The following is a 144179-nucleotide window of genomic DNA, read 5'->3' on the forward strand; positions in this document are numbered from 1 at the left end:
GCTGGCCTACTTCCGAGCGGAAAAAAAAAAAGTTGGGACTACTTAAATTTTTAAATATGTGCTTCAATCAAATTACACAATTTTCTTAATGATGCTATTGCTTGTTATTTATTTTGCTGGAATAGATGAATGTTAATGCTACCCATAAGGCTGAAAATAAGAGGTACTTTTTCTATTATTATCACATATTACATGGGGTTTGGAGCATAATCTCATATCAAATTTCCTCCTTTCACTTTGCAGAGGTTGTATTCTGGCCAGTTTTTATCATTGCAACACTTGCAGCGATGGTTGGGAGTCAAGCAATTATTTCCGGTACTTTCTCAGTAATCAGCCAGTGTAGGGCTTTGAAGTGCTTCCCACGTGTCAAGGTGGTACACACATCAAACCACATACACGGGCAGATCTACATACCAGAGGTGAACTGGATCTTGATGGTTTTATGCCTTGCTGTTCTGGTTGGGTATAGGGATACGGACATGATAGGCAATGCATATGGTACAATCTTGGGTGCTCTATCTCTTATACCTCTCTTCTCCCTGCAGCTTACTCACATTCAATTTTGACTCATTATTCTTGTTTAGGTCTTGCGGTTATCACTGTAATGTTGGTTACCACCTGCTTGATGTTTCTGGTTATAGTTATGGTGTGGAAGAGGAATATTTTAGGAGCTCTAGCATTTGTCATAGTTTTCGGATCTGTGGAGTTGTTTTACTTCTCTGCATGCCTTGCAAAAGTTCATAAAGGGGGTTGGTGCCCTCTGGTTTTGTCACTAATATTACTGTCTACGATGTGCATATGGCACTACGGTACTCTAAAGAAACAAGCTTATGAGTTGAACAACAGGGTCTGCTTGGACATGCTTCTAAGCATGGGCACAAACCTGGGGATAAATCGAGTTCCTGGGATAGGGTTAATCTACTCAAATGTGGCCACTGGAGTCCCCCCAATGTTTGCCCATTTTGTCACCAACTTTCCTGCCTTTCATCGTATCCTTGTATTTGTTACGGTACAATCTCTTACAGTTCCAAAAGTTCCTGCCAACCAGCGGTTTGTTATCAGTCGTATTGGCCCAACAGAGTTCCGTCTCTTTCAATGTGTTGTTAGATACGGCTACAAGGATCAAAGGAATGATACTCATGATTTTGAGAATCATCTGATTGAAACTGTAGCAGAGTTTTTACGGAATGGCAACAATGATGGTGAAGCCTTCAGATGGGAAACCACAAATCAGCAGCAATCAAGTCCGTCAGACGATGTTACTGCTTCAAGTTTTGAGAATGTAGTTAGTAGTGAATCAAGTAAGAAAACAGTGAGATTTCGTGGTGTGGGATGTAGCAAGGAATTGGAAGATCTGAGAGAGGCCAGGGAATCTGGTCTGGCATATATGATGGGTAGCACTTGTGTTTTGGCATGCGATACATCTTCGTATTTGAAGAAGTTTGCCATAAACATCGTTTACGGGTTCTTGAGACAGAACTGTAGGCACCCTGCAATAGCCCTTGGGGTTCCACACACCTCTCTGATCGAAGTTGGAATGGTTTATCGAGTGTAAATCGCAACGCAATTTTAAAGAAGGCTATATGGTTTCTATAGAGGTTGATAATTCATTGAGAAATGATCTGCTGGGCACAAATGCAAGCTGCAAATAACTTATTCAAGCTAACTGCCTGAGATTTAACACTGTTTGTAATTAAGGCATGTAATTCTAGAATTTCTTCACAGTTTTTTTTTTTTAATAGATTTAGCCTCTTAGGAATGAATACACAAACATGTAATTCTATCTAACTGTGATTGTACCCTAGTTAATGAGTTAGAAAAAGGAAAGCGATCTTGCTCGGCCCATCTTTAATGTAACATCTTTTCGTTTGTTTAATCAAAGTTTTTGCGGTACAAAGAATTTGTAACATAAGCAACTTGAACTAGTATAGATTTATTTATAGCTTCTATAAATCTTATTGATTTTACATGTCAACCAATATACACCAACCAACACGACATGTCTTAAAAAAATTCACACAGGTATACAAACAAAGAAAACAAAGAGAATCAATTTTTTCAAAAGAACCCAGATATAAAATCCAATCTTGGAACTTGGGTGTGTGTAACTTCAATTCTGAAATGACTTGATTAAACATTGGCTAAGTTGTCGGGCTTGGTGTGTGGAGGAGATGGGAAAGAGGTGGTTGCTGCCACGGGCGGCGGGGGCTTGGTATGTGGAGGAGATGGGAAAAAGGTGGTTGGTGCACCGGGCGGCGGAGCTGGAACACCATAAACCTGAGGGTTGGTGCGGAAATCTTGTCTACCTTTGGCTCTTCCAAAGAAGAAACATCCGGTACCAAGTAATATGCAGAAGATGATTAGAGGCAGAGAGATGACTACAACCATACCCATCTTCACTTCAAAACTCTTGCCGAATTTCTGTCTGCAAAAATTCTTTGTTTGTTGTCTTTGTCTGAAAGAGGATTTTGGGAGACAATATTTATAGAGGTTTTTGGCTTCTTAAATAAAAAGGAGGGCCAAAGGCAGAGTGGGTGGGGACTTAATAATGTTCTTTTGCCAACGGTCGTCTGCACAGCTAAACGTTCAATCCTGCAACGGCTAATTTTTGGTGGCTTGGCTGGCAGTGTTTCCAGCAGAAAAGTGAATTAATAATTAACGTATTAAAATTGTAAAAGGAAAAGCAGCGGACAAAGTGGTGGACGTGCCGGAGTGGTTATCGGGCATGACTAGAAATCATGTGGGCTCTGCCCGCGCAGGTTCGAATCCTGCCGTTCACGAATGATATTTCTTTTTATTGCTTTGCTGTTGCCTGTGGCTGCAACTGCAACCATTATCTTTGTGACTGAGGATAACGGCCTAGTGCTTGAGCAGCCATTGTTCTTGTTTCTCTTTGTTCCTTGTCATTACATGGCATCCAAAGGATGACAAATATCATATAGGATAATGATAAATTCCCTTTGAGCTGCCTTAGCTTTCTTTTTGGAGCAAAGGTATTTTTCTAACTAAGGTCTCTTCTAAGCATATTTTGACCTACTTTTCTCATCCGTCCAAATAACTTGTTTAAAAATATTTAATTAATTTATGTTGTACACCAAAATAAATAAATAAAAGAAATTAGGGTTTAGACTTGTTCATTCTTAATCACAATCTATATATTAGTGCAACCAAGTGTTTGAGCAGATGATCATCGTGAACACAAAAAAGGGTTGAGAAGGATCAGAGTTACGATGATTGTTTATGGAAAAGAAGTTGCAAAGAGGATTTTCTAGTGCTAAATTTGATAAACAATCCAAAAAGTTCCCAAATGAAACGTTCAAGCCTCTATTTATAAGCCTTGTAAAGGAAATTATTTTAAAGAACGATTATAAAACAAGTGATATATTTTATGAAACATAGAAGTGAAGTGGGTTACTTCATAAGAACGTGTTATGTATTATTGGGTAATCAAATCACATTCAAGTTACTTGTAGTGGGTAATGGGAGAGAAATTATGAAAATTATGGATATAATAGTAGTATAGTGAACGTAACTTATTTTAACAAGGAGAATGCTATTTGCAAACTTAAATGCAAGTAATTTGATCAATGAGAAGAGGGAAAGACAAAAAAACACTTGTACTTGAGAGAAAATTTAAGAAGTAAAATTCTTAACAATGTCCATATCTGAGCTTCCAAACTATGCTCTTCAAGACATCTCCAAATTTAGCTCCACAACCTTCTTAACATGAAGTTGCAATGAACAATATTTCCTGATACTACTATTGACACAGAAACATTAATAACCAAAAACAAATATTTACATCTATTTTTCACTTTTAACATCCTAGTAAACTAACTCAAAAACTAACTACAATGGTTTCTTTTTCCTCGAATGTTGCCAATAATGTAGCACATAAGAGGGGCATGCACAAACTTCATTTATACAAAGAAATGCATCCAAAACAAATTTTCTAACATATACATGTAAGTCAGTGATTTTCTTTCAACTACAAAAGATAGCAAAGTTATGTCTTAATGAGACAACATAAACCTCTCACCTTCCTTCAGTAATGTCACTGAAATCACTAACATTTACTGGAGATAGAATTGGAGCTACGTCTGGGCTTGAGCTAATCCTGTTTCGATTATGGTTGTCGCTATTCTCAGATGCAGGGAATCTATACCTGTTAAATCCTTAAAATCCCAGTCAGTAAGATAACTTGGCCTTGATTTTCTTTTTCATTTCTTATACTCATTGTTACATAATCGGAAGTTGTTCAGTAAAAGTAAACAACAATGGAGTAAATTGAAATGCTTATCATCAGATTTTCCTGTAAAGTACCTGTTAGAATTAAGTGACCCAAATTCTTATTTAAATAAAATACGATGGAAAATAAAATAAAAGTAAAATCCATATAGAACTAGACTTCTTTTATTTTATTTTAGAATAAGGTTTTAAACCTTATTAAACTCCATCTATTTTATATTGATTAGGATAAGGTGTTTCAATCCTACTAGAATATGGCTTTGCAAGCCTATAAATAGACATAGTCTATTCCTCTTGTATTTGAGTAAAAAATTTTTCGACATAGTGAATTTTCTTCTCCTCTTGGTGGTTTTTTTCCGAAAGGGTTTCCACGTAAAATTTATGTGTTCTTTATTTTATTTATTTTATTCTATTTTATTTTTCACAAATTGGTATCGAGCTTCCGGTTATTCATCTCGATCACGGTAATGGCGTCTTTGAAGTATGAAATTCATTGTTGGATCGCAACACCGATTTGCGTTGTGGCAAATTAAGATGCAAGCGCTTCTTGCACGATGGATCTAGAGGATGCCCGCTAGGATAGATAAGATGCCTTCGACATTAATGATGAAGAGAAGAAGCGTAAGGATCGAAAGGCATTAACACAATTACATCTGCATTTGTCCAACGAAATTTTGCAGATGTGATGAAAGAGAAAACTCGCCACGCATTATGGAAGAGGCTAGAACAAATATGTATGTCGAAAACTCTAACAAGCAAGTTGCATATGAAGCGTCGTCTTTATGCTCATCGTTTGGAGGAAGGTGCGTCAGACACGAACACTTAACAAGGTGTTTAAAGAAATTCTCTCAAACTTGGAGGCTATGGAGGTTCAAGATGATAAGGAAGATCTAGGGTTGATTCTACTTTGTTCGTTGCCCTGCCTTATTCAACCTTTAGAGACACGATTTTATATAGCCGCGAGTCTCTCACAGTTGATGAGGTTTATGATTCTTTAACCTCGTATGATAAGATGAAGCATCTTGTGGTTAAACCCAACTCTCGGGGAGAGGGTCTCATTGTTCGTGGGAGACAAGACCTAATGTTGATGATGATCGTGGTAGAACACGAGAACGGAATCCTCGTGGTAAATCTAAGGGTAGATCGAAATCTTCAAACAGAGGTAAAACTTGCAACTTCGCAAGAAGAAAGGGCACATTAAATCTGAGTGCTATAAGCTACAAAATAAGATTAAAAGGAGGTCGAATCAAAAGGAAAACAACCGAAAATTCGGTGAAGTGATGTTGTAGAAGACTACAATGATGGTGAACTTCTAGTTGCTTCATCAATGATTCTAAAGTAAGCGAGGAGTGGATACTTGATTCAGTCTGCACCTTCCACATGAGTCCCAATCGGATTGGTTTACAACTTATGAAACAAAGATTCAAGGTGTTGTTTTGATGGGAAATAATGTTTCATGTAAAATCGCAGTGTTGGAACAATTAAAGTTAAGATGTTTGATGGAGTTGTCGAACACTTAGTGACGTGCGGCATGTTCCGAATTGAAAAGAAATTTAATTTCGTTGAGTACTCTTGATTCAAAAGGTACAGATACACACTGAAAGTGGGGTTTTAAAGATTTCAAAGGGTCCTTGTTGTGATGAAAGGGCAAAGAAAGATTGCCAAGTTATATGTTTTATGTGGTTCTATCATATCGATGATGCAAATTGCCGCTTCCTCTTCCTTATCGATGATGATATTACTAAACTTTGGCATATGCGCCTAGGCATATGAGTGAGAATGGCATGGCGAATTAAGCAAAAGAGGACTTCTTAATGGGCAAGGAATTTGCAAACCGAATTTCGTGAGCACCTGTGTTTTGGGAAGCAAAGAGAGTTCGATTCACTAGAGGAATCCATAACACGAAGGAAACGTTGGAGTATATCCATTCGATCCGTGGGGCCGTCCGAGTGCCTTCGAGAGGTGGAGCTAATTATATGCTAACCTTTATTGATGATTTTCCGTAAAAGTTTGGGCGTTCTTCCCGAAGCGTAAAAGCGATGTGTTTTCCACATTTAAGTCTTGGAAAATTATGATTGAAAAACAGACGGAAAACAGATAAAATACCTCCGCATGCATAATGGCTTAGAGTTCTGCTCGATGAGTTTAATAGATTGTGCAAGTCGGAAGGATCATGAGACACTTGATAGTTCGTCATACTCCACAAAAAAGCGGCGTTGCGTAACTAATGAACGAAACGATCATGGAGAAGGTTCGATGTATGTTGTCAAATGCCAACTTACCAAGTCATTTTGGGCGTAAGCGACCTCATCGCATGTTTTTGATCAACCGATCTCCATCCGCTGCCATTGAGAAAAAGACTCCACAAGAGGTATGGTCCGTAATCCCGCTAATTATTCGATTTAAAGATTTTTGGGTGTCTGCGTATGCTCATGTTGATAATGGAAAATTGGAACCGAGATCCATTAAATGCGTTTTCTTGGTTATAAAGTCGGTGTAAAAGGCTATAAGTTATGGTGTCCTGAAAATAGAAAAGTTGTGATTAGCAGAGATGTTGTTTTGATGAAACCGCTATGCTACCTAACTTATCTCTTAAAGACTCTTCCAATAAAGAAAACCAAAAACAGTGGAGCATCGTTAATACGAATCAACTCCTCAAGCCAAGACAAAATTGAGAATAGAGTTGCTTCTTTACCGCAATACTCTATCGCCAAAAACAGGACAAGAAGAGAAATTAAACCTCCAAAGAAGTATGCCGAGGTTGATCTAGTTGCTTATGCTTTAAATGTGGTGAAGATATAGATGCGAATCAAGAGCCATTTAATTATTCGAGGCGATTAGTCGTGAAGACTCGTAAAAGTGGATGTTTGCTATGCAAGAGGAGATGGAATCACTCCACAAAAATGTAACATGGGATCTTGTAAAACTTCCTAAAGGTAAAAAGGTCATTCGTTGTAAATGGGTGTTTAAAAGAAAGAAGGGACTCTGGAGTTGAAGAACCCGGATATAAAGCAAGGCTTGTTGCAAAGGGTTACATCAAATTCGTGAGTGGACTTCACAGATGTGTTCTCTCCAGTTGTTAAGCATAGTTCGATTCGAGCTTTGCTTGGTATTGTTGCCATGCATAATTTGGAGCTTGAGCAGTTAGATGTAAAACCGCATTTTTGCATGGAGAACTTGAGGAAGATATTTACATGCAACAACCGAGAGGGTTTTATAGTCTCGAAAAAGAGGACTATGTTTGCTTGTGAAAAAGTCCCTTTACGGTTTGAAACAGTCACCAAGACAAGGGTACAAGAGGTTTGATTCCTTTATGACTTCTCATGATTTCAAAAGAAGTAGTTTTGACAGTTGTGTCTACTTTAAGAAAAATGTGATGGTTCTTTTGTGTATCTACTTTTTATGTTGATGACATGTTGATAGCAAAGAAAAGATAAAAGAGAGATAAGAAAGGTTAAAGCCCAACTAAGTGAAGAATTTGAGATGAAAGATTTAGGACCAGAAAGAAGATACTTGGTATGGAGATTCTCGAGAGATAGAAAAGCAAGTAAATTGTACCTAAGTCGGAAGGGGTACATTGAGAAAGTTCTTTGCGTGTTCAATATGCAGAGTGCTAAGCTCATTAGTACTCCTTTAGCGACCCATTTCGACTTTCATCGGCCTTATCTCCTCAATCGATAATGAGATTGAGTACATGTCACATGTTCCATACTCTAGTGCAGAGGATCTCTCATGTATGCTATGGTTTGTTCACGCCCGATTTATCATATGCGGTCAAGTGCGCTTAGCGATACATGGCGAATCTCGGTAAAGAACACCGAAAAGCGCTTCAAAGGATTTTAAGATACTTACGAGGCACTACTAATGTTTGCTTACGCTTGGAAGAACTAAAGATGGAGTTATAGGGTATGTTGATGCTGATTTTGCTGGAGACCTTGATAGAAGAAGATCTCTCACAAGTTACGCCTTTACAATCGGAGGTTGTGCAATTAGTTGGAAAGCCACTTTGCAAACTACATCGCTTTGTCTACCAATCAAGCTGAGTACATGGCGATTCTTGAGGCTTGTAAAGAAGCTATTTGGTTGAAGGGACTATTTAGTGAACTCAATGTAGACCTTCAAATCAGACAAGATTTTGTGACAATCAGTGCCATCTTTCTTACAAAAGATCAAATGTTTCATGAGAGAACAAAACACATTGATATTCGGTATCATTTTGTTCGTGATATTATTGCTCGTGGTGATATTGTTGTGAGCAAAATTAGCACTCATGAAAATCCTGCAGATATGATGACTAAGTCACTTCCTATAACCAAGTTTAAGCATTGCTTAGACTTGGTTGGTGTTCATTGTTGAAGTTAAACCCTTAAGGGTCTTTTGGAAGAGGTGAAGAACTTGTTTATTGAAAGTTCGCGATGAAGAACTTGTTCATTGAGAATTTGTGTCAAGGTGGAGATTGTTAGAATTAAGTGACCCAAATTCTTATTTAAATAAAATACGATGGAAAATAAAATAAAAGTAAAATCCATATAGAACTAGACTTCTTTTATTTTATTTTAGAATAAGGTTTTAAACCTTATTAAACTCCATCTATTTTATATTGATTAGGATAAGGTGTTTCAATCCTACTAGAATATGGCTTTGCAAGCCTATAAATAGACATAGTCTATTCCTCTTGTATTTGAGTAAAAAATTTTTCGACATAGTGAATTTTCTTCTTCTCTCGCCCGTGGTTTTTTTCCCGAAAGGGTTTCCACGTAAAATTTATGTGTTCTTTATTTTTATTTATTTTATTCTATTTTATTTTTCACAGTACCTGTTAGTCATATGATTCAAATCCATTCTTCCTAAGTATGGTTCCAAATCCCAAACTTTTAAAGCATGAAAGCATATTAGAGTGTGATCATACCAAAGAGTGCCTGATCAAGGCTGTTGTTTTCAAGATACTCTTGAACAAGAAGATACCAAAGAGTGCGATGTTGCACTGCTGATATGGTGGCTACCTCAGAAATAAATTTACTCTTTCCCTAGTTAGATGCTATTGAAAGCTGTTTCACAGCTACCACCCTCCACCCTATAAGGTAATCTAACCTAGTAATGTTGATATACATACATCTATCATCTTCTCAATCTTTTTTTTTTTGTTAATATTACTAATTTTATTGCAAAAATTTAGTTTATTTAGTTTATGAATTTTATAAAATTCAAATTCAATTGAATATTATTAATTTTTGATTAAATTTGTTGGTGGGACATTTAAAAAAATTACTCATTTGATAGTCATGTAACAAAAATTGACCTAATAAACCTGAATTTAATAAAATAAAATTGATAGTGATAATAATTGTACTTGAATTTTAAAATTTGATAAATAAAGAAACTAAATTCTAAAATTACAAAAAATAAATAAATAGACTTATGGCATATTTTAACCTTAACGATCCCTTTATTTGAATTGAAACAACTTCTCTCTTTATTTTGATTTTCTAGGCCAAAAGGTGGAATTAATCAAACGATCAAGGCTAGGTTTTCTTCATTCTTGACTTAATTTCTTTTGATCTCATTCTGTTTGCTTTTGCAGCCAAGTATACCAGGAAGAAATAATCATGATGATTTTTCACTGACCTTCATAGCAAATGCCAATTCAGAAACAATATTATTCTAAGAATTCACTACAATGGTTTCTTCTTCCAGTAATGTTAACAAGGTCAAAGCCATTGTCAAAGCTGTTCCTTGATTCGCCAGTAATGTAGTACTAACAGTGACATGCACCACTCACAAATTCCATTTATACAGAGAAATTATTGAGCATTGGTCTGCAATGCAACATGTGACCAGCAGCTCACCAAGCAGACTTGCAATGTAACAGAACCGAGAGCAGCAGCAACATGGTCCCCTTTTTGTTTATTTTGTTCAAATGTAACTTGCTTAGTTAATTTGTAACTTGTAATCAAAGTTAGTAAGATTTTTGATGTAATGGATGTAATGGCTGATCATATCAGCTTACTTGTTTATGTGGTTCACATTTTGAAATTGTTAAGTATTAGTGGGAGTAGTTAAGTCATTAGGTAATTGTCCATTCACTTTGTAATTTATATAAGCTACTGTTTTCTTAATGAAAAATGATGATTTTCAGTTATTCTTGAACTCAAGCTCTCCTAGTTTTTGTTTTTCAATCTTTTAATCTCTTAAGCTTGTGTGAGAATCTTGTTGCTGTCAAATGTTCCAGCAAATGATATTCTGTTTGAAATACATACTTTACTCGGTTAAAGTATGTTGAAACTTCAACAGAAATGCATCCAAAACAAATTTCTGTCTTGATAAGACATATGCAAGGACGTAAGCCTCTCACCTTCTTTCAATAATTTCACTGAAATCACTGACATTTACAGGACATAGACTTGGTGCTACCCCTGGGCCTGAGCTAATCCTGTTCTGGTTGGTTGTCTTTATTCTCAGATGAAGTTGATGCTTGTGCATCTTTGGTCACTAAGCTCCTAGTTAAATCCCTAAAATCCCAGTCAGTAAGATAGCTTGGTTTTGTTATAACACCGCTCGCTTCAATATCTCCGGCAAGCATAGCCACTACACGGGACATAGGTGGCCGCATTGAGGGTGATCCCTGAGTGCACAAAAGGGCAATCCTGACCACTCGAAGCGCTTCATTTTCGTCAAACTCAACTAAATTTGGATCAACCAGATCCAGGATTTGGTTATTTTCGTGCAGAGCCCATGACTAGAAACATTGTAAAAAATGTATTTCATTCATCATGAATTCACATGTCCTTTTTGAAGGCAATGAAAAACAATTGAGTACGAGAAATGAATAAGGATTGCCTAATACTTACCCATTCGAGAAGATAGATTTTATCGTCTTCCAAGCTATTATCTGAGTTTGGTCTACCACTGAGAATCTCCAAAGCAACAATACCAAATCCAAAAATATCAGCCTTTTCAGTGAGATGCCCACGCATTGCATACTCCGGTGCTAGGTAGCCTCTTCAACGTAAAATAAATCTCATTTTGTGAGTGTTTATCCATGCAATTACTTTATCTAGTTACTTGGTTTACATGGTTCTTGAAAAGAAGTCTAAAGAGATTTACATGGTTCCGGCAACCCGAGTGCTGATGTGCGTTTTTGCATCATCATATAGCTTTGCCAATCCAAAATCAGATATTTTGGGGCGCAGTTCTGCATCAAGGAGAATATTACTTGCCTTGACATCTCTATGTACAATCCTTGGCCTAGACTCCTCGTGAAGATAAGCTAACCCTCTTGCAGTTGCTAAACAGATATTGTAGCGGGTAGGCCAATCAAGACGCAAGTCACTACGTCCTGCATATATAGTGTCAAAAAACTTATCAAGTTGTTCTGAAATAAGTAATCAACAATGGAGTAAATTCATATGCTCATCATCATATATTTTCTGCAAAAGGACAGAAAATGGAAAGCATTCTGCACTAGTTAATCATATGCTTCAAATCCATTCTTCCGCTGTTTAGTGGTTCCAGAGCCTGAATAGCTAAATTATTAAAGAATTATTACAGTGTGATCATACCAAAGAGTGCCTGATCAAGGCTTTTGTTTTCCAGATACTCGTAAACAAGAAGATGCCTTTTCCCTTCGATGCAGCAACCACGTAGTTTGACAAGATTGCGATGTTGCACTGCTGATATGGTGGCTACTTCAGCAATAAATTGGCTCTTTCCTTGCTGAGATGCTACTGAAAGTTGCTTCACAGCTACCACCCTCTCATCTGATAATGTACCCTACAAGGTAATCTAACTTAGCGATGTTGAACTACATGCCATCCTCTCAAAAGTGTTTCGATCATTAAGATTATTGCATCCTAAAAATGTAAAACAGAGCATACCTTGTAGACAGCTCCATAACCCCCTTCTCCTAACTTGTTTGAAGGACTGAAGTCGTCTGTGGCAGCTCTCAACTCAGCATAGCTAAATGTGTTTGGTCTAGGACCAATTGCAAGAAGCACTGCAGAGTCAAGGCAAGTAGTGGGCTGTAAGTTCTAGTGATGAAATGAGAAAAAAACCTTTATGTAATATTTCCATATTAATTATAATGCTGACTTTGTTAATGGTACTAGAGTTGAAGCTGCTCGGTATTAGATATGCAATGTTTGTGAAGGTACAAAATCATGTTGAAAATATCCATATTCAACAACCATGTTTGACACATATGATTCTCCAGATATATGAAAAAAATATTGAAATATTATTTATACATGTGTAGATACAAATCCTTACCAACACTTAAGGTAATCTAGTTTAAGACTAGATATGCTTTAGGATTGCTCATTCAATTTTGGGTCCTCTCTCTCTCTGTATATATATGCAAAGGGAATTACTATCCACAAATTATGTCATTCACTACCACTATCAAGGGCATCGAGAATTACCATCTATAAATCATTATCCACTACCTACTTCCTAGCTGTACTATTGACATACAAAACTGAACTCGCAACATGTCTCATTGTTCTCAACCAACAAACATCTTTTGTAGATATATAACCACTATGATGATTGTTGAAATATGTACATATTTTAAATTTATTTAGGTAGATAAATCTTATTTAGGAAGATAAATTTTATTCATATTCTAGGAATATTTTTTTTTTTATCTTTTAGTAGTTTATTAGAATAAGGGAACTATTTTCCCTTATGTTTTAGTAGTTTATTAGAATAAGAGAACTATTTTTCCATTTAGGATTAGGACTGTTTTCTCTATTTAAATTCAGTTTTTTAGTTAATAATTATAGAACAGTTTTACTAAAAGTTTTCTTGGAAACTTTCATGGCATCTGAGCTAGGTTAAATCTCTAGTAACATCATGGTTAAACCTTGGTGCGATCACTGCAAAAAATATTGGCACACTCGAGAAACGTGTTGGAAGCTCCATGGAAAACCAACAAAAGGAAGGAAAAAGAGTGGCAATGGTCGTGGTTCACAATCAGGGGATAGCAAAGCTTTCCAAACAACTAATGGAAATTATGTGGGCCAAAGTTCTCTGGAAAGGTCTCCATTCACTAAGGAACAATTAGAGCATCTACACAGGTTTTTTCAATCACCACAATTTCGGATGAATTCTTCTATTCCTAACTCATCCAATAATCATTCTTCCTCTTTTGCCCAATCAGGTACTGATTTTTTTATTTTTCTCAGTGTCAAGCCTTGTAAAACAAACACGTGGATCGTTAATTCTGGAGCTAGTGATCACATGACTAGTAGTCATTTTCTTTTTTCAACTTACACACTTTGTGCAGAAAACAAAAAGATCAAAGTAGCAGATGGGTCCCTCTCGACAATAGCCGGGAAAGGCACTGTTAAAATTTCGTCTTCCTTGGTTTTACATGATGTTTTACATGTGACAAATCTAACTTGTAATCTCATATCGGTCAGTAAATTATCTCAGTCCTCAAATTGTCATGTTATATTTGACTCCTCTATGTGTAAGTTTCAGGACATGGTCTCGGGGAGGATGATTGGCAATGCCAAAGAATTTGGTGGAATTTATTTTCTTGAAGCCGACCATCTAAGTCAACCAACAACTACTTTATGTTTAAATTCTGTTTCTGATTTTGATAAGGTTATGATTTGGCATTATAGGCTTGGACATCTTAATTTTTTACTATTTAAGATATTTGTTACCTAATCTATTTAAAAATAACAGTCCTTCTTCATATCATTGTGAATTTTGTGAATTGACAAAAAATCATCGGTCATTTTTTCCATGTCAAAAATATAAAGCCTCCAAACCTTTTTTGTTAATTCATAGTGATGTCTGGGGACCTTCAAGAGTCTCAACTTTTTCAGGAAAATATTGGTTTGTCACATTTATTGATGATAATACTCGAATTTGTTGGGTGTTTTTATTAAAAGATAAGTCTGAAGTTAAAAATGTGTTTCAGTCTTTTTATGCTATGGTGGAAACACAATTTGGTGTGAAAATAGAAGTATTTCGGACTGACAATGGTGGGGAATTTTTTAGCGACCAATTAGGTGCTTTCTTAACCAAACATAGAATAGCAGTTATTATAGTTTATGTTGATAATATCATTCTTATAGTAGATGATGTGGATGAAATAAGGTGTCTCAAGGAGTATCTAGCATTGGAGTTTGAGATCAAAGACCTGGGTCCTTTGAAATACTTTCTTAGAATGGAAGTTGCTTGATCAAAGAAAGGTCTTGTAGTCTCTTAGAGAAAATATGTGATTGATCTTTTAAAAGAGGCTGGGATGAGTGGTTGCCGCCCAGCTGACACACCAATTGATCCAAATGTAAAATTTGGAAATAAAGAAGGTCGATTAGTTGATAAAAGGCAATAGCAAAGATTAGTTGGTAAGTTAATTTACTTATCACATACAAGGCCAGACATAGCTTTTGCAGTGAGTTTAGTGAGTCAATTTATGCACCCTCCAATGGAGGAACATGAAGAAGCAGTGGTTCAAATTCTAAGATACTTGAAGAGTTCACCTGAAAAGGGCTTATTCTTCAAGAAATCCGAACAAAGAGGAATTGATGCTTATACAGATGTAGATTGGGCAGGCTCAATAACAGATAGAAGATTTATATCAAGATATTGTACATTTGTTTGGGTTAACCTTGTGACTTGGCGAAGCAAAAAACAAAGTGTTGTAGCAAGAAGTACTGCAGAGGCTGAGTTTAGATCAATGGGTCAAGGCATTTGTGAAATGATGTGGTTAAAAAGAATTATGGAAGAGCTGAGGAAACCAATAACTTCACCAATGAAGTTGTACTGTGATAGCAAAGCTGCCATTAGTATTGCTCACAACCCAGTCCAACATGACAGAACTAAACATGTTGAGATTGATAGACACTTTATCAAGGAGAAGATTGAAGAAGGCCAAGTGTGCATGCCGTTTGTTCCTTCAAAACAACAGATTGCTAACATACTCACCAAAGGACTCTCTAAGACAAGTTTTAATTTTCTTGTAAGCAAGTTGAGCATGATTGATATATATGCACCAACTTAAGGGAGGGTGTTGAAATATGTATATATTTTAAATTTATTTAGGTAGATAAATCTTCTTTAGGAAGATAAATATGTATATATTTTAAATTTATTTAGGTAGATAAATCTTATTTAGGAAGATAAGTTTTATTCATATTCTAAGAATATTTTTAGAACTATTTTTCCTTATGTTTTAGTAGTTTATTAGAATAAGGGAACTACTTTCCCATTTAGGATTAGACTATTTTCTATTTAAGTTCAGTTTTTAGTTAATAATTATAGAACAGTTTTATTAAAAGCTCTCTTGAAAACTTTCAATGATGAAGTATTTTGTATGTAAAGTACTGATCATACTCTTACCATTTTGTATGTAAAGTACTGATCATACTCTTACCTTCCTCATCATCATATTCTTTTCTTCTCATAAGGTGAATAGTTAAATATATTAGCACCAAAGCAACAGCTCCAATAGCAACTACAATACTAACAAGCAGTGCTGTTTTCCTCTTAGAAGTGCCTGGTGGTAACCCACTAACAGTTGGTTTAAAATCTAAGCCAACAAAGTAGAGGCATCAGAAGCAGAAAACAAAAGCAGATTTTAAGGATCTTGTCAGAAAGACTGATATGTATTAATTTTCTTACCTGGGACCACACTAATAGCTGAAATAGATGGACCATAATAACCTAATTCTGGTACACAGCAGGTCCCCTTACCAGCCCAAAGCAAGTGAATTTCAAGATGGTTATGTCACATTAGTAACGAATCTCCTAGTAATTGCTCTTTCAGCCCCGCCTGCCTCCTTTGATATATCGAAATTCTTAACTTGAAGACCCCCCTGTGAAAGTGGTGATGAGATATAAACATAACTGTATTCATAGAAACACTGGAAATAGAACTATGGCAGTAACAAAATTTATGATCTACACTTGAGAATGATTTCATTTTTTATGTTAAGTAAGCATTACCTGAATATAAATATCGAAAACACGTCTTCCTAAACTTTTCCAAGACCGAGTGATTCTATCTGGATAAGCTGTTTCCGCAAAGAACAAGTTTATAGTGTAAGGCCCATTCTCAAGCCCCAGGCCATAGTATCTGAGTGATACAGGGGATGTCCTTGAAGTAAGAAAAAGCCTAGGAGTGTTGGTGCTTTTCACTTGTGCAAATGTGTTTTGCACATACATTGGATTCTCCCTGTCTTCGTACAATCCTACACTGCTAACTGCCCATTTTTGCGTACTTGTTACATTAAATGTTGCTGTGCCCAGAGAATTGTTCTCTGCCTCAAACATTATGCCATCAGCAGTCATCTGCGGACCACCACACTTGATCGCAAAGTTTGCATCTGCCATGCAGCCATTGAAAGATGTTTAACAAATAACTAAGAAATGGTCATTACCCCTTTAGGAATTTATACATAATTCAAACTTCAACAACATAGACTGATGCCAAAGTTTTAGCTAAGCTTACATCGTGGAGCATTTCTATTGCATGGGAAGCCTCTTTGAAGGCACTGTAATCCTGGTAAAAGTCTGTAATTTGAAAAATATTTACTTGAAAATAATGCATTGCATGGCTGAAATGATTACAACTATTTACTTGTAGGGTAAAGATGGAAAGGAAAAGGGAAAACTGAGGATAGTTGGGTAATATTTCACCTTATGTCTGAGCTGTTTAGTGTGAAGTTGTTGGCCACTACATTCCTACATAGAATTTCATGAAAAATTCTTAGTCTCCTAATCCATGTTGGAAAATATTTAATGAATTAATTTCCTCATCCCCCGTGTGTATTATGTATAGACCCTCAAATATTGGACGTATTGGCACATTCATTGTTTTTATTATCTGTATGTACATCTACATCCATACTGATTATAAGGGGAAAAAAGGCTCCATTTGAGCACCAGCAAGACTCATGCTCAAAGCAATATATTGAATTTGAAATCAAATATAGGAAGTTTCATGGGTTAAGAGATGTACAGTTGCAAGCTTGAATCTATCCATGAGGGCAAATTTCCCGATAGCTGATTGTAAGACACATCTCTGCGTCAGAGTACATTAGTTAAAAATGATAGCTTTACAACTATAGATATTATAAATGTTGGGTGTCCACAAGTAACATCATTCATCATCCCTCTCCTACAACTTTACAAACCATTCCCATGTGCAGAGAGGGATAAACACTGATTGGGATTCAAAAAATGGTTCATCAGTGGAAAATCTTAAAACTCAGAACATCACTCATTATATGCAAAGCTGTTAACTAATTCAGTGACATACATTACAGTGATATGATGACTTACATACTCTTAAGAATTTTGCTCTTTTGGCTAGGAAGGGTACCTGACAGACTATTATTTCCAAGAAACCTGATCATTTCAACATCATGAAAAGAAGAAACAACATAAATAATTACGTTATGTGGAAACAATGTGGTTGAAGCAGATATTAGAGATAAACTAGACAAAAAGTGAGATTTTCAAGCAACAAAAGAGAGAGTTTCTTGGAATTTACAAGTATGTAAGAGAATTCATATTGAACAATTTACTTGGAATTTGTCCTGTTAAGTTGTTAAAACTCAAATCCCTGGATGAGAAAGAAAAGACATTAATACTAAGAAATGGACTTTTCATTTAGTATACAGTATTAAAAATAAATTTGTGAATAAAACTTACAGCTTTTGTAAAGATTGGAAGTCTGAGATGTCAGAGGGAATGCTACCAGTGAGTAAAACGTTTCTTAGAACTCTACAATACAGGAAAAAAGAAACAAAAGTAAAGTTGGTTATTCCGTAAATTTAGGTAAAACCATGATGAAACTAAATGGAAAAAGAAAGGAAAAAGAAAGATATAAGATCAAGATGTTAAATGGTATGCTTAACTCACAAGTCTGATATGTTCTTTAAATTCCTAATAACATCAAGCGAAGAGCTCCCATTGTATATACCTGTAATTCGCCTATATATATGATTATACACAAGGACCAAACCAATACATATGTATCAGAAGACATTTACGTTCATTGATGTGTGAACATGTTGAGAAGGGAGGTTTGGGGGGCTTATTGGGAGGGTGCAGGAATAACATGGAATACAAAATATTTAATTTACTCACAAAATGGTGAGAGAAGATAATTTCCCAATATTGGATGGTATAGGACCTTCAAAAGAGTTTCCTTCGAGTCTCCTATAGATTGATAGATTAGTCAGGAAAGTAAAACAAGAAAAATCTATATTCAAGGTTATTTCTCATATTCAATTCTCTTATTTAGAAAACATACAATGATTCAAGCCTAGTCCAGTTACTTCCAATAAATTCAGGTATTTTGCCTGTGAAAGCGGTGTCTGATGCTGCCCTGAAATTCAACAAGTCATTATAATTAAGCTAAGCTAGGCCAAGGCAACTTTCCGGAGCTGAAGAACAAAAACCAATAAGCATAGATATAGAAGAATAAGATATTTTTAGTTCTAGAAATTTCTTACACAATTTGCAAATTCTGAAGGTTTGCAAATGTTGAGGGAATTTCACCGGTCAATCCACAACTGTTAATGTAACTATCAACAACAACCATAAGCCAAATTTATGTTAATTATTCATATGATAAACATATTAATGCAATACTTAATTACATGCCTAAAAAAGAAGTAGAGATCAAGTTACAACTTACAGTTGTTGAAGTTCAACCAGATTACCCAACTCTGGTGGGATTGTTCCTGAGAAGTTATTAACACCAAGAGACCTGCATGAGATAAAACCACATAACTCATTTATTTTTTGGGTGAAGAAATCAGAAAAATATTGGGTTCTATTTGTATTACATGGAGAGAAACAAACATATAAGTATACATATCATTTATATGCTGCATGATGAAGATTATCCATGATGTTTTATGTATGGAGAATTTGTTCCAGTCTTACAGCAGATAGAGCCTCTTGAGATTTCCAATCTCCTTTGGAATGGATCCAGATAATGAATTATGGGCAACTGACCTGTCATTTTTATGAAGTGTTACCCAAAGAATCAGCGCTTCTTCTTGGATCAATACAAGAAATAACCAACAATAATAAGTTAAATCAATAGCATTTTGCAATTCAAATGAGTTCATAATTACCACTCTTATCAGAAAGATGAAAAGGGGATGAGTTTGAATGATATATAGTTCATTAGAATAAAATGCTTGAAATCATAGGAAACATAAATTGAAACTTTTGGCAGTAATTAATTATATTAAATAGTATGAATTCCATTGGTCATATTACTTGAAAGACTGAAAATTATTTATAAAGTGATAATCTTGGAGTAACTCACAGTAATCCTAGTCTAGACAAATTTCCAATAAATGTTGGCAAGGGACCTGTGAAGAAGTTTTGATCAATCTTCCTGCATCATCAAAACATATAAATGAATATTCCTTAAAATTAGAGCTGAAACTTCAAGCAGACAAATACACACATATATCTTCCAGATTACTATGAACGAAAAGAAGTTTCTTTATTCATTTGGAATGTCTTAAAATTAGAAAAAAAATTAAATGTTGGGTTATTTATATAAATGAATGGCATGCATGAGCAGAAGAGAGAGAGAGAATGTTCATACAAGTAGTTGAGATATCTGAAAGCTAAAAGCTCTCTAGGTATCGTTCCTGGTTTCTCCAGAGAAAATACCCTCCTGAGATCATCAAAACATAAACGGAAATTAAATAAGAAGATGAGTATGATATATGGAAGGAATGAAGGAAGGAGAGCATAGAGAAATAGAGATACAGTCTAGTAATGTGGCAGAGGGTGGCATTTTCGAAAGAACAGTCGCATCTGATAGATGGGTTATTTGAGGGATCTTCAAACGTTGAATCGCTTTGACTGAGTGCAACTCCGCTGCATGGGTCTCCGCTCGTGTTCCAACCGTCTGCTGCTTGAATTTCCCATTGTTGGAATATTGCATTCAACGCCCTCACTTCACATCAACCGAAAAAAAAATATCAATAACAATAGGATGATTGAATATAGCCAGTTCTACCTATAACCGTGCCCAACTTTTAAAAACGTATTTAAGCACACTTAATCCACCTCTTAATTGATGTAACAGTAAAAAAAAAAAAAACTTTTTGCAAGCAAAAGATTGATATATCTTTGCATTAATAGGTCCTTCTGCCATGTCTGCAAAAGTTTTGACACAGTTAAAGTTAGGTACCAAATTGGTAAACAGAATCAAACTAAATTAGATATTTTGAAAGTAAATGTACCACATTAAAAGATTTGATAAAGTATGAGGATCAAATATCCCATCATTCTTTTGTTTTTAAGCATATAGCTGTCTCTACAATTGGAGAATTAGCTAAATCTATTGGGGCTGAAAGGTTAGTGGGTGGTCTGGTCTTATGAGTTTAGAGTTCAGTAATTTATGTTTTAATGTAGCCACGCCTTGTTGTTTTTTATCCAAAAGGTTTAAAGAAAGAAGCAGATGAATAGTTCTAATGTTTTTCTCTCTGTTCTGTAATTTATGTTATATAAAATCCAATTAAATTGGGTTTTGATTGTTAATTCTTGTTGCGAAATGGTCATTCATGCAGTGGCAAACTCTTCTCATGGAGCTGCAAGCTTAAACAAGTCTGCTAGCTCTACATTTACGAGCTCACCTAAAGCTGTGAGCTCAACCAAAGTATAAGCTCATTAAGAGATGCGAGCTCAACTCAAGTTGCTTGCTAAATCAGATGCGAGCTGTTATGTGTTGTTGGCGAATTCTCCAAATGTATTATAAGAAGGGTTTGCATATTCTGTTGTTGGTGTTTTGTATTTAGCTTGTTTGTTGAGATTAATTGTTAAAAGTAAGCAGAGTTAGTATTAATTTGACTCTTTTTTAGGTACTAATTTTTTATCTAATAAGTTTATGTATAAGTTTCATCTTTGTATTTTCAAGGTGTTCTTGTAATGACCCGATAGTTAGGGGTGACGGAAAGTGAGATTTGAGACTCCATTAAAAATATTTACGAGGTTAGTTTAGTAGTGAATAAGATTTTGGTTAAGTAATTTTTGTGAAATTAGGAGTTGTTAAGGTATAGGGACTAAATTGCATAAGGATTAAAAATTGAAGTATAGATTAAAATTAATTAAAGAGACTAAAATAACAATTATACCATTAAATAAATGTTGTGTGGCGGGTCATGAGTTAAGGTTGTTAATGTTATGTATATTATATATATTATATATACTTAACTTCAATATATAAAATAATAAATAAAATTAAAGAAATATGAAAGAAGTGGAATGAAAGAGAATGTTTCATTCTCTTTTACATGAAAATTAGAAACTAGGGGGAAGAAAAGAAGCTCGGACGGCACTAAGGGCTTAGAACATTTAAATTTCAATTGGTTAGTCAATTTAGTCATTTTTTTTGTAATTTGTACGTTTTGGGAATCTCGGTACTTAGAGCTACCCAACCCTTGTTATAACTTTTAGTATTGTTTAAGATTTTAGATGTTGTCATTGTCGAATAGTTTAAGTACTAGGGGTTAAATTGATAGATTTTTAAGTTAGAAGTGGAAAAGGACTAGATTGTGAAATTAATTATTAATTTTGAGTAATAGGGACTAAATTGTAAAAAAATTGAAATTAATGGGTATAATTGAAACTAGGGAGCTAAATTTAGCTTAGAGTGAAATTAGTATAAAAATTTGAGGTTAAATATGGATATTAAAATTTGTCTCGATTTAGGGACTAAATTGAGGATTAAGCAAAATGTAGTGTAACATTTGAAATTTAATGAAAATTGAGTTGTGCATTATTAATCTATTGTAATTATTTTTTTCCCTAGCGAACATCGTCTTGGAATTTTCGAGTAAGAAAGGGAAAGACAAGGTCAACGTCTAGTAGCTCAGAATATACGGTTTATGTTTCTATAATCCGAACTAAATTGTGAATTATTGCATATTGAGTTGTTTGTGTATGGTAAGTAATTGACGTGAGAGCTCTTGTACATTTGGGCTGAATTGAATCAAATGATGATCAAAATGACTCGATTATGAATATTGAGAAATGTTGTATTTTTATGACTATTGAATTGAATATATGTATTATTGAGAAAATGTGGTTACTATCAAATTGAATATATGCTTATATGTGATAATATACATTCATGAAATAGAGACATTGGTTGTATTGAAAAGTAAAATAAAACCCTATTAACTGTTTCGGGCTAAGTCGAATATAGATTACATGCTATAGGATAGGAAGAGTTCAATGATTTCTTCGACCTCAAGTCGATGAGGCACTAGGTACCAAATTGTTTCAGTTTAATTGATGAGACACTAGGTGTTAACTTATATAGTGTTAGGCGCAATTATTACTTTGGATTTATTCGACGAGGTTCTGGGTGCCAAACTGGTGCGTTGGTTGGATCTGTGTACCCGTCCAAGTTCGAGTTGTGTTAATAGGGAAAAATAAACAATAAAAATCGATGTGATTAAAATTTGAAATAGTAAAGGTTGAAAAAAGGGAATGAGATGTGAAATGAAATATGAATGTAACGGCCCAAATTTCAGTGATATCGGAATAGTGATTTGAGACCACTAAATCTGACATGTGAGTTTAGATGTTAGTAAGTAAAAGTTAAATGTGGTTTTAGAAATATTTTTGAATTAGTGAAATTATGAATTAAAGGAAATTTGAAGATTAAATGAGATACAAACGAGGTATCGAGACCTCAAATTCATAAACCGAGCCATAAATATTTTTAGAAATATTTATGGAGTGTTGATAAGTTAGTATTAAAGTTTCGCTAAGAAATTTTAACATTTCGGTTATTAATTGAAGAAAAATGACTGAATTGAATAAAGTACAAAACTATAAAATATGATTAAATAGCTTAAGAGATTATCAAAGAAGGACTTAAAAGGTAAATAGACCCAAATTAGGTGGGTTGATGGCACGAGTGTGCAGAAAAAATAAAAATCAAGTGTGAACAAGGGGAAAAATTGGAAATACGGTAAAATTTAATTGTAAATATGATGTATTTGGTAATTCTAGAGAATTCATTATTTTTCTTCATCTTAATCAGCTAAAAACACCATTAGAGAGCCTTTAAGAAGCTGGTTTTATATTCTACAGCATGGAAGTTCAAATCTTGATTATTTCTTGTAATTTTTGTGATTTTGAAACTTTTACAACTAAGTCCTATTATCTAATTCATTAGTTTTTACTTTTTATGAATGATTTAAAAAGTTACCATGGGTAAGAGCTGAAAGTATATGATGATTTAGTATGGAATTGGGGTTCTAATTTTATTATATGATTGTTTTAGGAAGAGATTTTTATAGGAATTGATTTTTAGGACCTAATTGTGAAAGTTGTTGTAATTAGGGTTTTTGTTGAAACTTTAAGTGTCAAAGACTGTGAAATAGATTATAATGTTTAAATCAAGTGTTATTTGAGAGAAATTAGTTCAATTGATAAATAAATTGAGCAGGGATTAAATTGTAACAATTTAAAAAGTTTAGGGTAAAAGTGTAATTTTAAAAATTAAAGGGCTTAAATTGTGAAATAGAATAGAATTGAATTAGATGCTAATGAAGAAATGATTTTATAATTATAGATCAAGAAAACGAAGTGAATCGTGGAAAGGAGAAGTTACAAGAATAGTCTTTGAAAATTCTATGACTTTTGAAAATCAGCCCAGGTAAGTTCATATGGCAAAGTTCAATGTTTTGTTATGAAAATCTTATGATTTCTAAGATATCTTGTTGTAGATGAATACTATCAAATTGTATTAATTACTAAATAATGTTTAACTAAAAGTAAAAATTAGTTGGAACAATGGTTTTGAGTGCTTTTATTTTTATGACCATGATGAATTGACGGGAAAGATGTAATATGTGCATTTGTATAAGACCATAGCAGGGCTATGGCATCGGTACAATGTGATATGTGTTCCCGTATAAGACCATAGCTGGGCTATGGCATCGGTGTGATGTGATAATGTGATTTCGTATAATACCATATTTGGGATATGACATCAGTATGATATGTAATCCGTGTAAGACTATGGCGGATCTATGGTTTCAGTGTGTGATATGTGACTATGTGAAAGTCCATGGTTTACCATAGTAATGTGATAATTAAGTACTTAATTCCATTAGTGTTCTCTAATTTGACTAAGGAAGTAAATTAGAAATGGGCCCAAGGGAGTTAAAATTTATTAATAGCGACATGGAAATTATTCAAATGAGTTTATTAATGACTTTGTGATTTATAGGAAGATTTAGTTAAATTATAAAATATATGATTATGTACGATGTTCTGTAAGATTTATTCTTGTATGCCTATGAGCTTACTAAGCTTTTATAAGCTTACTTGTATATGTTATTTGTTTTGTAGGTTGACTTATATACGTATGGAGGATCGGATCTACATCAAGGATCATACTATCCAGATTTATTCCTGTAGATTTTGTTAATCAACTTTTTGATTTATATGGCATGTATAGGGGTTGATTTGATAATGTAATTGTATGAATGATTAAGTATATAAGTAAGCTGAATATGATGTTATGTTTGAAAATGAAATATACATGTTTTGTCTTGAAATAATTGATTGGTTGGACTCTGTTAGTGTATAAATGTGATTTTGTGAACGTGACATAAAAAGGGTGAGAAATGTAGCCTTAAATGACCTATTTTTGTCTACACGGGTAGACACACGGCCTACCACATGGGCATGTGATAAGGCCGTATGTCCCTTACAGCTTAAAAATGAGAAACAGAATGTCCAGTTTTGGGCACACGGCCTAGCACACGGGTGTGTGGCTTGGCCGTGTTACTCACACGGGTTCTAACATGGCCATTTGATGCTGCCGTGTGAAGTCTGCACCTTAAATGTGAAATTTAATTATCACAGGGCCTAGGAGGTGTGACTCAAGTTTCTTCTTGAATGTAAGTCAGAGAGCTCCACGGGCTTGGGACACGGGCGTGTCCCTATCCACACAGGTGTGTGGCCATGTTTTATGATAAAACTTTCTTAAATTTTCTCAAAACTCTGAAAGTTCTTGGTTTGGTCCTGAATTATTTCCAATGTATGTTTTAGGCCTCATAGGTCCGTGTAAGGAACTTTAAGCATGTGTTTGAATAATATTTAATTTGGAATGAGCTTTTGTGATTCAGATTTGTATATGTTTAATTGTGTTTAAGTCAGGTAATGTCGCGTACCCTGTTTCGGTGTTGAATACGGGTAAGTGGCGTTACATTTAGTGGTATCAGAGCTTCGGTTTAGTTAATTCTCGAAATATGTATGATGTAAAGAGTGTCTAGAATTACATGCCATATAAATCTGTGATAGTGTGATGTGTATGATCTGATCTAATCCTTGTTTTTAGTATAGATTATCTTCAATTTAAAAAGATGTCAGATAGAACAGAAAAAATTGAACATGAAGAAGTTAATAGTAGAGTAAAAACCTCTGAACAAGGAACAAGTAGTGAAATTCCAATTTAATTGATGCGAGAACAAGAACTCAAAAATATGATTTATGGATTTATGAATCAGTGGTATAATGAGATTTTGCAAGAAAGAAATCAAACTCAGCAACCTCTTCCCCCTATTTCAACATCATTAGTACCCCCAGTTGCTCCTCCACCTCATTTGACAACTGAATCTAGTAAACGTTCTCCATTTGAAAAGCTCGGAAAACATGGGGCTGAAAAATTTCGGGAAAGAACAAATGATGACCCTGCCAAAGTTGAGTATTGGTTGCAAAGTATAATGAGGGTTTTTAAGCAAATGGTGTGCTCACCAGATGATTACTTAATATGTGCTGTGTCATTATTGAAAGAAGAATCTTATAACTGGTTGGAAACAATAGAAGCTGTGGTACCGGCTGAGAAAATCACTTAGTAATTTTTTAAAAATGAATTTAAGAAGAAATATGTTGGTAGAAGATATTTGGATAAGAAGAAAAGAGAATTTTTCGACTTGCGACAGGAAAACAAGACAGTCGTTGAATATGAAAGAGAATTTGTTTATCTGAGCAAATATGCACGAGATATTGTACCCACTGAGGAAGAAATGTGTATCAGATTCGAATAAGGGCTTAATGATGAGATTAGAATGATGATAGCATGCACTAAGATATGAGAATTCATTATTCTATCAGATCGTGCTTAGAAACTTGAAGAAGTACATAATAGAAAGATGCAACGAGATAAAAGAAAGAAAGAATCTTTCAAAAGAAGTGCATTTAAGACATTTTCAGCTTTACCGATGAAAAAATCTAAAGAGGAATTTAGTCGAGCCACTTCAGCACCGGAAAGATCGGGAAAGAGTAGACCAAGACAATCTGATTACAAGGCATCTGACAGACCTACTGTTAGCGTGGGTAGTGTACAAAATACCCAAAGGCCTAAATGCCAACATTATGGAAGAAGTCACCCCGATGAATGTAGAAGTAAGTTAGGGGCTTGTTATAAATGTGAGTCTACTGATCACTTTATTCGCGACTGTCCCCAATTACAAATAGAAAAAGTGGAACAGAAAGAGAAACAGAAAACTCCTCAAAAAAGAAGACGTTCTGGTCAGAGCAGTGCTACTGGGGTAACTCGTTCAGGTACGAAAGATACTGCTAGTCGATCAAAAGCTAGAGCCACTGTTCGTACTTATACCATTCGAGCAAAAGAAGAAGCGACAGCTTCGGACATAATTGCTGGTACTTTCTATCTTTATGATGTTCCTGTGTATGCTTTAATAGACCCTGGGTCTACGCATTCATATATTTGTACTATGTTAGCATCTAAAAAGAATTTATTTGTTGAGCCAATTGATTATGATGTACAAGTTACAAATCTGTTAGGCCAAAGTGTGGTAGTTAATCTAATATGTCATAACTGTCCACTGAAAGTTAAGGGTTGTGATTTCCCTGCTGATTTGATGTTGTTACCCTTCTGGGAATTTGATATTATCTTGGGCATGGACTAGTTAATGAAACATGATGCGGTAGTGAATTGTCGAGAAAAATGAATCAGTTTGAAATGTCATACAGGTGATATTATTTTGGTTGAGTTTGGAAATTTAAGTGATACTGTTAGAATAATTTCATCTATTTCTGCTCAGAAATTGTTGCGTAAAGGAAATGAGGCATATTCTATATTCTTGATACTCGGAGTTCTGAATCAAAGTTAGAATAATTACCTATTGTGAATGAATTCATGGATGCATTTCCTGAAGAATTACCAGGTTTACCACCCGATAGAGAGATTGAGTTTGTGATAGATGTGCTTCCTTGAATAGCTCCCATATCAGTGACACCATATAGAATGGCTCCAGCAGAATTAAAAGAGTTGAAGACACAGTTACAAGAGTTGTTGGACAAAGAGTTTATCAGACCGAGTATGTCGCCGTGGGGTGCACTTGTTTTATTCGTAAAAAAGAAGGATGATTCACTGAGATTGTGTATAGATTACAGGCAGTTGAATAAGGTAACGATTAAAAATAAATATCTTTTGCTTCGTATTGATGATTTATTCGATCAGTTGAATGGTGCTGCTGTATTTTCAAAAATAGATCTCAGATTTGGGTATTATCAGTTAAAGGTAAAGAAATGTGATGTACCGAAAATAGCTTTCAGAACTCGGTATGGCTATTATGAGTTCTTAGTTATGCCATTCGGTTTGAAAAATGCTCCTGCTGCTTTTATGGACTTAATAAATTGAATTTTTCAATCTTACCTGAATTGATTTGTAGTTGTGTTCATTGATGATATATTGATTTATTCAAAGACAGAATCCGAGCATGCTCAACACTTTAGAGTTGTGTTACAGATTTTGAGAGAAAAATAGTTATATGCAAAATTCAGCAAATGTGAATTTTGGCTTCATGAAGTGGGATTCTTAGGTCATATTGTGTTGGCCGATGGTATACGAGTAGATCCAAGCTAGGTGTCAGCAGTGATTAATTGGAAAACTCTAAAGAATGTTACGGAAGTGCGAAGTTTTCTCAGATTAGCCGGTTACTGCCGTCGATTTGTGAAAATTGTTTCAATGATTGCTTCACTGATGACCCGGTTACTACAGAAGAATGTTGAATTTGTATGGTCGGAAGAATGCCAACGAAATTTTGATCAGTTAAAGAAAATGTTGACAGAGGCCCTAGTGTTGACTCAGCTCGAATCAAGTATGCCATATGTAGTATATTGTGATGCGTCTCTAAATGGTTTAGCCTGTGTACTGATGCAGTCAGGAAAATTTGTAGCATATGCTTCTCGCCAGTTGAAACCACATGAGAGGAACTACCCTACACATGATCTTGAGCTAGCTGCCATAGTATTTACTTTAAAAATTTAGAGACATTACTTATATGGGGAGAAATGTGATGTGTATACAGACCATAAAAGTTTGAAATATTTAATGTCACAGAAAAAGCTGAATTTGAGACAGAGGCGATGGTTAGAGCTACTGAGAGATTACAATCTTGTCATTGATTATCATCTGGGTAAGGCAAATGTAATGGCAGATGCACTTAGTCGGAAATCGTCATTCTTTGCTCTTTGAGCGTTAAATGCTCATTTGTTTGTTAATGAAGATGGTTCTGTGTTAGCCGAATTAAAGGCAAAACTAGTATTCTTTCCATGAATTCAGGAGTTGCAAGATGAATATCCAAAGTTGGTGTTAAAACGACAGATGGTTCAAGATAACTTGAACTTAGAGTACTCTATTGATGATAGTGGTATGTTATATTATCACAGTAGAATTTGTGTCCCGAATAATTTAGAATTGAAGAATGATATCTCATCAGAGGCTCATAGTAGTATGTACTTGATTCATCCGGGTAGTACGATGATGTATTATGATTTGAAGAAAATGTATTAGTGGCCTGGTATGAAATAGGAAATTTGCGAATTTGTGGCAAAATGTTTGATCTGTCAGCAGGTAAAAGCTGAACATCAAATGCCCACGGGTTTGTTACATTCCGTAATGATTTTAGAATAGAAGTGGTGACATGTGACAATAGATTTTGTATCTGGGTTGCCTATGACTTAGAAGAAGAAAGATTCGATTTGGGTGATAGTGGACAGATTGACTAAGTCAGCGCATTTTATTTCGATCAGAACAGATTTTCCGCTTGAAAAATTAGCAGATTTATATGTGTCAGAAATTGTGAGATTACATGGAGTGCCGACGTCTATTATTTCTGATCGAGATCCGAGGTTTACTTCGAGATTTTGGAGTAAACTACAAGAAGCTTTAGGTATTAAGTTAAAATTTAGTACAGCTTTTCATCCTCAGACCGACGGAAAATCAGAACGAGTGATTCAGATTTTGGAAGATATGTTGAGGTGTTGCATACTTGAGTTCGGCGGTAGCTGGGAAAGGTATTTACCTTTGGCTGAATTTGCTTATAATAATAGCTATCAAGCTAGTATCAAAATGGCACCATTTGAAGCTCTATATGGAAGAAAATGTAAAACTCCGTTGTATTGGTCAGAATTAAATGAGTTGAATTTAGTAGGAGTGGATTTGATTCGAGAAACTGAAGAGAAAGTTCGAGTTATTAAAGATAGTTTGAAAGCTGCTTTCGATCGTCAGAAGTCGTATGCAGATTTGAAAAGAAGAGATATAGAGTTCAATATGGGCGATTGTGTGTTCTTGAAAGTTTCCCTGTGGAAGAAAGTTCTATGGTCTGGTAGAAAAGGAAAACTTAGTCCACGATTTATCAGGCCGTATGAAGTTATTGAGACGATCTGTCCAGTAGCTTATAGATTGACTTTGCCTCCAGAACTTGAGAAAATCCATAATATATTTCATGTATCTATGTTGAGACGGTATATATCAGACCCTTCACATGTGATTCCTCATACTGAGATAGAGCTACAATCATATATCACTTATTCGGAGGAACTAGTGAAAATATTAGCTCGGGAAGTTAAAGAGCTACGGAATAAACGAGTACCATTAGTAAAAGTGTTATGGCATTGACATGGTTTAGAGGAGGCAACCTGGGAAACGGAGGAATTAATGAGATCACAATATCCACATTTGTTTTCAAGTACGAAATTTCGAAGACAAAATTTCCTAAGGGGGGAGAGTTGTAACAGCCCAAATTTCAGTGATATCGGAATAGTGATTTGAGATCACTAAATTCGACATGTGAGTTTATATATTAGTAAGTAAAAATTAAATGTGGTTTTAGAAATATTTTTGAATTAGTAAAATTATAAATTAAAGGAAATTTGTAGATTAAATGAGATAAAAACGAGGTGTCGAGACCTCAAATTCATAAACCGAGCCATAAATATTTTTAGAAATATTTATGGAGTGTTAATAAGTTAGTATTAAAGTTTCGCTAAGAAATTTTAACATTTCGTTATTAATTGAAGAAAAATGACTGAATTGAATAAAGTACAAAACTATAAAATATGATTAAATAGCTTAAGAGATTATCAAAGAAGGACTTAAAAGGTAAATAGACCCAAATTAGGTGGGTTAATGGCATGAGTGTGTAGGAAAAATAAAAATCAAGTATGAACAAGGGGCAAAATTGGAAATAGGGTAAAATTTAATTGTAAAATATGATGTATTTGGTAATTCTAGAGAATTCATCATTTTTCTTCATCTTGATCAGCTAAAAACACCATTAGAGAGCCTTTAAGAAGCTGATTTTATATTCTACAGCATGTAATTTCAAATCTTGATTATTTCTTGTAATTTTTGTGATTTTGAGACTTTTACAACTAGGTCCTATTATCTAATTCATTAGTTTTTACTTAGATGAATGATTTAGAAAGTTACCATGAGTAAGAGCTGAAAGTATATGATGATTTAGTATGGAATTGGGGTTCTAATTTTATTATATGATGATTTTAGGAAGAGATTTTTCTAGGAATTGATTTTTAGGACCTAATTGTAAAAGTTTTTGTAATTAGGGTTTTATGTTGAAACTTTGAGTGCCAAAGACTGTGAAATAGATTATAATGTTTAGATAAAGTGTTATTTGAGAGAAATTAGTTCAATTGATGAATAAATTGAGCAAGGATTAAATTGTAACAATTTAGAAAGTTTGGGGTAAAAGTATAATTTCAAAAATTAAAGGGCATAAATTGTGAAATAGAATTGCATTGAATTAGATGCTAATTAAGGAATGATTTTATAATTATAGATCAAGAAAACGAAGTGAATCGTGGAAACGAGAAATTATAAGAATAGTCCTTGAAAATTCTGCGACTTTTGAAAATCAGCCTAGGTAAATTCATATGGAAAAATTTAATATTTTGTTATGAAAATCTTATGATTTCTAAGATATCTTATTGTAGATAAATACTATCAAATTGTATTAATTACTAAATAATGTTTAACTAAAAGTAAAAATTAGTTGGAACAATGGTTTTGAGTGCTTTTATTTTTATGACCATGATGAATTGAAGGAAAAGATATGATATGTGTTCCCATATAAGACCATAGCTGGGTTATGGCATCGGTGTGATGTGATAATGTGATTCCATATAATACCATATTTGGGATATGGCATCGGTATGATATGTAATCCGTGTAAGACCATGGCGGGGCTATGGCTTCGGTGTGTGATATGTGACTATGTGCAAGTCCATGGTTTACCATAGCAATGTGATAATGAAGTACTCAATTCCATTAGTGTTCCCTAATTTGACAAAGGAAGTAAATTAGAAATGGGCATAAGGGAGTTAAAATTTGTGAATAGCGACATGGAAATTATTCAAATGAGCTTATTAATAACTTTGTGATTTACAGGAAAATTTAGTTAAATTATAAAATATATGATTGTGTACGATGTTCAGTAAGATTTATTCTTTTATGCCTATGAGCTTACTAAGCTTTTATAAGCTTACTTGTATATGTTATTTGTTTTGTAGATTGACTTATATAAGTATGGAGGATTGGATCTACATCAAGGATCACACTATCCAGATTTATTCCGGTAGATTTTGTTAATCAAGTTTTTTATTTATATGGCATATATAGGGGTTGATTTGATAATGTAATTGTATGAATGATTAAGTATATAAGTAAGTTGAATATGATGTTATGTTTGAAAATGAAATATACATGTTTTGTCTTGAAATAATTGATTGGTTGGACTCTTTTAGTGTATAAATGTGATTTTGTACAGGTGATATAAAAAAGGGTGAGAAATGTGGCCTTAAATGGCCTATTTTCGTCCACACGGGTAGACACATCCGCGTGTGTCTAGGCCGTGTGTAACACACGGTCTACCACATGGGCATGTGATAAGGCCTTGTGTCCTTTGCAGCTTAAAAATGAGAAACAGAATGTCTAGTTTTGGGCACACGGCCTAGCATACGGGCGTGTGGCTTGGCCGTGCCACTCACACGGGCTCCAACATGGTCGTGTGATGATGCCGTGTAAAGTCTGCACCTCAAATGTGAAATTTAATTATCACACGGCCTGAGCAACACAGGCGCCTAGCAACACGGGCGTGTGCTCAGGCCGTGTAACTCAAGTTTCTTCTTGAATGTAAGTCAGAGAGCTCCACGGGCTTGAGACACGGGCGTGTGTGACCACATGGCCTACCCACACGGGCGTGTGGCCCTGTTTCATGATAAAACTTTCTTAAATTTTCTCAAAACTCTGAAAGTTCTTGGTTTGGTCTTGAACTATCTCCAATGTATGTTTTAGGCCTCATAGGTCCGTGTAAGGAACTTTAAGCATGTGTTTGAATAATATTTAATTTGGAATGAGTTTTTATGATTCAGATTTGTGTATGTTTAATTGTGTTTAAGTAAGGTAATGCTACGTACCCTGTTCCGGCGTTGAATACGGGTAAGGGGCGTTACAATGAAATGGTGGATTTTGTTGTGAATATTGATGGATTATGAGTAATGAACCCGTGAATTGGAAATGAGAATGAATAATGCCTTTGTATGAGATGATTTATTAGATGCCTCATGAAATGCTATTGCCATATATTAAAATGTGTAATTTTATTGGATGTGAACAAGAATGAATAAATTAGTATGATGAACTTGGTATTCTATATATCATTTCTTAATTGCATCTTACATTTTTATTTATTTACAATGAATTCCAGACTCAAGTGCGGTGATGTTCTAATTTGTAATGGCATGTACCTAGGAGGTCTTTTGGTTGATATGGTTGATAATGTGATGATATTTTGGTTTTCAAGTAAAATGAATGGTTATTTGTATATATGGTTATGGTTGAGGCTATGTTTTGGTATGATAGCCTAGCTTAATGTGTTGGTATATGTTTTAGCTTAAAGCTTGGTGGTCTAAGTAGCTAAATATTAGTTCAATTTTGGTAAATTTGGCATGAATGAAAGTTCTGAATGGTTGATTCTTTGTTAATATGTTTGAAGATATAAAATGTGGTACCAATGATGGTACATTGGTTAGGCACTTAGTATGGTTATTTTAGCTTGTTTTGAGTATGTTTAATTGTGATTTGAATAGGTTAAATGACTGGTGAATTGGTTCCTTAGTGTCCATGTAAATACAATTAGGTAAACTTGAGTTTTAAGGTATATTTAGGTACACACGGCCTGAGACATGATATGTCACATGACTGTGTGACGTACAAGGGCAACACACGGGCGTGTGCCCTGAACATGTTGTAAAATAGTATAGGTGCGGTTCCCACACAGGCTGACACACGACTTGCGACATGGCCGTGTAACCCAAGTCAGTGAGTTACACGGGCTGAGACACGGTCATGTGTCTCAACTTCGAAAGTCACATTGCCTGGTGTGTTCCACACGGCCTGGCCACATGGCCGTGTGACCCCTATTTTTAGGTATTTTTGAGATTGCCCTAAAACTTTCAAAATTGTCTCAAATTAGTCCCTGTTTGTTTTTAGACTATTTTAGGGTCCTGTAAACTTGTATTAAGGATTGTAAGAGTATTTTTACTTTGATTTGGAATGAAATAACAAACCTAAATTAGGTGAAGTAGGTCATTCTACTAATATCATCAAAAGTAGATAGGTAGAGTATAGACCGATACTCTAATGCTACTAATTGAAATAATTTTGTTATGTATCCAACTTCTAGCTTTCAAGAGGAGATAAATAGTAATACAAGTGTAGATAGTGGAAGACCAAATTTAACATTGCTTAGCATATCTTATTTCTAAGTTGTTTAAGGTTATTACTTATGGAAATATTAAATTAGTTTATAATGCTCCCTGTATGATGTGATGTAGATAGTCAACTTACACCTTGACTTATATTGTAACTAAATGTTCTAATTGGTTTGTAATGCCCGTGACCCTATTTTGACAACAGAGAAGAGTTAGGAGTGTTACAGTTTTAGTGAGATTAGTTGAATTATTTGTAACCACTACACCCATATATATTATAATACTTTCAGAATGAATGACGATGAGAGATTTTGATAGCAGTAAAAAATTCTGCTAAGTATTTTTCTTTGTTTTTCTCTGTATTTGTTCTTTCAACTTCTCTAAACTCCAACAGTTCTTCCTAATTCTTGGTCTAATGAGTTATTATACATGCTTGGTGATTCTATTAGGAGTAGTTGCAGGACTTTGGTGTTTGAATTTGGAAAATTTTCATCAAGAACTTCAGGCTCTTACTGAAATTTTCCTACTTCCAAGCATGTTTTCTATCACTGTTGGTGACTTATGAGAATTTAATTGTAGCACCACAGTGCTTGGTTGGAAAATTTTCATGAACCGTCCACGTATTATGCAAGAAAGTGCAGATTTTTGTTTATCAAGGGACATATTATGTGTATTTTGTGACAAATTGCCATTAAAGAAAGAGAGAAAAGAAGAAAAAAGGAAAAGGGAAGGGATGGTTAAGAGAAAATAAAAGAAACAAAAATTAAATTACTCGATAAATGTTTATAAAGATTAATTATATAAATTAACTTAAATTTTGTCTAAAATATTGATATTAAAGCGTTACATCAGTCATCACATTATTAATGTAAGTAATAGACTACAACATAACAAAACAATAACGCTAGTAATCATATAAAAAATTAAAATTTTAATGACCAAAAGGTAATTTAAACAAACATAGTTTAATGATCAAAATAAAAAATAAAAATATTAAATTTTATTAGTATTTTAATATGTGATTAAGTTTTATTATATTATAATTAGAAATGAAGGAATGAATAAAATACATAAAAAGTAGATCTGGAGAGAAATATTGGCTTTTTCAACAAAATAAATAAATAATTATTTGTTCATTGTTATATAAAAAGAGGGAGTTACCTTCAGGAGGATGGGTGGTGGCGTTAGTCTGGGCATTAATGGATTGGCTGCATGAAAGCAAAACAACCAAGCAGAAGTAGAGCAAGGGTTTGGAAGAAGACATCGTCAGCCTTGAAGTCATCCTTTTTCCTTCATTCATGGGAGTTTCTCATCATCACATCTACTCCACGCAACGAGCCAATGGCTCTCTCATCTTCGTCTTTAAATATCAATTTTCCTTTAATGCTAAGTCAAGTGGTCAGCTCGAAACCATTAATTTTACACCCAAGTTTTGCTAAGTTGATATAATCAAAGTCCAAGTCAGGGGTATACCCACTTCAAGTTTACCTTCTTTTGGAGGGAATTTGAAGTCTACCTTATAAATGCCTTGAATTCAATATTTATACTATATATTAAATTATTATAAGTTAATTACAACTCGGATAATAATTAAAATTATTTTTTTATTTTCACCAAAAATATTATTATTTTATCAAATAAATTATATTATTTAAAAATATTTTTAATATAATAATATTTGAACAACATAAATTTCAATATTTCTATTATTTCAAACTAAACCTTTATTTATATCAAATTTTTATAATTATATCAAGTTTTTATAGATATATTAATTATATAATTTTATTCTTTCTCGATTTCTGAGTATGCCTTAATCCAATTTTAATCGAATAGGTTTTGAATATTTAAAAGTACCCTTAACTTCTGAATAATAATAATAATAATAATAATAATAATAATAATAATAAGATTTAAAGCTAGTTCAGTATATTTGTATTCATTTAAATCACATCAAACAATTACATTTTCTGATTTGGAAAGCGAGAGATGAGTCCCTGCAAATTTCTCAAAAACGGTGTTTTCTATTTTGATCGGCTGACCCTGGACTTTTCCAACACTAAGCACGAATCTGTTTTACATTAAATAAATTGCATCCTAGTCATTTAATTATTAATAATTTTAATTTTATCATTTAATTATAAAAATTATAAAATTGTCACTTAATTATTTGATTTTAAAATTAACATAATAGTAATTTTAACCCTAAATATTTATACATTATGTTAATTTAGTTTTGATTTTAAAAGTTTTAACCCTCAATAATTTAGTTTTGATTTTAAAAGTTTTAACCCTTAACAGTTACATATTGTGTAATTTGATCTTCTTTTTCAATTTTACTGTTTTTTATGACTATTTCACCTAAAAAGCTAAAAAACCAAATCTATAAACTAAATATGATTGGAGAAATACCTAATATGAAAACACCCAAAAATCCAAAATAACAATTTAGTTTTTACATAAATAATATATAAAAAAATTACTAAAAAGGTATAAGAAATAGATTAATTACGAGAATAGATATTTTTTACAGTGTTCCACCGATGTCACCTAATACATTGGTAACATCAGACTGAAATGTGATGGCCTAAAATATTTAGGGGCCTGATATATAAATTTCCTATTTTAATTAGTAGCTGAAAAAAATGTCGGCGTGACTGACACCAAACCTTAAATGAGATTAATTACTTGGTAACCCTACTTATTTATTATTATTTTTATTCCACATTAACACAAAAATAGAAAGGTCTTTTATCAATTAATTTAAAAAAAATTCTACCAAAAATATTTTTATAAAAAAGCAGATTCTAAATAAATAATTTTTCTGTCTAAAATATGTCGATATAACAATTAACAGTATTGATAATAGTTTTCTTTTGCTCATATTATATTTAAAAACTATAAATTTAACTAATAATTATAATTTATACATAATAAGATTTTTTAAAATTTTTATAATTATAATTTTTTATACTGTGTCCGTAAATTAAATTGATAATAAGAAATAAATTGACTCTTTCCTTAGTGATGGGACTTGAAAAATGCAGTATTTTTAATTTATTTGTAGTGATGGGACTTGAAAATGCAGTATTTTTAATTTATTTGTGATACTTTCTTTGAATTGGGTTATTTATGTTTTGAATTATGTGATAATTAATGTATTTGATTATTGACTTTTAAATTGGCGGAGTGAAAAATATAAGAAAAATTGAAGTAATGTTATGTTCAATTTTAATTTGAATATTATTTACTATATTGAATTTGATTTGATTTCACTGAACTTCAAAGCAAATTCCAATTCATAAACAATATTATTCAAACAATTAACAATGGTGGTTGGTTTCTTCTTCCAGAAATGTTGACATGGTGAAAGTCGTGGTAAAAGCTCTTGCTTGACAATGTAATACCTAACAAGGGCATGCGCCATTGACAAATTTCATTTATACTTGCAAACGCATCCAAATGACTTTGCCATTTACATCTTTCACTCTATAATCCATATGTATGTAGAAGTCTATGATTTATTTTTAACTACAAAAAGTAGCAAATTTCTGTCTTAATAAGACACATGCAAATACATAATCCTCTCATCTTTCTTCAGGAATGTCACTGACATTTACTGGAGATAGAATTGGTGCCGCCCCTGGGCCTGAGCTAATCCTGTTCTGGTTATGGTTGTCATTATCCTCGGATGCAGTCGATGCTTGTATACTTTCAGTCACAAAACTGCTTGTTAAATCCCTAAAATCCCAGTCAGTAAGATAGCTTGGTCTTGTTATAACACCACTCACTTCAATATCCCCAGCAAGCATAGCCACAACACGGGACATGGGTGGCCGCATCGACGGTGATCCCTGAGTGCACAAAAGGGCAATCCCGACTATTCGGAGAGCTTCATTTTCGTCAAACTCAACTAAATTTGGATCAACTAGATCCAGGCTTTGGTTATTTTCATGTAGAGCCCATGCCTGGAAACGTTGTAGAAAATGCATTTCATTCATCATGAGTTACATGTCCTTTTGAAGGCAATGAAAAACAACCGAGTACGAGAAATGAAAAAAGATTGTCCAATACATACCCATTCAAGAAGATAGATTTTATCATCCTCCAAGCTATTATCAGAGTTTGGTCTACCACTAAGAATCTCCAAAGCAACAATACCAAATCCAAAAATATCAGCTTTCTCAGTGAGATGGCCACGCATTGCATACTCCGGTGCCAGGTAGCCTCTTCAACATAAATTAAATCCCATTTTGTGAGTGTTTATCAATGAAACTACTTTATCTAGTTACTTGGTTTACATTTGTTCATGAATATATGAATGCAAAAAAAAAAAAAAAAAGGCATTAAGAACTCCTGAACAGAAGTCTAAAGAGACTTACATGGTTCCGGCAACCCGAGTGCTGATGTGCGTTTTCTTGTCATCATATAGCTTTGCCAATCCAAAATCAGATATTTTGGGGCACAATTCTGCATCAAGGAGAATATTACTTGCCTTAACATCTCTATGTACAATCCTTGGCCTAGATTCCTCATGAAGATAAGCTAACCCTCTTGCAGTTGCTAAACAGATACTGTAGCGGGTCGGCCAATCGATATGCAAGTCACTGCGTCCTGCATATATAGTGTCAAAAAACTTAATCAACTGGTTCAGTTATGAGTAATAAAAAATGGAGTAAATTCAAATGCTTATGAGTAATAAAAAATGGAGTAAATTCAAATGCTCATCATCATATATTTCCTGCAAAAAGACTGAATAGGGAAAAGCATCTTGCACTTGTTAATCATATATTACAGTGTGATCATACCAAAGAGTGCCTTATCAAGGCTTTTATTTTCAAGATACTCGTAAACAAGAAGATGCCTTTTCCCTTCAATGCAGCATCCATGTAGTTTGACAAGATTGCGATGTTGCACTGCTGATATGGTGGCTACTTCAGCAACAAATTGACTCTTTCCTTGGTGAGATGCTACTGAAAGTTGCTTCACAGCTACCACCCTCCCATCTGATAATGTACCCTACAAGGTAATCTAACTTAGCAATGTTGAAATATATACCATCCTCTCAAAAGTGCTTCAATCAATATGATTATTGCATCCTAAAAATGTAAAACATAGCAACCTTGTAGACAGCTCCATAACCCCTTCTCCTAACTTGTTTGAAGGACTGAAGTCTTCTGTTGCAGCTTTCAACTCAGCATAGCTAAATGTGTTTGGTCTAGGACCAATTGCAAGAAGCACTGCAGAGTCAAGTAAGGCAAGTAGTAGGCTGTAAGTTGTAGTGATAAAACGAGAAAAAAAAACTTTATCTAATATTTCAATATTAATTATAATGCTGACTTTGTTAATTGTACTAGAGTTCTAGATGCTCGGTACTCGATATGCAATGTTTGTGAAGGTACAAAATCATGTCTAAAGAATCCATATGCGACTACCATATTTGACACATATTTAGATATGAACATGGGGTATGATCCTCCAAATATATGAAAAAGCTTGGAAAAAAATGTATACTTGTATCGGTACATATCCTTATCCAACACTCACCAAGTTTAAGGTAACCTAGTTTAAGACTAGATATGCTCTAGGATTGCTCATTAAATTTAGCGCTCTCTCTCTCTCTCTATATATATAGTTAATTACTATTCAGAAGTTAAGTCATTCACTACCACTATCAAGAGCATAGAGAATTACCATCAACAAATCATTATCCACAGCCTACTATCTGGCTGAACTATTGACATAAAGGATTGAATTAGTGACATGCCTCATTGTTCTCAACCAACAGACATCTTTTGTAGAAATATAACCACTATGACAATGATGCACTTTGTATGTAAAGTAGTGATGCTCTTACCTTCCTCATCATCGTATTCTTTTCTTTTCTTAAAGTGAATAACTACATATATCAGCATCAAAGAAACAGCTCCAACAGGAACTGCAATACCAACAATCAGTGCTGTTTTCCTCTTAGAATTGCCTGGTGGTAACCCACTAACAGTTGGTTTGAAATCTAAGCCAACAAAGTAGAGGTATCAGAATCAGAAAACAAAAGCACATTTGAAGGATCTTGTAAGAAAGACTGGCTGATGTGTGTTAATATTCTTACTTGGGACCACACTAATAGCTGAAATGGATGGACCATAATAACCTAGTTCTGGTACACAGCAGGTCCCCTTACCAGTCCAAAGCAAGTGAATTTCAAGATGATTATCTGTCACATTAGAAATGAATCTCCTAGTAATTGCTTTCTCAGCCCCACCTGCCTCCTTTGATATATCGAAATCTTTAACTTGAAGACCCCCCTATGAAAGTGGTGATGAGATATAAACATAACTGTATTCATAGAAACACTCGAAATGGAGCTGTAGAAGTAACAAAATTTATAATCTACTCTTGAGAATGATTTCATTTTTCATATAAAGCAAGCATTACCTGAATATAAATATCAAAAACACGTCTTCCTAAACTTTTCCACGACTGAGTGCTTCTATCTGGATAAGCTGTTTCCGCAAAGAACAAGTTTATTGTATAAGGCCCATTCTCAAGGCCTAAGCCATAGTATCTGAGGGATACAGGGGATATCCTTGAAGTAAGATAAAGCGCAGGAGTGTTGGTGCCTTTCACTTGTGCATTTGTGTTTTGCACATACAGTGGGTTCTCCCTGTCTTCATACAATCCTACATTGCTAACTGCCCATTTTTGCGTATTTGTTACATTAAATGTTGCTGCGCCCAAGGAATTATTCTCAGCCTCAAACACTATGCCATCAGCCGTCATCTGCGGACCACCACACTTGATTGCAAAGTTTGCATCTGCCATGCAACCATTGAAACATGTTTAGCAAATAACTAATAAATGGTCAAAATCCCCGTTGGAATTTATATATAATTCAAACCTCAACAACATAGACTGATGCCAAAGTTTTAGCTAAGCTTACATCGTGGAGAATTTCTATTGCATGGGAAGCCTCTTTGAAGGCACTGCAATCCGGGTAAAAGTCTGTAATTTGAAAAATATTTATAGTCCATCTGGATTTGACACTTGAAAATAATGCATTCCATGGATGAAATGATCGCAACTGCTTACTCATGGGGAAAAGATGGAGAGGAAAAGGGAAAACAGAGGATGGTTGGACAATATCTCACCTTATGTCTGAGCTATTGAGTGTGAAGTTGTTGGCCACTACATTCCTACATAGAATTCCAGAAAAAAATCTTACTCCTAGTCCATATCAGAAAATATTTAATGAATTAATTTTCACATCCCCCATGTGTATTATGTATAGACCCTCAAATATTGGACTTATCGGCACATTCATTGTTTTTAATGTCCATATGTACATCTAAACTCATGGTGATTATAAGGGGGATAAAAGCTCCATTTGAGCACTAGCAAGCCTCATGCTCAAAGCAATGTACTGAATTGGAAACCAAAGATAGGAAGTGTCATGGATTAAGAGATGTACAGTTGTAAGCTTGAATCTATCCATGGGGGCAAATTTCCCGATAGCTGATTGTAAGACACATCTCTGCATCAGAGTAGATTAGTTAACAATGATAGATTTACAACTACAGATATTATAAATTGTGCGTGCCTACAACATCAAAAACTCCTCATGTGCAGAAAGGGATAAACATTGATTGGGATTTAAAAATGATGCATCAGGGAAAAATCTTAAACTCAAAACATAAATCATAAGAAAACTTGTTAACTAATTCAATGACATACATCACAGTGATATGATGACTTACATACTCTTAAGAATTTCGCTCTTTTGGCTAGGAAGGGTACCTGACAGACTATTATTTCCAAGAAACCTGATCATTTCAACATCATGAAAAGAAGAAACAACATAAATAATTACGTTATGTGGAAACAATGTGGTTGAAGCAGATATTAGCGATCAACTAGACATAAAGTGAGATTTTCAAGCAACGAAAGAGAGAGTTTCTTGGAATTTACAAGTATGTAAGAGAATTCATATTGAACAGTTTACTTGGAATTTGTCCAGTTAAGTTGTTAAAACTCAAATCCCTGGATGAGAAAGAAAAGACATTAATAGTAAAGAAATGGACTTTTCATTTAGTATACAGTATTAACAATAAATTTGTGAATAGAACTTACAGCTTTTGTAAAGATTGGAAATCTGAGATGTCAGAGGGAATGCTACCAGTGAGTAAAACGTTTCTTAGAACTCTACAATACAGGAAAAAAAGAAACAAAAGTAAAGTTTGTTATTCCGTAAATTTAGGTAAAACCATGAAACTAAATGGGGAAAAAAAAAGAAAAAAAGAAAAAATAAAGATAGAGATAAGATCAAGATGTTAAATGGTATGCTTAACTCACAAGTCCGATATGTTCTTTAAATTTCTAACGAAATCAAGCGAAGAGCTCCCGTTGTATATACCGGTAATTCGCCTATATACATGATTATACACAAGGACCAAACAAATACATATATATCAGAAGATATTACATGCATTGATGTGTGAGCATGAGGAGAAGAGAGGCTTGGGAGGGACTATTGGGAGGGTCGGGGAATAACATGGAATACAAAATATTAAATTTACTCACAAAATGGTAAGAGAGGTTAAGTTCCCAATGTTAGATGGTATAGGCCCTTCAAAAGAGTTCCCTTCAAGTCTCCTATAGATTGACAGATTAGTCGGGGAAGTAGCACAAGAAAAATCTACATTCACGGTTATTTCTCATGTTTGGAAAACATACAATGATGCAAGCCTTGTCCAGTTACTTCCAATAAATTCAGGTATTTTGCCTGTGAAAGCGTTGTCAGATGCCCCCCTGAAATTCAACAAGCCATTATAATTAAGCTAAGCTAGGCCAAGGCAACTTTCCGGAACTGAAGAACAAAAGCCAACAAGCATATATATAGAAGAATAAGATATTCATAGTCGTAGAAATTTCTTACACAATTTGCAAATTTTTAAGGTTTGCAAATGTTGAGGGGATTTTACCGGTCAATCCACAACTGTTAATGTAACTGTCAACAACAATCGTAAGCCAAAGTTATCTTAATTATTCAGATGATAAACATATTAATACAATATTAATTACATGCCTAAAAAAGAAGTAGAGATCAAGTTACAACTTACAGTTGTTGAAGCTCAACTAGATTACCCAACTCTGGTGGGATTGTTCCTGAGAAATTATTAATACCAAGAGACCTGCATGATGTACAACCACAAAATTTATATTTTATGTTTTGGGTGAAGAACTCAGAACAATAATAGGTACTATTTGTATTATAAAGAGAAAAACAAACTTATAAGTATACATATTATATATGTGCTGTATGATGAAGATCATTCATGTATGTTTTATGCGTGGAGAATTTGTTCAAGTCTTACAGCAGATAGAGCTCCTTGAGATTTCCAATCTCCTTTGGGATGGGTCCAGATAATGAATTCTGGGCAACTGACCTGTCATTTTTATAAAGTGTCATCCAAAGAATCAGTACGTCTTGGATCAATACAAGAAATCACCAACAACAATAATAGGTTAAATCAATAGCATTTTGCAATTCAAATGAGTTCATAATCACCATTTTGATCAGAAAGTTAAAAAAGGAGATGAGTATGAATAATATATAGTTCATTAAAATAAAATGCTTGAATTCCTAGGAAACAGATGAAAATTGTTACTAACACAATAAGTATATTATTGGCTTAATTTTGACAGTAATTAATTATATTAAATAGTATGAATTCCATTGGTCATATTACTAGAAAGACCTTAAAAATTATATATAAGTGATAATATTGGAGCACTCACAGTAATCCTAGTCTAGACATATTTCCAATAAATGCTGGCAAGGGACCTGTGAAGAAGTTTTGATCAATCTTCCTGCATCACCAAAACATATTAATGAATCTTCCTTACTATAATTAGAACAACAAAAATCTTCAAGCAAATATACGCACACGTATATGTCCCGTATTCAACTATAAAAGAACAAAAAATTTTATTCATTGGAAGGCCTTAAATTTAGTTAAAGTATTAAATCTTGGGTTATTTAAACAACTGAATGGCATGCATAAAGAGAGAGAAGAGAGAGAGAGAGAGAGAGAATGTTCATACAAGAAGTTGAGATATCTTAAAGCTAAAAGCTCTTCAGGTATCCTTCCTCGTTTCTCCAGAGAAAATACCCTCCTGAGATCATCAAAACATAAATGGAAATTAAATAAGAAGATGAGTATAATATATGGAAGAGATGAAGGAGAGCATAGAGAAATAGAGATACAGTCTAGTAATGTGGCAGAGGGTGGAATTTTCGAAGGAACAGTCACATCTGATAGATGGATTATTAGCAGAGTCTTCAAACACTGAATCGCTTTGACTGAGAGCAACTCCGCTGCATGGCTCTCCGCTGATGTTCCAACCTTCTGGCGCTTGAGTTTCCCATTGTTGGAATATTGCATTCAATACCCTCACTTCACATCAACAAAAATAAAAAGATTACTATTTATGTAAGTGGCATAATGGTAGCAAAAGCTCTTATAGAGGATTGCTGTAATGGTTTGATCAAAAATAGAAAGATGAACCAAAAAAGAAGAGCAGCCTCGAGAGTGTTTGGAGGAAGATGGCTCATTTCAACAAGGTGAAACTTGGGTTGATACAGCCATTTAGTGGCGAGCTATGTGATGGGGAAGGGAGAACTGAAGGGTGCATTAGTCGTTGTGGAATTGTAGTAATAGAGTAAAAAAATTTGACCGGGGGCACTGTCAGAGTATCAGACCCTGATTGAAGACATTCAAAGACTGAAAATTGCACTTCATGAAGTGAAGATGGTCAAAAGAAAACATCCAAACAACAGGCAACTGAAAAGCCAGTGCTAAATATACTCTTAAAGGAACCTTTGGGTAGCAGTAACAAGAGAGATTATAATACTTTGTGTCTGCTTCATGAAAACAGTTTGGTAAATAAAAAGTAAGCCCCTTTTCCTACAAATTGAATTACCCTCTTGTAAGTTCTTTTTTTTTTCGAGAAGAACTCTTTCATCAATGTTTTTATTTTTAGGCTAGATTACATCAACAGCACTCAAGCTGATAAAATAGTCATTCTAATTTTAATTTAATCATTTAACTTTTAAAAAATAATAAATTAGTCTTACTAACCATTTTTATTATGTATGTAACAAAAAGTGACTTAAAATTTAACCGGCCACCATGTTATTTTGAATCCAAAATATATATAAGATAAATTACACCAACAGTCACTCAACTTTTAATTCAATCATTCAACTTTAAAAAAAAATAATAAATCAGTCTAACTTTCAAAAACTAGATACCCAAAAAAAAAGAACAAACAAAACCCTTTAATGAATTCTTCTTGTTTAGGAAGAAAGCTAAAACCATGGTTTCCTCATTGTCATTAAACCAAAATACCCTTTTCGATATCCTTTCTAGATTACCCCTTAGGTTCGTGACCCGATTCAAATCCCTTTCCAAGGACTGGGCTTATCTCACCTCAACCACAACTTTCATTGCCGACCATCTCCGGTGCTCTTATTCTGATCCATCTCTCATCCTCCTTTGCTACAATACCTAGTCCGATTTCTACTTTGGGATATTGCTAATCACTGACCTAACCTAGAATATCACTTGTCGGCATTTAGTTGTCCCTTTAGAGGAACCGCTTCCTTTGTTCTCGAAAATCATAAGTTCAATTGATTGTTTGGTTTGTCTAGATGTTCCCCTTGTTTTGCTTCTGATTTTGTTTTATGCAACTTAATAATGTTAGCAATGGAGTTTGTGTTGTTTAGCTTAATTGACGGTCCTTTTGTTTATATCATCGTATCCCATAAAGATCTTGACAAATCCGAGTCGTTTTGGTTCTTGAATTGCTTGAATGTTGCTTTGGAGGATTTTCTCCTCACCAATTTGGTTCTTGAATTGTCTCCAATCCCATTTTGATCCGATTTTTTCAAAGCTAATGACTTTGGGCAACAGAAAAAGACAGTTGGATCCCAACCGTGGTGGCTTTTCTATTGGGGGGTTGAAAAAGAAAAAAAAAGAAAGATAGAATGGTGGTTTGGAGGTCAACGATGGTGACGCCAAAGATAGTTGTGGCAGAGACGGCGACAACCAGATTGTTGGAATTGGGAATAAGTATAAACATATTGGGTCATTTATGCAAAAAGTAAAAATATTGGGTCATTTATTAAAAACAGAAAAGGAAGGATGAAAAAAACAGTCACTCAACTTTGCCTCATCTAACGTGGCAAGTTAACTGGCCACATTAGCTAGTTTATTAGCCACGTCACATGTCCCATTAGGCTTGTAACGGAAAATGTTAATGAGTGACTGATTTGTAACTTTTCAATAACGATGTTAAGTGACTGATTTATTATTTATCGATAACGTTAATAACTGATTTGTTATTTTTTGAAAGTTGAGTGATTGAATTGAAACTTTGCCTCGCCCGACGTGGCAAGTTAACTGGTCACATCACTTGTCCCGTTAGGCCTGTAACAGAAAATGTTAATGGGTGATTGATTTGTCACTTTTTGATAACGTTAGTGACTAATTTGTAATTTTTTAAAAGTTGAGTAACTGAATTGAAATCAAAGTGACTGTTTTGTCAGCTGCATCAAAATTGAGTAACTGTTAGTGCAATTTTACCCTTATTTTTATATAAAAATTAACTTGAATCATACCTAATATTATTACATTAACAATAAATGTTTATTTTAAATTTTAAAATATTAAAATATTAAAATCTAATATTATAATATTCAATATTATTAAACATGAATATTTTAATTATTTATATTTGATAATATAATAAATTATTAATATAATTAATATAATAATTATATTACAATTTTATATTAGTAATAAATTTTAACAATAATAATTTTAAATTTCAAATAATATTCTTAATTTATGATTGAAAAATATTTATATTAATATTTTAATAATATATTAATATTATAATTTATAAATATTTTATAGTATAAAATATGAATATTTTAATTACATAAATATGATTATTTGTTTAAATCATGCTTAGTTTCATTTATCCCTTCTAACTTTAACATGTCACTATTCACTCTCATATATGTAAGATTTTCAATTAAGCATTGATTATTATTAATTTTATATAAGATATTAATTATTATAAAATATTATCTTATTAAAAATAAATTTTAATTGTCAAAAGGAAATATTTTATAATATTTTATAACAAATATTGTTTCACTAAGAATAACTTTTAGAAAATAATTTCAGAAAAAATTGTCAAATAATGAAAAATAATTTATACAAAATTATTCAAACACAGGAAAGTATAATGGTGCGTTTGGTTTTAGAAAACAAGGATTATTTTCTTTTAATTTTCTTAGAAAATAGTGAAGAAAATATGTTTAATTAAAAATTTTAAAAATAATTTTGAAAAATAAAAATAAAAATATGTGAAAACTAAAAATAAAAACATATTTTCATTGTATTTAATAAAATTGTTTTGATTAAATGGAAAGAGTTAAAAATAAGGATTTTTTAAAGCTTCATTTTATATATTAAAATGGTTGGGTTTGAATCCTTTTAGAAACAACTTTTATTTTTAATCTTTAAAATTTTTATTTAATTAAATTTTATTTTACTATTATAATACAATTTAAATAAATTATACTTTAAATTTATTATTTTTTATTTCTATTTTGAAAAATGCATACCAAATTCGTTTTCACTATTTTCATTATTGAAATAAATTGTTATTTCCATTCACCAAACATATTTTCCAATTTTCAAAAATAAACAATTTTTTTCTAAAATGAAAATAAAAAAATAAAAAACAAAGAACATTTTCTAAAACGAAACATACCCTTAATTTTTTTCTAGAAAATCAATCTATTTTAAAAATTATTTCTTGTAAGTTGTTTTCAGTGAAATGCGAGCTTTTTCATTGAAATATTCTGGTAACTAATTAATTTTACATAAAAATATTTTAGTGAGTTCTAATATATAATTGAGTTAAATATAAATTTTAAATACCTAATTTTAATTGAAGTTAAATATAATTTTTTGGGTAAACTACACTTTTAGTCACTAAACTATAGGAAAGTTTTTATTTTGGTCATTTAACTAAAAAAAGTTACAATTTAATCAGTGAACTATTCGAAAGTTTCCATTTAAGTGACGATTCGATGATTGGTGGATCAATACCTATCGACTCAATGATCCACTTTTCCCATAATGATATCTATGCTACCTAGTATCGTCATAATATCAGTCAATTTCATTTTTTTTAACTAATTGAGGAAGAATTTGCAAATTAATAAAATCTGGCGGGCGAATTTTCCATCTTTAAGGAAAACCGCTTTGATCCTTTATCAGAAAAATTCTTAATTCTCCCACTGGGGCTTCTATTCTCGCATAAAGTTTTTGTCTCGGTAATTCAAAGGTGGGAGAAGGTTTTTTACTAATGAACCGATTCAAAATCATTCCATTATGGATCCCTTTCTCGATCAAAACAATAGATATCTAAATTTTCATAGGGACCCTCAATAATTCCTTCCAAGACCTGTTTGAATTATTTTTATGGATTTTGTCATTTCATCGGTTCGACTAAATAACGAGTAGAAGACTATACCTTAGACCCAAGTCAATTTGATATCGATAATTTTGTTTTTCTTTTCTTATATTTTTAAATTTATTATTATATTTTATGAAAATATTTATGTACTTTTATACATTTTTTTGAATTTTAGAATTAGGACCAAATTCGACCATTTGTAAATTTTGAGGTAATTTTTAAAATTATAATTAAATCGATATAATATGTAAACGTTGAAGGTTAAATTTGTTATTATACAAATTTTTTAACAGCACTAAACAGAAATTGACAAAAAAAACTCAAAAAGTTGGGTGACCAATTTAAAAAAATTCATAGTTAAGTGACTGAAAAAGAAACAGGCCCATAGTTGGGTAACTTGTAGTGTAGTTTACCCTAAACTTTTTTATATGATAAAAACACTTACAAGGAATCTTTAACTTGTTTTCAAAAGAAGAAGAAGAAGAAGAAGACTTTGCTTCATTGTTAACGTATCAAATAACTAATCTTAAATTTACTGGACTCCATCTACCATGAATATTGCAAGAAAAAATATTTATTTGTCAGTTGAGACTTGTATTATTATATGCCAACAGTTCCATCTCATAAACTTAGCTATCAATTGAAACAAAATCATTTTTTGTTTGAGGAAATCAATTGAAACAATTAAATGAACAAGAAATTATAATATATCTTTGCACTTAATCATCATACATTTAAATTAAGTCTTAACATTTAAAATTTTTCATATTTGAATCTTTCAGATATTGTAGATGGTGAAGGCAGATTACCTGGGATTTTGCAAAGATGGACACAAAGCTACAGACAGAGAAAATACCTTCAGATGGATCGGTGGTAGCTGTCGGAGTCTGAGCATTGCAATATTTGGTGCAAGCAATAAAGAAAATGAATAACACCACCATGCATTTGAAACAAGATGGCGGCTCCTCACTCAATATCATTTTTCTTTTGATTTCTTTCACCGATATAGTTAGTGTGACTCAACATTTATATATGCAGTCGGACTTGGCCGCCAGTTTTAGTTGTTAATCCAGCGTTGTATTGTTTTATTTGATATAAAAAACACAACTAGCTATAGGAAGGAGCTGCCTTGTCAAAAATAGACAAATATAAATATTTTTTTTGCCGTATTGATTAGGGCAGCGATGGCTGAGAGAGTTGCATAAGACCAGGCAAGAAAGAACCCAATGTCCCAAAGTCGAACTTATCACAGGACTGCGACAAATTCATAGGTCTTACAATCTGATATGAGCCAATCCCATGGAACTGCCCTGTACTGCAGGGAGGGAAGTGGGCAGTGCCTTATTGAATGGGGATGGAATACGGAGCCGGAACTTGTAAGGTCCACATCTAAGCTGATTTGGAGAGTTATCCAAATTCATAGTGTTTCTAAATCATTTGGCCAAATATTCAGTGGTGTATATTGCTTTCAAGTGATTTTTTTAAAATGAACGTTTTGCTGCAAGTTGGATATGGCGAATTTTATTTATATATATGAAATGAAAATCAGTCAAGCCAACAGATTTGGGTGGCTAGCTTAGACCCAAACTTCCATTTTTTATCTATCCACCATTCCACTTGCCAAATATTCTTCCTGATTATCTCAGTCCAATACATACATATATTTATATACCAATTTTAGCATGTAATTTCACATGTCAAAATACCAAGTATTTTAATGAACAAAACATTTGTTACCTTTCTCAAAAAACTTAATTGCTATGGACATTTAGAGCACATTTCAGCATCTAAAGTTCAATTATAGAAAAACTCAGTTTTTTAGAACTATTGAAAAAGGAAATCAGGTCGGCTGGCCTACCTAGCATATACCAGATTTACACACTGAACAATATTATTCTGTTGCAACGATGTCTCACGACTGTTATTTCGGGGGTTAATCTTTGGACTGCATAATTTGCTATTTTTCATTGAACAAAAGAAGTTTATTCCAACAACTAGTCTTTGTTTGTCTGAATTTCATAATATTACGATACATATATTACAAGACAATTCAATCTATACAGAAATGATAATTTCTAGAACAACAAAATAGGCAGAGTTGAAGAAACTGCATTATCATATGCTATTATAGCACGCATGGAACAAACAACTCTCACCTTCCTTCTCCAAAGCTCTCCCTGAACCCAGAAATATTTACAGGAGAAGGTACTGGTTGATCATCTGCATCTGAAATGATCTTGTTCTTACTCTTGATGTCACTGCCGCTATGGTCAGATGGAATGGATGTTTGCGATTCATCCATAAAGGTGCCTGTGACATCCTTAAAATCCCAGTCAGTTATATAACTTGGTTTTGTTGTAACATTGGTCACTTCAATATCTCCTGCAAGCATACCAACGACACGGGACATGGGTGGCCTCATTGATGGTGATGCCTGAATGCATAGAAGTGCTACTCTTATCATTCGGAGAGCTTCATCTTCATCAAACTCCACTAATTTTGGATCAAGAAGGCTCAAAAGTTGGTTATTTTCATGCAGGGTCCATGCCTAGAGACATTGTAAGAACAAATTTATAATAATGAGCAAAGCCTTCGGAATTTAAGAGGTACTTGAATAAATAGTACTGCAAAAGGGAGATATCCGTTTGGATTACCCATTCAAGAAGATAAATTCTGTCATTTTCTACGGAATTATATGAGTTTGGTCTACCACTTATAATCTCCAAAGCAAGAACACCAAAGCCAAAAACATCTACTTTCTCCGTAAGATGCCCACGCATCGCATACTCCGGTGCCAGGTAGCCACTTCAAGATAATTACATTTCATTGGTGAACAATGTTTACTGATAAAATTACTAAATCTAGCAATTTGGGAACAGAAATTACATCCTACTAAGGCAGGATTCATGAACAAAAAGGTTGAAAGGTCTTACATTGTTCCAGCAGCGCGAGTGGTGATGTGTGTTTTCTTGTCATCATAAAGCTTTGCCAATCCAAAATCAGATATCTTTGGGCAAAGCACTGCATCAAGCAAAATATTGCTTGCCTTGACATCCCTATGAACAATCCTTGGCATGGACTCCTCGTGAAGATAAGCTAGCCCTCTTGCGGTTGATAGGCAAATATTAAAGCGTGTTGGCCAATCAAGATGCAAGTCCTCTTTTCCTGCATATGTGGTACAACAAATCTGATATAGTTGTTCATTAATAAAAAAAGAATGGAAAGCATAAATTATTACAATAAATTGTTTCCATACCCCAGAGAGCCTGATCAAGGCTTTTGTTCACAAGATACTCGTAAACAAGGAGGCGCCTATTTCCTCCAATGCAGCAGCCTAATAGTTTGACAAGATTACGATGTTGTACTGCTGATATAGTAGCTATCTCAGCAACAAATTGATCTTTCCCCTGGTTTGATGCTACTGAAAGTTGTTTCACAGCTACAACTCTCCCATCAGAAAGTGTACCCTAAAGTGTACTATGATTTAGTAATGCTATGTAATAAATCATCCTCTGGATAATTTCATCATTGTATGACAAGCAAGTTAGCATGCTAAAAATGTTTGACATTGTTTACCTTGTACACAGGTCCGAACCCCCCTTCTCCTAACTTATTTGAAGGACTGAAGTCTTCAGTGGCAGCTTTTAACTCTGAATAAGTAAATGTGTTTGGTCTAGGGCTGATACCAAGAAGCACTGCAGAGACAAGGCAATTAGTAACCTGTAAGTTGAAGCCAAAAAAAAAAGCTTCTCTAATATTACCGATTACCATGATTAGATATTACTTTGAAAGACTAATGAACTTTGCTGGGCATACCAATTTTAAAAGCAGAAGATTTTTTCTCTTTTCTGTTAATGGGGTCTTTTCATATAAACTATTCCATTGATATTGAACAGAGATGTAAAGAAGCACCTTTTTCTGATATACAATGGATAACCAATAATATATATTTTACAATAAACTAATGCTCTTACCCTCCTCATCATCATCTTCTTTCTTTCTCTTCACATAAATAATTGCAAATATAAGTATCAAAGCCAATGCTACAACAGGAACTGTAACACCAGCAATCAATGCCGTGTAGTTCTTCTCTTTAAGATTGCTTGGGGGTATCCCACTGACAGTTGGTATGAAATCTGGAGAACAAAATAGCTGTATTAGAAACATAAAACAGAAGATAAGCACATGGAGCATTTATTACATGAGGATTCAAAAGTATTAAGGTGTCTTACTTGGAACAACACTAATAGCTGAAATGGATGGACCGTAATAACCATCTTCTGGTGTGCCGGAAGTCCCCTTACCAGCCCAGAACAGGTGAATTTCTAGATGGTTCTCAGTTACGTTAGTAGTGAAATTCCTACTTATTGCTCTCTGAACACCACCAGCCTCCTTTGATATATCAAAATCCCTTAGTCTCCGGGCTCCCTGATGAAGCATTAATGAGAAATCAACTAATAAGTATTTCTAATGTAAAATTATGTGAACGTACTTGTAATCATAGAAACACTGCAAATAGGGGCAGTGAAATGATTTATATATAGCTTACAATGATATGAATTAGTACTTCAAAAGAAATATTACCTGAATATAAACATCAAAAACACGCCTTGCTAGACTCCTCCAGGACCCCGAGGTTCGCTCTGGGAAACCTGTCTCTGCAAAGAACAATCTTACAGTATAGAGTCCATTCTCAAGGCCTAGGCCATAGTATCTGAGTGATCCAGGGGATAGCCTCGAAGTCTCATACAGTTCTGGAGTGTTTGTACTTCTCACTTGTCCTCCGTTGTTTTCCACAAACTGTTGATTTTGTCTGTCTGCAAACAAGCCAGCATTGCTAACTGCCCATTTCTGCGTACTGGTTACATTAAATTTTGCTGGGCCGAGTGTTCTATTCTCAGCCTCAAACTGTATCCCATCAGCTATTATTGCTGGTCCACCACAATTGAGTGAGAAGTTTGCATCTGCCATTGCCGACATTGAAATATGTTAGCAAAGCATTAACAATTGGTCTTGATCAATTATATAATTAAGAGCTCAACAACAGATATCGGTTCCAAAGTTTTAGCTAATACATCGAGGAGCATTTCTAAAGCATGGGAAGCTTCTTTGTAGGCATTCTAATCCTGGTAAAACCCTGAGGAATTTCAAAACAATTTCTTGATTAGGAACTTCCATAAGAATGCATTGCATAGTAGAGATAATAGCAAGCATTTCTTTTCATAAAGGTAAAAGAATTCTTTCAAGAAAGTTTAGGAGAAAGGAAAGTCGGGAGCTACGGGACATAACTCACCTTATGTTTGAGCTGTTAAGTGTGAAGTTGTTGGCCACAAAGTTTCTGCATAAAATTCCATGAAACAAGCTCTTATTAGTATTGTTTTGCAATTGATTACTTTTTTACAGTGAGATATCAACAACAAGATAGTAAACTCCATTTGAGCACCAGAAGGGCCATAAGCTACAAAGTAGTGTTAAAATTAGAAAGCAAAGGTAAGTAAAGGAAGCATCCTAGTTTAAGATACATACAGTTGCAAGCGTGAGTTTACCCAAGAAGGCAAGTTTCCTGATAGAAAATTGTATGATAAATCTCTGCATTAAATATATGAGCAGAAAGTGAGTATGGAGTACGAATATATTGCCAGAATCAGGAGAATGTAACCTGCTTTTTCAACTTGGAGATTCACTATATGGAAGATGCTGACTTAAAATTTTCTTTTTTTTTTTGTTATGAATATATAATCAAATTTTCTTTTTTTGTTATGAATATATAATCATAAATATTAATACCATGATTAATGCTAGTTAAACTTTAATTGATTGAAAGTTCAAAAACAAACAAAATTAAAAAACTTTTGGGGAGCCAAACATAATTTATCATATTTTTTTATAAGTATTTACAGGGATAAAAGGCAATTTTACAAAAAAAAATTTGGGGGGGCTGCCAGCCCCTTATATCCTCCCCTTGGCTGACTATGGTTAATATGAGATGGTGGCTAAAACTAACATTTTATGGAATAAGTTGATGAGTTAGAATGACTATTAAATGTAAATTAAATAAGTTGGTAGACTTTCACCAAAAAAAAAAAAAAAAAGCTGGTAGACATAAATATTAATACCATGATTAATGTAAATTAAACTATTTAATTGATTGAAAATACTTTTGGGGAGCCAAACATAATTTAACATATTATTGGATAAGTATTTAGAGGGATAAAAGGCAATTTTACATTAAAAATGGAAGGGGGGAGGGGGGCTATGGTTAATAGGAGATGGTGGACATTTAAAACTAACATTTTATGAAATAAGTTGATGAGATAAAATGACTTACATGGTCTGAAGAGTTTCACTCTTTTGGCTGGGAACGGAACCTGATAGACTGTTATTTCCAAGAAACCTGGCCATATCAATAGCATGAAAGAGATGAATAATGTGAAGTGAAAACTATAAGTCTTAAGCTGAGATTTTCAACTACTAAAGGGATGGTTTTCTTTTCTTTTCTTTTTTTTTTTTTGTTTGATTGCTTACAAGTATATGAGAGAATTCATATTGAACAAAGTGCTTGGAATTTGGCCTGTTAAGTTGTTGAAACTCAAATCCCTGGAACAGAAAGAAGTTTGAAACATGAGGCAAGCATATACCATAGATTATTGAAGCAGTTAACTTTTAGATGAAACTTACAGCTTTTGTAAAGATTGTAATTCCATGATATAAGATGGCAAATTACCAGTGAGCAAGACATTTCTTAGAACCCTATAGGGAATGAAAAGAAAGGAAAAATAAATATGTTAATTACATAAATTTAGATAAAAACACTTCATCTTTTTTTTTCTCAAAATGGAAAACCGATGATTACAAGAAATAAAGAGTATGGTTAACTCACAAGTCAGTCAAGTTCTTTAGATTTCTTACGAAATCAAGAGAAGAAGAACTCCCATTGTATATATCACCAATTCGCCTACATGATTTACGAGCATAAAAAATAAGTACGTATATATACACATACATGCATGCATGCATGCCTACATGTATCACGCATGAATATGTAGACAATGGGAGAGAGTACTACGGTGGTCAGGAGTATACTATCTTGAAAGAAAGATATCTCTACTTACAAAGAATTCAAAGATGTTAAATTTGAAAAACTAGATGGAATTGGACCTTCAAAAGAGTTCCCTTCAAATCTCCTGTATAAATATTTGACAGAGTAGTCAAACTGATGAAAAATCTAGGCAAAGCTATCATTCTTGATGTCTGATTGAACTTTTATGAAGAATATAACCAATATGTTTTGATGAATTACAATTGTGTAAGCTTTGTCCAGTTACCAACGAAGTCGGGTATTTTGCCTGTGAATGCATTGTCAGATGCCCACCTGAGATTCAATAGAGCTTACTGTTATTATGGTAAGGTAAAGACTTAAGGTACATAAGGCTATTTGTAAGAACAAGAGACAGAAAAGGAAATAAGCATAAAGAAGGGTCTTTCTTACACAATTCGCATTTCTTTAAGGTTACCAAATGATGACGGAATCTCACCACTCAATCCACAACTGTTAATGTATCTGCCAAATTCATAAACCCATTGTTGTTATAATTTTAAGCGTAACCTATAAACACAATCATGTACGTCCCTCTACAAAGAACTAACGAAAGTTATAACTTACAGTTCTCCAAGTTCGACTAAATTACCAAGTTCAGGAGGCAATGTTCCAGAGAGATCGTTATTACCCAAAGAGCTGCATGACATTGATCCACATAATTTTTTTGAGAAACTTTTTGAAAAAAAAAACCATTTTTACAAGTAAATGCTTGCTTAAAAAAGAAATATTTTATCCTTTACAATGGTGACATAAAGAATTCGTTGAGAGTTCCTTCAATTCTTACAGCAGATATAGCTTCTTGAGATTTCCGATCTCCTTTGGAATGGGCCCAGAGAAATTGTTTTGGGCAATTGACCTATACAAAGTAAAATAAATAAATAAACAATCCAAAGAAAGGAGTATTCTTGAATATAAGAAATTAGGATGAAACAAACTGAAAATTGTACATAGAAATTAGGGAACAGAATGATTTCTTATTCTAGTATGATAGAAGAGCCATTGTCTGTCATATATAAAACAGAGTGGACTTCACACACTACTGTTTCAACTTCATTTCAGATCAGCCATCGAATTCCACTAGTCATTATTTTGAAAGATAGTCAAGGTAACCTCATTGTTAACCTATTACATATGTTGCTTCAACTCTTAATTTTTTGGACACGGTATGGAGATATGATCCTTCAAATATATGAAAAAGAAAACTTTAAAAAAAATTTAAGTGTCAATCACATATCAGAATCCATTCTTGTATTGAGTCCAAGTATTGGTAGCAATTACATGTATGGTATTGGGAGGTTTATGAAAAACCAATTAGACTTGGAAGTGTTGAACCATAAAACAGCAGCCTATACATTTTCTGCATTCCTATGATGTTAATTCTAACTACTGTTTCGTCCAAAATTTTTTTTTCTAACTACTGTTATTTGGAAGGTCGTTCTTAAGGCCTGAAAACCAACAAAGAAATAATATCAACCAAATATGAAATGCTTTTATCAGATTCCCTTCGAGTACTCACAGTAACCCTAATTTAGACAGATTTCCAAGGAATGCTGGCAAAGGACCGGAGAAGAAATTTTTATCAATTTTCCTGCATCACCAACAACAGAAATGATTATAATCAGTTACTGTAAAGCCAACCGGTTTCCTTAACTAAAAAACATTCTGTAAACATTTCAAAATCTGTATTCATTTGGAAAATATTCAAAATCAATGTTGGCTTATGAAGAACAAAAGCAAGGAGAAAATAAAGAGGAATAAAAAGGAACATTCTTACAAGAAATCCAGGTAAGGCAACTCCAAAATCTCCTCTGGTATCACTCCTCGTTTATCTAGTCCAAATACCCTCCTGATAAAAGAGTTTAAAACATGTAAAATGTTAGTAGAAATGATATATTAATCATTATTAGACTTCTCACAAAGGCCATTAATAATGAAAGGTTTTTTGCTGTGTATAATCTGGAAAACTATATGCTTAAATTTTTCCAGAAGATCCATTACCAGTTAGTGTGAATGGAGTAGCTTTTGGATCAAATTAGCCTTATATAAACTGTTATACTATAATGATATATAGTAATGGCTTAAAAATATTGCAGAAGCGTGTGAGAGCAAGACGCATACAGACTGGTAATATGGCAAACAGTGCTAGCGTTGAAAGAACAATCACATCTGATAGCGGGGTTATTAGAAGGATCCTCAAACTCAGAAAAACTTGTGGTGAGAGCAGTCCCACTACATGGCTCTCCACTGATGTTCCATGTATCCGGCGCTTGTAGATCCCATTGTTGGAAGATTGAGATCAATGCCCTCACTGTTTTCGTTAACAAAGGATTACCATTTATCCAAACAATAATTACTCAGAACAGAGGAAGCATATAATATTAATAAACAATACTGATAAATATATTTACATTTTGTCGAACATGTACTGTGTTTATCAAAACCGATTATAAGTACCATAGCTTTCCCCCTAAAATCAATTATTTGTTCGTTGTTATACATATATACAGAGAGAGGGAGAGAGAGAACCTTCAGAAGGATCGGTTGTGGCGTTAGTCTGGTTAGTCTGGGCATTAATGGATTGGCTGCATGAAAACAAAACAACCAAGTAGAAGAAGAGCAAGCCTTTGGAAGAAGACAGTGGTGGCTTCATCATCAACCTTAAAGCCATCTCTCTTTTTTTTTTTTTTCTTTCTTCACAAAATAAATACGGGATTTGGGCGTACAAGTGTTTCTTATTATCAGTCACCACTCACATCTACTCCACGCAATGAGCCAATGGCTCTCTCGACTTCGTCTTCGATAAGAATTATTACTGGGCATGAATTAATCTGAGCTTTATTTGCTTGGAGATTTCACCATACTTCAAATTGTCAATTTTCTGTTAATGCCCAGGTCAACTTGAAAACATTATTGCTGCTCAACAAAAAAGAGAAGAGAGAGAGAGAGAAGAGAGAGAGAGAGAGGAAGAAGACATGATTGCTGAACCAAAAGTATCAGCAAGTTGGAATAAATTAATAGTCCACCTCCACTCCAACAGATATTAAAAAAAATATATTATTCGATATTTAGTTTTAACTAAACTCCTTTTGGATATTTACCAAAATTAGAAAGCGAAAGGAGACTCAATCTCCAAAATTGTCAAAACATTTAATTTCTATTTTGACCGCTGATCTTAGACTTTGCTTACCGCTCCCATCAATCTGTTTCACATTATGCCAGGAAGTTTTTAGACTTTACAAAGAGTCAAATACAATAAAAGATGTATTTATTAATTTAAAATATTAGTAATTATAATTTATATTATTTAAATGTATATTTTAGAAAGAAAACTTTAATATTTAAATTTTATAAATTAATTATCATAAAGAAATAACAATATTAAGAATAGATTAAGAAAAATATGTAATATGGATGCATTAAATTTTAAAAATAAATAAATATCATGAAAACCAATAAAAATAATGTTTCGAAATTAATTTTGTAACTAGAATTGATGAAAAGGAATATGAAAAATACAAAATAAATTAAAGTTAAAATATGACATAAGACCTTGTATTTTTCAGAATTTTGAATTTAATCCCTTAACTTTTAGATTTCAAAATTTAAGTCCAACTATTAACATTATTAAAATTTATTTTGTTAAAATTAGTTTCATTACAACATCAGTTTTTAGTTACATTACTACCAAAATGTCATACAAATAAAATGTAAAAAAAATAGTATTAATAATTGGACCTAAATTTTGAAACCTAAAAAATAAGAGTATAAAGACTAAAATCCAAATTTGTAAAAAGTAAGGGACCTATGGATATTTAACCAAATATTAGATATGTATATATATGTACATATAAATAAAAGGCTTATATGTAAAAATAAAAAACCCTTAAGAAAATAAAAAAAACAATTAAGCCTCTATATTAAATTCACACTCAATTAAGCTACTACCATTAACTAAAATAATCAATTAAGTCCCTCCATTAACAGCTCCTGTCATTGACCATATTGACCATTAAAATAAATGGGCGAATCAATCAGATGATAACACGTGACAACTTTTGGTTTAATATAATATTTTTCCATAAAAATTTTTTAAAAATAAAAATATATGAAAATTGATATAAACTTATAAAAATATAAAAATTATAAATATTTCAAAAATAAAAATTAAAAATTAAAAATATATATAATATTAATAAAATATATTTAAAATTTTATAAAACGTATAAAAATCGTAAAAATAATATAAAATATTAAAATTGATAAATAATTATAAAATTATAAAAAATTGTAAGAACTTGAACTAGATTGGATTAGTTGGTCGGACTAAGTAGACAGAAATCAACAAGGGTATCAATCCGGAGAAAACTATTAGACCGATTGATCTAGGAACCAAATGGTTAAACCAATTTTTTTTTTATTTTTAATACTTTATTTAATCGAACTAGACTAATCAGTCGAACTGACATACTGGTGGCCTGATCAGTTCAATCATCAATCTACTTCTGAAAGCATTAGTTAGAATATTTCATTCTGACATATATTAATAATTAGATAATAAATTTCGATTTGATAAAATTATTTTAAAAAAATTGTTCAACCGCATGTTCGGTTCCTAAATCAACCGATATAATGACTTTCCATGGACCAATACCCTTATTGATTCGGGCTAACTTCAAATTTTTTTGTTTTTTGTTTTAATTTTATAAGTTTATATCAATTTTAATATTTTTATTATTTTTAAAATTTTAATACTTTTTAATTTTAAATGGGTTTTAATATTTTTAATAATTATATTTTTATATTTTACAATATTTATATTTTTAATAATTTTATATTATTTTTAATAATTTATAATTTTATGATTTTTAATAATTTTTATGAGAAAAATATTAGATTAAACCAAAATTTTTACATGTCATCATTTGATTGATCCGTCAAATTATTTTAAAGTTAACATAGTCAATGATGAAAACTGTTAATGAAGAGATCTAATTAATTATTTTAGTCAACAAAAATATTTAATTAAGTGCGAATTTAATATAAGAGCTTCATTAATTTTTGCATTTTTAAGAGGTTTTATTTTTACATATAAGCTTAAATAAAATATTTGATAATTATTTAATTCCATTTATTTCTTTTTCTAGGTGGAAGCCCAGAAGAAGGAATTAATCAAACAATTATACCTTTTGTACGAACCTGCCACCTACCACCATTTGTCGAACTAACCATTTGACACGTTTCCTCCACGGTGGCGCCATTTCTTTTGACAAAAAATTTTCCCTACTTAAATGTCCTTTTTTTTTTTTTTTTTCTTTTGAATAACCTACTTAATTGACACCGAGTATCCGCATTTATTTTTCCCACCTTTTCTACCACAAAAACCACCCTTGAAAACAATTCATTATCAAAGAAGAAGGATTTTCAAAATATAGAGCAAAACAGTGGCCAAAGCTGTTCAATGATTAATGCATTATTGTCAAACATGTGGAAACCCGCTGTATACCATTGTCCGTTTCTGCAGTTGGGATGGTGAATTAACGTTAGGCATATGCGTTTAAGGTCCCAATTCAGTTCACATCTATACAAGCATCGGCTTATTGCAGTCGGCATACTGATGAAAGCATGACCCCCTCCCCCATCAACTTTTGACTTTTCAATTCTAATCTGATTTTTTTTCTCTATATTTTCATAACTAATCCTGATTAATGTTAACAACACAACAAGAGGTTTTAACTTTTTCTTTTTGATCCATGTGGGATATGAGTGGCTAGCTTAGATCCCCCACTTGCCAAATACTCTTCCTAATTATCTCAGTTCAATGCATGATATATTTATCTTTTTGTGTTTGACAAAAATGTTTCTAAGGATGGGATGGAGTCAATCTTGTACAAAGGCTTCCCATTCCAGTCCAAATTTAGCATGCAATTTCACACGTCAAGTTACCTAGTATTTTAATGAACAAAACATTTGTTTATCTTTCTCAAAACACTTGATTGTTAATTAGCTGCCAACATATCTCTATAAAGATAAAACGACAGAAACTATAGACATTATAAGCAAACTGTGTCTCACTAGCTAGTTTTAGACTGCATAATCTGCTATTTTTTAATGCTTTGGAAAGCATTCCCAACGACCACAAGTCTTTGTTTGTCTTGATTTTCATAATATTGTTATAAATATATTACAACACAACTCGCTTTATATAGAAATGATAGTTTCTAACACTACATAAAGTCTATGTCTTATTTAAAGATAGTATGATATGGTATTATTGCAGGCATGGAACGAACAATTCTCACCTTCCTTCTCCAATTATCTCCTGGAATTCAGTAATATTGACTGGAGAGTATAATGATGGATCATCTATCCCTACAGTAGTCTTGTTCATACTCTTGACGTTATTGCTGCTATGATCCGATGCATTGGATGTTTGTGATTCTTCCGTCATGAAGCTGCGTGTTATATCCTTATACGCCCAGTCAGTTATGTAACTTGGTTTTGTTGTAACTTTGCTCACTTCGAAATCTCCTGCGAGCATACCAACAACACGGGACATGGGCGGCCGCATTAATGGCGATCCCTGAGTGCATAAAAATGCCACCCCTATCACTCTGAGAGCTTCGTCTTCGTTGAACTCCAGTAATGTTGGATCAACCAAGCTCAAGAGTTGGTTATTTTCATGCAGGGCCCAGGCCTGGAGACATTGTAGAAACAAACTGATGATCAAGAGCAAGTCTTTCAGAATTTAATAGGTTCTTCAACAAATAGTACTGCAAAGGGAAAGATTTCTTTATGGATTACCCATTCAAGAAGATAAATTTTGTCATTTTCTAAGGTGTTATCAGCGTTTGGTCTACCACTTAAAATCTCCAAAGCAACAACCCCAAAGCCGAAAACATCAGCTTTCTCTGTAAGATGCCCGCGCATTGCATACTCCGGTGCCAAGTAACCACTTCAAGATAATTACATTGCATTGGTGAATAATCTAACCATTCAAAAACATAAATTCTATGCTGCTAATTAGGCAGGATTCATGAACAAAAAGGTTGAAAGGTCTTACATTGTTCCGGCAGCGCGAGTGGTGACATGTGTTTTCTTGTCATCATAAAGTTTTGCCAACCCAAAATCAGATATCTTTGGGCAGAGCTCTGCATCAAGCAAAATATTGCTTGCCTTAACATCCCTATGAACAAACCTTGGCCTAGACTCCTCGTGAAGATAAGCTAGTCCTCTTGCAGTTGATAAGCAGATATTGAACCGGGTTGGCCAATCAAGACGCAAGTCAATTTTTCCTGCATTTATGGTGCAAGGAATATCAAACAACTGATTCATTAATAAACAAAGATATAAAAACATGGTATTAGTCTATTAGCATGTTCTGTTACCAAAGAGTGCCTGATCAAGGCTTTTGTTCTCAAGATACTCGTAAACAAGGAGGCGTCTTTTTCCCCCAATGCAACACCCTAATAGTTTGACAAGATTACGATGTTGCACTGCTGATATGGTAGCTATCTCAGTAACAAATTGTTCTTTCCCCTGGTTTGATGCTACAGAAAGTCGTTTCACAGCTACAACTGTCCCATCAGAAAGTGTACCCTAAAGCATTATACGATTTAGTAACACTGTGTAATAAATCATCCTCTCTCTCGATAATTTCTTTATCGTATGACAAGCTATTATCATAGTTAAGCATGCTAAGAATAATAAGACATTGTTTACCTTGTATACAGGTCCGAACCCCCCTTCTCCTAACTTATTTGAAGAACTGAAGTTTTCAGTGGCAGCTTTTAACTCTGAATAACTGTATGTGTTTGGTCTAGGGTTGATGCCAAGAAGCACTGCAGAGTACTCAAGTAAGTCAATTAGTAGTCTGTAATTGCAAACATGATATATATTATATGATAAAGAATGATGCTCTTACATTCCTCATCATCATCATCTCTTTGACTCTTCGCATAAATAATTACAAATACAAGTATGAAAGCCAATGCCACAATAGGAACTGTAACACCAACAATCAATGCTACGTGGTTCTTCTCTTTAGGAATGCCCGGTGGTATCCCACTGACATTTGGTTTAAAACCTGGGAAACAAAATAAATGTATTAGAAAGAGAAAAACTAAATATAAGCACATGAAGCTTATGTTATATAAAGATTCTCATGTGTTAAGGTGTCTTACTTGGAACAACACTAATAGCCGAAATGGATGGACCGTAATAACCTTGTGTTGGTGTGCAGCAAGTCCCCTTACCAGCCCAAAACAGGTGAATTTCAAGATGGTTCTCAGTTACATTAGCAGTGAAATTCGTAATTATTGCTCTCTCAACACCACCTGCTGCCTTCGATATATCAAAATCCCTCAATCGCCGAGTTCCCTGATAAAGCATTATAGCAATAAAGATTTCTAAGTGTGAAATTAAGTGAACATCATTATGATCATGAAAGCATTGCAAATAGGGGGTATGAAATGAATGATATACAGCTTAGAATGATATGAATTTATACATTAAAAAAATATTACCTGAATATAAACATCAAAAACTCGCCTTGCTAGACTCTTCCAAGACTGTGAGGTTCGGTCTGGGAAACCTGTTTCCGCAAAGAACAATCTTACAGTATAGGGTCCATTCTGAAGGCCTAGGCCATAGTATCTGAGTGATCCAGGGGATAGCCTTGAAGTCTGATACAGCTCCGGAGTGTTGGTACTTTTCACTTGTGCTAAGGTGTTCTGCACAAATTGTGGATCCTCTCTATCTGCAAACAAGCCTGCATTGCTGATTGCCCATTTCTGTGTGCTGGTTACATTAAATGTTGCTGCGCCGAGTGTGCGATTCTCAGCCTCAAATAGTATCCCAGTGGATGTCATCTCTGGTCCACCACACTTGACCGCGAAGTTTGCATCTACCAATGGCGACACCGAAATATGTTAACAAATTATTAAGCATTAGTCATGATTAAATCTTATAATTAAGACCCTGACAACAGATACTGGTTCAAAAGTTTTAGTTAGTACATCGTGGAGCATTTCTATTGCATGGGAAGCTCCTTTGAAGGCATTCTAATCCTGGTAAAAGCCTGAGGAGTTCAAAACGATTTCTGGATTAGGAAATTTAAAGGAATGCGTTGCATAGTAGATAAAATAGTAAGCATTTGTTTTCGTAGAGGTGAAAGAACTCTTTTAAGGTAGGTGTTGCGGAAATGATAACTCACCTTATGTTTGTGCTTTTAAGAGTGAAGTTGTTGGCTACAAGGTTCCTACATAAAATTCCATGAAACAAGCTCTTATTAGTATTGTTTTTCAATTGGTTCCTTATCAATAATAATAAGCTCCATTTGGGCACCATAAAGGCCATAATCTACAAAGGGGTGTTAAAATTTGAAAGCAAAAGTAAGTTTAGTATTCTGGTTTAAGATACATACAGTTGTAAGCCTGAGTTTACCCAAGAAGGCAAGTTTCCTGATAGAAAATTATATGATAAATCTCTGCACGGAGAAGTACATTAGCAGAAAGTGAGTATAGAGTATGAATATATTGCCAGAATCAGAAGAATTTAATTGCTTTCTCTATTTGATGGTTCACTAAATGAATATTATATGAAATATGTTAGTGTGACCGTGATATAATGACTTACATAGTCTGAAGAGTTTCACTCTTTTGGCTGGGAATGGCACCTGATAGACTATTATTTCCAAGAAACCTGATACATTTCAATTGCATGAATGAGGGGAGTAATGTCAAAGTGAAAACCATAAGGCCAGACCTGAGATTTTCTACTAATAATGGGGATGCCCTTTTTTTTTTTTTTTTACTTACAAGTATTGGAGAGAATTCATTGTGAACAAAGCACTTGGAATTTCGCCTGTTAAGTTGTTAAAACTCAAATCTCTGAAACAGACAAAAATTAGAAACATAAAGCAAGCAAATATAGCACTTAACTTTTAAATAAAACTTACAGTTTTTGTAAAGATTGTAATTCCGTGATATAAGATGGTAAAGTACCCCTAAGCAACACATTTCTTAGAACCCTATAGGAAAAACAAGTATATTAATTCATAAATTTATATAAATACATGGCTAATGTATTAAATAAGCCTTTAAACTTTATCATATATAAGCTTTATACTTTTCTTACATCCAAATAACCCTTTCAACTTTAATTGGTACATAAATAAACTCTCAAATTTAAATAAAAAAACTTTTATTGAATTATCTTTAATTATAATTGCTTTAGAATTCAACTAATCAAAACATAATATAAAAATGACATGCAATGTTAAAATTTATATAAAAATAAAGTTGGTATATACTTATTGTTATATACTACAATTAAGCTTTTAATGAAGTTGGTATCATTAGTTTACTGGACACAATTCAATAGAAAAATGATAAAAGAAAAATGATAAAAGGACACATTTTTTTATTAAGTAATAAATATAACTATGAAGATATTTTTATCTTCTATCTTTTATGTCAATAAAAATCTGTTTAACCCTAGAATAAATTTATAAGAATAATCACATATGATAGATTTAAACTTGAGGAAACTTTAAAGTTTTAATTTTATCATTTCAACTTTAAAGATTTAATTATACATAATTTGTTTGGTTTAAATTGTGGGTGTGTTATAATCTAATATTAAAAATTTTTTATATAAATTAAAGGTTAAGAGCTTATTTCGATACAATACAAGTTAAAAGCTGAAGGGCTTATATGGATACCAATTAAAGTTCTAAAGACTTAGTTGGGCGTAAAAAAAGATATAAGGGCTTATTCAAAAAAAATGATAAATTTCAAGTACTTATTTAGTATATTAGCCAAAAAGAGAATAGATTAATATAAGTAAACGTATGCACTCACAAGTCAGTCAGGTTCTTTAGATTTCTTACAAAGTCAAGAGAAGAACTCCCATTGTATATACCGCCAGTTCTCCTACATGATGTACGAGCTTAAGATTACAATACATGTATACATATGTGTATACATGCACGTATCAAGCATGAATATGTAGACAAAGGAAGAGAGTCCACCAGTGGTAGGGAGGAGATACTATTAGAAAAGTAAGATATCTCTACTTACAAAGAAACCAATGAGGTTAAATTCGCAAAACTGGATGGTATTGGTCCTTGAAAAGAGTTCCCTTCAATTCTCCTGTATAAACATTTGACAAACAAGTCAATCATATGAAAAATTAAGGTAAAAGCTATCATTCTTGATGTCTTATTCATAAAGAACTTATATGAAGATTATAACAAAGATGTTTCGATAAATTACAATGATGTAAGCTTCGTCCAGTTATTGCCAATAAAGTCCGGTATTTTGCCTGTGAATGCAGCATCAGATGCCCACCTAAAATTCAACAAAGCTTACTGTTAGATAAGGTAGACAATTTGCAGGAGCAGGAAATAGAAAGGTCTTTCTTACACAATTTCCAGGTTTTCAAGGTTGGCAAATGTTGAGGGAATCTCACCAACTAATCCACAACTGTTAATGTATCTGTCAAAATTCATAAAATAATCATTGTCATAATTTCATATGGTAGCCTGGAAACTTAATCATGCACATTCCCCACAAAGAAATAACTTACATTTGCTGAAGTTTGACTAAACTACCAAGTTCTGGAGGCAATGTTCCAGAGAAGTTGTTATTACCAAAAGACCTGCATTACGTTGATCCACATATAATTTCGTTTGAAAAAACTTGAAATTAAAAATAATGAAAAGGCATTTTTATTTCTTCATAAATTATATCCTTAATTTTAATAGAGAGAAGTTTAGATTCATATGGTATTGATGCAACAACACTATTACGGTATTACGCTTCCAATCAGAAGTTTTCAATTATTAATCCTTTAAAGGACATATAATAGTATTTACGAGTAAAAATTTTCTCAAGAACACCACTATTCGATCCTTCACATGGCCATGGAAACAGAAAAGATTTCATTGGGACTACTTTTCAGTTCTTACAGTAAATATAACTCCTTAAGGTTTCCAAGCTCCTGTGGAATGGATCCAGAGAAAACGTTGTGGGCAACTGACCTATACAAATAAATAAACCAAAGAAATTAGCCAACAAGTAATGTAAAAAAAAATGAAAAATATACAAAGAACGGTTTCCTATTCCAGTATGTCAGAAAAGCCATTGTTTGTCATACAGGAAGGGTTCGTGGTTTTCCACATTAACAATGTTGCAATGTAACTTATAATTGCACCATTTTCTTATTAATTATTAGCTATTGTTATTTCAAAACTTGTTCTTAATATACACCAAAAAATAAAATGCTTTTATCAAAATATGTTTGCGCACTCACAGTAACCCTAGTCTAGACATATTTCCAATAAATGCTGGCAAAGGACCAGAGAAGAAGTTTAAATCAATCTTCCTGCATTGTGAAACAATATAAATGATTATCATCAGTTACTGTAAACATTATAAAATATGTTAGAATTAAGTGACCCAAATTCTTATTTAAATAAAATACGATGGAAAATAAAATAAAAGTAAAATCCATATAGAACTAGACTTCTTTTATTTTATTTTAGAATAAGGTTTTTAAACCTTATTAAACTCCATCTATTTTATATTGATTAGATAAGGTGTTTCAATCCTACTAGAATATGGCTTTGCAAGCCTATAAATAGACATAGTCTATTCCTCTTGTATTTGAGTAAAAATTTTTCGACATAGTGAATTTTCTTCTCCTCTGCCCGTGGTTTTTTTCCCGAAAGGGTTTCCACGTAAAATTTATGTGTTCTTTATTTTATTTATTTTATTCTATTTTATTTTTCACAAATTGGTATCAGAGCTTCCGGGTTATTCATCTCGATCACGGTAATGGCGTCTTTGAAGTATGAAATTCCGCTGTTGGATCGCAACACCGATTTACGTTGTGGCAAATTAAGATGCAAGCAGTTCTTGCACAGATGGATCTAGAGGATGCCCTGCTAGGGATAGATAAGATGCCTTCGACATTAACAGATGAAGAGAAGAAGCGTAAGGATCGAAAGGCATTAACACAATTACATCTGCATTTGTCCAACGAAATTTTGCAGGATGTGATGAAAGAGAAAACGCCATTGCATTATGGAAGAGGCTAGAACAAATATGTATGTCGAAAACTCTAACAAGCAAGTTGCATATGAAGCGGCGTCTTTATGCTCATCGTTTGGAGGAAGGTGCGTCAGACACGAACACTTAACAAAGTGTTTAAAGAAATTCTCTCAAACTTGGAGGCCATGGAGGTTCAAGATGATAAGGAAGATCTAGGGTTGATTCTACTTTGTTTGTTGCCCCCGTCTTATTCAACCTTTAGAGACACGATTTTATATAGCCGCGAGTCTCTCACAGTTGATAAGGTTTATGATTCTTTAACCTCGTATGATAAGATGAAGCATCTTGTGGTTAAACCCAACTCTCAGGGAGAGGGTCTCATTGTTCGTGGGAGACAAGACCGGAATGTTGATGATGATCGTGGTAAAACACAGAACGAATCCTCGTGGTAAATCTAAGGGTAGATCGAAATCTTCAAGCAGAGGTAAAACTTGCAACTTCGCAAGAAGAAAGGGCACATTAAATCTGAGTGCTATAAGCTACAAAATAAGATTAAAAGGAGGCTGCGAATCAAAAGGAAAACAGCCGAAAAATTCCGTGAAGGCGATGTTGTAGAAGACTACAATGATGGTGAACTTCTAGTTGCTTCATCAATGATTCTAAAGTAAGCGAGAGTGGATACTTGATTCAGTGCACCTTCCACATGAGTCCCAATCGGGATTGGTTTACAACTTATGAAACGATGATCTGAAGGTGTTGTTTTGATGGGAAATAATGCTTCATGTAAAATCGCGGTGTTGGAACAATTAAAGTTAAGATGTTTGATGGAGTTGTCGAACACTTAGTGACGTGCGGCATGTTCCGAATTGAAAAGAAATTTAATTTCGTTGAGTACTCTTGATTCAAAAGTGCAGATACACAATGAAAGTGGGGTTTTAAAGATTTCAAAGGGTCCCTTGTTGTGATGAAAGGGCAAAGAAAGATTGCCAAGTTATATGTTTCTGAGGTTCTCTTATTCTTGGTGATGCATTGCCGCTTCCTCTTCCTTGTCGATGATGATATTACTAAACTTTGGCATATCGCCTAGGGCATATGAGTGAGAATGGCATGGCGAATTAAGCAAAGAGGACTTCTTAATGGGCAAGGAATTTGCAAACCGAATTTCTGTGAGCACTGTGTTTTGGGAAGCAAAAGAGAGTTCGATTCACTAGAGGAATCCATAACACGAAGGAAACGTTGGAGTATATCCATTACGATCTGTGGGGCCGTCGAGTGCCTTCGAGAGGTGGAGCTAATTATATGCTAACCTTTATTGATGATTTTTCCGAAAAAGTTTGGGCGTTCTTCCAAGCGAAAAGCGATGTGTTTTCCACATTTAAGTCTTGGAAAATTATGATTGAAAAGCAGACGGAAAAGCAGATAAAATACCTCCGTCATGCAGAATGGCTTAGAGTTACGCTACGATGAGTTTAATAGATTGTGCAAGTCGAAGGATCATGAGACACTTGACGATTCGTCATACTCCACAACAAAAGCGGCGTTGCGAGCGAATGAACGAACGATCATGGAGAAGGTTCGATGTATGTTGTCAAATGCCAACTTACCGAAGTCATTTTGGCGAAGCGACCTCTCTGCATGTTTTTGATCAACCGATCTCCATCCGTTGCCATTGAGAAAAGACTCCACAAGAGGTATGGTGCGGTAATCCGCTAATTATTCGATTTAAAGATTTTTGGGTGTCCTGCGTATGCTCATGTTGATAATGGAAAATTGGAACCGAGATCCATTAAATGCGTTTTCTTGGTTATAAAGCTTATGTAAAAGGCTATAAGTTATGGTGTCCTGAAAATAGAAAAGTTGTGATTAGCGAGAGATGTTGTTTTTGATGAAACGCTATGCTACCTAACTTATCTCTTAAAGACTCTTCCAATAAAGAAAACCAAAAGCGGTGGAGTATCGATTAATCTGAAATCAACTCCTCAAGCCAAGACAAAATTGAGAATAGAGTTACTTCTTCACCGCAATACTCTATCGCCAAAAACAGGACAAGAAGAGAAATTAAACCTCCAAAGAAGTATGCCGAGGTTGATCTAGTTGCTTATGCTTTAAATGTGGTGAAGATATAGATGCGAATCAAGAGCCATTTAATTATTCGAGGCGATTAGGCTGTGAAGACTCGAAAAAGTGGATGTTTGCTATGCAAGAGGAGATGGAATCACTCCACAAAAACAGAACATGGGATCTTGTAAAACTTCCTAAAGGTAAAAAGGTCATTAGTTGTAAATGGGTGTTTAAAAAGAAAGAAGGACTCAGGAGTTGAAGAACCCAGATATAAAGCAAGGCTTGTTGCAAAGGGTTACATCAAATTTCAGAGTGGACTTCACAGATGTGTTCTCTCCGGTTGTTAAGCATAGTTCGATTCGAGCTTTGCTTGGTATTGTGGCCATGCATGATTTGGAGCTTGAGCGGTTAGATGTAAAACGCATTTTTGCATGGAGAACTTGAGGAAGATATTTACATGCAACAACCGAGAGGGTTTTATAGTCTCGAAAAAAGAGGACTATGTTTGCTTGCTGAAAAAGTCCCTTTACGGTTTGAAACAGTCACCAAGACAATGGGTACAAGAGGTTTGATTCCTTTATGACTTCTCATGATTTCAAAAGAAGTAGTTTTGACGGTTGTGTCTACTTTAAGAAAAAGTGATGGTTCTTTTGTGTATCTACTTCTTTATGTTGATGACATGTTGATAGCGACAAAAGATAAAAGAGAGATAAGAAAGGTTAAAGCCCAACTAAGTGAAGAATTTGAGATGAAAGATTTAGGACCAGCAAAGAAGATACTTGGTATGGAGATTCTCGAGATAGAAAAGCAAGTAAATTGTACCTAAGTCGGAAGGGTACATTGAGAAAGTTCTTTGCGGTTCAATATGCAGAGTGCTAAGCTGTTAGTACTCCTTTAGCGACCATTTCGGACTTTCATCGGCCTTATCTCCTCAATCGATAATGAGATTGAGTACATGTCACATGTTCCATACTCTAGTGCAGAGGATCTCTCATGTATGCTATGGTTTGTTCACGTCCGATTTATCATATGCGATCGGTCGCGTTAGCGATACATGGCGAATCTGGTAAAGAACACTGGAAAGCGATTCGGTGGATTTTAAGATACTTACGAGGCACTACTAATGTTTGCTTACAGTTTGGAAGAACTAAAGATGGAGTTATAGGGTATGTTGATGCTGATTTTCTTGGAGACCTTGATAGAAGAAGATCTCTCACGAGTTACGTCTTTACAATCGGAGGTTGTGCAATTAGTTGGAAAGCCACTTTGCAAACTACGATCGCTTTGTCTACCAATCAAGCTGAGTACATGGCGATTCTCGAGGCTTGTAAAGAAGCTATTTGGTTGAAGGGACTATTTAGTGAACTCAATGAAGACCTTCAAATCAAGACAGTATTTTGTGACAGTCAGTGCCATCTTTCTTACAAAAGATCAAATGTTTCATGAGAGAACAAAACACATTGATATTCGGTATCATTTTGTTCGTGATATTATTGCTCGTGGTGATATTGTTGTGAGCAAAATTAGCACTCATGAAAATCCTGCAGATATGATGACTAAGTCACTTCCTATAACCAAGTTTGAGCATTACTTAGACTTGGTTGGTGTTCATTGTTGAAGTTAAACCCTTAAGGGGTTTTTGGAAGAGGTGAAGAACTTGTTTATTGAAAGTTCGCGATGAAGAACTTGTTCATTGAGAATTTGTGTCAAGGTGGAGATTGTTAGAATTAAGTGACCCAAATTCTTATTTAAATAAAATACGATGGAAAATAAAATAAAAGTAAAATCCATATAGAACTAGACTTCTTTTATTTTATTTTAGAATAAGGTTTTAAACCTTATTAAACTCCATCTATTTTATATTGATTAGGATAAGGTGTTTCAATCCTACTAGAATATGGCTTTGCAAGCCTATAAATAGACATAGTCTATTCCTCTTGTATTTGAGTAAAAATTTTTCGACATAGTGAATTTTCTTCTCCTCTGCCCGTGGTTTTTTTCCCGAAAGGGTTTCCACGTAAAATTTATGTGTTCTTTATTTTTATTTATTTTATTCTATTTTATTTTTCACAAAATATGTGCTCATTTGGAAAATCAACATTGGCTTATGAAGATCAAAAGTGGGAAAACATTCTTACAAGAATGTCAGATAAGGCAAATCCAAAAGCTCCTCTGGTAATTCTCCTCGTTTATCTAGACCATATACCCTCCTGATAAAAGTGTTCAAAAACATGTAAAGTAATAATACAGATGATATATTAATTATTATAAACTTCCCAACAAAAGCCCTTTAGTAATGAAGATCTATGTTGTTGAAAAACCACGTGCTTCAACTTTTCTTTACCCTCAATATTGAAGAACCATTTCAACTTATTACTAATTAACATGAATGGGGTAGCTTTTGAATTGTTATACTATAATGATAAAAATGGTTTAAAAGTATTGCAGAAGAGTAAGAGTGCAAGAAGCATACAGCCGAGTAATATGGCAAACAGTACTAGCGTTGAAAGAACAATCACATCTGATAGCAGGGTTATTAGAAGGATCCTCAAACACAGAATCATCTTTGCTGAGAGCAGATCCACTGCATGGGTCTCCAGTGGTGTTCCATGAATCCACTGCTTGTACATCCCATTGTTGGAAGATTGAATTCAATGCCCTTACTATTTCCCCATTCATTAAACAATTGGCAAAAGAAAAAAGAAATCATGTTAAGTGATTACCATTTTTCAAAATTCATAATTACTATTAACATTAATAATCAGAAAAAATAAATTAAATAACACTTACTATAAATTTGGTTAGTTTAAATTTTTAAAATTGTTTTTGTTAAGTTTGTGTGACTCAAATTTTTGTTAAAAAAAGTGTCAGGATAGAGGGATCTATGGGGCGGTACGGTACAGACTACGTTATTCTATTAGATTTTGATTAGAATTAGGTTTTTCTCGAAAGAGTTTTCACCTAAAATCTTTGTATTCTATTTTTTTTCTTTTTTGTGATTCATTGTTATAATCAACATTCGATTTTCACATTTTTCACAAATGTTTTGTAAAACTAAAAAGTTGAAAACAAAAACTTGGTTCAAATCCATTTTCAATGTATTAAATTTTATTTTATTTCTCATATTTCAATTATAAGAAAATACGTAGTAAACATGGTTTTTTTTCTATTTTATTATTTAAAATAATTTTTATTTCTATTTATCAAATGTATTTTTTTCAATTTAAAAATGTAAAATGAAAATAAAAATAAAAGTTATTTTTAGAAAACAAACTGAGGCTAAAAGATGCCAAGACCTTCGCCATGCTATTATGCTACGACCTCGTTAACTAAAATATATTTATATTTAATCAAAGATTTAATTGGTTTTATGAAAATGGCTATAATTGCTATAGTTTTTCATATAATTAATTATTTGGATAAATTTTAAAACTATATATAAATTTTGTTTTAATAGTAATGTGATACATAAATTTTAATTTGATGTTGATATGAGCTTAAGTGGATTTTAGATATTTATTTTAATTTAAGATTTTTATTAAAAGTTTTATATTTAATTATTAGAAACATATTGTAAATAGAACTCTTTGGTTAGAGAAGTTAATTTAGGAGATTTAATTTTATAAAATCAAATTTTAATTAGTTTTCAGGAGTTAATATTTACTTTAAACTTTAGCCTATTAATGCTTCGAAACTTGGGTATTAGCTTTTCTTTTCGATTTCGATTCATCCTTTTTTTCTAAGGATTTCATAATTGGACATTGAACTCATTTCATATGATGGGAGTTGACGGTGTATTGGGGGCGGCTCTGCTATGTGCTATTCATGGTGCTACCTTAGAGAATACTTTATTTGAAGATGGTGATGATGCAAATATACTTATTCAATGGTCACAGCTAACCGCTTTTGGTCCCAAATCTTTAGGGTTGCTTTTTCCAATAAATGTTGGTTACATTTCTTTATGTTATTTGTATCAGTAACCGATTTATGGATGAGTGCTCTTGGAGTAGTCGGTCTGGCTCTAAACCTACGTGCTTATGACTTTGTTTCCCAAGAAATCTATACAGCAGAAGATCTTGAATTTGAGACTTTCTACACCAAAAATATTCTTTTAAACGAAGGTATCCGTGCTTGGATGGCAGCTCAAGATCAGCCTCATGAAAACCTTCTATTCTATAACAGCTTGATTTTTAATGGTGTCAGAAATAATAGTTCGAGGCCACCAAATTCGACGATTAAGCTCGTAAATTATATTATTTAGTATTTACGAGTCAAATGTGATTTTAGAAATATTTTTTTTGAATTAGTGAATTGTGTTTTATAAGGACTTATTAGGTTAAATGGTTTAGAAAACGAGGTATCGAAACTTCAATTTTATAAACCAAGCTGTAAATATTTATAAAAATATTTAAGGAGAGTCATTAAGGTAGTATTAAAGTTTCGTTAAAAAATTTTAACGTTTTGATAGTTAATTAATTAAAAAGGACTAAATAAAAAAAGGTGCAAAACTTGCTAATTAAAGAAATAGTGATTAAATAGCCCAAATGATAAATAAGGGAGGACCAAAAGGGAAAATTGACACACAAGGGATGGCTGAGGCGGCATATGCAGAAAAAAAAAACATGAAATTAGGTGAAACAAGGGCAAAATGGAAATTAAAATTGAAATTAAAATAGCTAAAATGAGATTTAATAGTTTCTAGGCAATTCTTCATCAATCTTCAGCTTAAAAACACCATTGTAGAACCCTTAAGAAGCTTATTTTCATATTTTGTTACAAGTGAGTTCAATTCTTGTCTTTTTATTAGAATTTTTATGTTTTAATACTTTTACAATTAGGTCCAACTATCTATTTCATTAGTTTTTATTTTATTGGAAATTTTGGAAGTTACCATTGATGAATATAGAATGTATTAGATGAATAAACATGGATTTAGAGCTTTAATTTTGTTATTTGATGATTTTATGAAGTGATTTTGTTAAATATTGATTTTAAGATCAAATTGTGAAAAGGTTAAGTATTAGGGTTTGGTATTAAATTTATGTTTACTAAGGGCTGTATGATAGCCTAGAATATTTAGATAAATTTTCAATTGAGAAAAATTAGTTCATTTGATAGACTAATTAGTAAAGGGACAAAATTGTAAAAGTTGTAAAAGTTGGGGTAATTAATTTTCAAAATTGAGGGGTATTAAGTGTGATGTGAATTGGAACTAAAATATATGCTAATGAATGAATAATTTCATATTTTAGACTAAGAGCCCGTAGATAATCGTGAAAAAGAAAAATTAGCAAAATAGCCCCTAAACTTTTACAAATCTTACAATTTAACCAAGGTAAGTTCGTATGGTTAAAGTTTAATAATTATATTGAATTGATGTATGATATTATGTATTTAGTATATTGTTGTAAAATGGAATATTGTTAAATTATGAATTTGAAGTGAATATCCAATTTAAATGGAACGCGGGATTGAGTACAATCGTTGTGTGGAGATCAGCAAAGGAAGAATTGACAGAAAATTACCCAAGTAAACTGAGGTTCAGCATTTGTTACGAACTTTCGTGTTTATTTTCAGTTTAACTCTCACGAGCTTCTGTTTAACTGATATGGGTTTCCATTCAGCCCTAATGGGTTTCCGTTCATCTATTTTAAGCTTCTGTTTAACCCTTACGGGTTTCTATTAAGTTCTTATGAGCTTCCGTTCAACCCTTACGGGTTTCTGTTTAGCCTTCGGATTTCTGAAAATGATGTGCTCATATCTGTAAGCCGTTCTCCGATCAGGTAAGATTTGATAAATGACTTATGTAATTAAAATTAAAAGATTTATTATTTATTATTGATATTAATTTGAAAGAAGTTTGTTCATCGATTTATGTTGTGTTTAACAGGGAAAGTGCATGATTAATTTACTATTTAATGTATTATATTAAGTTCGGTAAGATTTATGTTTAATCTATCGAACTTATTAAGCTTCATTAAGTTTACTTGTGTTGTTTAATGTTCTTGTAGATTAATGTAAGGTCGGGAGATCGAATCAACACATCAAGCCACACTATCCAACTTAATCCGTTATATTTTGCAACGTGTACTAAGGTTTATATGGCATGTATAGGGTTGGAATGGTTTTGAGTATAGTTGGTTTGTGTAAATGTTATGAGTTACATTTTGTTTATATTTCCAATCAACTTATGTAAGTATGCTTTAATCATACTTGATGTGTGTTTGAAATGGTTAAATGATGGTATTCAATAGGCATATTGAGGCATGGTTTGAGCTAGTGAATTTAGTAAAATATGCATATATGTGTATATGGTTAATTTGGTAAGATTGGATATTTGAACATATGTGATGATATGTTAGGTATAAAACTTGGTTTTAGCTTGAATTGAAAGTCTTATTGTGATTCGTGAATGTGCAAATGGTTGTGCTTAGGTTGATACAAAGATTGGGTGAGAAAAGAGGCCATAAAATGACCTATTTTGGTCTACAAAGGCATGTGTCTCAGTCGTGTGTGACACACGGCCTAGCACATGGGTGTATGGTCTGGCCGTGTGTCCTCTACATCTTTAAAATTGATAACAGAATGCCCAAGTTTTTGCACACGGCCTAGTACACTGGCGTGTGGCTTGACCGTGTGACCTCTGCACCTTAATTTCATAACACACGGCCTTGCACACGGGTATGTGACTTGGCCGTGTGACCTAAGTCAGAGAATTACACGGGCATAGACACAGGTTGGGACATACCCGTGTGCCTCACATTGAATGCCCACATGGCCTAAGACAAAGGTGTGTCTTTTGGCCGTGTGAGCCACACGGCCTGGCCACACTGGCGTGTGACCTCTGTACTTAAGGGAAAATTTTAGAATTTTAAGAGAAATTCTCTGAGTTTTCAGTTTAGTCCCAACTTATTTCTAATAAGTATTTTGGGCCCTGAGGGCTCGTCCAAGGGACAATATGAATGATTTATGAATAGTTTCTGTTATGTATGTTAAATGATCTGAGATATTTGTTTTTGATTTGAAAAGTAATGCTTCGTAAGCTTATTTCGAAGACGGATAAGGGTTAGGGGTGTTACATATTCCCTGAGGAGGTTCTATCCCGTGGAAACGCTTTTTAATGGAACTTGAGAGATTTCATTTTGTTTATTCATTCAAGGTTGAGATTTAAGAGATTCACCTTGTTTACTTATTATCCATGTTTCTAAGTACAAGTCATTTAGGGGTGTGGTAAAGGGCCATTCAATTATCGTTGTTACTAGTCACAAATTGATTAGAGGTGGCGTAGGATAAATTACCTTCAAAAGCATATTGTCTCATCAATTTGCTAAATTTGTTTATTGCCTTATTATCCATGTCTCTAGGTACATGTTATTTAGGAGTGTGGTAGGAAGTTATCTGATTATCGTTGTTGCTAATCACAAGTTAATTAGTGGGGTAAGATAAATTATCTCTTGTTTTTACATCAAAAGTATGTTCACTTGTTGATTTTCTAAATTTGAAGATATGAGATTTTTTTAAATCCTAAATTTCACATTATTTAATATTCAAGGCTTTGGTTTAAGTGTTAAAAAAAGCGTCTTTCGTGAATCCCATGTGATGGTCTGATGGTTAAAGGTATTTATCGTCCTAGGTGTGACTTGGGTTTGAGTCACGTCAGTCACATTGGTTATTCGAGCTTAATGTAAAATTTCTAAAGATATTGGTAAACTTAAAAAGTTATTTTTTAAAATAGTTTTAAAATCTACTATGTTGTAAAATTGTAAGTTGAAATTTTAAATTATTAAATATAAGTAAATTAAAAGAATTTATTATGTAAAATTATGTGATTAGTAAACTGTTGGTGAGTTTTATGAATAGGGATTTGTGAGGGCTTGAATGGTGGTTGGGGAATGATGTTTGTAACAGCCCGTTTTTAGTGAAATCGAAACAGTAATTTTGGGACCACGAATCCGAGCCAAAAAGAAAATCATTTTAATATTAGTGCACGATCTATATTATGATAGGAATAACATATGAAAATTTCATTAAGAAAATTTTACCGAATACATGTCTAATTTAATAAAGGACTAAATTGCATAAAATACAAAAGTTGAGTTCTAGTAGTTATAAGCATCAAGTAGTAATGAAATTCAAAATTTGAGGTCCTTATATGGCAAATAGACCATTAAGAGAAGTTAATAGATAAATTTGATGAATCATCCATGGAAAATTAGAAAAAGAAAAAGACTAAATTGGAAATTGAAATAATCAAAGATGATAATAAACTAATATCATCTTATTTCATCATTTTCCCCAAAATTAAAATACATGGAAACCGTAGCTAAGAGAAAAAAGTTCAAGCAAACTTTGTTGGCTTAATTAGGTATGTTTTCTTGTCCTGTTTTTAGTAATTTTTATATTTTCGAGATCGTAGTAACCTAATCTAACTATTTTGGAGATTAATATGCAAAGTTATCAAAGTATTAAAGTTTTGACATGGATGAATATGCATGAGTTATGAAGTTTTATGGTAGAAATGGAAAGGTTGTTGATAGATAATCAACTTTTGTAAAGGAAATTTTCTTAAAATTGTGATTTAGGGAGTAAATTGAAAAGATGTAAAATTTATGAAAAATTTTGATTTTTGTGAAATACATGGACTATTATTGTTATATGAAAAATTTGGCTAGGCTTGGAATCAGGGTTAAGTTGCATAAAATTTATTTTCCGAGCCTAAGGACAAAATCATCATTAATTAAAAGTATAGGGACAAAATGGTAATTTTACTAAGATGTGAATTGGATTGAATTGAATATGAAATGTATTAAATTGATGTTAAATTCATTTATATAGATCCGGAAAGATCAAATAAGGAGTTAGATCGAGGAAAAGAAAAAGTGTCGGATTAGTAGGTTTTTGTACACAAGCAAGTGTCGAGGTAAGTTCGTATAACTAGATTGTGTATATTTATATGTTTGAATTGGATGTTGCATATGTGAATTGTATAAATGTCATATGTATGAAATTGATCACATATCCGATAATGCCTAATAAAATAATAAATCTCGTTTGAACAAATGAAATTAGATGGATACAGGGTTCCCGGAGTGGTTGCAGTTCTACATATGTTGCGAACACACCATAGCTCGCAAAAGCATCCTGTTATAGTTCACATGAGCATCCCGATATAAGCTCTCTTGAGCTTTCTGATACATTGTTCTTCCAAGCTTCCCGTTTATATGCTCTAATAAGTATTCTGATCAGTAGTGATCTTGTATGTGTTGTGGACACACCGCAGCTCTTATAAGCGTCCCTATATATGGCTATCCGGAGCTTCCCGATTAAAAGCTCTTTCATGAGCTTTCTGATAATAGCTCTTCAGAGTTACCCGTTAAGCTTGCATGAGCTTTCTGATTTAAGCTTTTATGAGCTTTCTGTTATTAAGCCCGGATATATAAGCTTCTCATTACAAGCTTACATGAGCTTTCTGTTATTTGGCTTGGAAGAGCTTCATGTTTAAATGCTCAATGAGCATTCCTGAATATGAATTGAAGGATTTCAGACTTGCACACTTCATGTGTACTACCTTTGTATCTATCGATAATTTAAATGATTCAACGAGAAAAGTTATGATTCGAGATGATATGAATTCAAGATGAATTACTATGATAAATACTTGAAATACAAAGATATGATATGTACATGTTCATGAACACTTGAAGTAATAAATACATGTATGTGGAAATTGAATATTGATGAGCTCATATATATTTCTTGGTGTTTATTTTACTAACATGATTTTTGAGGATATGTGTTAGGCTTTTGGCCATGTTGTTTGGAATATGTTTTATTTTCTTACCTTTAATGTGATTAAATGGTAAGTTAAATTCCATGTTATACAAACTTACTAAGCATTAAATGCTTACTCTGTTTTACTTCCTCTATTTTATAGCACTTCAAAAGCTCATTGGGTTGGAAGCTTGACGGAGATACTTCACACTATCCATCAACTCGCTTCGATATAAAAAGTAAATACATTTTGGTTATAATGGCATGTATAAGCTAAAGTAGTCATGGATGGTATGTATATGTATGGTTGAAATGAGCCATTTGATATGGCTTGTAATTTGGTATGTTTTGATATATATATAAAATGGTCTTAACATGCTTAATGTGTGTTTGAATTGGAGGATTAATGAAAATGATATAGGCATATTGATTGTGATAGTAAAATTGATTGGACATGCATATATGTACATATGATATTTTGGTAAGTATAGATAGTTGAATATATGTGTTGATATGTTTTACATAAAAATTATTTTGGCTTGATTAGAATGATTTATATTAGATTGGGATGTGTTTAAATGTTATTGTAGGTGAAAGATAAGTTTGGGTGAGAAATAAGGCTTGGAAATGGCCTTATTTTGTCCACATAGATAGAGACACGGGCGTGTGTCTCAACTATGTGTGACACACAGCCATGCACACGGGTGTGTAGATTGACCGTGTGTCCCCTGCATCTTTAAAATTTTAAAATAAAATGCTCAGGTATTTTCACACGGGTAGAGACATGGGCGTGTGTTTCAGCTGTGTGTAGCACACGGCTTGGCACACAGGCGTGTGACTTGGCCGTGTAGCCCCTGCACCTAATTAATGTAAATTAAAATGTTCACACGGTCTAGCACACAGGCGTGTGGCTTGGGCGTCTTACCCAAGTCAATAACCACCCTAATTTGGACACAGGCTAGGACACGGCCGTGTGTCCCTATTTCAAATGTCCACACGGCCTAAGACACGGGCGTGTTTCTCGACCATGTGAGCCATACGGCTTGACCACACGGGCGTGTGTACTTAGGAAAAATATTAAAATTTTGCGAAAAATTGTCTGAATACCTGAATTAATTCTAACTTATTTCTATTGCATATTTTGGGCCTCGAGGGTTCATATAAGGGGCAATAAGATTGTTTATGACTGATTTCTGATATAAATGAGAAATGATATGAAATGTCCGTATTTGATCTGTTTATTTCGGTAATGCTCTGTAACCCTGTTTTAGCGACGGATACGGGTTAGGGGTGTTACAATGTTGCTCGGTGGTTTTGATTTAAAAAAGGTTGTTGGATGATGAGTTGGTTAATGGTGATGATGGTTTTTATAATCGGGAAATTGAGAATTTGAAGTGTAATAGTGATTGGATTTGTGTGTGGGTGTCAAGTGAGTGATTTAAATGATGATGAGTTTAGTGTTTAGTGGCTTAGGATAAGTAATAGTTAATAGTTTAGGTTGAGAAGTGATGATCTTATGAAAGACAATAAGGATAGAGTGAGATTTGATATAAGGCAATGTGTGAGAGAAAAACAAAAGGAATAAATTTTAATAATGTTTATAGTTTTCTCTAGTTTTTTATTATATATTTTAACTTTATATATATTTATACTTTTATACTTTTCTATAAATTTTGTCTAATTTTTATAACTTTTGATAATTTTTAATTCTTTAAAAATTTTATATATTTTCATAAAATAATATTTTTAATATTTCTTTGTCGCGTTAGTATTAGTTACACGTGACATGTTAAGTGTCATTATCATATGTTGTTTGACACATCAACAAAATTTAACGTCCAACATGGTTAACGTTAACAAAGAGGTCTAATTAATTAATTTATTGTGATAAGTACTCAATTAAAAATTCAATAAAAGAAAAAATATAGAAGAACAGTAGAAGATATATATAAATATGAAATATTAAATAAAAATAATTATATTTTAAGGAGTAAAAAATAATTTGGTGGACCTAAATGAACTCAAATTATTTATTTATAAATATAGACAAATTAGGATAAAATTTGATATCAATATTTTAAGTTGATTTAAGTTTGGGCAAATATATATGTTACTAATATTGTGCATGATCTTGATTCGAACTTGATTTGGCCCATCTATAAACACATCTACTTTGTGAGACAATTCACCCTAACCATTTAATACCATTCAATTTTTTTTATTGATTTGATATTCTCCTATCAACTAATGAACTGTGTATGCTTATATATAATTGGAGACAAGGATAAAATTATTTGAGATTGAACTCAAAATCTCATGTGTCACTACATAATGTTGTTACCTTTAAATCAAAATATTGTTTAAGAATTGCCTCAAACTGATATCGATTAATGTTTTAGAAACCGAACTGAAGATGAAATTGATTTAACCTTCGACTTCTAGTTCAGTCATCAACACCTATTCGGCTGCCATTAAGCCATTAAATGAAATAGCTACACAATCCTAACCTATTTACTTCCTGTTGAAATGCCAAATAGCCATTAAATCAAATAATAAGATTATTTTATTGTAACAATTCATAATTTAATAAATTCAAAAAAATATTAAAAGTTTAATTTTAAAATTATTTTTTAGTATCGATTAGTACACTATATTTCGATTAATACGGACGAAATCAACCAAAATTTGCACTAAAACAAAACCTATGAATAAACCCTATGATTAATCAAGTTTTCAAATCCATATCCACTACCCACTAACCCTAAACTAAGATTAAAGAAATTATTTTAAAACAATATTAGTTAAGATTTCAAACTTATGAATAAAGTGAGGTTTTGATTTAATAGTAGGTTTAATGATGTTAATAGTTTAGAAATCATGAATAGATATTCTTTCTCTTATGTATTATCACTTCAACGTTATCATATATAAATATCTAATTATTAAATTGATTTTATTTATAATTATTTAAAAGTATTATTTATACTTGTAGCTTGTTAAAAAAATTCAAACTTATACCAACAAAACCCTTTAGGAACTAAGATTAAGACTTTCAAGATTTTTTCAAAGATGAAAATGGAACTTGTAAAATTCACTTTTTAATATATATATATATATATATATATATATATATATATCAAGAAGTCTTAATAATGTTAGACAAAAGATGAATGAAGATAACTAAGCTTTGGTGATCTTATTATATTAAAGAAGAAAGTCAATGTGACAATAGGAAGCCTTCAAAAAGTTTCAATATTGACAAAAAGTTAAAATCATTGAATCCGGACAGCAATTGTCTCCAATTTTCGCATTTCTGTGGAAATATATTTTGGTAAGTCTCATTGTACATCATCATGGTTTGATTTTATTCACTGGAAAGAAAAAAAATTCAAATGTCTTAAAAATATATGTTTGACAAAGAGATCAATGAGAGATAATTTCTTCTAGTATTGTCAATAGATGAAAAAAATCTTATGATATTTATTATATAATTGTCAAACGTAATTATAAGCCCTGAACAAGTTTCAACATATTAACATGATATATGAGAAGTTAAAATCATTGAATAAATGGATAGCAATTAAGAGACGAAATGATGAAATCGCTAGGAGTGTATGAATCTATGACTTAAAACTCACAAAATATTTACGAAATTTATATGTATATGTGGTTATAAAAAGTACTGATGTATAGAAGAGAAAAGACTATAAACCATTGAAGTATATGAGACCAAAGGTACATATGAACGTAATTTCGCCAACATATATATTAAAGAAGTGTTAACAAGGCGCTGAGGCCTTTGTCGCTTTTGCCAGTTTTTTGCAGAAATTGAGTCTGCAATTTTGAAGGTGGGTAATGTTGTTTTCTCTCTGGCAGATCGGATAGGTAATGTTTTGGCATCGTCTTTGGCGATGGCTGGTGTTAATCGGCAGCAAATGTTTAAAGCTTGGTGGTGAGGTTTTCTGTTCAAGAATTATCAGTTTCTTACGTTGTATTTGGACTTTGTCTTTATTATGTTTTTTGTTGTTGCTTGTTTTTCTGTTTTTGGATGCTGCTGTGTTTTCTTTGACATTGCAGTCCAATGTAGCAAAAAAAGAAGTGTTTATAGGTATGAGGGGAACGATTATTCAGATTGGATTAGAGACTAGACTAGTAGTATATATACATAAAGTGAATAATGTATAAAAAGTTGACATACCTGAAAAAATAAACCCTAAACTTATGTGCAACTGCAAGCTGAATTGTATGCTAGCTTAGCAGCATGGTTTTGGATATATGAAGGGAGAAAAAGAAAGAGAAGAGTACCTTCGGAAGGATGGGTGGTGGCAGTGACGTTTGTCTGGGCATTAATGGATTGGTTGCATGAAAACAAAACAACCACCCAGAATAAGAACAAGCCTTTCCAAGTAGATGGTACTCGTGGCTTCATCATTTCTTTTTTTCTCTTTTCACTTCAGAATTGTTTCTCATAATCTGTGATCAGCGATCACCACTTATATTAGTATCTAGTCGTACGGTAACTAGGTTTTTTTCTCATCATCATACCACGCAATGACTCCAATGCTTCTAATCTTAGTCTTGGTCAATATAAAAAAATCCAAAATAACTTGTATATATTAATTAAATCGGCATTTGTACGGAGATAATATATTATAGTATAGGCCCACCACTGACATGAATGGACAGAAACTGAGAGCTTGGACAACGAGCAAGTTGGCGGTGTCTCATTCGATAGGAAATACTTTTAGGCAATATTAATGAATGGGAAGCCACTTGCCTTCGTCTTGGTAAATATAAAAACACTTCACAATTGAAACATAAATTTACAGTTTACAAGGTAATGCTTTTGGCCTGCCTGCCTTAAACAATCCAGAAATGAACGTGTGGCACTTGAGTTAATGGACTGCTGTAATATTTACTGCATTCATTCATTCATTCATATTCTCAAGAACAGTTTTGAAGTGGGAAAACAAAAATGCATTGCAGACCTTAAGAATAAAGAAGCAGACAAATTCGAACCACGTGGAGGAAGTTTGACATTATCGTAGGTGGTTAGTTAAGACAGTTCAAAGGTTTATCGTCACCCTTTGGCCTACAAACTGGCAATCAAGAAAAAGCTGATGAATTAATGGAATAGGTACTTAAATTATAATGTGAAACATATTCGCGGTGGTGGATAAGTTCAGGGTCAGCAGTCAATTTGAAATAATAATAGCATAAGACACTGTCACACTGTTGCAAGTCGTGCCATTCCATCCTCACCAACATGGGCGTAGCCAAGGGGGGCAACATGGGCGTAGCCAAGGGGGCTGGCATGCCCCCGCCCCTTAAAATGGAAAATTTTATTTTAGGCCTTTGAAATTTTTAAAAAATTTTAAATTAGTAAAGGTAAAATTACACTTTGGCCCCCCCTAAAATTATAAAAATTCAATTTAATCCTTTACAAATTATAAAAATATAAACTATAAAAAATTAAAATTTCATCCGGCCCCCCTAAAAAAATTTTCTGGCTTCGCCCCTGCTCACCACACTACAGGAAAATTGGGCTTTAGCGGCGTTTTTAGTGGCGTTTTAACAAAAAACGCCGCAAATATTTTACATTAGTGCCGTTTTCAATAAAACGCCGCTAAAAACAGAGCAATAGCGGCGTTTTTGATCCAAACGCCGCTAAAACTGAGCAATAGCGGCGTTTTTGGCCAAACGCCGCTAAAATCGAACAATGACGCTTTGGGAAAAACGCTATAGGTCGAGTTTTAGCGGCGCTTTTGAAAAAACGCCGCAAAAAAGTAATTTAGTTTATGGGTTATGGTTTAGTGATTAGGGCCTAGAGTTTAGGATTTGGGATTTGGGGTTTGGAATTTAGAGGTAAATATGATAAACTACTTAACTTGTGTATCTTGGATTTTTTATAATATAAATCTAAATAAGATAAATATAAATTATTATTTTAAAAATAGGTATATATATATGTTTTAGGGCTATTAGGGATTAGAGGTTATGATTAATGATAAAAAATTAATTTATTTTAGAGTTTTGGTAAGCATTAAGATTCTATTTGAATTACTTTTGTCCTTGTTATATATATATATATATATTAAACTTCTAATATATATTAAGATTATAATATATATTTAGGGTGTAAGTTTAGGTTAAGGGTTTAAGGAAATGATGATACTATTAGCTAGCTAGAAATTAATGAAGAACATTTGGATTTTACTAAGATTCAAGCTATTTTGTATATACTCATATTATTTAATATAAGAATATAAACATATATATGTGTTTTAATTTGTACTACACTAACATTGGCCACACAATTCCAAAAATATGTCTACGATTATGGTTTAGGGTTATGACTTTTAAAGTACACTTTATAGTTTGGGCTTTATGGTACTCTAGGAGTTATGGTTGGTTTAGGGATTACCGAATGGTTTTGGGGTTTAACGTTTGGGGTTAGGGGTTTTGTGTTTGTGGTTCAAGGTTTAGGGTTTAGAGTCTCAAGTTTAGGGTTTTAAATTTAGAGTATAATTTTGGATTTTAATGTAGAAGATAAATGTATATAAGATAAATATATATAAATTATTATTTTAAAAAATATATAAATATATATATGAAAAGTGGTTTAGTGTGCAATTATGTACGTGAACTGTAATTTGATCTAGATCTTGTAAAATATTTACGTTATTGATATAATAAATAGCATCATGTTTTTATTTAATTAATTTATATGCATACATAATATGTATTTTAAAATGTGTATTAAATCAAAATTAAAATTTTAACTATAGTTAGGGTTTAGAGTGTAAGTTTATAGTTTGAGGTTTGAATTAGTTTAAGGTACTATATTATATTATTATTGAAGACCGAACCAATATTTAGAATTTTATGATATTCTTGCAATTTGTACTAAACCTAATATATTGAAGATTGAAATAATATATATTTTGTACATCACAAGAACATTATTTAGATATAATTTAAAAGAAATTCTAAATATATATAGTTTTAAATTTTGATAAATTTTTATAAAATATTCACGTATTAGCGGCGTTTATACATAAAACGCCAAAAAGATAGGAAATAGCGGTGTTTTTTTAGAAAACGCCATAAAACTTCAATATACATTAGAGTAAAACGGCGTCGTTTCCTCTGAATAGTAGCGGCTTTAGCGGCGTTTCTAATATAAACGCCACAACTCGTATTAGAACAGCGTCGTTTTGTAGTGTAGATAAAAGGGCGTTAGTGGCGCTTTACTGAAAACGCCGCAAAAGGGCTCATTACCGGCGCATTTCTGAAAACGCCACAAAATTTCCTTATTTGAAACGGTGTCGTTTTTTCTCTCCTGTGGTTTATGCCCTTTATCCGAAATCAGTTTCGATTTTTGCTAAGTAATTTTCCCCCATTTCGTCTCTTCCTTCCCTAAATCCTTAAAACAGAAAACCCCTATTTCTTTTTCCCCAAATCATCCCTAATTCCCCAAACCCGAAATCCTAACATTTTTCCCAAGTCCCTTTTTTCCTTAATGTTCCCCATCCCCAAATCCCAACTTCTATATTCTCATTTTACGGTATACCTATTCATTTCCTCCCAACGAATTCTTTGGGTGTCTAGTTGCGAGAACCAATAAATGAAGCGTTTGAAGTTCTTTCATATCCAGTTGGTGAAAGACAGGATGGTGCCATAGCAAAGCGAAGGTCAAACCCAATCAAACTTCGGTTTGGGGAAATTGTTTTAGAGAGGAAGTCATAAAAGAGCTCCTTCGAGGTATTGCATGAAAATCACACTGGAGCAATTCTCTCAGTAAAAGGAAGCGATACGCTGTTTGTGGCATTAGAACAATCTGGGTCACTCCTCCAACGGGAGAAAAGGCATTGCCACTCAATTGTTGGAAGCGATGAGGTAAATCCTTGACCATTTTAGTTAACTCAAACTGTTGTTTCAAAATGGCTTTGGTTTTGGTGATGTTTGAGTGTCTTACACATATCTTGACTCATTTTGAATGCTGCTCATTTTAGCCTTGTACTTATTTACATTGACAATATATATCACAATGAGAATCGGTTAAAGCATAACCTAAGATATTATTATTGGATATCAATGAGATAGTTAATATATATAAATAGCAAAAACAAATAATTAGGTTAGCATAATCTCAAAAGAGATGAGAGCATGGCATTCTGTTGTTTTTTATGCGTAAATCAGCTGATTTGACTAAGAAAATAATGCTTTTATGTAGATTTCTTTCGATGTACACTTCTTTTTTGTGCTCGGTGGTCAAGCGGTACTACCTAAAATTGAGCCAAAATTCATAATTCAAGCAGTAAAGTTATCTTAACCCAACAATGCACGGTATTTCTTATGTCATTGTTGGTTGGTTAACTCTGTAATATCCTGTCAACATGGCTGATTTGATGCTTATGTGATCCCTTTGATGCATATATGATCCCTGCAAGATCAAACAAATTCCCAGTGGAGAAGTTAAAAGTGTTGAAAATAGTAATTGCAATGAAACAGTCTTGCATGCTTAGTCATATCTCCAAAGTAGCTACTTTTGTTTTATGCTTTTGGGAAGCGATAAATGAAATTTTGAGTCGAATTTGGTGATTGAACGCAAGGCCTATTTCTAGCTCCAATTCAGTCTTGTATGTATGTATGTATGTATATGTGTGAATTGGGTCAATGATCTTTGGTCAACATTGCACCTCATTTCTCTTTGTTGGTTGATAAATTTGGAAATTTTATCTTTGTGATATGTTTATATAGAGATATGTTTTAATAATGGAAATGTATTGAAAATTGTCAAAATATTGATTGAATTAATTGATTGTAGTTGTATATTTTGTGGGATATTAGCATCAATAGTTAAAATAGAGGAAAGTAAATTATTTATATTTGTCCTATCAAAATGTTGGAAAAACAATTTCAATGATTAAAATTTTATATTAAATTGATTTTATTTTAAACAATTCCTATCAGGTAGCTGTTGCATTCATAATAGGAAATATTTATACCAAATTGCAATGATAGTATGTATACAATGTAACTTACTGTCTTTTAATGGTATTGAGCTTGGTCATATTTCTCCTCACAATGGTCTTCATTAGGGTGACTGTTACTTACTATCTTTCCCTAGAATTTTAACTATGATTTTTAGTGGAAAATCTGGCAACTTCGGTTATTCCAACAAAACCAGCCCTTTGTCCTCTTCTTTGTCTCTCTTTTATATTTTTCTCTGTTTTTTTTACTTAATTCGGATTTTTAATTTTCGTTCTCATGATACCATTGTTGACGTAGCTTTATTTTTAGTAATTCTTGTAGCTTCTATTTTTTTTATCATTTTATTTGTTTATTCCCACCTGTTATTAGCAAATATAATTAATATTATACCAATCATTAAATATTGTTTATTTTTAGAACTCATTTGATTGTTTTGTCAACCAGAAACAGACTTCTGTTCTTCAAATACAATGAGTAGGGAAGTCTCTCGACATTATTAGAGATCAATCCCAAGCATCTCCAAATAAATCCTCAAGAAAACATTTCCAATTCAATCAAGGTAAACATTGTCTTCCCTAAAATTTATGTTTCTTTCAACATGTTTTTCCTTTTATGTTTTTTATGTTTATGATGAAAGATTCAACATCTCTAGAAACTGAATCATACATTTTTTCTGCTAGGATTAGCAATCTAGTATGAATCATGTAGAAGCTTACTTATCTTTTATTTGCAAGAAACAGATTTAGGTAATGGAAGATGTATGCCTGTGTGTTTGTGTCTCTATATATGTATGTATTTGGTACTAGATGAAAGCTTTACTCCAGTTTTGAAATATAGACCAGGTTTTGCATACATTGATCATTTTCTGGCTCTTTTCCTTCGAATACATGGTTCTCTTGAAACTAAATGCTCAGGTATTTTCTGCATATTCTGTGATTCTTATTAGATAAGTTATAAATCAACAGTTATGTTAGTTTTGATCAAGGCCTCTGTAAACATAAAGTTGGTATTCTGGTTAGGAGAAGTTAATGTTTATGAGTTTTGTGGAGTATGATTACGCACATGCAAAGTTGGTTTGTTTAAAGTCATGCATTTTCATGTTTACATACTAATGGTGATTCCATTTTGTTTTTTAGATGTTCTTTTGGTCATTTTCATGTTTCTATCCAACTTATGTGTTTATCGTGCGCTTTGCCATATTTTGCTAAGGTGTACAACTTCATTGGCGATGTCTTTGATCCTGGTACAAGTGGGCACTTGCAAAAGCCGATATAGGTAAAGTATTTATATTTGCTTAAACTGAAATATATTTGGTGCTACTCGTATAACCTTACATACATTCTAGTTACTATCGAGCACTGAATTAATATTTGGTGCAACTAAATACAACCTGACCATTGGCATTTGTTCTAAATGCATACAAGTTTAGTTGCTAAAATTTTTCCTTATTTCTATGCATTTTCACTTTAAATTACTTAACAAATATTACTTTTTGACTCACCTCTGTTTCTTTGGTGAGAGTGGAGTAGACCGATACGTTTTATTAAGGTAGGCTTTATTTCAAAATTCTAATCAATAATAGTTTTATCATGATGATTTTGGAAAAATTAATATTTTGGGGTTGCGATTTTGTAAAGATTTAATTGCTAGTTCTGTTTGGAGTAGAACTATTTTGTTTCCAAATTAATTTTAAATATTTGGTTCAACTTAATTATTATTTGATTCAACTTAAATATGAATAGGTATGAATTAATTTTATTACCGTGTAGCTTGCTTGTCCATTAAAATTACAACAATAGCTGACTTTCTCTCAACCTTATTTTAAATATTTTAAAGATTCAAAGTATATATCTTGGAAACTCCGACGGGTTGCCTTATATCGAGTGCAAGATATAATGGATCCTCCTAGGTGTAACAACGCCACGTATGATGAATCTTAAAAATTCAAAAGACTTGAAAAAAGTTCTATCGAGCTCATTTACTATTGAATATTTATATAACTTTAATTTATTTCCAATTTACTTATAAAAATTAAACTACGATTCTTTTTGATGTTATTATATTCAAATTACTATTTTTTATATTAATAATGTTTTATTTTAATATTTAGTATTTTTAAATGTCTTTAAAAGTTATAACTAATTTTATCAAAATTACAACAATAGTGACCTTCTCTCCAACCTTATTTTAAATATTTTAAAGATTCAAAGTATATAGGTTGAAACTTGACGGGTTGCCTTATATCGAGTTGCAAGATATAATGGATCCTCCTAGGTGTAACAACGCCACGTATGATGAATCTTAAAAATTAAAAAGACTTGAAAAAAGTTCTATCGAGCTCATTTACTATTGAATATTTATATAACCTTAATTTATTTCCAATTTACTTATAAAAATTAAACTACGATTCTTTTTGATGTTATGATATTCAAATTACTATTTTTTATATTAATAATGTTTTATTTTAATATTTAGTATTTTTAAATGTCTTTAAAAGTTATAACTAATTTTTATCAAAAGTACAACAATAGTGACCTTCTCTCCAACCTTATTTTAAATATTTTAAAGATTCAAAGTATATAGGTTTGGAAACTGACGGGTTGCCTTATATCGAGCTGCAAGATATAATGGATCCTCCTTAGGTTTAACAACGCCACGTATGATGAATCTTAAAAAATTCAAGAAGACTTGAAAAAAGTTCTATCGAGCTCATTTACTATTGAATATTTATTACCATGTAGCTTGCTTGTCTATTAAAATTACAACAATAGCTGACCTTCTCTCCAACCTTATTTTAAATATTTTAAAGATTCAAAGTATATAGGCTGGAAACCTGACGGGTTGCCTTATATCGAGCTGTAAGATATAATGGATCCTCCCTAGGTGTAACAACGCCACGTATGATGAATCTTAAAAAATGACTATATTCAAATTACTATTTTTTTATATTAATAATGTTTGATTTTAATATTTAATAATTTTAAATGTCTTTAAAAGTTATAACTAATTTTTATCAAAATAGTATTAATATTGATCATTACTTAAATAAATTACATAACTTACATAACTCATATAACTTACATAATTTACATAACCACTTACATAACTCACATAACTTACATAATTTACATAACTCACATAACGTACATAACAACTTACATAACTTAACTAATACATGTAGTGTAATCTAATAATTTCCTTAAAAGCATATAGTTTAAAGTTTAAATTTCATAACTTACATAATCTACATAACTTACATAAAACATAAAGATATATCATATCAAGTCTTACATAATAAACAGCTTACCTGTGTAATTTATTATCAACTTTAGAATTCAAGAACTACGAAATGGATAGGAGTTGGATAAAATTGTCAAGGGTAAGCAACGCCTATCGAAATGGAGTACAAACTTTTATGAATTTTGCGTTTCAAAATGCAAGCCAAGAGAATATGATTCTTTGCCCGTGTAAGAAGTGTGGCAACATCAATTGGCATACTCGTAAAAAATGGATTTTCCATGGAGAGTGTACATCTAGTGGAACTTCTTCAACGATTAATCCGACTTATCCTGATACTGATTACCATCAGTATGTTAGACAAGATGACATGGAAGGTATGTTGCGGGATGCATTTAATATGCACATCATGGTGAGCAATCGTTTCCACGACTTTATTGCATCCGATGATTGTAATATTGGTGGAAATGTTTTTGGCGAAACGGGAACAAGTGCACCTTATGAGGAACCAAATGAAGAAGCGGCGAATTTCTACAATTTACTTAATGAAATGAACGAAGAACTTTACGAGGGATCAAAATATTCGAAATTGTCCTTCTGTATTCGTTTATTTCACTTAAAATGTTTGGGAGGGTGGACTGGAAATTCTTTTACAATCTTTTCTACAGCTTCGAGAGAGATGTTTCCTTTTGCAAAATCCCGAATCTTGTCAAGATATGAAGAGACTAATAAAAGATTTGGGCCTTGGGTACGATAAAATTCATAGTTGCCCAAATGACGCATGTTGTCTTGGGGTGATCGGAAGAACCAACGGTGTTGTAATGTTTATGCAAGTTTCGTTGGATAAATGGGAATCTGAAGATATGAATGCGGATGAAGGTGGGGCACGATTAAGAAAGAAGCCGATCAAGGTTTTGCGATACTTTCCTTAATACCAAGACTTCAAAGGCTTTTCATGTCGTCAAAGACAGCCGAATCTATGAGGTGGCATAATAATCAACGGACTGATGATGGATTATTAAGACATCCTGCGGATTCTTTAGCTTGGAAATCATTTGACTTGAAATTTTCAAGCTTTGCAAGCGATCCTCGAAATGTGAGGCTTGGGCTAGCAGCTGACGGCTTTAATCCATTTAAAATCATGAGTACTTCGTGCAAGATTACTTTGCTGTGGTGCTTGTTCCTTACAATTTGCCTCCATGGATTTGTATGAAGCAATCTTCGTATATTTTATCAATGATTATTCACGGAGAAAGGTCCCGAAATGATGTTGACATCTATTTGCGCCACTTATTAAAGAGTTAAAACAATTATGGTCGGTGTTGAGACATATGATGTATTAAGAAAAGAGAACTTTTATTTACGTGCGACTTTATTGTGGACAATTAATGATTTCCGGCTTATGCTAATTTATCGGGTTGGAGTACTAAAGGACGTTATGCTTGTCCTTGTTGTGCTGCGCAAACTTGTTCGAAGTGGTTGTACAATGGGAAGAAGTTCTCTTACATGGGCCATCGTCGGTGGTTAGATGGAAATAATAAATTTAAATTTCAGAGGACTCTATTTGACGGTACTGAAGAGTACAGAAGAGCTCCTCAGCAGACCGTTAGATCTGAAATCTTGTTTATGTTAAAAGATATCAACTTTAGTTATGGGAAGATGAATCAACCACCTAACACGAGATCAAAGAGAATATTGAGGGATGAATCTGATGATGAATCTGACGAAGAGGATGATCCTAATGAGGCAGACTTGTGGAAAAAAAGAAGTATTTTTTTTGAGTTACCTTATTGGGAGCATAATATTTTACGTCACAATCTTGATGTCATGTATTTTGAGAAGAATGTCTGTGAGAACATAATTGGGACAATTTTGAACGTCGATGGAAAATCAAAAGACAATCTTCAGAGTCGACTTGATTTAGTTGACATGAGAATTCGGCGTGATCTTCATCCTCAAGTACTTCGAATGGGAAATATCGGTTCTTGCTTTCTATTTTTTCAATGTCAAAGGAAGAGAAAGAGGTGTTTTGTATGGTGTTGAAAGATATAAAGGTCCTAGATGCGTATGCGTCAAATATATCTCGATGTGTGAGTCTTAAAGATCGAAGATTATATTCATTAAAATCACATGATTACCACATCTTGATGCAAGATTTACTCCCAGTTGCTTTACGGTGCTGCATGTCAAAAAATGTGACGTCCTGTATAATTGAACTATCCAATATAATGAAAGCTATTTGTGGCAAAGTTTTGGATGTTGAAAAACTTAAGAAAGTACAGGATCGAGCTACTTTGACTTTATGCAATTTGGAGAAGATCTTTCCACCTTCCTTCTTCACTATTATGGTGCACTTGGTAATCCATCTCCCTCACGAAGCAATACTTAGTGGACCGGTTTTTTATCGATGGATGTATCCAATAGAAAGGTGCTAATTTATTTGTCAAGTATTTATTTATTCGCGTCTATACATTTAGTTACAACTTTTGATAAATATTGTATATCGTGTTTAGGTTCCTAAGCAAATTGAAATCTTATTGTCGCAATAAGCGTTATCCAGAAGGATCAATTGCTGAAGGCTACTTGGCAGAGGAGTGCATGACATTCTGTTCTAGATATTTAGAAGATGTTGAAACACATTTGAATAGACCAAATAGAAATGCTGGGCTCAATGATCATAACTTGGCCGAAACTTATTTATTCCAAAGTTATGGAGAACCAATCGGCAAAGTTGAAATTCCAGAATTAGATGATATATCGTGGATACAAGCACATCGATATGTACTTTTCACCACGATTTAGTTGAACCGTTATAAGTAAGTTCTAAAATTTCCTCACATATTTGTCGTTTTGATTTGTTTATCTTCTAACCAAATACACTTGTTTTTAACATAGTGAGTACAAACAAATTTTGAGATCTCGTGCACGCTCTCAAAGATTGCAACATCGAGAGATTAATAAGTTATTCACGAATCTTTTCATGAATGGTTAAGTCAAGCGGTATGTAACTAAAGTTAATAAGTTACATATAATCCGAAATTTAGTTAATTATTCAATTTACTTTCGATTCAATAGGTTTGGAGTGGAAAGGGCGTCTATGATGAAGTTAAATGGCTTTCCCAAGGTCCGACGAATAATAAAAGATATAGTGCCTTCCTCATCAATGGATCTGATTTCATACAAAGTATCGTGAGAGAATGAGGAGAACTCAAAATTGTGGAGTTGTTGTTAATTCTTCAATTACAAGTTATGCTAGTGCTAGGGACGATGTCCGGTTGAGGGTAATGTGGAGTATTACGGACTTATTACCGACATTATTGAGTTGGATTACTATGGCAGATGGAAAGTTGTCTTATTTCGGTGTGATTGGGCTGATGTTAATCCTGCTCGAGGAATTAAAGAAGATCAATTTGGTTTTACAATGTTGAATTTCTCACGCTTGATTCACACTGGACAACAATTGATGGACGAGCCATATGTATTTTCCTCTCAAGTGAAACAAGTTTTTATTCGAAAGATCCAAGCGATGAGGGTTGGTATGTTGTACTCGGAACACCCTAGAGACTTGTTTGAAATGGGTAATGGAAGTAGAGATGACATCGTCGAAAGATCGAAACATTACCTTTTCGAACAAAACTTAGATGAAAATATCCCTAGTACTAATACACAACATCAATGGGTTCGACATGATGTGGATGAAGATATTTACGAATAATGATGTAGTAAGATTTTACAATTTTTTAATTATATGTACTATTTTATATGTACTACTATTGTTGTAATTTGTTAATAAAACTTTAATTATTTTATGTGTATTGCAGGAAAAATGCGTAGAAGAAGAGTATGAGATTTAAGTATTGTCCGAATACTCCAAATTCGGAAGAAAGAAATAGTGAATAGCAGAGCAGGTTGTTGGATCTTGAATGTGCGGAGACACTTGATGAACTGAAGAATTTCAAAGTAATATTATGTTCATTTTACATGTGTTGACTTTTATTATTGAATTATTTTTCAAATTTAATATAATAATAGTATATCATTTTTCAGCTGAAAGTGGTGGAACAGCTTGAGAGTTCGAGGACGTCGCTACTTAGAGATTTATCGACTTAGATCCCATCGAGCATGTTAAAGTAAGTAGAAATACTCATGGTCAGCCTGTTGGATCTGAAGCTCGACTTTTAGCACGCTATTTGGGCATTTTAGCACGAAATGCAAATATGTTGCCCATCAACTACGAATCATGGCATCATATGCCTGATAGCAACAAAAACCAGGCTCTCGCTAATATTAAGGTAACAAAATGTGAATGCAATTTATAATACTTTGGTTTAAGTTTCATTTATATTTACATTCTAAACTTATCAAGAAGGCATTAAGTAAAAGATGGAGAGACAATAAAAGCACTTTAAAGAAACAATATTTTAAGAAAGACATAAGCCTCGAGGAAAAACTGAGAAATGTTCCGCCAGGAATGCTGAGGTATCAATGGGAAGATGCGGTTAGATTTTGGAATTCAAAGAAATGAGAGGTGTTGCGTATTTCCAAACTCTTATATATAGTGTTTACTATATATGTAATAATAATTTTATTATGTAGGACCGTGAGCGAGTTGGAACAAGCGTGAGCAAAAACAAAAATTCACGCATTACGGCGGGTCGAGAAGTTTTGCTTCAGAATGAGGCCGAGGTATTATGAATTTATTAATTCTTTCAAATATTAATAACTTTCTATTATTAAATAATATTATTACTACTATATTGTATGAAGTCAAATCCGGACAAAAGTTGGGCGCCTTGACTTTTTGAGATTACGCATAGGAAGAAAGATGGATCTCTATGACATCCAAAGTGGAGAAATTATGGTATATTCACTTAATAATATTTGATTTATTCTAAATATTTATAATCTTTAATTATAATTGTTTAATTCAATTCATCATTAGTAGTTTTAAAAATGTTAAGTTATGTTGCATTTCTTTTTATTATATATTTCGTTTCTAACTCTTTAATTGATTTTTAGGAGAAACTAAAGGAGAAGAAGGCGGAATATGAAGCGATTGCTTGAGTGATAGTTCTGTTAATCTTGAGAACATTGATAACAGAATTATCACTGAAGTTTTGGGTCTGAAAGGTGCGGTCGGGTTCGATTTCAAGGATCTGTGTTACCCACCCAATATTTTGGATCCGGCTCCCAGAATACATGCCTTCCTAAGTCAAGCTCAAGTCAAGTTCGAGGTTAAGAGACCAGATAGCTCGGATGCAAGCGAACACGGTTGAGCAAATTGCCGAGGTTCAACGAAAATATGAAGAACTCCAGCAATAACTTAGGCGGAGGCAGAGAGAGGGAGGCAAAGGCTGCAGCGAGAGAGGCGAGGCACGGCGATGGTAGCGAGCGAGCAAAAAGTACGATGACCTCCAAATTCTGACTTGACAAATGATGCATATGTTTCAACAATCATAAAAGCCGCCGTCTTAGACATTAGTTTTCTCATTGTAAGAATGTTTTTAAGTTTTGTCACGTTTAACATTATTGTAAAAATATTTTAAATTATACTTTATTTATTAATTATATCATATATCTTTAGTTAATTTTGAAGTATCATTTAGAATTAATGTTTTTTGTTGTATTTTTTATGTTAAATTTGCTGTTTTTGGTTGCATTTTATATTATATTTGTTGTATTTGGTTGGATTTTAATGCAGGAAGGGCTGGATATTGGTGAAAAAAAATATTACAAATCTGCCAAATTTAGCGACGTTTGTAAAAAAAGCGCCGCTAAAAGGCTTGGCCTTTAGCGGCACTTTTCTCACAAATGCCGCTAAAAACCTTGGCCTTTAGCGGTGCTTTTACCACAAACGCCGCTAAAAATCTTGATCTTTAGCGGCGCTTTTCCCACAAAGGCCGCTAAAAGGCTTGACCTTTAGCGGCGCTTTCACCACAAACGCCGCTAAAAATCTTGACCTTTAACGGCGTTTTTTTCCAATAAACGCCACAAATTTTTGTGGCGTTACCTATAGCAGCGTTTTTTGCGGCGTTTTAGAAAGCGCCGCTAAAAGTTTTAGTGGCGCCTAAAAGCGCCGCTAAAGGCTAAAAAAGCGCCGCTAAAAATCTGTTTTCCTGTAGTGCCAACTTATGAACAAGGAAGTTATTAGATGGAAACACACAGTACTAACTTGCTATTAGATGGAAGGTGCAAATTTGATTATTTAATTAATGTATATGAGTTATTTTGGATTCTTTATATTGAGGAAGACTAAGAGTAGAGGAATGGGAGTTATTGTCTAATAACAATTCTTATCGAAACACACAGTACCAACTTGCTATTAGATGGAAGTCAGTGATGCCAAAGTTATTGTGACATTGCTGCCAATGTGATATGTACGATAAAGGTGGGAAGTAGGGACGCAAATGTGCTAAAAGCTAATAAACAAATTGATAGATAAAATAAAATTTAAAAGATAATTCTAAAAAAAATAAAAGAAAATGTTTTTTTTTTAAATTCACGGATCTAGAAATTCATTTCGGACACTTGAACATTCTCAAACTGTTTCTTTTTAAGAACCAAAAATATTTGAGCAAAAACAATAGATGCCAAGAAGAACAAAAGATCTTGGACGCGTAGTGGGTCTGTACTATTTCTGCATCCCTGACTAAATCCACCTAGAGCTGATAATGGGCTAGGCGGCCCGGCCCGGCCCGAAGGCTCGCCCGAAAAATAAAAGGGTTTGGGTAAAAATATAGGCCCGAAAAATGGGCTTGGCAAAAAAATGAGGCCCGTTTAGAAAACCGGCCGGGCCTCGGGTAAGAGTTTTTTTGCTCGGGCCCGACCCGGCCCAAATTATATATTAATATATTTTTATTTTATTTTTAATCATTTTAAATTTTAATATAACCTTTTTTATTATATTGTCAATTTGTGTATTGTTTTAAGAATTGTTTTAGTATTATTTTATTTGTCTTAATATTTGTTTTATGTTTTAAATATATTTGATTTATTATATTTTAAAATTTTTATTTAATGAAATAAGTAAAAAAATTTAATATGGGTTGGGCGGGCGAACTCGGGCTTAGTAATTTTATTTCGGGCCGGGCTTATACAAATTTTTAGGCCCATATTTCGGGCCCGAGCGGGCCTAAAATTTTATCTGAGCCTGGCCCAAACCCAACCCAGCCCGGCCCATGATCACCTCTAAATCCACACACAGTAGGATTAATTGTTAATGGTTGATCGAGTTTGATAGATTCACCCTCTGAAACATGAAGTTCTTGTCCCAAGGGGATAATATCAACCACTTGATGTCCATCCAAGGCATCCGTTATGGTTATTTCGTACCCCTTTTTCTTTTCGTATGATTTTGTTTACTATACCTATTGCTGTAGCATTAAAAATTCAAAAAAAAAATTATAAAACTCTGGATTTTTTTATTGGAAAAAACTAAAATTTATTTTTAAAAAATAAAGAAAATTTATACATTCTATCAAATTGGTTTTGATTCTGAATTTGTTGATATCCAATAAGGGTTAAATTTGTTGAATTTTTAGAATCAAGACCAAAATAACATAATTTATAAATATTGAAGGTTAAATTTGTTATTATACCAATCAAAAGTGAAATAAATTGATGGAAAAAATGCTCATTAGTTTCTCAGTTTCGAAATTGATAGGGGCTAAATTGCTTACTTTTCTTTCTAAAAAGGGCTAATTTGCTCAATATCAAAATTGAAAGGGACCAAAGAGAATTTTTTTTTACTTTTTTTTTCTCCAATTCCTTTCCTACTCTCCTTTCTTTTTCCCTCTCTCTCTCCCTCCCTCCCTTCTTTTCCTTTAATTGTATAATACTAAACAATTAACTAATTAGACACAGAAAATTAACGATAAATCAAGAGTAAAATACGATTTATTAATAGAAGTATAGACCAATTGGTAAAAGGTTTAAAAATAGAAGGTTTAAGTATGTGGGTAAGCATAATCACTAAAGTTGGAAAAGTTGGAGCCTATAATTGCAATTGAACCAATAAAGGATGAGGTGATGGTTTGGAAATAAACCAAAATGTTTGGTTAGTGCTCCATCGTCAACCTTAATATTATCATCTTTTTTTCTTTTCACTTCACGAATGTAATGTTTTCCTTCTATCGCCCACCACTTAGATTAAAATCTAGTAGTAGGGTTACAACTAGATACTTTCACATTAGCATTCCACGCAATGACTCGGATGCTTCTCGCCTTCTTCTTAGTCAATATAAACAATTCAAAATATCTCGTGTGTTTGAAGTTGTGTGATCTAAATTTCTATTAAAAATAAAATACAAGTGGCAAAATATATAGGAAGATCTACGGTATAACCTGCACATGTAAAATCCGTATAGAAGTTTACTTTCTCTATTTAATATTAATTAGAATAAAGTATTTTAATCTTATTACGTTACTTCTATTTGACTTTGATTAAAATAATATTTTTAATCCTATAAATAGACGTAATCGTCTCTCCTCTTATATTATTCAAATTCTGTGTGTTCTATTTTTCTCTCTTTCTTTACGATTTATTGTCATTATCGACATTCAATTTTAACATTGTATATATATGTTGAAGTTATAAACGTAAGTACATTTCAGTCACGGAATAAGCATACTAACATCACATTAAATCATATCATTAAGCCCAAGTTCCATATTAAGCGGTAAAGCATACTAAATAACATTAATTTAACATATCATTACCAATTACCATATCATTAAATAATAATTACATACATCATTATTCTTTCATACATACATCATATCTCGTTTTAGTTAAATTAATTATACATATTACAAATCATCATACCAATACATCATTTTATTAAACACATATCAAAATTCTGATACAACCTCAAGGTATTTATAATTTGATCTCATATGCCAAACATGTCACATTTCAGTACTATATCATAACCGCATTCCATTTATATATGTTTAGCCCTAATAATAGATCAGTTCTAACTCAATGATTAGATATATGGGACTATCCATCACACTAATGAGCTCACAAGAATATAATCATCCAATACACTAAAGTACATATTGTATAGAGTTCGATGGCACCATATCATATCCTCCCAACACATCAAAACATATAAGTGCAAGGCCCGAAGGTATAAAACTCTATATCACATATCGTTTATATTACTCATCATAATAACTCTACCAAATTGTCATATCATGAAAGTCATTTTCAAACCATTAAATCATAGTAGCATATTTCATAACATCAAGCCATTCATAAAAGTTTCTTAAGCCTAATTACTTAATAAATTCATGTAAAGAAAGAAAATTATATCAAAACAAACCAACCAAAGTCATCACGCATCTATCTTTTTTTCTTTTACCTTGTTTTTCAACATTTTCGCCTTGACTTTAGCTACATTAATCAATCCAAACCTTAATATAAAGTTAGATTCACACTCAACCAATAAATCATCTAAATTCAAACATGCTAAGCATAACCTCATCAACTTTTAACTTCTTAGAATCCCTAATGTTCAATTTTCACATATCTCGTAATTATCCCCTTTGTATTTGATTCTAATTTTAGAACTATATTGAAGGACTTCAAGCTACCCAAAAACATGTTTATTGTCAAAGTTCTTTTCTCACTCTCTAAGCTTTCTAAGTACTCAACTATTAAGCATTTTCCTATCAAAATTCAAGCTTCAAATGTATGGGTTCATACCTAGCTATCACCTAAAGTCATCAATCTCGCCAAAGGTTCAAAGAAGACTTACCATTTTTTTATGAGCAAGCCACGGCAATGAAGAACTTCCACGAATTTTTTTTTCTTTCCTTCTCTTACTATGTTGAACCGAATGATGAAGAAGGAATGAGTAGCTTCCTTCTAATATACTATATATTTTATAATTATTTAACTTAATTAATTATATAATCTAGCTAATGGCTAACAAGTAATTTTAAAAATATTAGTCGCTATCCACAGTTCTTGTAACACCTCATACCCGGCCCAATCGTTAGATCCGAGTACAAAGTGCTATATTTCATATCCGAAATTTATCAAATACATTCTTTAATATATATTCTGCCATTCATGTTCAATATAATTATTACCAAAACACTATCTAATTGGCCTCGTCACCTACATGAATTTAATTCAATTATGTAGCTTTAATTTAATATACAAATTATTTCACAAAGTAGCTTTAACATGTTGAATATTTGCTTAGTTTTAAAATAATATTCTATTCACACTTAAACACAATTTCAACCATGATCCTGAGGTTCCGTCTCTAGGTCTTCCTGTTGCATGCATATTAAAAATTTGGAGGTTTGGGATAAAAATATAAAATATTATAGTCTGGTATTCGGTTTATTCAAATTATTCGAGTTATTCGAATTCAAAAATTGAACTCGATTCGAACTCGAAATTTGAAAAAAAATTAAATTGACTCGAATAATTTAAATAGCTCAAATAACTTAATTCATTTAACTCAAAATTTGAAATTTTTTTCGATTTTTTTTAATCGAATCAAATTTTAATCACTCCTAATCAAATTAACACAATCAACGGGATTTTCGAAATGAAGTTTGATGATGAGAGAATCTGTTTTTCGCTTCATACTTTTCACTGAATGAATTACATCATTAGCTATTAGCACTGTGTCCAAAATTTGACGTCCAGCTATGCAGGCGGTTTTTGTGTCGCTAATGATACTTCCCATAACTAGTTTCAGCCTTCTCACAAGGAGTTCAGCCAGAATTTTATACAACGAACTAACCAAGCTAATGGGTCCGTAATCTTTGAGGTATTCAATACGAGAAATGAAGAAATAAGGCCAGGTTCAAATTTTCCTTTAGTGAAGAAATCACTTTGCAAACTTCCAAAGGTCGTCTTTAAGTAGATCCCACGTTGCCTTGAAGAACCCCAAGTTGAATCCGTCTGGTCCGGGGGCCTTGAAGCTATCACAACACCAAACTGTTTCTTTTAGCTCATCTAAAGTAAAGGGATTATCTAGTAGATAAATAAAATATATATTTTAATACTAAGATAAACTCATCATAAATTTTAATTCAATATTGAATTTTGCGTTTATATATGATTGATTGAATTTTACTAGTAAATTTTTATTTTGAATTTCCTTTTGAGATTCAATTTTAAATAATTTGAAAACAAGACTGAATTAAAATAATTATTTTAATTATTTTATTTTAACATTTAAAAATAATAAATTCGTTAACGAAATGTTTACTTTACACAAACTAAATTTAGTTTTTTTTTGTTATTTTTAAAATTTTCAAGTTTTTTTTACTAAACAAAAATTATTTATTTTATTAATGTTTTATAAATATATTTATTCTTAATTATTAACATAAAATATTTGAAATACTTTTTGGTTTTGAATCAATATTGAATGGTAAATTTTAATTAAAAATAAAATTAGTGGCAAAATTCAAAGTTAGATGTAAACAATATTTTAAAATTAAATCAATGATAAAATTGTGCGGATTGACTTTCGATTGTAATTAAAAATAAAATTCATAAGAATTGTTAAAAATTATAAAAGATTTCATAATCGGTTAAACAAATTGAATAATTGATTTTATTATCTTCTTCTTCTTTTTTTCATTCACAACTGTTTGTTCTAATATTTTATTATATATCACTAATCAGATCGCTGATTTTTAGTTCAGCCAAATTGATTCGGTCAAATTCTAAAATTTTAAATATAAGGATAAATTTATAAAACAAAATGACAAATATCAATCAAAACAAAGCTTGGTGGCAAATTTCATTATTCACTTATGGTGACAATTTGCCCAATAACCTCTTTTTCTTTTTTCATTATTCCATGTTTTTTTAAGACAATCTGATATGCCATTATAGCATGCATGCATGGAACAAACAACTCTCACCTTCCTTCTCCAATGCTCTCCCTGAATCCAGAAACATTTACTGGGGAGAGCATTGGTTGATCATTTAGCCCTGAAAGAGTATTGTTCTTACTCTTGATTCCATTGCTACTATGATCGGATGCATTGGACTTTTGAGATTCTTCATCCATGAAGGTGTCTGTTTTATCCTCATAATCCCCTGTTACATCCTTAAAATCGCAGTCAGTTAAATAACTTGGTTTTGTTGTAACGTTGCCCACTTCAGTATCTCCTACAAGCATAGCAATAACACGAGACATGGACGGTCGCAATGACGGTGATGCCTGAGTGCATAAAAATGCTACCCCTATCACTCGAAGAGCTTCGTTTTCGTCGAACTCCGCTAACGTAGGATCAAGGAGGCTCACGAGTTGGTTATTTTCGTGCAGGGTCCATGCCTAGAGACATTTGTAGGAACAAATTAATAATGATTAAGTCCTTTAAATTTTAATAGGTGCTTGAATAAATAGTATTGCAAAAGGGAAAGTTATCCTTTTGGATTACCCAATTAAGAAGATAAACTCTACCATCTTCTAATCTATTGTCAGAGTTTGGTCTACCAGTTATAATCTCCAAAGCAACAACACCAAAGCTAAAAACATCTACTTTCTCTGTAAGATGACCGCGCATTGCATACTCTGGTGCCAGATAGCCACTTCAAGATAATTACATTGCACTGGTGATTAATTTCTGCTAATAAAACTACTAAATCTAGCAATTTGGGAACAGAAATTACATGCTACTGAGGTTGAAAGGTCTTACACTGTTCCAGCAGCGCGACTGGTGATATGTGTTTTCTTGTCATCATAAAGCTTTGCCAATCCAAAATCAGATATTTTGGGGCACAGCTCTGCATCAAGCAAAATATTGCTTGCCTTGACATCCCTATGAACAATCTTTGGCCTAGACTCCTCGTGAAGATAAGCTAGCCCTTTTGCAGTTAAAAAGCAAATATTGAAGCGAGTTGGCCAATCAAGATGCAAGTCCTTTTGTCCTGCATTAGTAGTACAATGAATCTCGTACAGCTATTCAAAAAAAAAAAATGGAAAGCACAAAATTTTATGTTTGACTTTTCTTGTACCCCAAAGTGCATGATCAAGGCTTTTGTTCACAAGATACTCGTAAACAAGGAGGCGCCTATTTCCTCCGATGCAGCACCCGTATAGTTTGACAAGATAACGATGTTGTACTGCTGATATGGTAGCTATCTCAGTAACAAACTGATCTTTCCCCTGGTTTGATGCTACTGAAAGTTGTTTTACAGCTACAACTTTCCCATCTGAAAGTGTACCCTAAAGCATACTAGGATTTAGTAACACTGTAATAAATCATCCTCTCTTGGTAATTTAATCATTACATGACAAGCATGTCAACATGCCAAAAATGATAAACACTGTTTACCTTGTACACAGGTCCGAACCCCCCTTCTCCTAACTTGTTTGAAGGATTAAAGTCTTCGGTGGCAGCTTTTAACTCGGAATAACTAAATGTGTTTGGTCTAGGGTTGATTCCAAGAAGCACTACAGAGTAAAGTAAAGCAATTAGCAACATGTGACTCAGAATAACCATAGAATATACAATATTTTATAATAAACCAGTGCTCTTACCCTCATCATCATCATCATCATCTTCTTCTTTTTCTCTCTTCATATAAAGAATTGAGAATATAAGTATCAAAGCCAATGCTACTACAGGAATTGTAACACCAGCAATCAATGCTGTGTGCTTCTTTTTTTTAGGATTGTCCGGTGGTAACCCACTGACACTTGGTTTGAAATCTCAAGAACAAAATAGATGTATTAGAAATAGAGAACCAAAGATAGACACGTGAAACATTTATAACATGAGGATTCATAAGTTTAAGATGTCTTACTTGGAGCAACACTAATAGCTGAAATGGCTGGACCGTAAGTACCGGTTGTTGGTATGCCAGTAGTCCCTTTACCAGCCCAAAACAGGTGAATTTCAAGATGGTTCCCAGTTACATTAGTGGTGAAATTCCTAATTATTGCTTTATTAACACCCCCAGCCTCCTTTGATATATCAAAATCCCTTAGTTGTCGGGTTCCCTGATGAAGCATTGATAAGATATTGTAGCACTAGGTATTGTTTAAGTGTAAAACTATGGGAACATGATTGTGATCATAAAAACGCTGCGGATAGAGGAAATGGAATGAATATTTATCTATAGATATATGCAGCTTAGAATGGTATGAATTTCTACATTAAATGACATATTACCTGAATATAAACGTCAAAAACACGCCTTCCTAGACTCTTCCAAGACTGTGAGGCAAGCTCCGGGAAACCAGTCTCTGCAAAGAACAATCTTACAGTATAAGACCCGTTCTCAAGGCCTAGGCCATAGTATCTGAGTGATCCGGGGGATAGCCTTGAAGTCTCATAGAGCTTCGGAGTGTTGGTACCACTCACTGTTCCTGCGAAGTTTTGCACATACTGTTGAATTGGCCTTTCTGCAAACAAGCCTGCATTGCTAACCGCCCATTTTCGTATACTGGATATATTAAATGTTGCTGGGCCAAGTGTACTATTATCAACATCGAATGATATCCCATCAGCTATCATCGCTGGTCCACCACACTTGATAGAAAAATTTGCATCTGCCAATGCCGACGTTGAAATATGTTAGCAGAGCATTAAGCTTTGGTCTTGATTCAATCTTATAATTATGACTTCGACAATAGGTACTGGTTCAAAAGTTTAAGCTAGTACATCGTGGAACATTTCTAAAGCATGGGAAGCTTCTTTGGAGGCATTCTAATCCTGGTAAAAGCCTGAGGAATTTCAAAACAATTTCTTAATTAGAACTTGAAAAGAATGCATCGCATAGCAGAGATAAAGCAAGCCAGCCTTTATTTTCATAAAGGTGAAAGAATTCTTCCAATGAAGTTTAGAAGGGAAAATCGAGTGCTACGAGACGATAACTCACCTATTGATTGAACTGTTAAATGTAAAGTTGTTGGCCACAAGGTTCCTACATAAAATTCCATGAAACAATATCTCGTTGGTATTGATTTGTAATTGATTCCTATTTTGCAATGCGATATGAACAATAAGAAAACAAGGTCCATTTGAGCACTAAAAAGGTCACAAGCTACAAAGTGGTGTTAAAATTAGAGAGCAAAGGTAAGTTAGTAAAGTATCCTGGATTAAGATACATACAGCTGTAAGCGTGAGTTTACCCAAGAAGGCAAGTTTCCTGATAGAAAATTGTATGATAAATCTCTGCATAGAAAGTATATTATTCAGAAACCTGACAGACTGTGATTTCTTTTTGATGGTTCACCAAACGGAAGAAGCTAACAATGGTTAACTTTCAGATGGTGGACATCTAAAACTAACATCATATGGAATAAGTTGATGAGATAGTGACTTACATGGTCGTAAGAGTTTCACTCTTTTGGCTGGGAATAGAACCTGACAGACCATTATTTCCAAGAAACCTAACCATTTCAATAGCATGAAAGAGACGAAAAATGTTAAGTGAAAACCATAAGTCTTATGCTATATTTTCAATTCTTGATGGGATGGTTTTCTTTTTCTTCTTTTTTGTTGCTTACAAGTATTCAAGAGATTTCATAGTGAACAAAACACTTGGAATTCGGCCTGTTAAGTTGTTGAAACTCAAATCCCTGGAACAGAAAGAAATTTGAAACATGAAGCAAGCAAATACCGTGGATTTTTGAAGCAGATAACTTTTAAATGGAACTTACAGCTTTTGCAAATATTGTATTTCCGTGATATAAGATGGCAAATTACCAGTGAGCAACACATTTCTTAGAACCCTATAAGAAAATGAAAAAATATATTAATTCCTCAAATTTAGATAAAAACATTTCATCTTTTTCCCAAGAAAAGAAAACATAAGAATGCAAGAAGTAAAGAGTGTGGTTAACTCACAAGTCGGTCAAGTTCTTTAAATTTCTTATGAAATCAAGAGAAGAAGAACTCCCGTTATATATATCGCCAATTCGCCTACATGATGTACGATTATAAAAAACATGTCTATATGCGTAGATATATCACGCATGAATATGCAAACAAAGGGAGAGAGTCATTCGGTGGTAGGATTACTATCAGAAAAGCAAAATATCTCTACTTACAAAGAAGTCAATGAGGTTAGATTTCCTAAACTGGATGGTATTGGACCTTCAAAAGAGTTCCCTTGAAATCTCCTATATAAACATAAGGCTAGTCATATTGATGAAAAATTTAAGCAAAGTCTTGATGTCTGATTCAAGGAGAACTTAAATGAAGATTAACCAAGATGTTTTGATGAATTACAATGCTGTAAGCTTTGTCAAGTTACCAAAAAAGTCTGGTATTTTGCCTGTGAAAGCATTATCAGATGCCCACCTGAAATTCAACACAGCTTATCACTCAGTCCATGAGGGAGAAAGGGCAATTGACAAGACCATGAGGGAGAAAAGGCAAGTCTTTCTTACACAGTTCGCAGTTCTTTAAGTTTAGCAAATGTTGAGGGGATCTCACCACTTAATGCACAACTGTTAATGTATCTGCCAAATTCATAAACCAATTGTTGTTATAATTTCAAGGGTAACTTGTAAAGACAATCATGTACATCCCCTACGAAGAACTAAAGAAAGTTAGAACTTACAACTCTCCAAGCTCAGCTAAATTACCAAGTTCTGGAGGCAATTTTCCAAAGATATCATTATTACCCAACGACCTGCATGATATTGATCCAAATAAAAAATTTCTTTTAACAAGTGTTTGCTTAAAAATGGATTGTTTTATCCTTTGTAATGTTGATATATAAAAAGATTTTAGTGAGAGTTTCTTCAATTCTTACAGCAGGTATAGCTTCTTGAGATTTCCAAACTCCTTTGGAATAGTTCCAGAGAAATTATTATGAGCAAGTGATCTATACAAAGTAAAATAATTAAGTAAACAATTCAAAGAAATAGGAATAGAATGATTTATTATTCTAGCATGTAGTCTGTCATCTAAAAAACAAAGTGGATTGGAAGGTGTTGAACCATAAAACAATTGAAATGCTTTTTATCATATCATAGTTAAGTACTCACAGTAAACCCAATCTAGACATATTTCCAATGAATGCTGGCAAAGGACCAGAGAAGAAGTTCCTATCCAGCTTCCTGTATCACCCAACAATACAAATGAGTTGCTGTCAAACTAAAAGACACATTGCAACCATTTGTATTCATTTGGTAAATTTTCAAAATGAATGTTAGCTTATGAAGATGTAATGTAAGGAGAAAATAGAGAGGAAAAAGTAAGATTATTCTTACAAGAAATCCAGATAAGGCAAATCCAAAAGTTCCTTTGGTAATGCTCCTCGCTTATCTAGTCCAAATACCCTTCTGAGAAAAAAAATTAAAATATTAGACTACCAATAAGAGTACCCATTTCAACTTTTTCAATTGTTATACTATAATGGCTTAAAGATATTCCAGAAGTGTGTGAGAGCAAGAAGCATACAGCCGAGTAATGTGGCAAACTGTGTTATCGTTGAAAGAACAATCACATGTGATAGCTGGGTTATTAGAAGGATCCTCAAATTCCGATAGACTTTGGGTAAGAGCAGTTCCACTGCATGGGTCTCCAGTGGTGTTCCATGATGCTACTGCTTGTGCATTCCATTGTTGGAAGATTGAGTTCAATGCCTTTACTATACCCAATTCATCAATCAATTAATTGAAGAGAAAAAGAAAAAGGTAAAAATAAAATAATCATCATGTTAGGTGATTATCATTTCATCACATCTGTAATTAGGAAAACTTTTTACTTTAAATTAATAATAATTTCATATTTTGGATTGAGGCTTAGTTCAATTGGTATCACATTATTATTAATGTAAGAATATGTGAGTTCGAGTAAACTTAGGTGCATAATCTTCTTAGTTATGGATTCAGGAGTTTATTTACTGGATGTATTTAATAAAAAAATACATGACATTCAAACTAAATTAAAGTAAAATACTATTCAAAGATAAAAAATATTGAGAGATTAATATTAACTATATGTATTTTTATAAGAATATTACTATGTATCAAGTCGGTAAAAATACCACAAAATTCTTTATATTATATTATGAATTGTATTTTAGTTTTTTATTGAAAAATGGGTAAATTAACTCTCGTAAAGTTTGGCGTTTATACATAAGATATAATAATAAATTTATCCCTTAACTTTTACACAATTATTCAATTTGACCCTTTCTCTTTCATTGGAAGTAAATTAAAATTTTGAAACTAATAATACTAAAGGTCAAAAGACTTAGTAACAAATTAAAAATTTAATTAAAACCTTTTAAATTGTAAAAATCATAAAATTTATAAACAAAATTTATAACAAAATTTATAAAATTTTAAATTTATAAATTTATAAATAATTTTATGCCCATAATTATCTGTCGTTTGTAATATTATTTTCAAGGGATAAAATACGGTGACGTTTCACTTTGTTTCCTTTTATCTTCATAATGATCATAATTCAATTTTCATAATTATATTAATATTACTGAATTAATATATTGAACTTTAAAAAATAATTATTATTTAATATTTTCTTTTAAACCCCACCTAGTGCGAGGAAACTAGTGAATAACAGCTGCAGTAGTACTTCGAAAATTAACCCAAATAACTTATGTAAGCTAGCTTAGCTGCATATAATATATAATTATTAAATTACGGGTAAATTTTCGTTTTAGTCATTCAACTAAAAGAGTTATAATTTGATCATTAATATTTATAAAATTATTTTTTTATCACCTATTTTTTAATTAATATAATAATAATTTTAGTCATTAACTTTTATATTTTCTATCAACTTCACCTTCATTCTATATAAAACTTATAAAAAAACTCAAATTTATTTAAAATTAAAATTCTATACTAAAACTCTAGAAAAATAAAAACAGAACAAATTTAAAAAAAAGTTAAATAATTGCATGTTTCCTCAATGTTTCTCAAAGTCAAATTAATAATATTTTCAATCGAACTTCATATCCTTTAAAAAATCTAGAATTGATATTACATAGTCTCGTGAAATTGACTTTAATACCTTTTTTAGCCAAAATATAAAATATATCATAATTTTTTAAGCTCAATTTAATTTTTCAATTCATTTAAATTATTTTTCAAAACCCTAATTTTAAAAACAATTTATATTCTGAATTTTTTTCTTTTCTTATGACACAAGAACTACGTCAAGAAACATAAAAGTTAAAAAAATAGAAAATCAATATTTTTACTTTTTGCGTTTTTTAGAGAATACATAAAAGGTAAAAAATAGAAAATCAATATTTTTATTTTTTATGTTTTTAGAGAATAGATATTCGATATTTCTATATAGATAACACAAAGAGAAACTTTGGAGAGTTTAAAAGCAATTCTCCCTTATGTTCTCTCCCTCTATCTGGTTTTAAAATTATTTCCTACTTTTATTTAAATTCTATTTTAGAATTTTGTAACTTTTAAAAGAGAATTTCAAATTTTATTATTGTATATATAATTCAAGTTAAATTAAACAAAAAATATAAAATTAAGTACTAAAATAGTAATTTTACTTAATAGTAGGGTGACAAAAAATAATTTCAAAATGTTGATAGTTAAATTATAATTTTTTAATTAAGTGACTAAAATAAAATTTATTCATAATTTAATGATTAATGGTGTAGTTTATTATAATATATAGAGAGAGAGAGAGAAGAAAACCTTCGGAAGGATCGGTGGTGGCGTTAGTCTGGGCAGTAATGGATTGACTGCATGAAAACAAAACCACCACCAGCAAGAAGAAGAAGTAATAGAGCAAGCTTTTCCAAGAAGATGTTACTCGTGGCTTCATCCTCAACCTTAAGATTATCTTCCTTATTTTTCTTTTTCCCTTTCACAAATGGTTCTCATCATCAGTTATCACCACTTATATTAACAACTAGTTTATTTTAACTTTTCTTTTTCATTCTTTTTTATTTTTTCCTTGACTTTTAGCTCAATTTGGGCCCGCTATAAATTTTCTTTACTATTTTAAGCTCATCACTCACCGACGAAAATGGCAGCAACTTTCCGTGCATGAGCAAGTTGACGGGATTCTTCCTGTCCAATATTATTTTATTATTGGGCAATGACTTGGATGCTATCGTCTTCGTCTTCGTTATCGTCAACGCCAACCTCAATAATTTTTATAGATAGTTTTTAATTATTAAAAATCTTATTTTTTATATTTATAATAAAAAATTTGTAATTATAATTACTTTATTTTTATTATTTCCGTTCAAAATTTCACCTAATATTTAAATTTTCAAGTTTAAACCTAATAAAATTCAAACTTCAACTGTACCCTAAACAGGTTCCAACATTTTTTTTTTCATTTTCTTTGTTTGTTGGCCATACTTATTTCAATTTGCAGAGGGAACTGAGTTGAAAATTAGAGAAGAGGAAAATCATAGTGGGTAAGTTGAATAGTTGATATAGTATAAGACTCGTTTGGATACCATTTCACCCCTAGTTAGATGGAATCAACAGTGTCTATACCTTTAATTTAAACGGTGAAGTAACTCTTTTTTTACACCTGTGATGAACCGTGGTGGGGTAATTGAATTGCACCACACCCCTTAATTTTGCCTAGTGCTTTTTGCTCCAATGAGAGTAAATATAATTCGGTAGAGAATTGTTTTACAAAAATAACCTTTTTGAGTTATTTTTTAAATAAAATAAATTTTATTATTATTCTTAATGGTCATTTTTATTTTTATATTATCTTTACAATTGCGTTTAAATTCAAATATATATTTCACCATTATTCCTAATGTCTTTACTATAATATTTAATCTCATTATTATCATAACTAATTTTATCGCTATCGCTATTTCTAATCTCTCCATACTTAACCTAAATTAAGTAATCACCAAAGCTGAAAGATTGATGTAAAGCACCCACTGACATGTGAGATTGTGATGATGGATATGCCAAGGATAGAGCTAATAATTAAATGGTGTTTCAACAAACAACATGATGAAGACAAATTGATTCTAATAGAGTTAACTTTTTAACTGATATGGCACATGAGCCAATTGGTCTACTGTTGATAAAGGTTTCGTTTGGATGGGCGATTGACTGCGGTGTGGTGCGTTTAACTTACTTTTTGTCTCACGCTACAGTATCTAATTTTACCGCCACCGCTGTTTTTACACTAACCGCAGCTAAATGCACCACCCATCCAAACTCACCCTAAATTGATTAGAGGCACTTTTGTAATTTCTTCCTTTCTTCTTTTCACGATGGTTGTTTTGTACTCTTCAATCTTCTCAGCCACCATCAACCGGAACCACCCCAACGGTGTCGCCTTCGAACTAAATAATGCCACTGGACAGTTCCTTCTCGTATCCCCTTCTTAAATCTCACTTTATATTTTTAAGAAATCCTCACAAATGCTACTAAATCTCTTCACAACTTTTGGAACTTCAATCTTTCGATCTCCTCCATGCACCATCCGATCTCCGTCCTTTCAAGACCCCAGCCTCGTCGCAAGTCTCTCCCCCTTTTCTTTGTGTAATTTGTGTTCTTTTTTTTTTTCCTTTCCCTTTTTTTTTATGGGAAATTAAGCGAAAAATATGAATTTTTGAATTTGATGAGTTTTTATTTTATTTCATAAAAATGGAAAATTTGCGACCTTATTTAAGGTGTTCTTTTTTAATTTTGTTTCATGTTTTTAGTTTCAGTTCTTTGAAATAAAAATGGTCTTCATAAAGATGGAAAATGGTCATCATGAATAAGATGAAGGTAAAGGCCATGATAGGGATAACAAAGCAAACGTCCCATTTGTTGTCACTGTTTCAAAAAAGGATGGTTCAAATTTGATGAAGGCCTTGCTTGATGCGTGTGAGTAGGGGGGAATATTCGAGTTGAGTCGAATTAAATTAAAAAATTTTAAATTAGTTGAGTTGATAATCTTTTTTAGTAAACGAATTCAATTTAAATTTTTTTTAAATCGAACCGAATCGAGTAAAAGAATTTTGAGTTAAGTCGAGTCGAGTTAACGAATCATATTATTTATACTCAATGTTGCATTTACATAAACCGATATAAAATTATTTAACTATATAGTAAACATTTATTAAAATGGCATAGTTTTGCCATTTCTTATTCGGATTTTTAAATAACTCGAATTGTATAATTCATATTAGAGTTAAACCGAAAAATTTAATTTTTTATTCGAGTTGATCCAAATAACTTGATTAACTCAAATAACTTGAATTATTTAATTCAAAATTTAAAAATTTTATCGAGTTTTTTAAATCGGATCGGATTTCGCTCACCTTTACATGTGAGGATTTTTGTACTTAGCTTTTGTTGTTAGATGATTAGGATTTTTTGACGAGGTTTATGCAATGAAATTGTTTGCGGGAAAAAAAGAAGAGAGAAGGCAGAGAAAATGAGAGGAAAACGAAAGAAAAAAAAATATAAACGAAATAGGAATTTGATTTATTGTATTTTTGAAATAAAATATTTAAATTTAAACTTTTTTTATCATGTTTTTATTTGATTTTGAGGGAAAAAAAAAAGAATCAAAGAAAACAATGTTGAAAAAAAAGAATAATGAAAAAGGAAATAAGGGAACAATGAAAAAAAGGTATAATTGTTCAGAGGCCCTTGAACTCAGTCAATGAGTCAACACTTGTACACGTGGTGGAATATCATTGGACAAAAGAGCCATGTCAGCAAAAAACAGCAGTTAGGGCCAGGGGCTATTTTAATAAACGAAAATAAAGTACAGGAGTTTAATTGAACATGTGAAAGTTTAAGGGCTACATTTAGAACAAAATCCTATGTACAGGGGCCATCCATGCCATTAACCCTTTTTTTCTTACGTAACGAAGATATTTAAATTGTAATTTTTTTTTTTTTATTTTGAATGCTTTTTTTTTTTTTTTATAGTTAAGTGAATATTGCAGTTATATAAGTCCACTCTGAAGCATCCCTTTAATTGAACACCTTTTCCTTACATTCAACAGCACGTGGAAATTGGAAGCCGAACGTTGACTGACTTTAAAGCGCCCGGCAAGCTAAAACCCCCCACCAAATTAAGAAAGTAGAGAGATGAGCTCACTTTTTAAAGTATGACTGGAATTTTGTGATGAAAATGGAAGGTTTTTTTTTTGTAAAAATGACTTTTGATTTTTTATTAAAATGACTCATTTTAAAAATTATATACGCAAATGACTTATTTTAAACAGTAAACATTGCTGATGCCATTTCTATTGGTGTCACCACCTCCAATTTAAAAGATAATAACTTTTTTAAATATCGTTGTTACTATTAACATCATTAGACTGAAGTATAATTATATAAAAATTTTGAAGACAATAATTACCCTTTTTAATTGGATGAAGAAGTGATGACACCATTCCTCATACTGCACCAATTAAATGCTTTTAAAATTTTGGTCTATTTCCATATTAGGTCTATCCTTTTAAAATTAAATTTAAATAGCCCTTAAAAATATAAGAATAACAAAAATAAATTATTTTCAATTTTATTTTTTAAAATAAACTTGAAAAACTATATAAAATCTTATTTAAATTACCGAATATATCCTCAATAATTTTCCTTAAGTCAAAAATAAGAATTTTTATTTTTGAATAAGAATTTTGCTTGAGGAAAATTCTTGAGAGATATATTTAGATAATTTAAATAAGAATTTTATATAACTTTTATGTTTTTTTAAATTTGAAAAGAGCTTATTTTTTATTCTTATATTTTTAAGACCTATTTAAATTTAATTTCAAAACGAATAGACCTAACATGGAAATAAACCAAAAGTTTAAAAAATTGCATCACCACTTTTTCTATCAAATTAAAAAGGGTAATTGCTTCGTCATATCTTTGAAACCACTTTTTCCATCAAAGTAAAAAGGTAATTGCTTCATCATATCTTTGAAATTTTTATATAATTATATTTTAGTCTGATGACACTAATGACAACAACGGTACTCAAAAATATTATTTAAAAAAAAAATTAGAGGTGGTGACGCCAATGACAATGGTATCACTGATGTTTACTATTCAAAACAGGTCATTTACGCAGATAATTTTTAAAGTGGATCATTTTTATAAGTAATCAAATTTTTTTTTATATTTTTATAATAAAAAAAAAGCCAAAATTACTTTTCTTTTCCTTCTATTATAGTGGCTAACCTTGGACTTTTCCACCATCAAGGATGTGTTTTCCATTATGATAAATGATATTCTAGGTAAAACTACTATAAAATTCATTGTATTAAGAATTAAATTGTATTTTGCTCTCTTTTTAAAAAAAAATTTTATCAAATTAATCTATATACATTAGAGTAAAGAGCAAATTGGTCTTTTTGTTAAAAATTTCATCAATTTATATTATTAAAAATTGGAGTAGGTGATAGAATAATAAGACTATGACACATGACATGCCACGTGTACATCATATTGACGTATAGAGACCAATTTTTAAAAATAAAAATAGATAAAATTTTTAATAAAAGTACTAATTTATTCTTTTATCTAATGTACAAGAAATGGTTCGTTAATTTTTTTAGTAAAAAAATAAAATGTAATCAAACTCTTAATACAAAAATTCCTATGGTACTTTTATCGGGTATATTTATAATTCAACAATTTTATTTTCTATGGAATCCGTAGCTCTTCAACATATGAAAGCAATCCCTTAGCTCGAATGCCACACTCTCATGAAGGCAAAAAGGAAATAAAGCTACAAATTTCCCCAAAAACATTTCCTTGCAAACCGCAATACCAATTATGAACTGATTCGTACAAGCCTTTGACGTGATAAGATGAAACCAATAAACATAATGTTACATCATCCATAAATGGGTAGGCAAAATTTGAGCCCTGGTCAACTCTACATTCACAGTAGCTTTGAGAGCAAAAGCGTAAAAATACTATGGAAGTCAAAATTTTACACAATTGATAATATTTTAATTTTTTACTAAAAATTTATAAATTAATCTTCGTATTTTATATGAAAGGATATTGTTAAATGCTTGTGTTGCAATTGAAGTATAATAGATCTGTCTATCTAGCTATCCGATTCGGTCTAAAGACTCGTCTAAAAAGTAAGAGAGTTTAGGTAAAAAATATAAAATCAAAAAATAGACTTAGAAAAAAAAAATCCATTTAAAAAACGGACGAGCCTCGTCTAAGGTTTTTTTGCCCCATCTAATCTAAGCCCAAATATGCAAAAAAAAAAAAAACTCTTGTTTTTTCTTTTCCTGTTTTCTTGTTGTTTTTAATGTTTTGTTGCTAACTTTATTATTATTATTATTATTATTATTATATTGCTACTATTTTGTTATTATTTAGATGTTATATAATTCTTATTTTATTGTTGATTTTATTTCTATTTTAAAAGCATTTTATTGTTAATTTGCATAAATCTTAGTGTTATTTAAGTATACATATTGTTTTTAGTTTATTTTTAATTTGTAGGAAAACATTTATTTTAATGTTTTTAGTATTTTTGTTGTATTATATATATTAAAATCATATAAAAATATATAAAATAATTAATACAGTGGGCAGGGGCAGAATTTTATTATTTTATTTAAGTCGCGCTGGGGTAAAAATTTAAGCTCATTTTTCAGGTCGGAACTGGGCGTAGCAATCCAACCTAAAAAAAATAATCTGGAAAATGAATTAAAAAATTACTCAACCCAAATTATTAAAAAAAAGCATAATAGGGTTTGTCTACTTGTCCAGCTTAGTTTCAACTTGTGGGGCCTTAAACCCCAAAGCCCCAACTCCCATTTCCTTTAGTCTGATCCATTGTTACTGCTTCTATTAATTGAGCCCATTTGTAGAGTGTGGTAATCCTATTGTATTTGAATGAGTATTCCCACTAGTTAAGCCATCATCATCTCCATTCGAAATCTCCTCCTGGATATTAGCTAATAAACTAAAATTTGATCCCCAATTATACCGCCTGAATTATCTCCTAATTCCAGCATTCCTTTCCCCCAAGTCTTCTAGGCCGTTTCTCGACCACCATCCACAACCCCTAACTCTCTTTCTCGAACGGGCATATGGCTCGCATGTCTCCTAGCCCGTTTCCAAAAATTAGATCGATGGAATGTCATCTATTATATTTGTGACAACATAAGTCTCTTAATCTATTTCCGAGATTTAGATCGATGGAATGCCGTCTAATGTATTTGTGGCAACGTAAATCTCTTGGCCAGTTTCCAAAAATTAAATCTATGGAATATTGTTTGCTATATTTATGACAACGCCACCATCAATAAGATCTATATCCTCACCCAATCATTTTATTTTAGATTGGTTGTTACTTGATACTAAATTCATCAAGTGTCTCTAAATGAAGCACAACTTTCCTCCAAAAATCTTTATAGACGAAACACCGTATTATAAAGCTATGTAATTAATAAATGAAGAATCGAAACTTAATTATATACTATTGTAGTTCATATCATATCTGTTAAATTAATTTTTTAATTAACTCATTACCACTATGTATGAATTGTTTATTAATTAAAGTAATTGTATTTTCTCATAATAACAAGAAATTATTTATGATTAATTTAATTTCTTTGAATAATTATTAAATTGAATGAATAAAATAAATAATTTAATCCAAACTTTAAAATAAATTAAATATGATATTATTCGAAATTGAAATAACCTATAGTTAAATTGAATTAAATTTGCACATAATTTTGAATATAGTAAAATTGAAATAATTTTAACAAAATTAGAATTGAAGTTTAGAAATTGTTTAAATATATAAATTACTTGTCACCCAAGCAAAGATAATTCGAACAAGCATGGTCAGCCATGGGGTTTCTTAACCCCCTAAGAAATCCATAGGCCATGGGGTGTCCTTATAGGACTAACACTTCTCCGCTTTGACTGTTTTGATTAAACTCTTGCATAATTTCCCTATATAAATAAGAAGCATGATCGATCACCTTTAGCACTTCAATACTTCGTGAACATTTTATTTTCTCAAAAGGATTAATTTCAATTTTCGATATTTTCTTACATAATGTGTTAGTCGAACACTAATTTAATTGAAAAAGATGAAAATATAAAATTATATAATAAAAACAATATATTAATAAAGTTATATAAGTAATTTATTTTTTAAAATGAAAAAATCACTATCTTGATACTTAATAATCTTATCAATAATAATTATTTTTCATTATTTAAATATATTTAAAAATATTTTTATTACTTTCACCCAAGACTAATAGATTTTAGAAGTAGAGTTCATTCCTGTTGCAGGCCTTCTTTATGGATGGTGGGCCACACCATTGCACACTAAGTTTTGGATGGTATATGGGCTTATAAAGTAAAGCCGGACTACCGATGGTTTGCTTTTTAGGTAAATTCCACAAATAGTCACCTAACTATTCAAAGTTTTCGTTTTGATCAATTTAGGCATTCTAGTCGAAATTGCATATGGAAAATATGGAAAACATAGGTGGATTTTTTTTCTAAATTAAAATATTATTTAAAAAATTTCAGCTAATAATTTCATTTCCATGTCAGTGGGCAAAAAACTCCATTGGAGCTTAACCCTAAGTCAATTGTTTCGGCGAGGAAAAAATTACAGGGTGAGTTAGGGCCTAGAGGTGAGACTTTGATTCTCCGTTATCATTTCTAACATCGACCTCTCGAAGTCTTCATACGAATCTTCCGATTTCTTCATCACCACTACGCTCTCCGGCACCTTCTCTTCCGCCGTTCTCGATGAACCTCTCCATGGTGGATTTTCATTCTCTGATGACAATCCTTTATGCCTCTTCTTTTTCGTTGTCATCACACTGTTTGCTTTCTTTCATTTTTCCCTCTCAATTTCTTGTCTTCACTGCTGTATCACTAGTACCAGAGAAAAGGGGCAAAAATAATGCAAATGTCCCCAAATTTTAAGGTCCTCTGTCACGTAAATTTTGCTAAAATGGGGAAGGTTTGTCCTTGGACCACAATAGAAAATTGGAATTAAACTGTAGCCAGCAACAGTTGCTTTGTTCCTTGGAAATTTTGGGGAAGATGAGAATCTCAAGTTGCCAATTTATCATCACCACCGCCTCAACCCCATTGAAGAAGGAATCTTAACTGTAGCTTTCTTTTTTAATGCATTAGGCTGTGCTGGAAATTACAAAAAATAGGTGGAAAATCGGAATGTTAGGAAAAAATTTCTAAGTGGGTTTTCGTGTGTAAGTTTAAGGGGAGCGCTCAAATTGATCAAATTATATAATGATGGTGTTTAAATGGTAACAAAATTTTGCACCTAAAATGAATTTTTTAATATCTCATTTTTTTTAAATTTTAATAGGCTTAATATACCATTTGATAATTATATTTAGAGCCAATGTTCAATTAAACTAAATTGTATATTAAAATTAAATTCAAGTATAAAAATAAAAAGAACATATAAATACTAAATTGAACTTTAAAATTAAATATAGATACCAAATAATATATTAACCCTCTAAATATTACACTAAATTATTTGAGTTGTTAGTTTGCTTAAATTCCATAAGAAATTGGATTCATAAAATTTATCTTACCCATCAATGATAAAGTTTTAAAAGGCTTAATGACAAATTTGACCACTTAACATTTATATTTTTTATCAAAATGGTCCTAATTGTATTTTTTAGTCTTTTTTGGCCATCAACCTTTGATTTTTTTTCAAACTACATTTTCTAACAGATTTAATGAATAAATTTACTAGATTTAATGAATAAATTCAAGGTTTCAATCTTTCTCATGTTTGTTTATTGAAAAGTTTTTCTACTAAGTTAATTATTTTAGATAATTACGTTTATTTTCTTTAAATTAAGAGTTATTTTTTAATTTAATGTATTATTTATTTATTTTATTATTTTTCACGTGTAATTATCTTATTAAGTTATCTAAGTAATAAATTATTTATCATTAAAAATATTCCACATAAAATTCCACATAATCCTATTAACTTTTTAACAAGACTTTCATTAAAACTGTTAGAAAAAGCAAATTGAAAAAAGGAACAAAGATTGATGGCCAAAACAAACTCAAAAATATAATCAGGATCATTTTAACAAAACATGCAAACGTTAATGGCCAAAATTATCGTTAAACCTTTTTAAAACTCGTTAGTTCCTTAATTTTAAAAACCATAAAATTTAAAACAATAAGAAAAACACAGGATATTATCTAGTATAATTAGAGGGCCCAGGGGCCTTGGTCCCAAAGTTATTTGAAAATTTGAAAATTTTCTTTAAACCTTTTTATTCTTTTTAAATTTTAATTAGATCCTTCCTGAATTTTTATCAATTCCCATTAGGTCTTTAAAATTTTTAAAAGTTTTAATTAAATCTACTAAAAACTTTAAACATTCTCAATAAATTTTTGAAAATTTTAATTAGGTACTCAAAATCCTTTTTCCTTGTAAAATAAAAAGAAATTTCTCAATTATATAAGTCCTTGAAAATATTAATGGGCAATTAAACCATATTTTTATGAAGTGTATATTCGTTTTCACATTTTAAATATTTTTTTATGATAAATGATGCATGTGGTTGGGATATGTGGCTCTTCCATTACTCCCTCTTAAAGAAAAAAACTAACGCACCCTTGTAATCTAAAAATATTTTGATTCCTTCTCTCTCTTCTCTCTCATATTTTATGTACTTTTAAAGTACTTCTTTTTGTACCTTAACTCTTTCATTTTCACTCCTCTCTATAAAATAAAACGCTTTTTTTTTTACTCTCAGCTTTTTTTATTTTTCCTCTTCTTTGATCTTTCTTTTTTTTTTTTTTTTTCTTTCTTTTTCTAGGTATAATGAAGAAACTGATGAGCAGACTGTCACGAGTTAGGGTAAACCACTCGACTCAGTACTCAATGCTCCGATCCGAGGCATCCGATCCTCCTGCGGACCCCACCAAGCGAAGATCCGACGTACCGGAAGGGCATTTCCCTGTTTACGTCGGGATGGATCAGTCGTCGACACGTAGGTTCATCGTCAGTGCTGAGTTGCTGCGGCGTCCGATCTTTGTTGAGTTGTTGAACAGATCGGCTCAAGAGTACGGGTACGAGCAAAGGGGAGTGTTGAGGATCCCCATTAACATCGTCGTATTTGAACGAGTTCTTGAATCTCTCAGGCAAGGTCGAGATCCCTCAAGCCTAGATGAATTGATCTAGGTTTTTTACATAATTACTAAGATAAAAAAAAGAAAAAAGAAAGAATGCTGTTTTTCCTTTCTTTCTTTCTTTCTTTTTTTCAAAAAAAAAAAAAAACGATAATTCTTATTAGGTGAGATTCCTCGTTGTCCTTTGTATATAATGTGGTGAAGGGAAAGTAGGTTTCCTTGCTGTAAAATAGCAGTTAGTTGAAAAAACCAGCAAAATTAAAGTTAAAGACTCTTTTCTTTCCTTAAGAAATTTGATTATTATAAATAAAAAGAAGCGAGTAATTTATTTTATTTCCTTTTTTCTTTTGATAATTTGAGTGATTTTTGCAGATATATTAGAATTAGTTTGTTAATCACACTTATTTTAATATTATTGCTAAACTTAACTTTTAAGCTAATTAAAATAAAGTATCTTATTACTAAAGCTCTGAATAATTAGTAGCTTAGATTAGATAAGTAGACTTTTAAAATTTACTTTAGAGAAATTGAGCAGTTAACCTCTTTATTTTAAGGTTAAATTATTAAAATATTACTTTTGTTTTCTTTGGGTTATATTTTAGTTATTTATGTTTAAAATATTACGTTTTAGACATTTATTTTAATATATTGTAATATTTTAATTACTGAGTTGTTAATTATAATTAACGGTATAACGGTAAGTTAATTTGTTATGATAAATCATTATTTCAAATAAAAATTTTAAGTTAAATTATATAATTGGTCTCTATATTTTTTTTTCGTTTTGAATAATTTATTCTTTTAACTTTCTTTATTTTCTATTATGTTCTGCTTCTCCCCTATTTTTCTCCTTTCTCTTTTAACCTAAAATCTTCATTTAAAACAATATTTAACATGTTATGTTAACTCATTGTTGCATCGTTAATAATAATTAACACTTAATGATTAAAAATGTAACTTTAAGAAAAACAAAATAATTATTTTAATAATTTACCATTATTTTAATTGGTTAGAATTTAATTTTCGTATTTTATCAAATTGTTCGATTGTTTATAAATACATGGAAATTAATTATTTATTTTATTTAATAAAAATATAGTTTAAAATTGATGCCAAAAATTAGGCGAATGAGTAGGGGGGGATTGGGTTTGAATTCGAAAGGGAGGGATTACGGAATTGTACCGTCATTCAAAGAGTACAACAACTGTCGTTGTACGGAATTCCTCAAATTAGGTTCTTAATAAAAAAAAAAAAGCCTCCGAAAGTTACTTGTAACGTAATCTGCAACTGTAGATTCCTTTTTGTATTAATATATTCTGATGTCGACACGTGGTACAACATAAAATAATGATTAAATTAAATTAAATTTTAGATGGAAAGAAGGGAGACGCATATTTTAAGTGCGTTGCCGTGTAGTGAATTACCAATTGCATTGCATGTGATTTATAGAAATTTGTTTCAACATATCCCCCTCCCCCCCCAATTGCTTCTTATATAACTCGCTTTAATTATCATGTAACTGCCATTTCTTCGTTAGTCGTCACCTTTTTTCTTTCAAAAAAAACAATTTTAGATTAATACGAGTATTTTCAAATTAGACACTACTGAAGCTATTTAAATTATTTAAAAATATATAGTTGATTAGTATTATTAAACTGTAACACGTGCTATTAAAAATATCTAACAACTTACATGTATGATTAAAGTTATTCGTACCTTTAGAGTGAATAATAAGGTAGTTGATGGGTTAACATTAATGGCGTTTTTAAGATTGGTGGATAGATACTTCTTCATGCAATTGTAGGATAAAATCCTCTTGTTATTACATAATTATTATTTTGGAATGGCTTGAACCCTGTTATTTTAAGCTATGGTTTAATCCTTATCTTTGCACCAAAATATATATATAATTCTATTTTCTTGATTTTTAAGTTGGATAAACGTTGTTATCCTTTAGTGTAAGCATGTCTCGTTCAAACTTTTATTATATTTATGCTATTTTTAATTATATATAAAAAATATATGAATATATTTTATAAAATATTTAAATATTTTTATACAATATTTAGAATTATTGTTGATGTTTTAATAATTTAATCGTTAAATTTATCAATATAATTGTACATTCATTTATGTAAAATTTCGAATCGATCTGATATCTCTATCATATTGATTTATAAGATTGTTTATATTAATAGTGTCCAAGGTTAAACCTTGAAAGGAAACCCCTCAACTGGTTTATAACATCATTTTTTTTCTATGGTCAACTTTTGCTATTAGTCCATGTACCTTGCATAAGTTGGGGATTTAATCCTTTTAATTTGATTAAATTTAGTTGCTATAGTACTTTTCGAATTATTTAATTTTAGTCCATGTACATTTTAATTTTGAAATCCTAGTCCTAACCAAATGATAGTAGTTAAATATGTTTGGTTAAATTCTACTATTAATAATGCACTATGTGTAAAGTTGTAGGTTTAGTCCATGTTCTCCAATTGGATCATTCTTAGCCACTATATTCTTCGAATTTTGAAATTTTAGTTTTAATGTAAACGACCATTGTTAAATTTATTAATTGGTGTTTTTAGTAATATCTGAAATAATAAATTGACATGACATTACACATACGATAATAAGTTTGCCGCATCAAATTTTGAAAATATTAGAACTTAAACTAATGCATTTAACAATTGTCATTTGTTCGAGACTGAAATATTAAATTTTGTTAAGAACAAGGACTAAAAATGATCAAATTAAAGAATAAGGGCTAAATCCATAACTTATGTATAGTATAGGAACTAATATTAGAATTTAACATTTTATCATAAAAATGATCACGACTTTCGGGCCCAAAATGTAAAAAGTTAATGAAGGAGATAGCTAGTCTTAAAAATATAGGCCCAAAAATGTTAGAGGTGCCAGTGGATTAACGGGATCAGCCCAAATTATAACTTAAAAAAAAACTTTTCGGCCTCTATTTTAAAAGATTTTTTTTATTTTTAATGTGAATTTTTTATTTATGTTCCGAATTTATGGCTTCATAAATATTTTAACATTTTAAAAAAATTAAAATTACATTATTAATAAATATAAATATAAATATATATATTTTTCAAATTCAAACATTATTTCTGTTTGAGTTAGTTTTAATTAACAAATATTAATCAAATGAAGCATTTAGGATCTGTTTGGATAACACGAGTAATTGAATGAAAATGTAACTACTAGTGTAGTAACTACACTTTTTCGTAATTACAAAAATTGTAATTCTCTAGACATTAGTTGACGGAGTGTAATTACATTGTGATTCTCTATATCATATTTGATAGTAAAATTTTAATTACAGTCACATAATTTATATATTTTTAAAAATTATTAGCAAGATGAAAAATTTCTAAACAAGTAATAAATTAAAATCAAATCAACATATGTATTATGTTAATCCAAAAAAGTAGTTGATAATACAAATTGCTAATAAAATAACAAGAAAAACAAACACCATATGTAATTTTATCTAATTGTTCTAGTGTTCTATATTTGTTGAGTTATTCCTCCTTAATATTTCATAGAACCTCCTTTTCATCAAATGTTGGTCTTTGACTAAGTTCATCATCATCTAGATTTTAACCATTAAGATTATCAAGATTTTTTTTTCCATATACTCTTTAAAGTATAGATCATCCAAAATCCACCTACGAATGAAGCTATGAAGTATGCAACGTGCTAAAACAATCCAACTTTATTTTTTCTATACTATATTAAGGTGGTGTTGTTAATATTAGAAATATTTTTTTTATAACAAACAAAAGTCCTCTCAAGCCTCAACTACATTTTAAAGCCTTAAATGTCCCAAATTAAAGAGTTCATGAGTCGTCTTTAGTGCTTGTGTCTAGCTCTATTTTCTCAAATGGTATTTTACCCCACGATATGGTGCAAGAAAACATTTTGTATTTACATAATCAACATCTAACATGTAATGTTTGGATTCTCAATACAAATAGTATGTAGCTTTGATTATAAAAAACTTCTATAAACTTAATTTGGAGAAAGAATTATGTTAGGTTATAAGCCTTTTTATAATATGTAAATTAAGTGAAAATAATATAAAACTTATAAGAAATAACATTTATAAAAAAATTCATAAAATGTCCGATAATTTTCATAACACTTCTTATAAATAATATAAATTTTAGCTATAAACTATAACACTTTTTAATGAATAAACATTATTTTTATAATATATTGCATAAATACATAAATAAGTTATGTCGAAACCATTCTTTTGAAAACGGGGATCGACTTTGTTTGAAAGTGAAAATTAAAACGGGAGTCGCCACCAATCATTTATCAGGTGTGATCAGATCACATTTGTTTTAATAAATCAATTTTAGTTTACTAAAACAGGGCCTTTGGTTTACGAAACTTGAGAGAATGAATTCGGGAGTCGGTTACGTGCGAGGAAGGATTAGCACCCTCAACACGCCCAAAAAATTGGTACCGAATTGATTAGTTAGTGTCTTAATGTCGAAAATTAAAAATCGGGAAGGGACTTGAAATGCGATCTTTTCTATTAATACTGATTTTAAAATTCTTGAATTAGCTTAAATCGATTTGTTTAAAGATTTCCTTATCTCGAGATATCGGAGTATCACATCCCGTAAGTTAGGACACAATACCATGAATTCTCGAGCACAAGGTCGTCTTTTGATTTAAATTGGAAATCCGTGCATTTCAAAACTCAAAAGGATATTTAGCTATTTAGAACCAACAAGAGAACCGAAACCCGTAAGTTAGGGCACAATTCTTGATGTTCCAAAATGCGAAACATTGCCTTATTTATTGAAATTAGTAAAACATGAATAAAAATCTTTAAAGTAATGAACAACGAATGATATAAAATAGGCGGAGAAAAAAATAAACGAGTTGGAAATACATTGAAACAAATAATAAATATGACAACAATATTAAAACAATAACAATGCATGTGATATATTAAACGTAATAATAGTATCCAATGTGAAATAAAAACAACGAATATATACATAATAAAGATATTAAGAGTATGTATGTAAAATATATATATTTATAAATAGTAATAGTGTTAGAAATATACGATATATAGTGTTTGAAGTATATACATAAAATAGTGAAAATATAACTAGTAATGTTAAGATATATATAATATATACATATGTATAAAATAGATATAAAAAAATATATATGTACATAACATATATGAATATATATAATAATATTAAAATAAAATAATAAGTGATAATAGTGAAAATAATAGGTATAATAAAATATATGTACTAGTATTAACAATAAATATAATAGGGATAAAATAGATATAATAATATGTACAAAATATGGTATTAAAAAGCATATTACATATATGTATATAACATAATATTTATATATGTACATAAGATGATATAAAAATATATACATGGAACAACATAAGAATTATATGTAACTAATAACATTAAAATATATATATAATATATAAAATACATATAATATATATATTAGAAATGATAATAATATAAAACTATTCATACGCTATATAAATACATACATATATATATAAATAATAATGATGTTAGAAATATACAATGATATTAGAAATATATATAAAATAGTGTAAAAGATGTAAAACTAATAATGTTAAAATATATACACAATAATATATATAACATACAATATTGAAAACATATATACATAATATATAATGAAAAATATATAGATATACATAATATAATATTAAAATATTTACATAATACATAAATATTAGGGATAAAACGACTAATAATAATGCTACATAAGTATATACATAAATATATTAAAACATATACATATGTATATATATATATATATATAAATAAAAATATATATACACTAATATATAGTAATCATGATAATAATAATATTAAAATATAGAAAGTAAATATAATAAAGATATTAAAATAAAGTAATAAATTAACAACATATATAAATATATATATACATATACGTATGTAAAATATACATTACTACATATAATATTAATAATAGTAATAGATTGATATTAGTAACAATAATAATAATAGGAAACAGTAGTATAAATAATAGCAAAATGATAAAATTAACTAATTTAATGACAAAATAGCTAAACCATAAAAAAAATATTAAATCGAAATTAAAACAGAAAGTTTGGGGCGAATTCACAATAAAAACAAAAAGAAAGGACTTGATTGGATGCGCTCAAAACAAATGAGGGCTAAAAACACAATTATTCCTCCCCTCAAAACACAACACAACAAAAGGGACTAAATCACAAAGCGTTACATACTTTGTGGCCAAATTAAAAAACTGAAAAAGTACTTGATTGTAGAAGCATGAAAAAGCGGAGGGACTAAAAGTGCAATTAGCCCCTCCAATGAAAAACACGCGGATCCTTGGAGCGGGCTGGGTCAATAAACGGGTTAGGCCAAAACGACGTCGTTTTGGGGGCTATAAAAGGGCTAAAATTTGCAAAAAAAAAATCATTTGGTGAGGAGAGAAAGAACAAAAACAGAGAGAAAAGGAAGAGAGAAGGGAGGGGGAAGAAGATTTCTGACCATGGGCCGGTCACCGGCCAATCGCCGGACCACCGTCGCTTTCCTCTTTTTTTTTTTATGTTTTAAAATATTATTTTTATTTCTATTTATGTATTTAGATAGGAAAGAAAAAAAAAGATTCGAAAATGAACAAAAAATAAAAATAAAAAAATAGTAGATTCACCTTAGGGTTTGATCTGGTTCGATGATATTGCACTGTTTTGGTATTTTGGAATTATTCTTGTATTTTAACCTACTAGTATTGATGCAAAAAAAAATCCTCTTTGTATTGATAGCCAAAAATTCTTTTTTCTTTTTTCTTACATGATTTTTGAATGGCTTTTTATAGCCATCTTTTACATGATTTTCTATTATTTCTTTTTCTATTTCTTTTGTAGGTGATGGTGGCAGACAATGGATATCAAAAATGGGAGAAAAATGGGGCAAATGGGAAAGTGGCTAGGTGGCTAGGGTTTCTTCCTTTCTCTTTTTGCTGGAAAATGTTTAGTACTAGTGGGCTAGGTTTAGGGTTTGTGAGTTGGGTATGTAATGGACCATTGGGTTTGGGCTGTTTAACAATTGGGTTATTTGTAAATAGACTGGGCCAAAATTGGCCTATAACAAGTTATGTCCATATTTCTTAATCGTAACATTATACAATTAAATATATTATAGAACTTTTATGAAATGTAAATTATTTTTATAATAAATTTTTTTATCATAATTTTAAAAATTAAGATTTAAATTATATAATTTTTGTTATAACTTTATAAAACACAAATAAATTATTTTATAATATATTTTTAGGATTTATAATATAATAAATCTTTCGCTATAACTATTCCAAACACTCATACATGTTCATACTTATAATTAGGGGTGAGCGTTCGATCGAATTAAGTGAAAAAATTCGAGTTAGTCAAGTTCACAGTTCTATTTTATCATCCTAACTCAATTTGATATTTTTTCGCATTGAGTCGAGTTAAATTATGTAACGACCCGAATTTTACCGTTACCGAAAAAGTGTATTTTCGGTCTCCGTTTCTGAAAAACGGATTCTTAAATATTTATTAAAATATTTACTAAGTAAAATGAGTGGTTAATTAGAGTTTAATTAAGTGAATTTAATTTAATTAATAGTAATTAAGAAAAGGACTAAATTGAATAAGGGTAAAAGTTGAATTATAGATTAAAAGAAAATAAAAGGACTAAAAGGAAATTATACAAAAGTATAAATTGAGGCGGTTTACCGTGAAGAAAATCTAAGATTTTTTTATGTTTAGTATATTATTATATTATTATATTATTATATTATTATATAATAAAGATATTTTATGTTTTAATTATATTATATTATATTATATTATATTATATTGTATTATATTATATTATATTATATAAACTAAAGAAACAAAAGAAAGGAAATAGAAACAGAATGAAACGAAACAGAGAGCAGGGGAGAAAAAGAAAGAAAGAAAGGGAGAAAAGAGAAAATTTAAGGTTTGAAGCTTTAAGCTTTAATAGGTAAGTCAGTCAAACTCTTTTTCCTTAATTTTGATGTTTTAGAAGTTTTAAAGAATTTCGAAATTATGGTTTTATGATGAAAAATAGATAATTATGTCTAAGTTTGGTTAAAAATTGAGTAGAAATAAAGTATGAATTAAGATAGAAAAGTAAGTGAATTTAGTTAGGATTAAATTGAAATTAAAGTAAATCAACATTTTGTACTAAGACTATTTTGGACAGCAGCAGTAGTCTAAGTTTGAAGAATCGCCAAAAATTGTAGAAATTGAACTACAGGATGAATAAAATATGGAATTAAAGCTTATTGAGTCTAGTTTCTTATAGAAGAAACGGTACAAGCAATTGAATTGTAAATTATGAGATATAAAGAATTTTGTGAGACAAGGCCAGAATGAATTCGGGTTTCCCTGTTCTGACTTTGGAAAATCACCAAAAATTGAAGAAAAATAATTAGAGGTTTAAAGTTATATGTTTAGAATTCCTAATTAGTCTATTTTCAAGAGAAATCAACGGGAATATTGTCTGAATTCTGCACTGTGAGATAATTAATTTTTAGTGAAGAAGGGACGCAACTGTCAGGTAGCAGAATAGGGGTGAATTTAAAGAATAAACTGTACTTAATGGCTAAACCAAAAATTTTAAAAATGTTATTGTAAGAAGATTTGTGAGTCTAGTTTCAGGAAAAATTAGCGGATCTTAATTTAGAATTCTGTAACTCAAAATATGAATTAGTAATTTATTAATGATTATGAATTGTATTAATTTCGTAGTCAATGTGGTATCGAAAATCTCGGCTAAGAAAGGACAAGACAAAGTCAACAGGAGTTAGCTCGAAAATTACGGTTTGTATTTCTATAATCCGAACTTAGTCATTATTTATTATATTTATATACATATGGAAAATGTTAGTGATTGAATTATGATGTTTTACAATTGAAATAGATTGATTTTAGTATGCGATGAATTTATTGAATTTATATTGATTGAAATTATTTTGATTGAAATTATATTGATTGAATTATATAATATATATGACTTATGTAGAAATTTGAATATTGAATGAATGTTATATTGAAAAATATATTGATTGGAAATATGAGGAAATTGATATGAATATATGAGATTGTGATATTTGAATATTTGGTATTGAAAAGTGAATTGAATTGTATTGAATTATGAATTAATGTGCATAATTGAAATATATTTGTTGAATTGAATGAAATTGTATGAATTGTGAAAATGGGTAAATATGTGTAATTATCGGAATGAGATATTGATGAAAGAATTATTAAATTGAGAAAGTGAATGAAATACCCTATTAACTAGTCGGGCTGAGTCGGATATAGTTGGCATGCCATAGGATATGGAAGTGTACGGGATTTGCCGGCTTTATCGATCAGGCACTTTATGTGTCGTATTTCAGGCACCTCGTGTGTCGTATCAGGCACCTCGTGTGTCGTTTTAGGCACTTTATGTGTCGTATACTGATCAGGTACTATGTACCGTTTTAGGCACAATGTGCCGTACTGGTGTGTTTGGGTTGGAATCCGTGTATCCGTCAAAGTCCGGATTTGTTAATAGGGGTAAATAAGTGAAAGATAAATCGAATAAATTTGATTGATCAAGCTATTGAAATGAAACGAGAAATTGAATTGAGAATTGAAAATTTAGATATGAAATTGAAAATATGAACCAAAGGTTCATGAAATGATTGGAGTTCGAATTGATGATATATGATGCCACTTGAGGAATTGAAATGTGATTTGAGATATATGAATCGTATGTATATACTGAAAGTTACCAGGGATAGTAAGTTGATATGATATAAATGAAATTGACAGTTATTGAAATGAATTAAAATGGAATATGATTGATAAGTGTATAGTTGAATATAGTTTAATGATATTGAATTGTGAGTAAATTAAGGAAAGCTATACCGAGTAGTAAGTGAAAGAATGGAGTAAATAATAATGGATTTAGTTAAGAATTGAACAATTATGTTATTGTGTTTATTATATGATTTGTATAAAATTTATATGGTAAGTAGTTGAAATTTATCTATGAATAAATAATTGCATAATTGTAATTGTTATTATGATCTTAAGTATTTGTTATATTATTAAATGTTCGGATTATAGAAATGCCACTGAGTATACCATACTCAACGTACGGTTTGTTTCCGTGAGCAGGTTAAGTAAAGATAGTACGTTGAATCAGTATCCCAGGACGATCCTGAATTCATTAAGGTAAAGTATGTTGAGTATTGATAATGGCATGTACCCAGGATGTTTAATGAGAGTCACTTAGGTTGTAAAAGTATTGATGAAATAAGTAAGTTATGGTTGGTAACGGTATATAGTATGAATTTTAAAATTTACTAAAAATTCGTAGTGATTCTAAATTAGTTCCGAATTGAATTTACTATTCATATTGGATCGCAAGGGCCCATTAAAGGGACTACATCCTAAAACTAGGATGTGTGTGAATATTTATTTTAATTAATGACCGAAATTGGACTGTACTGACTGGTAATATCTCGTAACCCTGTTCCGGTGACAGTATAGGGTTAGGGGACGTTACAAATTATTCGAGTTAAATTTAAAAAATTAAACATGTTAAATAAAAATATTATTAAAAAATGACCAATTCAATGTTAGAGTACATAAATTTGAAATGATATATATTTGAAATTCTTTTCAATGCAAAATAATAATAAAATAAGATACTTGAGTATTATAATTTTGAATCATTAATTAGGTTCCAAAATTATTATTTTAGAAATTTTAAAATTTTAACTTTTTTATATATTTTTAGAATTTTTAAAAAAATTATATATTTTTAAAATATTATAAATATTTTGAATTTTAAAATTATTTTGATTTTTTTTGTAATTTTTTTATAGAGAGCGGTTTGCTTATTTTCAAAGTTAACAAGAACCAAAAGAGTATTTACACTAATCATTATTCGAATTATTCAAGTTTTCGAATTGTGAAATTCAGCTCGACTTGAATCGAAACTCGAATTGAGTTATTCCAGTTAACTCGAATAATTCGGATAACTCGAATAACTCGATTCAATTAACTTGAAATTCTTTTCAATTTTTTCAAAACAAATCGAATTTTGCTCACCCCTACTTCTAATATAAAAAATTATAACTTAAACTTATATAAAATATAAATTTTGAAAATTCATTTTCGATGTAATTACTTGCGTAATTACTCTAATTATCATATTTACCTTAAGAATAAAAAAATATAATTGAGTACTTTAATCACACTCAATCGAGTAAGACCAATCAAGTACAATAACTATCCAAACGTATCATCTTATATAATTCCAAATAATTGCACATAAATTTAATTCTTAAATGCCTTAAAGATAATTAATTTATATTCTGATCCGATGTTTGGAAGGAGGAAAAAGCCCGATGTGGGAGCCTACTAACATTGAATAAAAAAGTGAGTTGACTAACAAGAGATGAGTTAGTGATGCGAGTGAAGAATTGGTACTTGAGCCGCCCGCTCAAAAAATTGGTGCCCACATATTATTAGATTTAGAGATATAAAATCTTCACTAATTACTGATTTTGTTGATTAGGGTTGTCGCCTGTCAATCCATATCTCCCTATCGTTGAACTCTCCACACAGCATAGTCCTCTGTTCTTCATAACTTGTCTATAATATAATGAGTTAATTTAATTGGTGCTTTTGTGGCCTTAGAAATTCGAATTATGTTTCGACTCAGGATGGACTTGGTTGGGCGGTTGGGTGTAGTGTGGAGCATTTAGTTTTCTTTTTGTCTCACGTTACAGTATCTAATTTCACCGTCACCGCTGTCTTTATATTAATCACAAGTAAACACACCGCTCATCCAAACACACACTTAAAAGGAATTGAAGAAAATAAAAAGCTTCAAAATTTGATCTACTTCTCTAAACTAGAAACTAAAAATAAAGAGACCATACCCAATAAAAACTACTTTCAATAATAGAGTATAGCCCTCACCCTCTCTCCCAGTTTTTAGGTTTAATTCGTAAAGTAACCCTTGTAAAATAAGAAAATTATCAGGTTGGTACTTGAAAAAATTTGGTCGGTTTGACACATCAACTTTCGTTCCCATCCATCCCCCACTTATTTTCTCAAGCAAAAACGAAAAGGACATGGTAATAAATAACCAATAAATTCGTGAGACAAATTCACAGATTTCCACCTAAAAACCACATCATCTCATAAAAAAATCCAATAAAAATAAAAGAAAAATAAATAAAAATTCTGAAACTTTTTAAAAAAAAACATTCTGAAATTTTCAAAAAATTGAAATTATTTAAAATAAAAATTTTAAAAATAAATTCTCAAAAATTTGAAAAATTCAGACTTTTTACAATTTTTAAAATTTCCCATTTTTAGTATATATAATTCCTAAAACATCTAAAAATTTCATAATTCTAAAAGTTTGAAACTTCGAAAAAAAATCCAATTTTCAAAATTATAATAACACAAATTAAAAAGCACAAAATTATCAGAAAATAAAAAAATCCAAATATTCATAAACTTTTCTGAATTCAATAAAAATTGAAATTATAGTAACAAAAATTACAAAAGAATTCATAAAATTCTGAAACAAATAGAAAAAAATCTCAGAAAATCCAGGAATTCTAAGAACAATATCCGAAACTTTTCTAGTTTTTTGAATCTATTTTAGAATTTTATGAATTTTTACGATATTCTAATTTGAGGATTTCTTTTAGAATTTTCATTAAAAATCTTGTAACTTTTCAGAATTATAAGTTTTTTTCTAGAATTTTATAAATTTAAAACAATTCTTTTACAATCTATTTGTGCTCTTGTAATTTCTTAAAATTTTCAGATTTCTTATTTTTAAAATTTCTGAATGTTTTAATTTTTCTAGAAAAAGTTAAATTTATTTTCCTTGTTTTAATTGCAATTTTTTATAAATTTAAAAAGAATCTTAATTTTTCAAAAAATTTCAATTTTATTTATTTTATATTTTTAAAAATTATATGATTTCGAAATAAAAATGACAACTTTCCTATGTTTAATAATTACATAATTTTGAAAATTTTGAAAATTTCTTTTTAGTTTATTTTTTTATACAAAGTTTAGTATTTTATTTTATTTTATGAATTTTTAAAACTTGTACCACTCATTTTTGCGTTATTATTTTTTATGAAAATTTTCGCATTTCTAATATTAGTTTTCAAAATTTTCTTTGACCTGGCATTTATTATATGGCTTTAAGATTTTAGAAGTTCATTGATCAATGATAAAACCTGGAAGAATCATGTTGTTTTGAGAATTTTTAAGATGGGTTTGGATAAGCGGTAAATGTGGTGTGATTAGTTTATTTTTATCTCGCATTATAATATTATTATATTATATAATTTTATTGTCACTATTATTTTTACACTAATGAAGATGTTAGATTTATAAGGACATTTATACTAAGAAAATCTTTGTAAATTTATTCCTTATATTTAAGACTTATTCTAATGCTATTTTAGAGGAATTTGAAATTCACATTGATTAGATTTTTGCAAGCCTAAAACGTCTATTTAACAAAAGGCTTTGATAATTTTTGTAGGAGACTAAAAGAGCATTTATTCTGTTGAAGCTAGAAACTTCTTCAAATCCAAATTCATTGTATGTAAAATATTGTTGTACAGTTTTCAACGGTGATTAGTTTTGGCTGGAGGGTGATCTAAATGAAGTATAGGAACAAGGGTACAATTTGTTGAATCAGGCAAGAGATGCAGGTTTGGTAGCTGGGGTGAAAGCTAGACATGGAAGGCGTTCGATTACACACCTATTATTTGCTGATGATAGTTTCTTTTTTGGTGATGCAACAGTGGATAGGGAATGTATAAATTTCGACAAATCATTGATTTTTTTTTTCAGCAGCAATGTTGATCATGGGAATTGGGAGATGATATAGAATGTGCTTGGGGTTCGAACAGGGGCGAAGCCAGAAAATTTTTTTAGGGGCCGGATGAAATTTTAATTTTTTATAGTTTATATTTTTATAATTTGTAAAGGATTAAATTGAATTTTTATAATTTTAAGGGGACCAAAGTGCAATTTTACCTTTATTAATTTAAAATTTTTAAAAAATTTCAAGAGCCTAAAATGAAAATTTCCATTTTAGGGGCGAGGGCCCATGCCACCCCAGCTCACCTCGGGTTCAAGTTCTAATAATCCCAGACGGTATCTGGGCCTACCAACACTGGTTGGGAGGAATAGGAAGGCTGCTTTTTTTGGGCTCAAAGATGAGATGCAGGAGTGTGGGTGAGCAAAATTCGATTCGATTCGAAAAAATTGAAAAAAATTTCGAATTTCGAATTATTCGAACCGAGTTAATCGAATCAACTCGAATTTTTTTCGAATTTTGAGTTTGAGTCGAGTTGAATTTTCGAATTCAAATAACTTGAATAATTCGAATAAACCGAATATAAACTATATTTTTTTAATTTTTTTAAATTTTAGGTTTTTACTTAAACCCAATTTCTCCCAAACCCAAACATTTTATATTTTCCATTTCCCCAAGCCCATCTACCCAAGCCCCAAAGATTTATTTTCCCAAATCCCAGTTCCTCCCCCAAACCAAACCCCCAGCAAATTCCAAACCCTGAATTATTTTTCTTCTTCTCTCCATTTCCATTCAATTCAAATCTTAAAATCTATTTTTCTTAAAAAACCCTAAAATAAACCCTCCTTCCTTCTTCTTCTTAATTATTTTTTAGTTATTTACTCACTTATTTATTCACTTATTTACTTCAATTTTTTGTTGTATTAAAAAATATTTTTTTGAAAAATTACATAAAAAAAACAAAACTAAAGTCATTTTTTTAAAAAAATTAACTCGAACAAATATATTTAATTCGATTCGATTCGAATTCCATCTCACTTGACTCGATTCAAGAAAACTTCAAATTAAGTTAGGATGATAAAATAAGATTCGAAAATTTTCGATTCGATTCGATTCGATTTGACCAAATGCTCACCCCTATGCTGGAGTACTCATGGTCTGCCGGAGTTGGGCACCAGGATGAAAGTAGGCTCGGGAAGCACGGTATCGGTGCGGGATGATGTTTGGTTACCTGGAGAGGGCCCCTACAAGGTTCAATCACCAAGAGCTAGCGATATCAATATAGTTGCTGACTTAATTAACAAAGAAGGGTGTTGGAATGAAGAGCAGATCCGAACCTTCTTTACTGCTGTTGAAGCTGGCAGGATACTTTGTATTCCTATTTCGAAGTTCCCATTTACAGTGCATATCAGACAACATCAACAATTGTCAAACATGAATGAGGGTTGGGTTCCGACTCTAGAACCATTTGTGAAGGTAAATTTTGATCCCGGATTTCATGCAAACATTAAAGCAGCTAGTTCAAGTGATGAGTGCTTACATTTGGGAAACAAAACAGATAGCAAAAGGTTTTGATGGATTCAAAAGTTCAGCATATCAAAAGACAAGGCAACAAAGTGGCACATTTGCTAGTGAATGAAGGATATAGACGACGATTTACTTGTTGAATAGAAGAAGCTCCATCTGAAGTTGAAGAGACAACACAGATTGAGGCGATTACAGTCTATTAATTTCGCCATTGCTTTGGGCATCAACACACACTCTGCATTTTGTTTATATTGAAATATAAATAAAATTAAATCAAATCATCTTCTATTATCCATACAAGTCAAGAACTTTAATCAATAATATATAATTTAAAGCATCTTTTAATAAATCTAAAACATACATATATATAATCGGCGGCAGAGTAAGGATGTTAACTTTGACAGGACCAAACTAAAATTAGACGTAGCAGGTAAATTTTTTTCCTATTAACATATATTATATATACAATTTAAAAAAATAATAATATGAATGCATATTTAAAAAAAGTGGGCACTACTGTTTTCATATTTCAATTTTTACTCATATTTAGTTTCTTCAAGAAGATTTTTTTTACTAAAAACAATTTTTTAATATTATAAAAATATTAGAGGGATCTACTTCTATATTTGGGATGGCCATAGTATATATATAAAGAGGAAATTAAAAAATCTTCGACCTTAGGGGTCATGGCCCATTAGGTTTCTTAGTAGCTCTGCCACTGTATATAACGAATATCTTTTAAATTTCACAGTTGAAATTTCGATTATATCTTGATTTCATATAAAATAATTTTCACCCATGGATTTAATTTGGTTAAATCAAAAAAGTGCATTTAAGATGTTGATAAGTTTATTGTGTTTTTAACTAAACCCTTACAATTAGTTAGTCAAAATTCTAGTCTGCCTTTTGGCACGAATTCTCTGTCTGCCTTTTGGCACGAAGTCTTGTTGCGGTTCTGTCTTTTCTCTCTTTTGTCAGATTCTGGTTTTATTCTTTTTTACCTTTAAGTTCCTTGTGTCAGTTTGAGATTTTTCTGTATTTATTTGTTATGGAAGAAGAGTCAGCTGGTCTGAGTTTATTAGATGATGAAGAGGAGGCGTTTCAAGAGGAAGCAGGGGTGGTGGATAGGAACTACCAGTTCTGTTAGGTGGGGCGATGTCTAACGGATAGTGTTGTTCACTTCCCTTCTCTACGCAATACAATGGCAGATCTCTGACACCCAATTGGTGGGATTTGTATCACAAACTTAGGAGACAAACGATATTTGTTCCCATTCTTTCATGATGTTGATGTCCAAAGGGTAATTTCTGGTACTTCGTGGTTCTTTTATAACCACTTGCTTATACTGCAAAGAGTTCAAAACGGAGAAAACCCATTTGTGCTAACGTTGAAATTCACTGAGTTTTGGGTACAAGTGCATGAATTACCCCCAAGTCTGATGACTGAAACAGTGGCTAAACAATTTGGGGATTTTTTGGGAAAATTTCTCGACTATGACACTTCTATTCCAATCTTTGGTCTTAAAAAATACATGCGCATTCGTGTCTGTTTGGATGTATCTGCTTCATTAAAACGCAAGAAGAAGATTCAGATTGGGACGGATATGACGGTTTACGCTCGATTTAAGTATGAAAAATTAAGTTTGTTTTGCTTTATTTGCGGCAAGCTAGAGCATGGTGAAAGTTACTGTCCTTTTCGTCTTAAAATTGAGCCCTCAAAAATTATTTTTGGATAGGAATTACCATTAAGGGCGGTGCCAAGGCGACAGAATGTAGTGGCGAGCAGGTGGCTGCGTGATGCTGATGGGTCACAGAACAGTACTGAAAATTTAGAAAGTGTCAATCAAAGCAATTTAATAAATACGGAAAATCATACTAGGCGAAATTTAGGGGGAAATTTTAAGAATCAAATATCAAATCCCAATTCCATTTATTTAGGGTCAAATCACCAGTATACTATTAATTGGCAGAATGATTGGCGTAATTGGAGTAAAGGAGATTCAAACCTTGATGGTTTGGTTAATGGGCCCATGGACCTAGTTTTGGAGGAAGAACACGATCCAATAGCTGTGGTAGAAGGAAAAATGTGGCAGATAATAGTGGAGGAACCCATAGCTCTTTTGGGTGTTAATATTAAAGATGGATCTTTTGATTTAACGGCTAGCTCTGGTGCTTAGAGCAGCCAAGCACAATGAAAATCTTAAGGTGGAACGTTCGTGGTTTGGGGAGATCACAAACCATTAAAAGGCTCAAGAATAAATTAACAGGTGTTAATCCCTGAATTTTGTTTCTTATGGAAACGAAACTAAGTTCTAAAAGAATGGAAATGGTGAGGTTGAAGTGTGGATTTGAGAATGGTATTGAGGTTGGTGCAGTTGGTTCAAAAGGACGATTATCTTTGGGGTGGAAAAGTAATTCATTGGCGTGTCTTAAGAGTTTCTCCTCGTTTCATATTAATGTTGAAATTCATAATAATGAATGTGGAGAAGTTTAGAGGCTAACAGGGTTTTATGAGAATCCAGACGGTAGAGGGAGAAGTGCTTCTTGGGATTTGCTTAGGCAGTTGAGTCATGATCAAACTACCCCTTGGGTTATGTTGGGAGATTTTAACGAGATTACTAATTCTTTTGAGAAAAAACGTGGCCGCCATAGATCAGAAAGAAAGATGAATGAGTTTCGGATGACTTTGGAAGATTGCAGTGTCAATGATTTGGGTTTTATTGGGAGGTGGTTCACATGGGAAAGAGAAAGATTTTTAGCCTCTAATATATGAGAAAGATTGGACCGTGGGGTTGCTACATTGAATTGGATGAATCTACTTCTAAGCTATCAGTTAGAACATTTGGGTAACTCCTTTTCTGACCATTGTCCCATTCTTTTGGACACCATGCGAATGAAATGGAATGATCAATGTTGACATGATAGACCTTTTCGATTTGAAGCCAAGTGGTGTTTGGAAAGTTCATTCGAGGAGATGATTAAAGGGTGGTGGGCGGATGATTCAGGAGGTGTTCCCGAGAAGCTTGAGAAATTAGGACGTCGATTGCAACAATGTAGTAATTCTAGAATTCGAGTGGAGAGGAAAAATTGTGTGTACTTTGAAGATAGATTGAATTACCTCTATAGCCAAGAACCTTCTGATGAGATTTTAGCTGAAATAACAGATGTTCAGCTGAATCTTAATTGGGAGGCTGATAAAGAAGAACTCTTTTGGGAACAACGTGCCCGCATTAATTGGCTGAAGAATGGAGATCGAAATACCAGCTATTTTCACAATGTAGCAGATCAACGTCAATTTCGTGGTCGTATTACTAAATTAGAAGATGAAAATGGTAGAAAGCTTTCTTCGACTGAGGAAATCCTAAGGCTTGCTTCGGACTATTTTGTTAACCTTTTTTTGGCTTCTAGCATGGGTTCGGATGAGCACTTATTTGGTTTAGTAGAGAAAAAAGTCATTGAAAGCATGAATGCTGCTTTGCTTAAATAGTTTACTGAGGATGATATTGCCTATACCGTTAAAATAATGGCGCCTTTGAATGCACTTGGCGTTGATGGATTTCCCGCTCTATTTTTTCAAAGGTATTGGCATATCATAGGGCCTGAAATCTCCCTTTATTGTTTATCTATTCTAAATGGTGAATCTGAAATAGGAGATATCAATAAAACTCACATTGTTTTGATTCTTAAAGTTGAAAAACTGAAGAATATGTCACAATTCAGACCCATAAGCCTTTGTAACGTAGTTTACAAAATTATCGCGAAGGTCTTGGTGATTTGTATGAGTGCTATTTTGGGATACTGCATAAATGAAGCTCAAGGAGCTTTTATCCCAAGAACACTATAATAGCCTAAAATTAGGTCTAATTGGAACAGAGGTTTCGGGACCATAGAATTCGCGATAGAAATAATTATTTTATGATTATTTTGAGGTCTATGATTTGATTGCATGATTGTGTGAAAATTTCGTGAAGAAATTCTATGCATAAAGTGCTCAATTTGAAGTTAGGGACTAAATTGAATAAGTTACAAAACTTACATTCTAGAAGTTTCTAGTATGAAATTGTTTTGAAATATTAATTAGGAGGTCTTAAATAGAAATTTGTCCAATTTCTAAGTGATGGACAAAAATTGGACATGGATGAAATTTTTGAAAGTTTAGTAAGGAAGGGCATTTTGGTCATTTGGTAATTAAAAGAAATAAAAAGGGAAAATAAAGCCAAAATTGACTCATCTTTTTCATGGAGGCCGAAATTAGCATGGAGGAAGCCATGGCTAGGGTTTTCAAGCTTTCCAAGCTCAATAGTAAGTCCGTTCTAACCCCGTTTTTCAAGTTCTTACGTTTTTGGAATCCCGGTAATTTGATTAAGCTTATTCTAGCAATAATTTAAGCTAGGGTTCATATTTGGAAAAGTACCCATAGGTGAAATGTGGTTATTTTTCTGTTTTATGATAGAATATGAGGTTTTAAATTATGTTAGACAACTTGTGCTACTCGGTTTTGAGTGAAAACGAGTAAAAGGGCTTAATCGATAAAAATACCTAATAGTCATAAGTATATGTTAGAGTGAGAATTTGATGTTGCCATAGAAGGGAAAAGTCATCAGCATGTCATAAAACATAAGAATAAGGGATGAATTTTAATTCCCGAGCCTAAGGGCAAAAGTGTAAATATGCAAAAGTTTAGGGGCAAAATTGTAATTTTTCCAAATTTTGAGTTAAGGACTGTTTTGAATAGTACATTAATTAAATAAGTAAAATATGATGTTTAGATCCCCAAAAATGAGATTTGAACCTAGAATGAGAGAAAAATCAAAAATTGGGAAAGTTGGTAAAATGGCCGTTTTAGTATCGAGGTAAGTTCATATGTATAATAAGCATTAATTTATGCATGTTTCAATGTAAAATTGATATATTTATTATGATTTCCGAGGTGTTGAAAGTATGTAAGTTGGTTTGATAATAATACAATAATAATGTCAGAATTTATATTTGAAAGTTAAATTTAGTGAATTAATTGAATTATGTTAAATTAAATGCATATGGTGCCAAGTTTATGAATTGATTTAAAAATATGTCTATGGTACATGAAGTGCACTGAATTATCATGCATAAATGTGATTTCTATGATTATGGATATTATGGGCAATTGTAAGTTCATATGATTTTTAATAAGGCAATGTGTAATTTAATGTTATTGCCTTGATATTAAATGAGATGTAAGTTTATATGTAAGTAATACATCAATATTACTTGTATTATGATATTTTATAATAATATTGGAAAAATGTTTGTGAATAATTACTTGATTGGTGAAATTGTTAGAAAAGAGAGAGAAATTCCGGTTGAACCTTCGGAAAGATTGGATGATACAGATAGTATGTAGCTAGGTCACATGTATGGTGCTAAGTGCACATCATATGTACAAGAGAGCTACAAGACATTATGATGTAGCTAGGTCGCATGGGTGATACTATGTGTACACCATGTAGACAAGAGAGCTACGGGATATATGT

General features: G+C 31.9%; 7 protein-coding genes and 1 non-coding gene across 12 annotated transcripts in view; 3 read left to right on the forward strand and 5 right to left on the reverse strand.

Annotated features, from left to right (window-relative positions):
• The window catches only part of LOC108489510 (probable potassium transporter 13), a 4935-nt gene extending 3023 nt beyond the window's left edge, over nucleotides 1-1912 (forward strand). For both annotated transcript variants that reach the window (XM_017794109.2, XM_053020024.1), the window contains exons 8-9: nucleotides 244-498; nucleotides 585-1912. In XM_017794109.2, coding sequence (XP_017649598.1) covers nucleotides 244-498; nucleotides 585-1555 — 1226 coding nt within the window. In that variant the 3' untranslated portion in view covers nucleotides 1556-1912. The remainder of the gene's footprint in view (nucleotides 1-243; nucleotides 499-584) is intronic.
• A 786-nt stretch (nucleotides 1913-2698) lies between these two features.
• On the forward strand, nucleotides 2699-2780 carry TRNAS-AGA (transfer RNA serine (anticodon AGA)). The gene has a single exon. It is a non-coding gene; the product is annotated as a tRNA-Ser (tRNA).
• A 7675-nt stretch (nucleotides 2781-10455) lies between these two features.
• Nucleotides 10456-35800, reverse strand: LOC108488084 (probable LRR receptor-like serine/threonine-protein kinase At1g56140). Its single transcript, XM_053020161.1, is given in 25 exon segments — nucleotides 10456-10984; nucleotides 11097-11247; nucleotides 11353-11584; nucleotides 11808-12018; nucleotides 12123-12241; nucleotides 15635-15790; nucleotides 15883-15986; nucleotides 15988-16076; nucleotides 16207-16586; nucleotides 16712-16773; nucleotides 16900-16944; nucleotides 17222-17284; nucleotides 17545-17610; nucleotides 17756-17827; nucleotides 17917-17988; nucleotides 18127-18198; nucleotides 18355-18426; nucleotides 18521-18595; nucleotides 18723-18794; nucleotides 18908-18979; nucleotides 19159-19230; nucleotides 19550-19621; nucleotides 19838-19909; nucleotides 20005-20194; nucleotides 35467-35800. Coding segments are annotated over 25 exon segments (3042 nt in total). The 5' UTR covers nucleotides 35606-35800; the 3' UTR covers nucleotides 10456-10672.
• Nucleotides 35801-37586: 1786 nt separating this feature from the next.
• LOC108489037 (probable LRR receptor-like serine/threonine-protein kinase At1g56140) lies at nucleotides 37587-50357 on the reverse strand. The gene is given in 25 exon segments (XM_017793269.2): nucleotides 37587-38273; nucleotides 38384-38534; nucleotides 38688-38919; nucleotides 39114-39324; nucleotides 39428-39450; nucleotides 39453-39545; nucleotides 40163-40318; nucleotides 40415-40610; nucleotides 40741-41120; nucleotides 41246-41307; nucleotides 41454-41498; nucleotides 41774-41836; nucleotides 42060-42125; nucleotides 42271-42342; nucleotides 42433-42504; nucleotides 42655-42726; nucleotides 42883-42954; nucleotides 43036-43110; nucleotides 43238-43309; nucleotides 43422-43493; nucleotides 43677-43748; nucleotides 44101-44172; nucleotides 44407-44478; nucleotides 44570-44759; nucleotides 49718-50357. Coding segments are annotated over 25 exon segments (3096 nt in total). The 5' UTR covers nucleotides 49842-50357; the 3' UTR covers nucleotides 37587-37892.
• A 443-nt stretch (nucleotides 50358-50800) lies between these two features.
• Nucleotides 50801-58998, reverse strand: LOC108489036 (probable LRR receptor-like serine/threonine-protein kinase At1g56130). The gene is made up of 24 exons (XM_017793268.2): nucleotides 58487-58998; nucleotides 58079-58268; nucleotides 57735-57806; nucleotides 57477-57548; nucleotides 56745-56816; nucleotides 56525-56596; nucleotides 56351-56422; nucleotides 56162-56233; nucleotides 55974-56045; nucleotides 55742-55816; nucleotides 55540-55611; nucleotides 55387-55458; nucleotides 55190-55255; nucleotides 54388-54450; nucleotides 54155-54199; nucleotides 53937-53998; nucleotides 53446-53825; nucleotides 53094-53289; nucleotides 52836-52997; nucleotides 52438-52556; nucleotides 52118-52328; nucleotides 51795-52026; nucleotides 51516-51666; nucleotides 50801-51409 (listed from the first exon to the last, which is right to left on the reverse strand). Exons 1-24 carry the CDS (start codon nucleotides 58626-58628, stop codon nucleotides 51014-51016), a joined length of 3138 nt encoding a protein of 1045 aa, XP_017648757.1. The 5' UTR covers nucleotides 58629-58998; the 3' UTR covers nucleotides 50801-51013.
• Nucleotides 58999-61949: 2951 nt separating this feature from the next.
• Nucleotides 61950-85422, reverse strand: LOC108488085 (probable LRR receptor-like serine/threonine-protein kinase At1g56130). Of its 2 annotated transcripts, XM_017792396.2 has the most exons (24): nucleotides 85150-85422; nucleotides 73547-73736; nucleotides 73212-73283; nucleotides 68273-68344; nucleotides 67929-68000; nucleotides 67547-67618; nucleotides 67384-67455; nucleotides 67234-67308; nucleotides 67039-67110; nucleotides 66820-66891; nucleotides 65916-65987; nucleotides 65776-65847; nucleotides 65594-65659; nucleotides 65382-65444; nucleotides 65172-65216; nucleotides 64975-65036; nucleotides 64483-64862; nucleotides 64141-64336; nucleotides 63882-64043; nucleotides 63680-63798; nucleotides 63346-63556; nucleotides 63021-63252; nucleotides 62762-62912; nucleotides 61950-62654 (listed from the first exon to the last, which is right to left on the reverse strand). In XM_017792396.2, exons 1-24 carry the CDS (start codon nucleotides 85274-85276, stop codon nucleotides 62256-62258), a joined length of 3126 nt encoding a protein of 1041 aa, XP_017647885.2. In that variant the 5' UTR covers nucleotides 85277-85422; the 3' UTR covers nucleotides 61950-62255. The 2 variants fall into 2 exon arrangements, with proteins under 2 accessions (XP_017647885.2, XP_052876120.1); XM_053020160.1 differs by lacking the exon at nucleotides 68273-68344.
• A 19344-nt stretch (nucleotides 85423-104766) lies between these two features.
• LOC108489035 (probable LRR receptor-like serine/threonine-protein kinase At1g56140) lies at nucleotides 104767-112953 on the reverse strand. Of its 3 annotated transcripts, none has more exons than XM_053020609.1 (24): nucleotides 112719-112953; nucleotides 110482-110671; nucleotides 110292-110363; nucleotides 110067-110138; nucleotides 109832-109903; nucleotides 109637-109708; nucleotides 109464-109535; nucleotides 109303-109374; nucleotides 109122-109193; nucleotides 108919-108993; nucleotides 108732-108803; nucleotides 108579-108650; nucleotides 108396-108461; nucleotides 108181-108243; nucleotides 107948-107992; nucleotides 107731-107792; nucleotides 107239-107618; nucleotides 106871-107066; nucleotides 106605-106775; nucleotides 106399-106517; nucleotides 106079-106289; nucleotides 105760-105991; nucleotides 105525-105652; nucleotides 104767-105395 (listed from the first exon to the last, which is right to left on the reverse strand). In XM_053020609.1, the coding sequence occupies exons 1-24, from the start codon at nucleotides 112846-112848 to the stop codon at nucleotides 105373-105375; spliced, it is 2739 nt and encodes a 912-aa protein (XP_052876569.1). In that variant the 5' UTR covers nucleotides 112849-112953; the 3' UTR covers nucleotides 104767-105372. The 3 variants fall into 3 exon arrangements, with proteins under 3 accessions (XP_052876569.1, XP_017648755.1, XP_052876570.1); XM_017793266.2 differs by having other exon boundaries at nucleotides 105502-105652; nucleotides 112719-112949; XM_053020610.1 differs by lacking the exon at nucleotides 105525-105652 and having other exon boundaries at nucleotides 112719-112952.
• Nucleotides 112954-122580: 9627 nt separating this feature from the next.
• Nucleotides 122581-123488, forward strand: LOC108488821 (auxin-responsive protein SAUR71-like). Its single transcript, XM_017793106.2, has 2 exons — nucleotides 122581-122703; nucleotides 122843-123488. The coding sequence occupies exon 2, from the start codon at nucleotides 122848-122850 to the stop codon at nucleotides 123205-123207; it is 360 nt and encodes a 119-aa protein (XP_017648595.1). The 5' UTR covers nucleotides 122581-122703; nucleotides 122843-122847; the 3' UTR covers nucleotides 123208-123488.
• The last annotated feature ends 20691 nt before the right edge of the window (nucleotides 123489-144179 follow it).

The sequence above is a fragment of the Gossypium arboreum genome, chromosome 10 (assembly GCF_025698485.1).
Source record: "Gossypium arboreum isolate Shixiya-1 chromosome 10, ASM2569848v2, whole genome shotgun sequence".
Classification (NCBI taxonomy): domain Eukaryota; kingdom Viridiplantae; phylum Streptophyta; class Magnoliopsida; order Malvales; family Malvaceae; genus Gossypium; species Gossypium arboreum.

Coding starts and splice junctions, on each gene's coding strand:
- LOC108488821 (XM_017793106.2), top strand. CDS start 122,848: ATGAAGAAACTGATGAGCAGACTGTCACGAGTTAGGGTAAACCACTCG.
- LOC108489036 (XM_017793268.2), bottom strand. CDS start 58,628: ATGGCTTTAAGGTTGATGATGAAGCCACCACTGTCTTCTTCCAAAGGC. Junction 53,999..54,154: donor CTTAACAGCTCAAACATAAG/GTGAGTTATGTC, acceptor GAAATTCCTCAG/GGTTTTACCAGGATTAGAAT. Junction 51,410..51,515: donor GAATTTATCTTCTTGAATGG/GTAATCCAAACG, acceptor CAATGTCTCTAG/GCATGGACCCTGCATGAAAA.
- LOC108489035 (XM_017793266.2), bottom strand. CDS start 112,848: ATGAAGCCACGAGTAACATCTTCTTGGAAAAGCTTGCTCTATTACTTC. Junction 109,194..109,302: donor TTGACAAAGCTTACAGCATT/GTAATTCATCAA, acceptor ATGTTTATATAG/GAGATTTCAAGGGAACTCTT. Junction 107,619..107,730: donor CTTTAGAAATGTTCCACGAT/GTACTAGCTTAA, acceptor CGGCATTGGCAG/ATGCAAATTTTTCTATCAAG.
- LOC108488085 (XM_017792396.2), bottom strand. CDS start 85,276: ATGATGAAGCCACGAGTACCATCTACTTGGAAAGGCTTGTTCTTATTC. Junction 67,619..67,928: donor CTTAAGGAGTTATATTTACT/GTAAGAACTGAA, acceptor AACGTAATGCAG/GTCTTTTGGTAATAACAACT. Junction 65,037..65,171: donor CTTAAAAGCACAAACATAAG/GTGAGTTATCAT, acceptor TGAACTCCTCAG/GCTTTTACCAGGATTAGAAT.